The sequence below is a fragment of the Trichosurus vulpecula genome, chromosome 4 (genome assembly GCF_011100635.1).
Source record: "Trichosurus vulpecula isolate mTriVul1 chromosome 4, mTriVul1.pri, whole genome shotgun sequence".
In the NCBI taxonomy this organism is placed as follows: Eukaryota; Metazoa; Chordata; class Mammalia; order Diprotodontia; family Phalangeridae; genus Trichosurus; species Trichosurus vulpecula.
In genome coordinates, this window is record NC_050576.1 from 169,310,077 (window position 1) to 169,442,618 (window position 132,542).

The 132,542-nt window shown below is 43.0% G+C and overlaps 1 protein-coding gene across 2 annotated transcripts; it reads right to left on the reverse strand.

The window, feature by feature from the left end:
• Positions 1-49,873: 49,873 nt before the first annotated feature.
• YPEL2 (yippee like 2) lies at positions 49,874-117,931 on the reverse strand. 2 transcript variants are annotated; one of them, XM_036754992.1, is made up of 5 exons: positions 117,755-117,931; positions 99,264-99,585; positions 61,270-61,313; positions 59,275-59,383; positions 49,874-54,138 (listed from the first exon to the last, which is right to left on the reverse strand). In XM_036754992.1, the coding sequence occupies exons 2-5, from the start codon at positions 99,378-99,380 to the stop codon at positions 54,049-54,051; spliced, it is 360 nt and encodes a 119-aa protein (XP_036610887.1). In that variant the 5' UTR covers positions 99,381-99,585; positions 117,755-117,931; the 3' UTR covers positions 49,874-54,048. The 2 variants fall into 2 exon arrangements, with proteins under 2 accessions (XP_036610887.1, XP_036610888.1); XM_036754993.1 differs by lacking the exon at positions 117,755-117,931 and adding an exon at positions 117,082-117,117.
• Between the last annotated feature and the right edge of the window lie 14,611 nt (positions 117,932-132,542).

Consider the following 132,542-nt stretch of genomic DNA (forward strand, 5'->3'; position numbering starts at 1 on the left):
GTTTCTCCATATGCAAAAATGAGCTGGAGAAGGAAATAGCAAACCACTCCAGTGTCTTTACCAAGAAAACCCCAAATGGGGTCACGAAGAGTCAGACAAGACTGAAAAAATGACTGAACAACAAATCAATATGACTCCAGGGAACCTTTTCCTCTGAGTTTGGTATCTCTGACCTAGAGAACAAAACTCTTTCTAAAGTTACATGAAGATCAACTTTCTGAGTTCCAAGAACATTATGCAGAAAAGGCATAGAGATCACAGGATTATGGCTCTATTGAGCTGGAAGGGACTCCAGAAGCCATCTGGTCCAACCCCTTCATTTTACAGATGAGCAAACAGAATCCCAGATCACTGTGTACTCAGGTGACCAGTTCCAAACCCAGCACTCTTTCCCCTGCACTCTGAGTATTGCAGAGATGTTCTTGACCTTTGGGTTTTTTGTTTTTGTTTTTGCCTCTGAACTGAGTTTACAGTGGAGGGCAGATACATGAACACAAAACAAGAACACATGAACACAAAAGATGACAAGTTGCTTACTAAGTACTCAGATGGTGTAACAACAATGTTGCTAGCAGCTGCTGTGGGGAGTTTAAGACCCAACAAGACCAGCAACAAGAGCACACAGAAGGGCTGCTAGCACAAGTTCTTTTATCTGCTTTTTTAAGGAAAGCAACTTTAAGGGGTTTACAATTTCACTTTAATCAAACGTACATATATCATTCACTTAGTTCAGGAGGAAAAGCCAGCACCCTGAACTTCAGAGCAAATACGAACAGAAATTACAAACAGAGAAAATATAAACAGAACAAATAACACAATTCAACAGACAGGCTTTGTCTGATCAAGACATCACATACACAGTTACCAAAAAGAGAAGCACCAACATCTGGGTTTTTTCAAAGCCAGGGGCACTCTTAAAAATGGCTGCCCAGAGTCTCATCTAATCAAATCATACAACACTCTTTCAGTGAGTGAGAGCCCCAAACAAAATGCTAACCTCTGAGTTTATATACCCTTCTTAGGGCCTGAAGGCTTCATACCTAATCAGCAAAAGGGTGTGGGCCTGGAGTTTTGCACCTAGTAAGACTTAATGAAAGGTACTTGATTACCTTAGCATTCTAAAAGAGAAAACAGTAAAAAAAAAAAAAAGGTCCCACCTTAATTACCAATACAGATGGGGAACCAAAAAGCTAAGGGAATGGGATGGTTTAGTAATGTAGATTACATGAGTCTGAAATTGCAGCCCAGAGAGGTCACTCCTTGGGGAGCTGCCCAAGGTCACACAGGTGGCCAGCTTGTGTCAGAGGAAATACTTGAACCTTCATCTTTATCAACAAAAGCAATGTTCTTTCTATTGTGCTAGGAGAATGTAAACTCCTCCAGAGGATGGAATGTTTTGGTTTTGGGATAGACAATGCAGATGGACAACTGAGGTGGGCCAAGAAAGGAAAAAGATGTCTCAGTGGAAGAATTGTACAGTGTTTTCAGAATTCCTAAGCTGCAGCCTGGGGCAAAGACCCATGTTTTCAGCACAAAAGTCCCATTAGTGATATCAGTCAGTCAGTCAGTCAGTCAGTCAATAAGTATTTGTTAGGGACCTACTATGTGTCAGGCACTGTAATAAGTGTTAGGAATACAAAAAGAGGCAAAAGATAATCCCTGCCCTCAGATAGCCTTACCAGTATAATAGCAGGGACCACATGTAACCAAATATATACAAAACAAGCTATGTATGGGATAAATAGGAAATAATTAACAGAGGGAAAGCTCTAGAATTAAGAGGGATTGGGAAAGGCTCCCTGTAAAAGATAGGATTTTAGTTTACTTAAAGGAAGCCAGGGAAGTCAGTAGTCTGCTATCCAGGCCTTCCTGAACTGTGGGTCGAGACCCCATATAGGGTAGTTTCACATGCATTTATATATATGTACACACATATATACATACAGACTTTTATATATATATATATATATTATATATATATATGTGTGTGTGTGTCTGTGTGTGTGTGTGTCTGTGTGTATATACAGATGTATACATATATGTGTATGTACACATACATATATATCTTAATAAATGTGCCAATATTATTAATCCATTAAACATTAATAAATGTGTGCCAATATTATTAATCCAAAGAGTTTGGTATTCACCAGTCAGAGCTAAGACTGGCACATGACTCCCGAAGCAGACACCAGACAGCTCTTTAAGCCCACTAACTGACATTTTTAAAGGTCAAACACATCCCTGGTCTCATTTAAGTGATCTAAGGACTACACCTGAACTCATATTTGACCTCTTCTGGGCATTGCATTTCCTCCGCTTTCTCATTTTTCAAAGTTAACAATCCAATGCGTCTCTTCCAAAGGGCCACAATGTAAGTAAGTATAAGATGGGTTAGAATAACTCCAAATCTGAATCTTCTTCGGCCTTGCTCCTATAGAGCACACAGCTCAGCAGAGGAAGTGCATCTGACCTGAAGGAAGGATTTAAACCCACTCGCAGCCAGATGTTTCCTATCTGTCTGTTTATTGGTTCCATAATGACTTCAGGATGTGACTGATTTTTGACCACATTCGGATCCTAGGTTGGGAGATGGAAAGAGGCCTCAAAGGTCATCTAGTCCAACCTTCTCATTGTACAAATAAGTAAACCTAGTCCCAAAGCAGTGAAATAGCTTAAGGTGGTAAATGATAAAACTAGGTTTTGAAGCCAGGCCCTCTGACTCACACTCCTAAAAGGTAGCCCGACACACCAAATCTTGATCTGTGTCTCTGTCAGCTAAGTGGCACAGTGGATGGAGTGTCTGGCCTGGAAGACTCATCTTTCTGAATTTAAATCTGGCCTCAGACACTTATGAATTGTGTGACCCTGAGCAGATTGCTTAATTGCTTTCTGCCTCAATTTCCTCATTAGACAGCTCAGTGGATAGAATGCCCGGCCTGGAGTCAGAAAGACCTCAGTTTAAATCTGATCTCAGACACTTACTGGCTGTGTGACCCTGGGCAAGTCACTTAACCCTGTTGGCCTCAGTTTCCTTACCTGTAAAATGAGCTGGAAAAAGAAATGGCAAACCACTCCAGCATCTATGCCAAGAAAACTCCAAATGGGGTCATGAAGAATCAGACATAACTGAAAATGACTGAACAACAACTTCCATATTGAAGAAAGACAGCCCACATACCTCAAATGTTTTTCCAACATAAATATCTTTATGATTGTATCAAATCAAGTCTACGGTGCATGACCCCACTAACTATAGAGGTCATGCTTCCAAAGGGTCTTATGTGAGGGTGCTTAATGATATACTTCCAGGATATTTCCACCCTTATCCTCAATGTTATGAGACCCTTCATTGGAGTCTGACCTTTCATTTGGAAAAAGCTAGAATAATTACCATAAGGTCATGAGGTTAGAGGCTTAGAGCTAGAAGGGAACTTAGAGGTAAACAAATCTAATCTCCTCATCTTACAGATGAAGAAACTGAGGCTCAGAGAAGTTAAATGACTTGCCCAAAATCATGTAGGTAGTAAGTGGCACCTATTTTATGAGTTTTTTTGGTGATGGTCAAATGAGATAATGGTTATCAAAAGCTCTGCAAACTCTATAGAGCTATGTAAATGTGAGCTATCATTATATCACCTGTTCCTTAATCAGTCAATAAGCATTTATTAAGTGCTCACTATGTACCAGGCACTGTGCCAAGTGTTGGGCACACAAAGAAAGGCAAAAGATAGTCCCTGCTCTGGCAGATGTCACTGAAATCCAGATTTCCCAGCCTATGGTTCCATACCTAACAGAGAGAGATCAAACAAGCAACCCTGGTTAAATTCCCACAACTCTTCCAGAAGAACCAGATTATAATACAACTTGGAAATATTTAATAAAATAAATAAAATACAATAGAACATAGGTAATGTTAATATGTGGTTTTCTAAGTCAATATGCATCTCACAGGGATCCTGTGGTATAGTTTAGTGGCCCCATTTCAGTTTGAGTATTACATCACTGACCTGATAGATACTCAGCAAAAACTTCCTTTGCTTTAGGGAGATGAGAAACCACCAGGCCTTTCCATCTGCCTTACCTCCAAGCCCTGAAGACCCCCAGAACTATCATCTTACCTACCCACTTAAGCTAAGGATCCCTGAGCCTTGCCATCCTCGCCTCCAAACAATCTTTAACACATCTGGATCTTTCTTTCTGACCTGCATCTGAATTTTCTGTTGTGTGTTGTCTTCCTTAATTAGAAAAAGAGCTCCTAAAGACCAGGGATTGTCTAATTTTTTTCCTATTTATATCCCTGGTGTTTAGCATAGTATTCAGCACATAGTAAGTGCTTACTAAATGCTTTTTCATTCATTCCTTCACAAATCCTACATGATAATTGTCACCTAAGCACAATGGCCAACCCTCCCTGTACTTAGTCAGTTTTACTTTCTATATGATAGGAAAACAATTCAATTTAGCTTTTTCATATAAACTATTAAAATAAACCCTCCATGGTAGAGTGAATAGGGATCTGGACTTGGAGTTAAGAAGATAGGTTCAAATTCAGCATCTGTCACTTATCAGATGTGTGACCCCAGAGCAAGTCACTTAATTTCTCAGAGCCTCAGACAACTCCCTAGGACTTAGGTCTACACAAGTGGCAACTTATGATGGCAGAGGGAATTCCCATACTGGTGAAATCTTTCCCCATATTGGAGACAGATTAGATTCTTCTTAAAAGATTTTATGTTTGTTGTGTTCAGGTTTCACTCATATTCTTGAGCTATTTCAGTTAAATTCAATGTGTCTATTAAGCACCTTTTGTTCACTTGTTTTTAATTGTGTCTGACTCTTCATGACCCCATTTGGGATTTTCTTGGCAAAGATATCGGTGGTTTGCCATTTCCTTCTCCAGCTCATTTTACAGATGAGGAAACTGAGGCAAACAGGGTTAAGTGACTTGACTAGGGTCATGCAGCTAGTAAGCGTTTGAGGCCAGATTTGAACTCAGATCTTACTATCTCCAGGCCTAACATTGTATCCCCCATTTGCCCTATTAAGCACCTACTATGTGCTATTACATTGTGCTAGGCCTTGAACACATACAAAGATGAAAATTAAATAGTCTTTGCCCCCAAGGAATTTATAGTCTCCCTGGGTCAGGATTGAGAAACAATATGCGCACAAATATGTAAATGATGAATATATACAAAGGAACTTCAAGGAAGTGAGGAAAGCATTAATATTTGACAGGAATGGGAAGTCGGAGGTGTCATTTGAGCTAAGCTTTGAAGGGAGTTTGGAATTCTAAAAGGCAGGGGAGGTAAGGGTGAGGAGAGGGAGTATTCGGGAGGCATGGGGCACAGCATATGCAAGGACAGGGAGAAGATTGAATGTTATGTACAGGGGATAGCAAGTACATCAGTTTGGCTGCAACAAAGACTAATGTGTTGTTGTTGAGTTATTTTAGTTGTGTCTGACTCTCTGTGACCCTATTTGGGGTTTTCTTGGCAGAGATACTGGAGTGGTTTGCCATTTCCTTCTCCAGCTCATATTACAGATGAAGAGACTGAGGCAAATAGGGTTAAGTGATTTGCCCAGGGTTACAGAGCTAGCAAGTATCTAAGGCTGGATTTGAACTCATGAAGAGGAGTCTTCCTGATTCCAAGCCCATTGCTCTATCTACTGTGACACCTAGCTGTCTCTAGTAATGGGATATCAGATTAGATTAGAACAGTTAGGTGGTTCAGTGGATAGAGTGCTTGATCTGGACTCAGGGAGTTCAATTCTAACTTTAGATACTTATGACATGTATGATCTTGGGAAAGTCACTCCACCTCTGTTTGTCACGGTTTCTTCATCTGTAAAATGGGTTAATAATAGTACCTACCTCCTAGGGTTGTTGTGAGGATCAATTGTGATAATCTTTGTAAAGTGCCTGGCATAATGTAGATGCTATAAAAATGTTAGCTATTGGGGCAGCTAGGTGGCACAGTGAGTAGAGCGTGGGCCCTGGAGTCAGGAGGACCTGAGTTCAAATGTGGCCTTAGACACGTGACACTTACTAGCTGTGTGACCTTGGGCAAGTCACTTAACCCCAATTGCCTTGCCTCACCCTCAAAAAAAATGTTGGCTATTATAATTACCATCAGAGCCAGATTATGAAAGGCTTGAACTGGCAAACAGAGGAATTCCTATTTTATCCCAAGGGCTGTGGGGAACTCCTGAAGCTTCTTGAGCATAAGACTTGTGCTGCAGACATATACATTTGGCTGCTGTGAAGAGGAGGGTGTGTAGAGAGGAGAGAGACTGGAGGTGAGAGGCCAAATAGGATGCTTTTGTAAGAGTCCAGGTGATGAGGATCTGAACTAGGGAGCTGGCTGTGCTAGTGTAAAGAAGGGAATAGTTGTGAGATATTTTAGAAATAGAATGAAGAACATTTGGCAACTGATTGGACTTGGGGAAGGGAGTAAGGGAGAACAAGAAGTTACAGAAGAGTCAAAGTTTGTAAACTTGGGTACCTGGAAAGATGGCAGTACCCATGAAAGAAATAGGGTGGTACAGAAGCCAGATGAACTGGGGAGGTGGGAGGAAATAATCAATCCTATTCTGTATAAGTTGTTGGTGAGGCCTTTATTTATCTGACAAACACATGTGGCCTTCAAGTAGAGCCATGTTGATGGCCTGAAGTGGTCTCTCTACCTTCATATTTGAGTATGTGCCCTCAGATCCCAATTTCTTCCATCTTTCCTCTACCTCCATCTCTGAGTATTTGCCCCCAGATCCCCAAACCCCACAGCCAGCTCCCTTTTCTTCTCACTCAAGGTATGGCTTGCAGCACCCAGATCTCTGAAACTAACAAAGTCCTATCCCTTCATGGCTCACAGCACTTATGGTACTGCCCCACTCCATTGTGGTTAATAAACCACTGGGCTCAGTGTCCTTAAATCTGAGAGAATAATGACGACAGTTAAATAGATAGCATGTGTTTATTTAGGAACAATGGTATGTGGAACGTTTTGCAACCATCACCTCAGTAATCCTTTCTGTATCCCTCTGAGGCAGATATTACTTTCCTCATTTTTCATGAAGAGGAACTGAAGCATTTCACAGGAAAGGGGAAGAAAAAGGCTTGCCTAAGGTCACCCAGCGAGGAAGCAGACAGACCTAAGAAGAGAATCCATCATCATTATTGTCATGAAAAACTACAATCATGGATACAGTGTCTGCCTGTGTGACTTGGGGTGGCTCACCTCACCTTTTAGGGCTCTAGCCCTTTCATCTGTAAAATGAAGAGATTGGACTAGAGGGTATTGTAGTAGAAAGAACACTGGATTGAGAGCTGGAGGACCTGGGGTCAAACACTGCCTCTGACAATATTACTTTGCCACTGAGTTTCTCTGGAGTGCAATATCTTTATCCGTAAACTGAAGGAATTGAATCAGATGGCCGCTGAGGTATCTTCTGGTTTTAATTCTGTGCGCAGTGGATAGAGCACTGGGCTTGGAATCAGGAAGACTCCTCTTTGTGAGTTCAAATACAGCCTCAGACACGTACTAGCGAATCACTTAACCCTGTTTGCCTCAGTTTCCTCACCTGTAAAATGAGCTAGAGAAGAAAATGGAAAACCACTCCAGTACCTTTGCTAAAAAAAAAACAAAACCCAGAGAGAGTCAGACATGACTATAATGACTATAATGACTCAACAACAACGACAACAAAACAATATGACCCTGAACAAATCGACTAACTTCTTTGGAGCTCAATTTCTTCTTCTGCACAATGAAAGGGTTGGACTAGATTAGTGGTGTCAAACTCAAATAGAAATGGGGGCCACTGATCCTCATTCAATACTAACAATCCCTGTGGGCTGAACATCAATCTGGTTTTAAAATGTAATGTTATCTATGTTGTATTTTTTTTAAAAAAAATTCCCAATTACATTTTAACCTGGGTGCAGAGTGTTGCCTAGCCCACTGTATTTGATACCTCTGGAATGGATGACCTCTGAGGGCCGGTCAAGCTCAAAGTCTATGACCATTTGACTCATAGAATCCCTTCTAAATCCAAGTTTGGGAGCCTATCAATCAATCAACCATAAAGCATTTATTAAGTATCTCTGTGGCAGTTGTCAAAACATTGTGCAAAGTTTAGAAGTCAGATCTCCCCATTCTTATGCCAAAATTGGGTCTCCTAGGCCACAATGACTCCATGATGAGCAGGGATGAGCTGTCTAGGAGGCCTCGCATATTTTCGGGAGGCCCTTGAAACAAAGAAAAATGTACAGAGAATACATGTGATTTGGTGAGGTCATCGTCAGATGCAGTTCCAGCAAAACAGGTCATTTTTCAAAGTGATGGGATGTGCTCAAGAGCCGAAGTACCCGTTGAAAGGGGCTATTTATAAACCATTTTATCCTGATCCCAAACAAGCTAGAAAGGGAGATCCATTTTAAGTCATGTGATATGCAAGCCACAGAGCAAAGAAAGGAAGAAGCAGGCATTCAAGACAAAATTATGCAACCCAGGCCACCATAGAGGCATCAACAATCCCTTTCCTTACTCATTGTACCCATCAAAGGCATTACAAGGAGAGCTGAAATCTCATCCACTTCCCACATTGACTGTCAGTCTCTTTCCTCACTGATCTCTGAGACACACAATGCATTAGTCACCAGGAAAGCAGGGCAAAAAAATGTTAACTCCTTGGTGGTATGGGGAAGAGCCATGCTGTCAGCCGAATTCAACACAATCCAGGTGAATGCTCAACATGAGGGACCCGCTACCTTAGATGTTGTCCATTTGTTTTGGCAGAAAGCCAGGGGATGGCAGCTATGCTAGCTCAGGAAACAAACACCGGTAAGGGGCAGCAAGCAGCATGGCTGCCTGCAAAAGGTCTTTCCTTTACCTAACTAGAAAGAGGCTTGCTGATATTTAGGTAAGCATTTATTATGTGGGTTTCCAAGAACACAAAAGGCAGTATGGTATAGTGGGTAGTGCACTGGACTTGGAGTCAGGAAAACTTAGGTTCTACGGTTAAATCAGTCACTTATAAGCTGTGTGACCCTAGACATGTTATTTAAACTCTCTGGGTCTCAGTTTCTTCGTTTGTAAAATAAAGTCGTGGACTACATGATCCCAGGGTAGCTTCCAGCTCTAAATCTAGGACTCCTTGGATAATTCATTTAACCTCTCTTGGCCTCAGTTTCTGCCTCTGTGAAATGAGAGCGTTGGGCTAGATAGCCTCCAAATCTAAGTCAATGAATTTATGAGATTTTGTTTGTATTTTACTCGGACGTTTAGTAGGCAAAGTTATCTGCCCATTGGGCCAATAATGGCACCAGGATGCATGATTTCATGTCAATGGATGCTCACTCCATGGATATAGGCTACACCCTTTGCTGGACCTTAAAAGCCAGCTAAACAAATCAATCTCCGTGTATCCCCCCACTATGAACCCCTTTGTACTTTACCAGCTTGTCTCTTGGATGATAGATACATAGAGTCTACCAGCGAGTCCATACTTGACAGAGCTGTCATTATCCTGGCCTAGCTCCCAAAAACCATGGTCACTTCGATGCCCCAGTGACTTGTCAGAGGAGGGCTCTAGAAGTATCCAATAATCAATTCCCTGTTTGACTTAGCTGATGGTGGATTTCAAATTCAGACTTAAAGCTGAGAGGAATAACCTCATTTTACAAGTGAGGAAACTGAGGTCTTGAGCTGTAAAGTGACTTGCCCATGGTGACGCAGCGAGTTAAAGGCAGAGATGGGATCTGAGCCCAGTCCTTCTGTCTCCTCGTCCAGTCATTCCACTACATTATGCCCCTTAAGTGATTCTATTGGAAAATTCGGTGCTAAATTTGCGTGCATAGGGAGAGCCAAGTTGTCCCACACATATCAGTGGTTCCTGCTATCTGGCGAGGCTGTTAATAGAAAGCTTTTATCAAACTCCCCTTATCTCATGAGTGGGACCTGTTTTTGCTAGAGGTCACTGAATAGAGCTTGTTGGCCATGGGGGAAGGGAACAGAAGCTAATAATGGAAACTCTCGACCTAGCCGATTAATACAATTTGTGTCCGTCTCCTCATCTCAAACGCAAAACCATTTTCCCTTCTATTACTTGGGCCTATTTTTACCATTATAATCTCTCCTACACTACTTTATCCATCAATAGCTGATGGTGAGTTTTGCTAGTAACAGCTGCCAGGGGTCAATCCCCAAAATGATGCTCATGACCCATTTCCTCTAAAAGGCAGAAGAGGTAGGAGATTTTCTCAACCACTTGTTTCTCCACTCACGCTGCCTCTTCTCCAGCCTGGCAATCAATTCTATATAATTTCATTTTTTTTTTAGGCAATCAGGATTAAGTGACTTGCCCAGGGTCACACAGCTAGTAAGTGTCTGAGGCCATGTTTGAATTCAGGTCCTTCTGACTTCAGGGCTGGTGCTCTATCCACTGCACCACCTAGCTGCCCCCTATTAATTTTGTTTCAATTCAACTGAACAAACATCAGTTGAACAAAAGATGATACAAAGTGCTAGGAATACAAGGACAAAACCAGTTCAATTACTACCCTTCAGGAACTTATATTCTATTTGGAACAAATGATATATACACAATCAAGTAAATATAAAGTATTCACAAAGCAATACAAAATATTTTCAAGAGAGAGAATAGTAACAATTGAGGGAGAGGGAGGTCAGGAAAGGTCTTGTGTGGGAGGGTGGACTTGAACTGTGCTTCAAAGGCAGCTAGGGATTCGAGCTCAAATCTGACCTTGGAAACTTACTATGTGACCCTGGGCAAGTCATTTAACCTCTGTTTACTTAGTTTCCTTATCTGTAAAATGGGGATAATAAATAGCACCTACCTTCCAAGGTTGTTGTGAGGATCCAATGAGATTAGAAAAGCACTGAGCACAGTGCCTGGTACATAGTAAGCTTGATATAAATGTTAGCTATTACTAACATGTAGAAGTGAGGAAAGAAGGTGCTCCAGGTTGGGGGTGGGTAACCAGCTGTGCAAAGATACAAAGGCAGAAGATGAATTAGCACATATGGGGAAGAAGCAGGTCAGTTTTATAAGGGTGGAAAGTGTATGAGGGGGAATAACAGGAAAAAAAGACTGGAAAAGCACCAGGTCTAGATGTGAGGGGGGTTGGGCATAGTGCGGCAGGTTAGCAAACACCCACTGATTGATGGATGAGGCCTTGTAGAGTGACTCCAGCATCATTTCCACTAGGGGTTGCTAGGCAGTTCATAAAGAAGGGCTATTTTCTGGCTGACACCTTGCTTATTTCATGCCGGAGACACAAGGGACAGATTAGGTAAGCAACCTGGTTGGAAAGATAGGCTGCCGAAGTCCGTTCGTTCCCTTGAAGATAAGTAGTGAGAAATTGCCAACTAAGATGAACACAGCTCTGTCTTCACTAGATTACACTGCCTCTCTCCTCTTGATTGACAGTAAACAGCAAGGGACCCAACGTGGGAATGGACTTGAGCTTAAAGCTGGAAACGGTCAAGGTCTGGGACCACGATAGATGTTTCACAATTTTTTAACATGTCAAATAGGAATAAGGCTCCATGTAGGTCTCCTCTTAAGATAACAAATAAAACACAACAGACCTTTGTTTTTTCCTTTGTGATTTCAAAGATGTAGGGAACTCCCACTTTGAAAAAAACCCTTCACCAATGCAGCTCAGTAGCCGATCCATTACTTAAAGTCAGACAGTTGCTTGGGGGCCATGGGGAATTAAGGGATTTACTCATGATCACATAGCTGGGATGTGATAGAAGACTAGAATTGAACCTTAGTCTTCCAGACTCCAAGGCCATGCTTTAAAGATTGCAAAGGTACACACACACATACACACATGCACACACGCACACACATGTATGTATGTAAATATATGTATATACATACTTACATATACACACTCTCATTTGAACCTCAGAAAAACCCAACAGATATTATTTATTCCTATTTTACAGGTGAGAAAACTGAGACTCCTAAAGGTTGTGATTTGCCCACGGTTCCTCAGCTAGGAAGTTAGAACTCAGGTCTTCAACACTCTATTTACTTTAGCCCCTGACTGACTATAGCAGGTGTAGAAACGCAACAGGGGCCTGTAGTCCCACCAATAGCAAGCTCCCCCCATCTCACATATTTTGAGATGCCTCTTCATCTAGGCTTCCTTTAATGGAAGTTTGTCAAAGTCTCTCCTCTGTTAAGTGCCAGGATAGAAGGCTAGAGTGAAAGAGGCAGGTCAGAGCACGAGCACATGGAGGAATGCCGCTGGTACTTCAGAAGACTGGAGGGTGAGGAGAAGAAGGAAAGGAGAGACAGAATGAGGGAGGTGAAGATCCGAGAGTTGCACATGTATGAAAGACCCTGGCACTTGAACTCCATAGACTGGGATTCTTAACCTGGGGTCTATGAAGTTGTTTTTAAAATGTTTTGAATAATTGTTTGGTAATTTGATATTTTGATTATTGTACAAGGTGTCCCAACAATCTTAGTGGTTTTAAGCTTTGAAAGCTTTCATAGCTTAAAACCACACTAAGACTTTTGGGACACCCTATATTTCAATATAGTTAGTTTTCTTTCTAATCCTATGTATTTTACTTTATGCATTTAAAAACCTTATTCTGACAAAGGGTTCATAGGTGCTATGAGAGTGCCAAAGAGGTCCATGATACACACAAAAATTCAAGGTGACTTGGTTTGAATTCCTACTCTGCTGCTAACAATCTGGGTGACCTTGAGAAAATCATTTCCCCTCTGGGCATCAGCTTTCTCCTTTGTTGGTTTACACATCTGATGTCCTACATAGTTACAGTTCCTGTGATCTTAAAAAATATTTCTGCTTTACCCCCAAAATAGCTCAGTGTATATGTACATGGTCCATCCTGTTTTTTTCTTTGTTGTTCTCCTTTAAAAGAGCTGTCTTTGTATTTACAGAGGGTCCTAGAAACAACCTGCCCACGAAGATACAATCCAGACCTGAACATTGACTAAGGGACTGAGCCCTTATCTCATGAGCTCCCGGGCAAGCTTTCCTGAGTGGCACTTCACTTTTCCTAATGTCACAGGGCCCCATCTACATAGGAAGCCCAGCCCTGTTGTCAGTCCCAGGGAAAACAGCCTGAGCTTCTATTTACACCCTGAAATGCCAGTTTGGTTAAAAAAAAAATTGTTGGAGCAAATCAGTCCAGTTTCAAACCCTGCTTGCTGCAGAAAGGGCTTATTTTTGGCCTAGATGATTTTTCTTCCCCACTCACTGGTCTAAAAATGGCCCTCCCCGAGGAGTGAAGGAGACACACGACATCTCCCCCCATCACACACACACACACACACACACACACACACACACACACACACACACCCTCCCCCTCCAAAGGTGAAATAGAATCCCTTTCCCAAGACAAGCATATCAAGAGATAGACATGGAAAGCTTGCCCCTGCCAGACTGGGAGTTAAGGCCCTGCTACAGTGACCTAGTTCAAGGTACAGTGAAAATTACTGAACTTTGACTAAGAGGAGAAGAGACAGCTGTCTGCAGCCTGGCAGCTTCCCACAAGCCCTTTAGAAACTAATGCTATTATGTTATTTGTTTCTAGAGCAGGACAAAGAAAAAAAAAAAGGTGATTGATCAAAGGACCCAATCACAGGGACCAGCCTGGATTCCTCTCTGATCAAGAGTTTTCTAATGAGTATTTGAAGAGGCCCAGCACATTCAGAGTAGCACATGGTGATATCAGAAAGTAGCAACATTTATTTTTAAAGGCCACACATACACACAAGCAATGGGTCTCATTACTTTATCATCACACCTCTATTTCAGCCTCACAGTGAGATGATGGCAGGTGACTACCTTATAATAATATGGAGCTCTGGGAATAGCATTAAGACTTGGGTGGAGAGGGGTCCTACATCTACACTCCCATTAGTGCAAATAATGAGTCCTATGAAATGGTTTCATGTATTTGCATTCATACAATTTGAAGTTATAATTATGTCAAATACAGTAATTGGTTCCAGCCCAATGGAATTATACAGTAAAAAGACAAATAATTAAACCACCTTGTTGGATTCATTATTCATACTAATTGGGACCTGGGTATATTCTGGCATTGACACCCCCCACACACACACCCACCCCCACCAGGAGAAAGACTAATGGATTTGTAGTCAAAGGAAGAGAGTTCAAATCCCACTCTGCCACTTACTACCTGTGTGACCTTGGGTAAATCTCTTAGACTCTCTGGGTCTTGGTTTCTCCATCTGTAAAAGGAGGGGGTTAGAGTTGATGACATCTAAGGTCCCTTCCAGCTACGATCTTGTGTAACCACTGTAGTGAAAAGTCAGTTGCCCCTTAGTCTTTCACTCAGGGCTGCTGAAGAAGTAGTGAGTCGCCTGTTTCCAGAGGTCTTCAGGGCTGGGTGCTGGATGAACCCTTGTCAAGGACGGGGAAGAACAGATTCCTATGCAGGTATGGATAGGCTGGGTTAGGTGTCTTCTGAGGTCTCTTCCAAATCTAGGTTTATTAGTTGATGAATGGTAGAAAATGACTTAGATGTATGCATATACAAGTGTGTGTAATGCCAATCTCAAGGCAGGCAAAATAGCATGAGATAGCAGATAAAAGATTGATGTCTGGGTTTAAATGGCCTCATGACCACTTGTCAAATACATTACCAAGGGAAGTTTTTTTTGGTCAAGTATGCATTGGACTAGAGAGTTATTCAGTTTTCTTCCAACTCTGAAATTCTTTGTGATCCTCTGAATGCAGGAGGTGAATCCCTTTAAGAACCTCAGTTTCCTCAATGACAGGTGGGGATTATATTATTTTCCTTACTTACCTAATAGTGCTGTTAGGAATTATTGTGGGAATATAGGTTGGGGATTTCATTGGTTTGGGAAACTGTCTTTATTAATGTAGGTCGACAGCTTCTCTGCTGTCAGAGAGTTACCTGGGAGTCCTGAGAGGTGAAGGGACTTGCCCCCTGCCCAGGGTCACAGAGTCAGTACATATGTGTCAAAAGAAAGACTTGAACCTAGGTCTTCTTGACTTAGAGGTCAGTTTTTCATCTACAAAGAGGTGCTGCCTCTGTTGTTGAAAAATATTGAGGATAAATGAAAAACAGTTGGGAAAAGCCTCAGGGTTCCTTGTGGAGAGCTGTTAGGGAAACATATTTTGATGTTTCCATGGCTCTGTGGTCTTGCCTTTTCTACTTTTTGGTGCAGTGTGATTCTTGGCTACATTCTTACACATAATCCTATCTGAAGAAACCACCGAATGTGCTGCAGGCCTTTCTCCATCAGTTGGGGTGTAGATAGGTCACACATTTATTGTTTACTAAATGCTGGGAACTGTGCTAAACGTTAAGGATAGAACTACAGGCAAATAACATGGTCCTTACCCTCATGGGGCTTACATTCCAATAGGGGAAGACAATACATAAGGGGTAGCCAGAAATGTGGCAGGGGAAGGGTATCCATGTTAGGGCAAGTCAGCTAGTGAGAAGTCCAGAGAGTGAGTTGAAGGGTGAGTGATAGATGAGTTCCCCTGAAATAGTGGTCTAGGCAAGGGAGTCACCAATCAACCAATAAAACCATAAACATTTATCAAGTGCCTACTATGTGCCAAATACTGTCCTAAGGGCTGGGGATACAAAAAGAGGCAAAGACAGTCTTTGCCCTCGAGGACCTTACAATCTAATTGGGGAGATAACACGCAATCAAATACATACAAAGCAAGTTATATGCAGGCTCAAGAGTACCTAATTAATAGAGGGAAGGCACTAGAATTAAGAGCAAGGCTTTCTTCAGGAGGCCTTTCCTGTACCCTCCCTCCTGTCCCAGCAGGCTACTTTCCATCTGCTCTCCATTTATCTTGCATGTATCTATTTATTTACATATTGTCTCTCCAATCAAAATGTAATCTCTTGAACCACAGGCGCCTAGCGCTATGTAAATGCTTGTTGATTGATTAGTTCCCTAGGCCTCCTAATATTTCACAGTATCATAGATTTAGAGCTGGAAGCAGCCTCGCGGGCCACCTTGTCCATCCTCATCATTCTTCAAAAGAAGAAACTGAGAGGCCCAGAGAGACGTAGTGACTTGCCCATGGTCATACGGAAAGCAAGTGGCCAGGATTTGACCCTATACTGACAGTAAGAGCAGAGCTCTTTCCTACCTCTTCCAGATACTGCAGGGTGGCAAATCTAAAAGAAGAAACAGATGTGTTCCCAAAAAATCCTATTACCTAATGTTTATATAGCACATGCTGTATATGCCAGGCACTGTGTTAAGTGCTTTACAATTATTGTCTCATTCGATTGGTGCTGTTATTAGCTATTATTATCCTTATTTTACAGGTGAGGAAGTTGAGGCAAATAGGTGAAGTGACTTGGCCAAGGTCACACAACTAGTAAGTGTCTGAGGCAGGATCAGAACTCGGGTAGAACTCGGGTCTTCTTGACCTCAAGCCTGGCATTTTATCCACTGTACCACCTAACTGTTTCAAGATGCACTGGACATTAGAGAAATGAAAAGCCCTTTGTCTCAGGTCGCTAGCTCCTCCAGCTTGACCCATCCTCTCAGAGGCTCACCTCTCACCTCTGGCTATCATACTTTTCTTTATACCACCCACTCTCATCCCTGACAATCACCATCAGAACATCGGTGTCTGACCCAAATGTCACCGTATCCAAAAGTTAGAAAGTCATCCCACTAGCTACCTAGTTTATTTTATACCTGAAGAATTATTATTTTTTACAATACATCCAACAAGGGGTTATCGACCCTGTGCATCAAGACCTCCATTGAGGGGGAATGCATCACTTCCTACGGCTACCCATTCCACTTTTGAAGAACTCTCATGGTTGTCAGGGGCAGCTAGGTGGCGCCATAGCGGATAGAGTGCTGGGCCTGGAGTCAGGAAGACTCATCTTCCTGTGTTCAAATCCAGCCTCAGACACTTCCTAGCTGAGTGACCCTGGGCAAGCCATTTAACACTGTCTCAGTTTCCTCGTCTGTCCAATAGGCTGGAGAAGGAAATGGCAAACTACTGTAGTATCTTTGCCAAGAAAACCTCAAATAGGGTCATGAAGGGTCAGACACAACCGAAATGACTCAACGACAACAATGGTTATGAAATTTCTCTTACTGTTAAGCCTAGATTTGACCCTCTGCAACTTCCACCTGTTATTTCTAGCTCTGACTTCTGGGACGAGACAGAACAGTCTGATTATACTTCCATATGCCAGCCCTCCCAATACTTGAAGATGGCAGTCGTGTCCTAGGGGCCTACTAGCTGTCACGGTAGATGGAGTGCCCAGCTTAGAGTCAGGAAGACCTGAATTCAAATGTGGTCTCTGACACTTAACTAGCTGTGTGACCCTGGGCAAGTCACTTCAACCTCTGCCTCCGTTTCCTCATCTGTAAAATGGGGATGATAAGAATAACACCTACCTCTCAGAGTTATTGTGAGGCTCAAATGAGAAAATTTGGAAAGCGCTTAGCACAGTGCCTGGCATGTAGTTAGGTGCTGTATAAATGGTTGCTCTTATCACTATTATTAATGTCTTCCCTGAGTCTTCTCTTCTCTAAATATAGCTTCAATTGATTCTCACATGTTAAGGACTCAAGGCCTTTTACCATACTGATTACCCCCCTCTGAATGCTACCTAGCTTATCAATGTCCTTCCTACAATGTAATGCCCAGAACTGGACACAATACTCTAGATATTCTCCAACCAGGACAGAGGATGGACCAAAGGACATTGGTTGTAGAGGCAAAGGACCCAAAGTTCAAAACCACCTCTGATTTTTTACTGCCTGTTTGTCAGTCACTTGAGTCAGTCACTTAACTGCTCTGTGCCTTGGTTTACCCATCTGTAAAATAAGAGAGTTGGGCTAGCTGACCTCTGAGGTCTTTTCCAGTTCTAGGCTGGATTTACAGTGCTGCGCTAATAAGGGAAGCACCTTCCTGCTAAGGACTTCCAAAAGCCACTGCTTAGAAGCAAGGGGAGGCCACAGCTGGCGTGTCTCTCCAGCCCTGGGCATGGTCTTTCCAAACCTTTTCAGCGTGAAACCTGCTTATCTACAGTCGAGCAGTTTGGTCCTCAGGGCTCTGAGCCTCTCCAGGGACCAGGGTAAGATGGCTAAATGTTGCTTTAATCCAAACTGTTTCAGGTTTCAGCTTCCAATGTTGTGAAATAGAATTTGATGCTGACTCTTACCCCAGGAGAGGAAAGAACAAAGAAAACAGGCTTGTTCTCATTCTCGTTTTCTCTCTCTCTCTCTCTCTCTCTCTCTCTCTCTCTCTCTCTCTCTCTCTCTCTCTCTCTGTCTCTCTCTCTCTCTGTCTCTATCTGTCTGTCCCTCTCTCTCTGTCTCTGTCTCCTCTCTCTCTGTGTCTCTCTGTCTCTGTCTCTATCTGTCCCTCTCTGTCCCTCTCTCTCTCTCTCTGTCTCTCTCTTTCACCTCTAGCCTTGTGGGACAGCAGGCCAGGGTGGCAGCCAGGAAGCCAAGCTCCCTCTCTAAACCCCAAGTCAGCTCCTGTCTGAGTCAGCTTTCTTCACCTCCCTATAAATAGCCACTGCTTTGGCTGGCTCTGTGCAGAGTATGATTACAGTTTAATAATACACTTAAAACAAGCACACAGCAAACTTCCTGGAGCTGGACTGGGAAGGGCACATACATTCTCGGCCTTGGAGACTGGTGACCCTGGATCAGTTTCCTCACAAGGTGCAGCCCTAGAGAGGTTAGGGAAACTAAGCTTAGTCTGTTGCACAGGGACAGGTGCTTCGGGTTCCCTTCTTGCTGAGCCCCCTCAGGGTTCCATCCTGGCAGCACCACAAAGGCTCTCTTTCATTTTCCTCCTTCAGAGTGGGACCCGAATTCTCACATACGCTCCTCTGAAGCACTAGGGGGAACACCCTGGAAAAGCATGGTTTCCCCTGATCTGTTAATGAGGATTCCCCCAGTCACCCTGGGCAGCTAGTCTGGATTACTGGTGGATTAGACAGCGCTGAGGTAGGGAGCTAAAGTCACCTTGTTTCAGGCTAGGCCAAAACAAGGTGACTATCTTTCCTAACTGGGAAAGAAAGCAGGGAAAGTATTTGGGAGATGGAATCTAAGAGTATTAAATGTGAGACCAGAAGATATCGGTTCAATGTCTTTCCTTACCTGCTCCTTCAATGTTGCCCCCACCCAAGTAATTAGCGCTCCCTTGAAATTGCTTTGTTTTGCTTTAATATACTTTATATGTACTTGTCTGTGTCTATATTGGGTCCTCCCAGTACAATCAATGCAAGCTTCTTGAAGGAAGGGATAGTTTGAGAATTTTGTCTTTATATCTCCAGCACTTAGCACAGTGCCTGACCTGTAACAAATGTCCAATGAATGTTTGTTTAATTAAATCGGCTCTCTGGGCCTCTGTTTCCTTATCTGTTTTTTTTTAAATGTGTGTCCAGAGAAATAGACCTGATGATCCGTACTGGCTCTTGAGTCAGAGGGCCTGGGTTCATAACCCTCCTCTGATGCTTAATATCTGTATGGCTCAGGTCTCTTTAGGCCTCAGTTTCCACAACTATAAAGTAAGGGCATTGATTAGATGGCCCCTGAGGTCCAGTCTATCTGTAGATCTCTAATCCTGGAGCTTCCAGAATACAGTGAAAACCTCAGGAGGATAAGGTAAGAAAGGAAGGAAATAAACCTTTATTTGTTTTTGGTTTTTTTGGAGGGGGGGAAGGCAGGGCAATTGGGGTTAAGTGACTTGCCCAAGGTCACACAGCTAGTGTGTCAAGTGTCTGAGGTCAAGATTTGAACTCAGGTCCTCCTGACTCCAGGGCTGGTGCTCCACTCACTGCACCACCTAGCTGCCCCTGGAAATAAACATTTATTAAGAGCCTATTTTAGGGTAAGTACAATATTAAGCACTTTATAAATACTATCTCATATGATCCTTACAACAACCCTCGGAAGTAGGTGCTATTACCATTCCCATTTTACAGTTAAGGAAACTGAGGTAGACAGAGGTAAAATGACTTGCCCAGAGTCACACAACTAGTAAGTATATGAGGATGGATTTGAACTAGGGTTTTTCTGACTCTAGGCTCAGTGCTCTATGTACTGTGCCACCTAGTTGTCCCTGTGAATTACATCTCTATATAATAATACAGAGGTTCCCAAACTTATTTGGCCTCCCACTCCCTTAAAAAAATTACTCAGTGTCCCCCTGGAAATCTTTAACCTGTTTTTTTTTTTTTGAAATTTGCATCATTTCAAAAAATATAAAATATATTTTTAAATGATGCATCTTAAATTTAATAATTTATTGTAAATTTGTGGGTTTTTTCCTTGCATTGAAATTTAGATGACACAATATTGCATCATGTAACCCTACAGCATCGTATTATAAGCAAGTCATTACACGCACATATTCCTGCCAATGCATGCTGGACTTCCGGACAATGCGCAACACGCTTGCCTGCCAACACTTGCTTGTTAAGACCTCTCAGCAGACTTGACCACTGATCAGTTATAACATGCATTTTGTGTGTTTATTTGGAAAATAATGTAATCACTATGACTTTAACTCTGTTGCACAACAGATAAAACATGTATGAACAGTTTTTCAAAATTTTCTTCTCCTTTTTCTTGGTGCTTCCACCACCCCCTTATTTTTATTCAATGCCCCCCAATTATACCCAAGGCTACTACCACCCCCTGGATTGTTCCAGCACCCCCCAGGAGGTGGCATTACCCACTCTATGAACCTCTGTTCCCTAATTTATATTGTTATTTATTATAAAATTATTTTTAGAATTATACATATAAAATTATATCTAAATTTATATATTATATGCATTAAAATTATTTTAAAATTTGTTTTATTATATAATATAAATATATTATAACTCCATTTCAAATCTAAGGAATGCTTCCTGAGGCTGCCATGCTTAGAAATTCAGAAGAGGAAGGAATCATCCAAAACATAGGCAGCTTGGTCCCTAGTAGAGACATCTTTGTCAAATTCTTTGTGTCTACCTCCCACTGCTCTTTTGCCAAAGGAGGGGTCCATGGATGTGGAAAATTGCATATGACATCAGATTTTTTGATGTGTTGATTGGTTTTGCTGAATGTTTTTCTTTTCTTCATCTTTAAAAAAAATTCTTTGATAACTCTCTAGGAGGGGAGGAATAAAGCGGGAAACTGAGGTAATTTTTTTAAGGAAAAAAAAGGTATCAGTACAACTCTTTTAAAAAATAAACAACAAATTGTCTAAGAAATAATCCACATTATTAACAAGGCTGTCCATCAGTGGAGAAGGGGAACTGGTGATTTCAAATGAACCACATTGACATATCCATTTTAAGCTTTCTCCTAAAAACAACTAGGCTGAGCAGATCTCTCATAGGCAACCATGTCATCAATTGGGCCTAGAGAAAAATGGAAAATCTTACTCATTCTAACTGTGGTTCCCAAGACTGTTGGGAAAGAATCTTTCCCAAACGGCAAAATGGTTATTGGACTACAAACATCATTCATGTGACAGGGAGTCTGGCTGGCTTCTCTCAGTGTATGTGTTTATTTGTATGTGTGTATACATATATGTATACATACATACATACATATTTATACAGGTATGGCGATAAGTATGTGTGTCTATATCTATATATCTATCCGTATCTCTCTGTCTACATCTTCCAGTCTGGGAAGGGGGCTTGTGTTCTTGCCTACAATTTGTTTTGGCATCTCACTAATGGCCAGAGCTACAGCTCAGGTAGTCCACAAAAAAGGGCACTGTTTTCTGCCCCATTCTGCCCACCCCAGCCCCCGCCCCACTGGCCTAGACAGTGATGGGAGAAGGAAGTGGGAGGGAGGAATGGCTGCAACAGCTGGTGTTAAAAATAGCCTGTGGCACACACCCAGACCCACACAGTCACCTTTTAAACTCCCATACGGTCATCAAGGCCAAGTCTGGGAATGACCCTTCTCATTTCCCCAACCCTGCTCAGGCTTCCCCTTTGTAACTTGGTATCACCAGTATCTACTATGGGCACCTAGCACCTAGTAGCCACTTGACCCACTTCCCAATTGAATTGAAGTCTTATTCCCTTTTGAGGTTGCGCTGATGTTCATTTTAACGTGATTTCACCTGGATTAACATATGTCTATTAGAAGATGGGGAGGGAGGGACACTGAGTCCATAGTGGTATTTCCCACCTGCTATTAAACCTTGCTAGGGGTAACCCAGGGCCCCTCCTATCTTCACGGATAATTCAGGTTCTTAGAATGAGTGCCTTCCCTGAACTGCACTTCAAAATGTGCAGGTATCGTACCCTCGGTGAACTCACCATCTTCAGGCATAGTTGCCTACCATGGCTCCTCCTCTCTCAGTCAAAAAGCCTCCTTCCCTAATCAAAAGCATAACAGGGACCCTGAGCTGAAGGAGATGGCATCATAAACGGCATTATGGAAAAAGGTAGCGGGGACAGCACGGAGAAGTGAATGTGGAGGTAGGAAGGCCTGTGTTTGAAATCCATCTCAGACACAGACCAGCTGAGCACCCAAAGGGGCAAGTCACTGAGCCTCACTGGGTCTCAGTTTCCTCATCTGCAAAATAAGGTTAGCTCAACGACCTCCCAACTCAAAATCTCTGATACTAAGAGTCTAGTATTGCTCCCTTCCAAACATTTCCTTTCTCTCCCCCCATGGACTCTTCTTACTTTTCTTCTCTTCCCTTCCTCCCCCTCACTCCCTCCCCACCGCATCCAGCATATTCTCTGTCAGAGTGCTATTCTTGGCTCAATTTTCTCACAAGGTGCACCTGTTTTCTCACACGCATTTGCCAATTCCTGACAACAGTTTTGCTATATACACCATGAGGAGATTACCCTCCCTGGCACAGGACAGAGAAATCCTTCATGGACATCACTCTTTGTGAATGCAGTTTTCTCCCAGGATTCCCTGAATTCCTCTTGAGCCTCTGAGCGCAGGGCCCAGCTCACATCACCCACAGACTATTTACCACCGGCTACTAGGACTCTTTGTCTCTTTCTATTACTTCCTTCTCCACCTCCACCTCTTAGGATTCCTAGCTTTCTTCCAAAAGCTCAGCTCAAACCATCTCCTCCTACGTGAAACCTTGCCTGACCACCCCCACCAGCTGCTAGTGTCTTTTCTCTGAAATTTCCTCATATTTATTTTGCATGTACTTGTTGTCCCGCTTGATAGAAGCATCAGTAAGTTTTTATTAAGTGCTTACTATGTGCTAGGCACTGTGATAATTTTCATAGTGGAAAATTTTTTCCTGAGGGAAATTTTTTTAAGGCCACAATTGTCCCTGTCCTCAGGGAGTTTACATTCTAATGGGGAAACAACACATACCTATGGAATAGATGGAAGGTAGTCCTACAGGGAAAGACCCTAGGACCTGGTGAGAGGGAGGTGAAAATTCTTGAGGACAGGGACTATTTCATTTCTCTTTTTGTATTCTCAAGGCCTAACATATTGTTGTTGTTATTCAGTCGGGTCCGACACTTTGTGGTACCCTTTGGGGTTTTCTTGGCAAAGATACTGGAGTGGTTTGCCATTTCCTTCTCCAGCTCTTTTTACAGATGAGGAAACTGAGACAAACAGGGTTGAGTGACTTGCCCAGGATCACACAGCTAATAAGTTTCTGAGGTCAGATTTGAACTCAGGTCTTCCTAACTCCAGACCTGGAACTATAGCCATTATGCCCTATACTTAACATATAGTATTGTTTGTCCTTCATTTTCGAAGAGAACCGATGACGTCACAATGGATGTCTTGACTCATGGGTGAATTGGATTTAAGTGAGGCAGAGTTGCACAAAGTCATCAGCATCACTCTCTCTTTCAGAGTCATTCAAGTGCAGTGGCAGGACAAAAGTCAAGAAGACTGGTGATGGTCCAGGATGCGGTGGACAACCTCATCCTCTTCAATGTCTGACCAAGCTTTAAGTGCTCCATAGCTCCACTGGACCAAATTGTTCTCATCTGCCCATTCTGCCCAGGGAAGTCTTCACATGCTTGGGGTAGTCATCCCCCTAATTCACTGATGGGTTTGACATCTGTTGGGTTATCATAGCCCCAGTTTACCAGGGTATGGCCACTGGGGAGAAGCTACAGCTTCTTGGAGCAACAGGTGAGAGTTAGGCGAAAGGTGGACACCAAAGATAGATGAGCAGCCCTCATACCAGAGGTGCTAGTCCTCCTGGACACAAATGTGCCCCACCTAAAATGTCGTAGGCTCCAAATAAATGCTTGTTGCTTGAATAATTTATTACTTCCCCAAATGAAGTTCAATTTACTGCTATTGCCTTGTTCTTCCCACCCCTTATACCTACTGCTTCGTAATCTAAGCAAAATCTTGATTATGTAATCATAAATTTATAGCTAAAAGGGACCTTGAAGATCATCCAATCCAACTTCCCCTTCCTCATTGTACAGATGAAGAAACTGAGTCCTAAAGAGGTGCCCAGGGTCACATATATGTCTAAGGGAGGAATTGAAGTTAGATCTGGCACAGTGGATAGAGCACTGGACCTGAAGTCAGAAAGACTGATCTCCCTGAGTTCAGATCTGGCCATGTGACCCTGGGAAAGTCACTCAACCCTGTTTGCCTCAGTTTCTTCATCTGTCAAATAAGCTGGAGAAGGAAATAGTAAACCACTCCAGTATCTCTGCCAAGAAAACCCCAGATGGACTCATGAAGAGTCAGACATGAAATGACTGAAGAAGACAAAAACCCAGCACTCTACTCACTGAACCACGCAGCTATAAGGAAGTCAGGTGGGGCCTTGTGGAAGGTAATTGGCTCCTCTGTTGCGAATTGTTTCCAAGCCTCTGGACAATCAGCAGTGAACATGAACTTGCCAGGGAACATTAGCTGGCCACTGTATTTTTGAGGTCCTAGAATTGGGTACCTAGCTCACCCATGAGGACTTACAGGAATTAAGACATGCAAATTTCCACATTTTTGGACAGATGGGAAGCTTCTTTTTTTCCAGTATTCATTGAAATGAACATTCATTTGATAAATGCATTTAAGGAGATATGAGTAACTCATTTCTTCTTTTGACAGCCATGATCTGCTTTCACCTCTGAGAGCTCCTCCTGCCTTCCTCCTCTTCCTCTCCCTTTTCACCTTTTATCCCTTCCCCAAAATATCAGATATGTCAGGTTTAAGGGAAGCATCTACTATTTTTCAAGATTTTATAAGTCCCTCTATGGCAGTTCAGCAGCCTTCCACATCCATATCCTCCAGGAAGAAGTCCCCACAGCTACTAGGATTTTGTTGTTTGATGATTTCAGTCATATCCAACTCTCCGTGACCCTTTTTGGGGTTTTCTTGGCAAAGATACTTAAATGGTTTGCCATTTCCTTCTCCAGCTCATTTTGCAGATAAGGAAACTGAGGCAAACAGGGTTAAGTGACTTGCCCAAGGTCACACGGGTAGGAAGTGTCTGAGTCCAGATTTGAATTCAGGAAGCTGAGTCTTCCTGACTCCAGTCCTGATGCTCTATCCATTGCGTACCTAAAATACTGCCCCTTTAGAACTCTAGAAGGGTGAAGGAGCTAGGGAGAAGAAGTGAAGGAAAAAGTCCTCCAGATTTCAGGACCTGCATTTCGCCATGAAGGGAAGCTCAATTATTCTTCCCACAAAACTGGGCTTTAAGATTGAAGGGACTCAAGTACCCATGAGAGACCCTTGTTCATCATTAGGGGTTCTAGGCTCCTTGTGTATTTACACCAATACTCTGATGGAGGAAAATTGAAGGCAGAGAAAAAATTAAGGGACTGGGGACACTAGACAGAAATTCTCATCTTTGAGCACGTCTAGGCAGCCTTGGCAATTAGAAGTATTTATGAGCTAACTCATAACACAAAAGTTTGGTGGGGGCAAGGAAAGGGGGAGCAAGCAGAGAGAGTGGGGCTTAGAATCAAGAAGATGTGGGTGGTGAGGTGGTGCAGTGGATAGAGCACCAGCCCTGGAGTGAGGAGGACCTGAGTTCAAATCTGGCCTCAAGACACTTACTAGCTGTGTGACCCTGGGCAAGTCACTTAACCCTAATTTTCTCCCCCACCAAAAAAACAGAGTCAGGAAGATTTGTGTTCAGGTCTGCCTCTGGCTGGATGGCCCTGGGAGACTCATTTAATCTCTCAATGCCCTAAGACCTTCGGTTTTGTAGAAGGTTAAAACCTACGTTGGTAGAGGGAGTTTCCTCAACTGGGAGTTCCCTACACCAGTGAAATCATAGGTATATGTGTATGTGTGTGTGTGTGATGAATTTGGAGTGTTTAGTTCATCTGTTCAGGGGCGGCTGAGTAGTGCAGAAGGTGGAGTGCTGGGCCTTGTGTCAGGAAGACTCATCTCTCTGAGTTCAAATGTGGCCTCAGACACTTTCCTAGTTGTGTGACTCTGGGCAAGTAACTTAACCCTGTTTGCCTCCGTTTCCTCATCTGTAAAATGAGCTGGAGAAGGAAATGGTAAACCACTTCAGTATCTTTCCCAAGAAAACCCCAGATGGGGTCACAGAAAGTCAGACACAACTGAAACAACTGAACAATAACAAAAGTTCATCTGTGCAAAGAAGCACAGCCTCGTTCAACTAACTTATCTTAGGTTAGGTTACTTTAAGAGCATTAGTGTCACGTGAAATATCTGTGATCTTTGAAAATTATCTCCTGGGAACTTTCACCAAGCCAGGAGGAAGCATTGGTTTGAGGCAACAAGGAACCTAGAACCCTGAGCAATTAGCAAGCATCGTTGGTCCCCTTTATTCCATAGCTAAATGAGCCCTTTAAATCCTAGGCCTGACATTGTGGAGTGAATTACTCAACTGCATTAGGAGGTCATAATAGACTCTGGGATCTGGGGGACTTACTCCCTCAACGATGTTCTATTTATCCCAAATCATCCTAGTCCCACCCCTAGGGGAGGGAATGTTAAGGGGTAAAATCTTCTATTCTAGCCTAACTCTAGCTTGATTGAGAACTCCATCCCAAAAAAGTTGTTATGGAAGGATGGGGGCTTAAGAGTCAGGAGGTCTGAGTTCAAGACACGGCTCTGACATTTACTAGCTGTCCTGAGAAAGTCCCACATGTCTCTAAGCTTCGGTTTCTTCACCTGTAAAATGAGAATAAAAATACATTCCTATTCCAACATCTAACGCTGTCTCTTTAAGTCTCAGTTTCCTCATCTGTAATCAGCATAAAAATATGTGAGTTCCTATTCCAATATCTAACTTTATCAATTTAAGTCTCAGTTTCCTCTTCTGTAAAATAAGAATAAAAATACTCTCATGGAATACCAACATCTAACCTTGTCTCTTTAAGTCTCGGTTTCCTCTTCTGTACACAACAAGTTGGTAAAATGCTGGGCCTGGAGTCAAGAAGATCTGAGTTCATGTCCAAAGGGCTATAAAACTGTGCATACCCTTTGACCCAGCTCTATCACTACTAGAGAACATAACAAAGGGGAAAGGACCCACCTGTACAAAAATATTTAAAGCAGCTCTTTCTGTGGCGGCAAAGAATTGGAAATTGAGGGGATGCCGTCAACTGCGGAATGGCAGAACGAGTTGTGGTATATGAATGTAATGGAATATTATTGTTTATAAGAAATGATGAGCAGGCAGACTTCAGAAAAGCCTGGAAAGACTTGCATGAACTGATGCTGAGTGAAGTGAGCAGAACCAAGAGAACGTTGTACACAGTAATAGCCACATTGTGCAACGACTGACCTTGATAGATTTAGCTCTTCTCAGCAATGCAAGGATCTAAGACAATTCCAAAAGACTCATGATGGTAAATGCTATCCACATCCAGAGAAAGAACTATGGAGTCTGAATGCAAATCTAAGCATACTATTTTCTTTTTATTTTTCTTTCTTGTGGTTTTTCCCTTTTGTTCTTATTCTTCTTTCAACATGACTAAAGTGGAAACATGTTTAATATGAATGTATATGTATAGCCTATATCACATTGCATGCTGTCTTGGGAAGGGGGAAGGGGAGGAAGGGGGAAAATTTTGGAACTCAAAATCTTACAAAAGTGAATGCTGAAAACTACAACTAAATAAATAAATGAGATTGGGCAGGGTGAGGTGGGGGGCGGGGAAGAAGACCTGAGTTCAAATCTGGTCTCAGAAACTTACTAGCTGTGTGACCCTGTTAAGTCACTTAACCCTACTTGCCTCAGTTTCCTCATCTGTAAAATGAGCTGGAAAAAGACGTGGCAAACCACTCCAGGATCTTTGCCAAGAAAGCCCCAAATAGGCTCATGATGTGTTGCACATGACTGAAACGACCAAACGACTTCAAAGTTCAACTTAAACCACCTACTCTTACATGAGGCACCTGAACCATCTCCCTCTTCCAACTGTTGGTGATTCCCTCCTGAAATCACCTTGTATTTGTTATCTATATATTTTGTATGTACTTATGTGGTTAAATGTTGTCTTTCCTGATAGAACTGACCATCGAGCATTTATTAAGCACCTGTTATTATCCTCCCAGCAGCATGCTAAGCTCGGAGAATATCAAGAAAAAGACAAACAGTTCCTACCGTCCAGAAGCTTATGTTGTAATGGAGGAGACAACATGTTAATAACTAGGTCTACACAAGACACATGCTTTTTGCTTAATTAATTGGTTATTTCTCTAGATGAAGCATAAGTAACTAACTGGCTATCCCTTGGTCCTATCTACTCCTTATTACACCTACCTTTTTAAAATCTAAGCAGAATCTTGGTCAAAGGGTCCTAGATTTAGAACTAAAGGGTACCTTGGAAGCCATCAAGTTTGATCCCCAGCCCCTAGCCCATTTTGTATTCAGTATCCGAGGCAAGATTTGAGTTCAGATCTTCTTGACTCTAAATCCAGCATTCTGTGGACCGAGCCACCCAACCGCCTAGGTAGGGATGGGGACATAGGAGCCCAAGGAAGGTATTCAGGATAGTTTAGGTACTACAGATATCATTGTGCCCATAGTTGAGGAAACTAAGTTTCAGAGAGGTAACATGACTTGCCCACTATCAGACAAGAGGTTAGCGCCAGGATTTGAACCCAAGTCTTCCTCATTCCAAGTCCAGCATTTTACCAACTGCACCTTGTTGTGTATAGCTAAGCACAATCTGGAAAGGTTCAAAGGTTCAGAGGACCATAGATTTAGAGTTAGAAGGGACCTTAGAAGCCATCTATTGAAATTCTCTTATTTTACAAATGAGGAAGCTGAGGCCCGAGATAGTCAAGTGACTTGTCCAAGGTCACACATAGGATCGTGGACATACAGGAGCATAGATTTAGAGGTGGAAAGGACATGAGAGGCCATGTAATCCAACCCCTTTGTTTTATAGATGAGTAAACTGATGCCCAAGGAGGCTAAGTGACTTACTGAAGCCTTTGAATACATGCTAGGTTACAGCCTGAGTGTGTCTGAGGATCAGGCTGACTAAATAGGAAGAGATTCATCACCAGTAGGCTGGCCACTAAGTAGAGTGGTCTCTGTCTATAGCAACCCATGCAACGCCCTACCTCCCAGGGTCATGGTGGGGAAAATATGATGTCAAACTCACTAAGTGAATGGGAGTTGTTGTTAGAAGGAGCTATTCTGTCATCATCACCTCCTGAATAAAATATCTCCATTCGAACTCTGAGCCAAACAGAAATGTGGACCCTTGATTTCTGTGGGCTTTGTATCTGCCATCTTTCTGGGTAACCCTGGATACAGAGCCCTAGGGAATATGGAACCAGATGGTGTCTGAAACCAGCAGTGGCCTTTCACTCGTAAGCCATGATTTATTGCCTGGTAACCTAAACCAAATATTACCAACCAGCCAGCCAGCCAGCAGAAACACAACTTCTTCTCTTCTCCCCCACTATTCCCTCTCCCGTCCTCACTCCCCCAATACCCCCTGTCGTCATTTCTACCCAGGGAAAGAGAGATGATGTGGTTTGGCAGTTTGGGACACATGCAAACATTTCTTCTTCTGAGAAATGAAAATTGAACATGAAGAAAGCTGGGAGGGCAGGAGGATGGTCAGCTTTCAGCTGCTCCTGTTGGTCAGCCACCACAGTGGCCTCATATTAGTTAGCTAGGTCAGGGTCAGTGGACAAAGTTCTCAGAATGGGTTACCACAGACCTACATACACACACAAACACACATAGAGCTGGGTGAAATCTTGCTTTCTTTTATGTCTCTAGGATTGTTTCCCTGAAAATTTTAAAGAAAAGAGACAGATGGAGGGGACAAGGGAGGGATGGGGGATGGGGAGGAAGGGAGGGAGGGAGAGAGAGAGAGAGAGAGAGGAAGGAGAAGGAGAAGGAGAAGAAGAAGCAGGAGAAGGAGGAGGAGACAAATGGGCAGAGAGATATAAAAAAGAAAAAGAGAGAAAAGAAAGGGAAAACAGGGAAGGAAGGAAGGAAGGAAGGAAGGAAGGAAGGAAGGAAGGAAGGAAGGAAGGAAGGAAGGAAGGAAGAAGAGAGAGAGGAAAGAAGACAGGCAGAGAGAAACAGAGAGGTAGAGAAAAAGAAAAGAAAGAGAGAAAAAGAGGGAAGGAAGAAAGGAAGGAAAGGAAGAGAGAGGAGGGAGAGGAAAGAAGACAGATGGGCAGAGAGAAGCAGAGAGAGATAGAGAAAAAGAAAAAGAGAGAAAAGAAAAGGAGAAAAAGGGGTGAGAAAGCAAGGAAGAAAGAGAGGGGGGAGGAAAAGAGGGAGGAAGAAGAGGAGAGAGGGAGGGAGAGAGAGAGAGACAGAGAGAGAGAGACAGAGAGAGAGAGACAGAGAGACAGAGACACTCAGGCCAGGTTCCTGTAGGCCTTGAATCTGTGTCATGGCCATATGGCTTCTGCCAGAGGTCATCCTAAGTGTCATCAGAGCCCTGGATTAGTCTGCCCAGGCCACTGCTGCCAGAAATTCTGTTACAAGCCTATGGGCCAAGAAGAGTGAAAAAGGGAGGGCATTCAAAGGTCACAGGAGAAGATAATTCTTCAAATGATGAGGGAGAACCTTCATGTCCCAAGAAGTTCTATAACAAGGAAGGCACAACATTGAAAATCTGACCAAGGATAAGGCCTTTCAGGAATGTACTTTTTTTTTTCTATGAATATGCCAGTAATGCCAGTTCCCCTGCTGCCCTTCCTTGATAACTGGCATCACTCTAGGAGTGTTCTGAGTTTAATCAGGATTGTTCTGGGGTGTGGAAGAAAGGGTTGAATAACTGGTATCTCAAATTTGTGCCCTGAGCAAAGAGAGTTAGACAGAAGAAGCAGCAAATGAGCTAGCCAGTAATACTTGGTAGGAGGGAGCATTCTCTGGCACAATGGGAGGCAGGGGACAGCAAAGCATCCTGCAGTGGTAGAAAGACCATTGGACTGGTGTCAGGAGCCCAGAATTACCTTACTAGTTTGCTGTGTGACTTCAGACACACAGTTAACCTCTCTGAGTTTCAGCTTCCTCATATGTAAAATGAAGGAGTTGAACTGGATGGTCGGGGGCTAAAAGCATCATTGGATTTCTTACTTTTCCTCTTCTTGCATGTTCATGATTTCTACTGAGGATAGCACTGTCTTTTCAGGCACCTGGGCTCGCAGCCTTAGAGGTAGGTAGAATGGTGTAAGGGTTAAGGTACTGGACTTGGAGTCAGGAAAACTGGGCTCAAGTCCTACCTCAGACTGAACAAGTCACTTAAGCTCCTCGTTCCTCAGTTCCTTCATCTGTAAAATGAGGAGGTTGGACTTGGGAGTCTCTAAGCTCAGATCAGCTCTAAATCTAGGATCCTATCTTTCACTCATCCTTCACATCCAATCAGTCAGCAGAACTTCTCTCTGCTACCTCTTCAATATCTCCCAGATCCATCTGCTTCTCTCTATTTGCATACCCACCAGCCTTTCCCCCATATGTTACAATGGCCTCTTAATTGCTCTCCTTGCCTCCAGTCTCCCCCCTCTCTAACCCAGTCTCCAAAAGCTGCTAAATGAATATTCCTAAAGCACAGGATGGACCATGTCATGTTCCTGTTCAAGAAGCCTCTCTATCTCCCTATTGCCTCTAGGATCCAATACACACTCCTTTACTTGGCATCAAAAGCCCATTACAATCTGGCTCTATCCTTTCAAGCTTCTCCCCACCCCTTCTTCATGAATTCTACCCTCCAACTAGATCTGTCTACTTGCTATTCCCCACACATGACACATTCCATTTTCCTAATTTCTGTCTTTCCATAGGCTATTTCCCATGCCTGGAATGTTTTCCTTCCTTATCGCTGCCTTTTGGAATCTCTAGTTAATAATAACAACGATGATGATGATGAAAATTGCTGGCATTTCTATAGTGCTTCAAGGTTGGCAAAGCACTTTGCAAATATTATCTCAATTGATCTCAGCAGTGTTGGGAAATAGGTGCTATTATCCCCCATTTACAGTTGAGGAAACTGAGGAAGAGAAGTTAAGTGATTTTCTCAGGGTCATACAGCTAGTGAGCGTCTGAGGCTGGATTCAAACTCAGACTTTTCTGACTCCAAGTCCAGCATTTTATCTACTGAGCCACCTGTATGCCTCAGGACTTAGCTCAAATGTCATTCTCTTCAAGGGGACTCTCTGGATGCCCCCAGTTGGTTTGTAAACTGTCCCTCCCCCCCCCCCATTATTTTGTATTTATTCTGAATTGATCCTGTTTTTCCTTTTCAGTTTACTGGCCATATTCCCCTTAACAGAAAGTAAGTTCTTTGAGGGCAGTCTCTCTTTTGTAATTATATCCCTGGTTCCTAGCAAAATGTCTGGCGTATTTTGTTGTTCAATCTTTTCAGTAGTGTCCAGCTCTTTATGACCCCATTTGTGGTTTTCTTGGCAAAGATACTGGAGTAGTTTGTCATTTCTTTCTCCAGCCCATTTTACAGATAAGGAAACTGAGGCAAATAAGATTAAGTGACTTGCCCAGGGTCACACAGCTAGTAAATGTCTGAGGCCAGATTTGAACTCACAAAGATGAGCCCCACTGCCTTCAGGTCCGGCACTCTATCCACTGCACCATCTAGCTGCCCCTATTTGGCATATAGTAGGTAGTTAATAAATGCTGTTTATTGACTGACCTCATGTTATTCAATGAGCATTTATTAAGCACCTACTACTTATAAGGAACTAGGGATACAAATGTTAACAAAAGCAGTCCCTACCCTCAATGAATTTACACTTTACTAGGGAGCTTAACTCTACTGTGCTTACATCTTATTATCTCCTACCATCCTGGTCCCCTCAGTTCTCCTATTCCTCCTTTTGCTTCTCTTCCTTTTTATGTCTCTTGTCTTTGGATTGTATAGTTTAGGGCTGGAAGAGATTATTTAATCCAACCCCTCCACTTTACAGAAGAGAAAACTAAGGTCTGGGGGGAGGAGGGGAAGACTTGTTCATGATCCCTCAACAGTAAGGAACAGAGCTGGGATTTGAACCCAGGTCCACTGGCCTCAAATCTAGCGATTTTCCATCTCCTTTCCCCAAATCCTTCCACTACCCCCATTCAGAATGCCTGATACAACGGGTAAAACACTAACTCGTCTGAGCTACCTTCAACCCCACCCCACCCCTTTCCTCGTATCCAACCAACTGGTTTACTGCATTTCCTTTCTGCGGAGGGGTTGAAGTGGGGTAGAGGTTAATAACCTCTCTGATCCACAGCTTTCCTTGCCTCTCCCCGACCAGGTGACTGGGTGAATGATTGCTTTTGGGCTCGTTGCATGTTTGCCAGCTTCTCTGGAAGCAAGTGTTCACTGAGAAGAGATTGAATGAAAAAGAATAACCAATGTATTAAGAATCAATACTAACCAAGTAAAATGTGTGTCTGGAAGGGGCCTTCCTCAGTATCTCCTATGAAATTCTATTATAAATTATTTAAATTGTGCATTTAAGGCTGGGATTTCAGAGGTCATAGGCTTATAGGTTTAGAGCTAAAAAGGACCCCAGGAGTCACTTAGTCCAATCTACCCCATTCGTTTTAGAAATGAAGAAACTGAGACCCAGAAAGATTAAATAATTTGCCCAAGGTTACACAGGGAGCAGACGGCAGAAGCTATTCAGTCGTTTTTCAATCATGCGCAATTCTTTCTGACCCCAGCAGGGGTTTTCTTGGCAAAGATACTGGGGTGGTTTGCCATTTCCTTCTCTAGCTTATTTTACAGATGAGGAAACTGAGGCAAACAGGGTTAAGTGACTTGCCCAAGGTCACACAACTACTTAGTATCTGAGACCAGATTTGAACTCATAAACATGAGTCTTCCTGATTCCAGGCCTGGAGCTCTATCTGCTGGGCCACCTAGCTGCCCAAGAACAGCAACAACCACAGTCATATCTGGGATGAAACCCAGGTACTCTGACTTTGTACTCAGCTCTTCTTTCATTATTTTACTTGGCTATCATAGACAGAAAACACATTTGTTGAAGGAGTTTTCTGCACTGAGTTCAATTCAGCCAACATTTCTGTGGCTTTTCTGATATTTCAGGCAGTTGTTCTTCAGGCTGACCCCATGACTATCCCAGACAAGACAAAACACACAACAGGTTTGAGCTAGCTGACATGGTGTGATAACCTCTATGGGAATGAGTTACCTGTCCCCTTACTAGAAAAGATCTTGTTGACCCAACAGTGGAACAGAAATGTGTGGTGGGAACCCAGTAGTTTACACCCCGGAAGGCGGCCAGTCACCCCATCATCCAGGCTTTACCTCTCAGCTACCCATCATTCTTCCTGATGAATGGATTCTCTTGTCATTCAACTCCCAACAAAAATCAGTTGGAACTTGAACCCTGGGTATCTCTCTTCACCATGGTAACTGTTATGAGTCAGAGTCCCAGCAGGAGACTTGAGGACTTTTTATTGGATTCTAATGGAAATAGGGCCTTGAGACTGGACCAAGTTAAAAAATACAAAGATTCCCTGGGGATTAAAGATTCCAGGCTAGAAGGAGGAACTATGTGTCAGGTTATCAACAGCTTGTAGGTAATAATTATTGGAAACTCACCATGGAAAGTAAATAATGGTTGTCGTCATCAGTTGACCTCTTCATTTTGCAACAAGGTGGAATGGGAAGAGTGACAGAACTGACCTCCAGAAGACCTGGATTCCAGGCCTGGCTCCAATACTTAGCAGTTGCATGACCATGACCAAGTCACTTCATGCCTCTGTGCCTTAGTTTCCTCATCTGTCAAATGGGGATAATAATGATTGTATTCCCTACCTCACAGGGATTTTGTGGAGAAATCACTTTATATTCTTAGAAGCATACTAGGAATATAAATTATTGTTGCTTCCAATTCTGAAGAAAGGAAAAAAATTAGAGGGGAGAAGGGGATTTTCCCCTGAACTCAGATCTGAAAGAACCATTGTAGATCTCTCTGGTGTAGCTGTTCAAGTGCTATACTTGGAATGGGAAAGGAAGGGAACAAGCATTTATTAAGTGCCTACTGTGTACCTGGGCAATGTGCTAAGCACTTTACAAATATTATCTCATTTTACCTTGAGATAAAAGAAGAGCAAGATTCAAGTCCTCTACTGTTTGGTAGCTCTACACCAATAGGCAAAGTAATCACTTAATTTCTTTGAGTCTCAGTTTCCCCATCTGTAAAGTAAGGGGACTGGGTTACATAGCATCTAAGGTATTTGTTAACTCTGACTGAAATCAGAGGTGATTGAAAACCATGATCCTAGAAACCAGAACTTGGAATCACACACTCAACGGTAATTTCGAGAAATCTATATTATCATATAAATAGTACAATGGATAGAGCACCTGCCCTGGAGTCAGGAGGACTTGTGTTCAAATCTGCTCTCAGCCACTTACTAGCTGTATGACCCTGGGCAAGTCACTTAACCCTGTTTGCCTCGGTTTCCTCATTTGTAAAATGAGCTGGAGAAGGAAATGGCAAACCACTTTAGTATCTTTGCTAAGAAAACCAGAAATGGGGTCACAAAAAGTCAAACATGACTAATCAACTAAACAAAAAATATTATCATAGGGTATGGGAAATAAAAAAAAAGTGGTGCCTATTGGGTGTGAGTTCTTGGCTTGAGGCTCAGTTAGGAAGCTCTCTGAGGTAAGGGCAGTTTTTCCCAGGTGGCACTGAGAACTCATGCTTTTTTCCCATCTCCATCCTTTTAGCCTCATTTAGAATCGGACTTTGGGGCATGTAAGCTAAGTCTGATCTCATGTTAAATTAGAAGGAACGGACACAGAAGAGATGAAATTATTTTCCCAATGTCAAAAATTGAGTTAGGGGGGCAGCTAGATGGAGCAGCAAGCAGAGCACTGGCCCAGGAGTCAGGAGTTCAAATCCGGCCTCAGACACTTGACACACTCACTAGTTGTGTGCCCTTGGGCAAGACACTTAACTCCAATTGCCTTGCCTTCCCCTTTCCAAAAAGAAAAAGAGTTAGGGACAGAACCAGGACCACAATCCAATGCTCTACCACTTCAAAATGTCTCTCCATCATCCTCTTTTCCTGGGGAACACTCTCTGGGGCCAAATGTTTCTGGTTGATCTGTTTGGCAAAATTGCTGTTTTTCCTGTCTATTTCTCAGTAAAACAAGTTCCCCAATTTTCCACCTTTGGCTCCCAAAGTCATTTGCAATTTGTGTTCCTGGAGAAATGGCTGCTCCCCACAAAACCATGGGCTGCAAGGAATGTGTCTTTTCCAATGGACTTTTCCAGTCTATGTCAGTAGTTGAGGCACTAATAGATTTCTTGCAGAAGCACATAGCAGAATCTAACATATTAGCACACTTGGCCCAAGAAGGGGGGTCATGGATGATACTCCCGAACTTATTCTCCTGTTGAGGAGGTGGTATTTTGAATTTCTGAGCAGCATGTTCTTGAAATCTAGTTTTCTAGTGAGAGAAGGGAAATTTCCTGGATACTTCAGTCTTGCAGGTAGCTTTGTGAATAGCTAAGTGCGAGAGCTCCCCAGTTTTAGAGATACATCATGACAGGATGAGAAATCTGGACCTTGTCACCCTCCCGACCCACCAATTATTTACCTATTTTATTTATTTTTATTATGAATCTGACAAACATCAACAAACATGAACATTTCTATATACAAAGAAAAACAAAGAATTATATATGAAATTAGGAATTTTATTAAGTACAGTTTTGATTTCTTATAATATATGTGAGATTTAGCATGGTAGGTAATACCAACACTGTCTGTGTGCCCTTCTGAACTTTCTTCCACTATCTGTGTGTTTCAATGTGTCATTAGTGCTTTCATTTCTTTTGCATCACTATCACCACTCCCTGCGCTTCTCCAAATCTCCACCTTCTCCTCCCCTAAATAAGTCACTCCCCTGTAACAAATAAGTTTAGGTATAGTCAGGCAAAACAAATTCAAACATTGTTCATATCTGAAAAAGTATGTCATCCTGCACACTGTGACTTTCCCCATCATGGTTTTGACATAGCACCGTTTCAATGTTTCACAGATCAGCCTAAGAAATTACTACAAATGGGAATTTGGGAGAGTTTTGTGGAAGCCATAGTATTTTTACTTAACATTGACTTACAGGTAGCCTCTGACCAAATACTTAACCCAAATTTTACGATTACAGAGTACTGTAAACACCCCATAAAAGAAAAAAAAAATTCAGACTTCTCTGGTATAAATGGAGGGTCAAAAAATTTTACGCAGATTTTCCAGATCACAGGGGTGCCTCACTCCTAACTCCTGCAATATGGAAGGGACAACTGTATAGTGTCTCTGCCAACAGGGAGGAAGTATGCTTTCTGATCAGTCCTCAAGGTATGGTTGACCAAGGCATTGATCAGAGTTCTAAAGTCCATCAAACTTGCTCTCCTTTACAAATTATAGTCATCGTATAAATTGTCCTCTTGGCTCTGCTCACTCCAGTCTGCATCAGTCCATAAAAGTCTAACCCATGTCTGAATGCATCCCTTTCAACATTTCTTATGGAGCAGTGATATTTTATTACATTGACATACCATAGTTTATCAGACATTCTCCAATCAATGGGTTGTTACTTTGTTTTCAGCTCTTTTCAACAATAAAACATGCTGCTGTTAACATTTTTGCACCTGACTCCTAGGGTTGTTGCAAGGATCAAATGAGGTAACATTTGGAAAGTGCTTTGCAAATCTTAAAGTGCTATAAAAATGCTAGCAAATATTATACATCTGGGTCTTTTCCCTCTGTGTTTCTTTTGGGGAAATATGAGTAGCAGTGATATCACTGGGTCAAATTTGTTTGTCTTTGGGGGAATATTTCCAAACCACTTCCTAAATAGGTTTCACTTATTCATGGTATGCTAATGTGCCTCTCTTTCTATAGCCCCTCCAATGATTATAATTGGGGGGGGGGTCTAATTTACCAATTTTAGTTATTTTAGTTTGCATTTTTCTTATTATTAGTGATTTGCATTTTTTTTCATATGGTTGTTGATAATTCACCTTTCTTTTGAGAGCTTGCTCATTCATGTGCCTTGACCATTTATCTGTTGGGGAATGGCTCTTGTTCTTATATATTTTTGTCAATTCCCAGTATATCTTAGACAGCAGACATTTATTAGAGAAATTTGTTTCATTTATTTTTTTTCTATTTAACTGTTTCCTTTCTGATTCAAAGTACATTGATTTGGTTTGTGCAAAACCTTTTCAATTTTGTATAATCAACATTGTCCATTTTATTTTTTATAATCATCCCCATCCCTTATTTGGTCAAGAACCTTGTCCCTGTTCATAGTTGTGAAAGGTATATCCTTTTGCTCTCCTCTAACATGTTTATAAGACCTTTTATATCTGGGTCACATGTCTGTTTAGAGTTTTTTTTTGTGATATAATGGTGTGAGATGTTGGTGTAAGCCTAATTTCTCCCAGACTACTTTCCAGTTTTCACATAAATTTTTGTCAAATGATGAGCCCTTACCCCAGAAGCTTATTGAATAATACCATGCTACTATGTTCAGCTGCTCCTGGGTCTTGTATATGTAATCTGTTCCATAGAACAACTTTTCTGTTTTTCAACTTTTGGCCTCAGAAACTTACTAGCTGCATGATTCTGGGAAAGTCACTTAACTGGTGTCTGACTCAGTTTCCTCAACTGTAAAATAGGGATGATAATAATAGCACTCACTTTCTAGGGCTGTTGTAAGTATAAAATGAGATATTTGCAAAGTGTTTACTACAGTGCCTGGTGCATTAGCAGATGCTTATTCCCTTTTCTTCCTCTCCTTCCCCGCCCCACCCCCCAAAAAAACCTTCTTCCAAACTTTACTATTTTTTATTAAGGTCACCATCATCTCTCTGGTTACCCAGGTTCAGTCATTCTTAGCTCTTCCCTCTCCCTCACCCCACATATCCATCCAGCTGCCAAATCTTGTCATTTTCACCTCCACATATCTTACATACATCTTCTTCTCTCCGCTTACACAGCTACCACCTTAGTTTAGGCCCTCCTTACTTCTTCCTGGACTATTACAACAGCTTCCTAAATGTCTTCCCCAAGTCAAGTATCTCTCCGCTCCAATTCATCCTCTACTCAGCTGCCCAAGTGACTTTCCTAAAGCACATCTAACCATGTCCCCACCTTGCTGCACTCAACAAACTCTAGAGGTTCCCTATTATCTTTAGAATCCATTTTGCATTTACAGCTCTTCACAAGCTAACTTCATCTTACCCTTCTTGTGTCATCATATATTACTTATCTCCACACATACTGTAAACCGGGTGAACCCACCTTCTTGCTATTTCTCACACACTGTGCTCCATCTCCCGTCTCAATGCCTGCTTTTATACTGGCCATCTGCTGTGCCTGGAATGGTCTCCAGCTTCACCTCTGCCTCTGAAAACCCTGACTTTCCTTTGAGACTCAGCTCAGGTGGCATCTTCTGTAGGAGGCCTTTCCTGGTTTCCCCAGATGCTACTGCCTTCCTACACAAGGTTACTTGAATATGCTTTGTATGTGTTTTGTATATGGAGATATAGATAGCTAGATAGGTGCACATATATTTATTGATGGTTTTAATAATGGATTCTTGGGGGTATGAAGTGGGAGAAGAGGGAGGGAAGGAAATACACAAACACACATACTACCTCACCCCTTAGAACATAAGTTTCTTTAGATTAAGAACTGATTCACTTTTATCTTTGAATCCCTAGAATTTAGACATACAGTAGGTATTTAATAAGTGCTTGTTGATTGATTGATGGACCTTTAAACTCACTTCTCTTCCTAACTTCCCCATTTCTGCCAAGGGAACCATCATCCTTCTAGTCATCCAGGTTCATGGCATCTGAGTAACCCTCAAACTGTGCCCCACCCCCACCCCAATCCAATTAGTTGCCAGGTCAAAGCTTTCATCTCCACAACATTTTTCACACATATCCCCTTCTTTTTACTCATATAGCCATCACCCTGGTTCAGGTCCCTATCATCTCTCACCTGTGCTATTACAATAGGCTCTTAATTGGTCTCCTTGCATCCAGTCTCTTCCTTCTCCAATTCTTCCTTCACACAACTGCCAAAATGTTATTTGTAAGCACAGGTCTGACCATGTCATTCCCCTGCTCAATAAACTTATTGGATCCCTATTGCTTCTAGGATCAAATATAACCTTCTCTGTTTGCCATTTTGTCACCCCTCACAATCTGGTCTCAGTCTGTCCTTCAGACTGATTTCATACTCCCATCATATACTCTGTCTTCCAACCAAACTACCTGACTTGCCTTCCCCTATAACATGACATTCCATTTTCTGCCTCTTTAGCTGCACAGTAGGTCTTCTGATGCCTAGAATGCCTCCTTCCTCAACTTTGCCTCTTGGGATTCCTAGTTTCCTTCAGGGCTCAGCTCAAATATTACCTCCTAAAAAAAAAATAAATAAAGATTTTCCTGAGGCCTCCAGTTAGGGCTTCTCCAATTGCTTTATGTTTCTTTTTGTATATATTCTATATTTCCCTATTTATGCTCCCTCCTTCCCCAGTAGAACGTAAACTCCTCGGGGACAGGGACTTACTCTTTGTCTTCATATATCCAGTACCCAGCAGAGTGCCTAACACGTAACAGGCACTTTAAAAACGTCCGTTGAATTGAATTTTCAGTAATGTGCAGTTGCGTTTGGTATGAGTACTCCTCGTAGTGAGTTCATTTTTTATTCCACCAAATGCTAATGGCAACTCTTTGCACACCTTAGGAGAAAGTCTTCATGAGTTGTTATGCTTGGAAAAAAAATCCGCCATATTACAAGGCATCTAGTGAAGAGCCTCTTTGCAGCTGGCTAGGCTGGTCTGTGAATGACAAATAGACACACAGAAGCCATCATCAGAGCCTGAATTTGAACTTTTCCTGAGCTTGGCAGAACTTTCCAAGGCATGTGCCAAACCTCCAAGAACCCAAGGTCTGTGAGCTTTGATGAAGCAGAGTAGAGCTTTAGTAGAGGAGTTATTGTTACTATTATTATTATTGCAAAGGAGGAAACTCAAGCCCTTCCCCCTTTCACCCTCCTCTATCATCACCCTAACTTTTGGGACCCCAACTTAGAGGCTTCCCCCCTGCCTAGCCCCAAACTCCCACAATGTGCTGGGCTTGACTATGGAACATACGAAACAGAGCCTCCGAACAATAATTCAGATTATTCTGCCTCCTTTGTGAAGGGGCATTTAAGCTATATTTATTAAGGTAGTTCAAAGAATAAGTTTAGGACAAACCATAAACAGTTGTAAATTTAATAAACATTCTGAAGCTACATTTTGGCTTCTGGGAATATGTAATGAAATTCCTTCCCTCCCTTCCTCTCCTCCCCATCCTTACCCCCCAAGACTCCATTATTAAAACCATAAATAAAACAACCCGGAGCCTGGCTGAGCTGCTCTTGCCGTATCTGCATGACCCACACTGTAAAAAACAGTTTAGAAATACAGGCACACACCCCAGGGGAATCTTGCCAGTGAATGCACCTGAAAGAATTTCACCTAGTCAATCAACCCTATTCAGGCTGTATACAAGACTGAGGCTTGTGGGGCACACATTTTCCTGGGTACAGACTTAAGAGAGGAAGCATGATTTAGCGGAAAAAGCATTGAATTTGGAGTTAAAAGACCTACATTGGGATCTTGCCTTTGTTACTAATCTTATGACCTTGAGCAAGAAGATTCACCCATCTGGGCTACAGTTTCCTCTTCTGTTAAATGAATTCGACTAGATTACCTCAAGATGCCTTCTTAGCTGTAAATCCTATGAATGAAAGGTAGTTAACACATAGATCTCAAATAAATCCTTGGAATTCAGGGCCCTCTTGGCAACTGCTCACCTTACCACTTCTCTCATGATAAAGGTTCTTCTCTTCTCTCCTTGGCTAGAAAAGCCACCACAGTGGCTCTTCTTTTCCATGGTGGAAAACAAACCAGCCCGAGAGATTAAACAACCTGGATTCTGGTCCTACCTGTCATTAGCTAGCTGTCTCACCTTGGATTTCCTCTCTCTGGGTTTCAATTTCCTCATACATGAAATGAAAGGGTTGGATTAGATGACCTTTGAGAATGTATTCAACCATGAGGAGGTTGGCAATCTTTTAACAAAGCTGAAGAGTTAACAAAGAGTTAAAAGGCAATTTAAATGCCTTAGCATTTAATTTCTTGGTTCACCAATTTAGGTTAAATCATTAACATTATTTTCATAGTGAGTACATTATATCTTAAACTAGATAAGACTCAAATTAATGATCAGTGGTGGATTTTAATTTCTAAAACCTTGCTAGTTTTAGGCTCCCACAATCTTTAACACAGTCACAATTGAGAAAATAGAGTACAAAGTATGGTGAACAGCATCACTCTTGTTGACCTCGTAACTTGGCTATTATTGCCCAGATCCTTCAATGTTTTCTGTGCCTAAGACCTCAAGTTTACAGCGCAGCCTAGTGCACATCACTTCCCCTGATCCAAACAATACCACAGGGTACAAATACAAGTAGTAAGCGTCTCAGTACGAACTTGAACTGAGATCTTTCTGACTCCAGGCCCAGGGCTCCCACCACTGTACCAATGAGCCTAGGAGACTGATATCCTTGTTAGAGTTATTGGCAAGTAGCTTTGGCTTTTCAGCTCTCTAATTTGACTAGAATGTTGACTTCATTAAAGTCAGTAGTGAGAAATAAGGTTGGAAAGAGGGGTGAGAACCAGATTTGTGGAGAGCCTCAAATGTGGGCTGAGGAGTTTGCCTTTCATTCTGTAGGTTATAGAGAGGTCACCTTAATGTATGCATGGGTTTTGTTTTTTAACGGCACCAGGGAGGGCACAGTACCCTCTTTACTCCTTGCCAGAAAACAAACAACAAAATAACCCATGACTATCAGAATATTCTAAAAAAAAAAAAAATTCACCTTCAAATTTCAAAGGAAATTTTTTTAAAAACAGAACTTTTAGGCCCAGCCTTGCATTTTAACCAAATAGACACCAAACCCAAAGGCCCTTCTTTGTGGGCAATTGTATGAGGGCAAGTGCTTCCCTGGAGGAGGAGAAAAGGCATTTTTCTCTGATGATCCAGAGCTATGCCTGGATAGATGCTTTTAGGCCCGTAGTTTTTTAATAGAACAGAAAGTCTATCCAATATTTGAAAGTTCAAGATATCTATTTCACTCAGCAGAATTAAATGTGAGAGACCAAAATAGTCATGAGTTGTTTCTGATGTGCATTTATAAAAGTGAGAAAGAGGATGAGCACTCCTTCTCCTTCCCACCTCAAAAAAAAAAAAAACTCTCAGATTTAAGAGGTAGTAGGGTTTGGTGGATAGAGTTAGGGAGACCCAGGTTTGAATCCCACCTCAGACCTTTATTTTCTGTGTAACCCTGGGCAAGTCACTTCAAATTTCTCTGCCTTGGTTTCCTCATCTGCAAAATGAAGAGATTGATCTTTGATGGCCTCTGAGGTCCCTTCTAAATCTAGATCCATGAGTCTAAAGAAGAGTGGAAGGTGTGATACTTTTAGAATCAGAAGATATGGGTTTGAAGCTAGCTCAGATGCTGACTGGCTGGGTAACCCTAAGTCAGTACCTTAACTTCTCTGAGGTCTTGCTTTTTCATCTGTAAAATGGGGTTAATAATATTTTTACTTCCTGCCTGACAATGCAGTTGTAAGGGAAATGCTTTGTCATAAAGCACTCTAAAAATCTGAGCTGCTCCAGTTATTCATTAAATATCTCCTTCCCTGACTCAAAAAAAATAAACTCTATTGAACTGGATGAGCTGTCTGTGGGACACCAGCCATTTGAGACCTTGGCTTCCCAATCCAGGCATGGTGACTGATTGCTCCTGGGAGAAGGTAGCTGCCCCGTGTCGAAAGGGTTTGCTCTTGGGAATTCACCCACCATTTCTCAGCTGCTTGCTGGGGCCACCCCCCGGGATGAACTTAGGAGATGTGTCAAGTGAGCTGAAGGTCAGGGAGAATAATTTACAAGAGAGCATAGTTCAAGCTACCCAGCGTCCTAAGTTCTACTGACTTTTTGTTCCCTGGGATTCATTCCCCTAGGAAATTGACTAGATAGTAATAATTCTAGCCAACATTGCTAGTATTTTTAAGATTTTCACTGTGTTTTATATCCATAATCTCATCAGAAACCCACTGCAACCATATAAGGCAAGTTAACACCTCTATTTTCTCATCTGCAAAAGGGTAGGGGAAGGGCAAGAAGAAAACAAGAATTTTTTAAGCACCTACAATGAACCGGGTAACATGTTAAGTGCTTTGTAAATATTATCTCATTTGATCTTCGTAGGAAGGAGGAAGGTGCTATTATTATCTCCCCTTTATAGTTGGAAAAAACGAGACAGGCAGAAGTTACGTGACTTGGCCAAGGTCACACAGCTAGTATGTGTCAGAGGCTGGATTTGAACTCAGGTTTTCCTGACCTGAGAACCAGTATTCTATCCATTTTGCCATCTTTCACCAGGATTGTCATGAGGAAACCTTAAAATGTGAGCTATTAGTAACAAGTCCCCAGTCACGTAGCTAGTACGTGTTGGAAGTACGACTCAAATTCGGGTCTTTCCTGGATTTAGATCCATCCATCCTCCCACTAAAATAAAACAAAACAAAAACCATGTCTCAGTAAGCTCAAAAATGTTCAATGACTGAATCTTTAAAAAAAAAAAAAGTAATTGGTTATTGGTGTTGTAACCAGTTGCTTATGAGGAATGTAGGTCCATTGATTTAGCTGGAAGTGACCGTTGGGGCTATCTAGTCTGAACTGCTCATTGGACAAATAAGTAAACTGAGGCCAGGATAGGTTTAAGTGACTTAGGATCAAGGCTATCTAATCCGATGTCCCCATTTGATGAATTAGGAAAGTGAGGCCCAGACAATTTCAAGTGACTTGCCCTAGGTCACACAGGTAAGTGGTAGAGTCATGGCATATAGCCTATATCATATCCATCCCTTCCTCACTCAAACTATTAAACCAGACAAAGACAAGTAGTTGTTTCTCAGCTGAGCCACTTTTTCAACAATTCTCCATACATTTAATGCTCACATTGGTGGAAGAGAATGAACATAGATAATCCAAAATATCAGATTACCCCCCAAGCTCAGTATTTTTGCCTCCAGGGTACAATCTATGATTTTTAAGTGGTAGTTTCTTTTCCTAATCGATTAATTAAGGCTAGTAGGTTAATTAGCATTCTTTGGCCACACTAAGCAGTTAAGGGGAACAACCTGGGAAAGAGTTGAGTGAAGCTAGCCCAGGATTAACAAGGTCAGCGAAAGGGCTGGTGGGGGTTGGGCATGGGGTGGTTACAATCAGTCTTGGCAAAGATGGCTTATCTTCCTAAAGCTCACTATAGACTGCAAGTGTACTCTGGAGGAGAGGTGGAAGGGAGAAGTGCTTATTTGAGATTGGTCGGTATTGCCCAAGCACACATCTGTCATCATGGTTTTTGTCTGAAACAGGCAAGCCAGACTGGACTAATAACAGGCATGGCTTCAAGGGACAGATGTCAGAACACTGACAAGAAATAATTTACAAGACGCATAATCCCTGAAGCAGATGACCAACTTACAACAGGAAGAGTTGACTGAAGCTTGGTCCACAATAGGAGAATAGGGCAGGGAGGACAGAAACAGCTCATTTCATGCCCAAAATGAGGGTAAGGCTTAGCAGACACTATTAGGAATTTTCTAAACAAAGACCAGTTCCCTAAATTAACATTGGTTTTTATAGAATCTCAGAGCTGGAAGGGGTCATCCAATTCAACCCTTTCAACCTGACCCTGAAGACTTCCATTGATGGCCTTCTCACCAGCTCCTGAGGAAGTCCCCTTGGAACACTAATTGTTAGGAAGTTGTTTTTTTTTTTCCTACCATCAGGCCTGCATCTCCTTTTCCAACTTTCACTCAGTGCTCCCAGTTTTATGTTCTAGAACCAAGTAGAACTAATCTAATCCCACTCTCACCTGATGGCCCTCCAAATACTTTAAAGATAGCTCTCGGATTTCCCCTGATATTTATCCAAATAAATCTCAATTTCCTTGGGCACTCCTCATAGGGTATGACCTTGAGGCTCTTCAGTCTCCTGGTAGCCTTCCTTTGGATGATTTTTAGCTTGTCAATGTCCTTTCTAAAATATAGTGCCAGGAACTAAGCACAAAATGAACCAGATGTGGCCTGACATGGACAGACTACAATGAGATCGTCAACATTCTTGCCATTCTTCACCCTAAAATCATTTTTTTTCAGGGGTGGGGTGGGTTGGGTTTACCATATTTCTATTTCCCACACCACACAATGTACCATAGCAAGATATTAGCATGAGCCTTTTCATGCTATTTAGACTCTAATGTATCATTTCCAGAGATGTGCTTAAGAACCAGAAACAGAAAACTTAAATGACCAGATTGGGTCCAAGAGGAGGTTATTTAAGACAAAACAGAGAAAGTTGACTAAGAAGAATCTTTCCCTAATCTTATTCTGAACTGACATTGGGCTAGTTACATATAGGGACCTTTTCACAACATCAGGTTTTTTCTATAGGCAGTGCCTTATTCCTGAAATTCAGCTTTCCACATGGACCAGTGTGACCTGGTCCAAATTAGCTGGGCATAGGCACTGGCTCTAAAATCAGAGAACCTGGATTTAAAGCCTGCCTCTGCCAATTAAAAACCAGTGTGACCTTGGGCAAGCCACCTTAAACCTCTAGGCTTCAGTTTCCTCATCAGTTGGGGAAGGGGGATTGGATTAGATGACCTGAGATCCCATCCAGCTAAAAATCTACAATCTTGAAGTCTCTTAAAAATCATTACACTGTGGACTAGTAAATTATTCAACATCTTTACCTTGGACAGCGCCCTCTGCAGCCTCAGAGAAGTTTGTTGTTCAATCTTGTCCACCTCTTCCAGTGGTTTGCCATTTCCTTCACCAGTTCATATTACAGATGAGGAAACTGAGGCAAACGGTGACTTGTCCAGGGTCACACAGCTAGTAAGTGTCTGAGGTCACATTTGAATTCAGGTCTTCCTGACTCCAGGCTCAGAGCTCTATCTACTGCACCACCTAGCTGCTCTCAGAAAGGTGGGTGTGGGAAAACAGTCCAAGGGGAGCTGGGTCAGTGTCCTTAAAAATTCATAGGTTTTAAGAAGTAAGGCCCTTTGGGGCTAAAGATTTTATGTATCAACAAAAATTTGCCACAGCCCAGTGCCAGCCTATGGGCCATTGGTCAGAAAATACTCCTTTAGACCTAGTCACCTGCTTTAGTTCAACAAAAAGCCTTGGTTTAATGCTTTACAGAGTGAGAGACAGTTTCTTCTCAAAGCTTAAATACATTAGACACTGCAGCTGGTAGGGCCTGGTGTCTTCAGTGAGGCATCCAGGTGATGCTGACACATCAGACAGAAATAAGGATGTAAATGCTTACAGCTGACTTTTTTTCTTTTTAATGCCATGGATCCTTCTAGCAGTCTGGTAAAAACTGTGGGCTTCTCTGAATTTTTTTATTTATAATTAAATTAAATGCTAAGTTTCAGTTAAAGATTTAATTTCCCAAGTTCATGGACTCCCTAAAGTCAACATGCAAAAGGGTCTGTTACCCCATCATCCCCCCATTAAGAACCTCTGCTCTAAAGCAATCCCTGGCTTACTCCTCTCCTAAACCCTAAATAATGGATCTTACTAAAACCAAGACACTGAAAGAAACCCAGTGCATAGAGAATGCACTGAGCACCAGTGCATTCACCTCTAGGGGTTGTTATTTCTCGTCCCCATATACACACTGCAGGCCTGTCAGTCTGTGTTTCACCAAGATTTGGCCTTGATTTGAACTGCTGGTTCTAGAGATAACATCAATCAGAAGGCACTGGCCAGCAGGACCAGCAGGAGAGAGCCTGTGGGGCTGCTGATGGCTTCAGGCACTGAGGGAAGCAGCCAGCTAATCAAGGTTCCATCCCTCCTGAGCACATTCATTGGTTCTAGGCCCTTCCCTTCCTGGGCACAACATACGAATGTCACGTTCTCCCTGGAACAATTCTTTCCATCTTGTTAACTTGGTCCTCAAAGAGATAGAACACAAAGGGGAAGAGGACGATTTAGGGGCTGGAGTCAGCCAAAAAATAAAATTCCATTTCGCATTTCTGGTGCGTTCTCTATGCTCAATGCTCTGGGTTTCCTCCAGCGTCTTGGTTTTGGTAAGATCCACTATTTAGGGTTTGAGAGAAGGGGAAGTCAAGAATTGTTTTAGGGCAATTCTTAATCTGGGGGGGTGGCAAGGCACCACAGACCCCTTTGTATAGAGTCCATCAACTTGGAAAATGGCCAGCCATCAGGAGACAGCATCCGATAGGCATACATAGTAACATTTATACCCTATAAACCAGTTGCCCAGGCAGTGTCTAGAAGCCCTTGTTAATAGCATTAGGCTTACCTGGTTCTGCTCCCCTGTCCTACCACACCCTATGCATAGGCAGCAGATCCAGCTTCAATCCTCTGAGCACTGTTCCCATGGAATTAACTGCCTCCTTTAATATTGCTACACCTAAAGATATATTTTCAGGAAACCCATTGGTAATGTTGGACAGGGGGCCTGTATGACTATATAGAGGAGATTGTAGGAGATCTGAGCTCTATCTTGCCACTTCAATCCCTCCATGCCAATTATTTACTAGAACCATGACTTTGGGTAAGTCAATCCTATGGTCCTCAGTTCCATCTAAAATTATACCAAGGGTGATCTCTCCCTGCCCCCACCACCCCTCATCCCTGTAAGGCAGGAAACTTGATCCCTTGAGAGTTGCCTTCTAAATCTAGATTGATTTGCCTCACATGTCAAGATGAATTAAGCCGGGCCTTTTATTAAAGGGATGGGGGGATTAAAGTCGGAATAGACAAGGCCAACACTCTCAGAATATTTGAAAACTTTATTTTCTCAAATGAGCACCAACACAGATCGGAAATAAGAGAAAACAATGCACTTTCTTCTAATACTGAGTCACTATATACAAATACAGGAAAAAAAGGCTAAAGACAAATTATTGAAAAACAATTGCCTTGGTTGTTGAAGCAAAGTGACCTGAAAAAATATGCCCCAAAAAACCACCCCCAAAAACCCAACAAATACGGTTTGTAAACACAAGCATCAATAGACAGACTGGTATTGAAAAGATAGTCTCCGCAAAATGGAAAAAAAGGGAATTTGCTCCCACTTTCTTACCAGAATTTTATACAAAAACATAAGGGGTATTAAGAATTTGGTAATGTCGAGAATAGCTTACATCTTATCTTTGTATCTTTATCTTGCCACAGATTATTTTATACATTTTAATTTGAAAATTAAATGTCTCTTCTTCCCTCCCCACCCAACCCCACCCCACAGTGGTTTCTTTTTTGGACTGACTTTAAAAAAAAACAAAAACATGTAAGTTGATTGTTTTCCAGAATTTGATTTCCCAGGCCTCTTCCTGACCCCTGGGGGATTCTGATCTTACAAATCTGTTTGCCTACAGGCATGTGTACATTTCATGTCTGTTCAACCAATACTAGTTCCTGTTTATGATGAGGCTTCTTTTAAAACACTTGGGAGCCACAGAATATGCGATTAATACACTCACATTAGCAAAGAGAAAACATACGAGAGGTTTGACTCTTGGATCTCCATAAGGACAATAGAATTCATTTGGAGTTCATCCAAGTTGTGCCACAGAGGAGAAGGGGAGGGTGCACCAGAGACCCGGCACTGCAAACAGCCCTGCCTGTACACGGCATGGTAAGATGCATTCTCTATGGCTTGTGCTGTTGGTCCATTTAGAGACAGAGTGCAAACAAAACTAAAAAAAAACCCACAACAACACAAAGGTGGGGGAGAGAGAAAAGAAAAGCCTTGCTGCAGGAGGTGTGTAAACTTTTACATAATGTCCCCAGTAAAAAGAAAAGCAGGAGCCATTGGAAAATGTTCTTTAAAAAAATGCACAATTAAAAACAATAGACCTAAAGGCCTGCCGATGAGAGGAAGTCTTTGAAGCCACAACTAACATCACTTCACCTCAATTTTTTTTTTCTAGCCAATACTGGTGCAAGAAAAACATTTCAGTTCAACCTAATGATTCACTACATGTCACTTCTACCAGGAAAAAGCAAAAAAGCAAAGCTTTCTTGCCTTCCCCAGACTAAATGACAGACTTAAAAAAAAGCATATGTTTCCCTTAAAACATACTTCAAAAAATGCAGAGGAAACAGTAAAATTTTAAAACAAAAATAAAAAGTGCTCTCAGGGGCTCTGAGAAAACAGCACCAAATATATTATTTAAAAAAATTAAATATTATTTACAAAAGTATATTTCACAAGAGAATGTTTTGTTTTCTTCTATATATATATATATATATATATATTACCCTTTGAAAATTTGTTGAAAGGGGGATACTTCCTTTGTGCACGCTGATCCTACCAGCACAGACTGACCTTGCCATGTCTAAGTATGGATGTAGTACCCTATTGGACACCTGTGTTCATCAAGCTGGGTTGCAGCTGCTTTGCTCCAACCAACTCAAGCCAATGGCATCCAATCCAGCTTCCAGGCTGGTGCCAGGGGCAGCCCACAGAGCCTACAGGCCCCAGTACACAGGGTTTCAGCTCAATCCAAAGGTGGAGCATAGAGAGCTGAAATTGGAGATTCTGCTAATGGTTTTTCAGTCCCAAATGAAGGCAGCTGCTGGCTGAGGTAAAGAACTCCCCCCCTTCCCTTCCTTCCTCTCCTCCCACCCACCAAGCCATGCCCACACCAGCTCCCAAGTTGGCTGAACCTACAGTGGCCTAGGGGTGAGGTCTTTGGTTATGCTCTGAATAGATAATTTTAAGAGGAAAAAAAAAATCAAACACAGAAAGAACTAATTGAGTCCACAAGTTTGACAAGGTTTGAACTCTCGTTTGTGGTCTCCAATACTGCTAGACGTGAAACAAGCCATGGATGGAGCTGGAGCTAAGTTGTAAGAAGCACTTATGGTTTAGTCAACATGTATGAAAACCTAATGAGGGGGTTTGGTCATTCTGCCGCTGAGCCTGTTCAGATTGCTGGTGCCGGGCACCTTTGGGATACTGCAGTAGGGTTACTCATGGCACCAGAGTAGGAGTCTGAGTAGTGTCTACACCACCCACATAGTAAGCAGTGGAAGCTTTCCCAGGGCAAGAAGCGGCGACGGGGCCAGGGTTTGATCTTCTCTGCAAGTTCATCATGTATCCTGCCCTGTCAAATCTGCCAAATTTCATTTTTAGTTCTAAAAACCAGGTGAAATTTTCCTTAAGGAGAAGGCCAAATCTATAAAGGAAAGGGCCCAGGGCCCATACTTCAGTAGGGAGGGAGGGAGTGGGAATCTGGCTACTTCAGGGCTGGGAAGCTAGCCTGGGAATGTGAAAACTGAAGCTATTTTCTGATGCAATCTAAAGGATTAGAGGAAGTGGAAAGAATATTCCTCTAGGAGGCTGCAACAAAGTAATCTAACTATGCCTCAGTTTCCCTTCTTACTCATCTTCTGGAGTGTTTTGAAAACTGACTGGCCAAATGGTTTTGTGGTGTTTTTCCCCCCTTCTAATTGTGGTTGATTTTTTTTAAACAGAACCAAAAACTAGGTTTTGTAAGAAAACAGTCCTTTTTTGTCTTGTACCAACTAGTCAAAAGGAAGACAAGTCCTGTTTTGTGGGAGCTTCCAGGCCTAGGTCAGCCTTGAGCCAGAACCACCTGGACTCAGGATTTATCTTGCTACCTGACAGCGACCCAGAGATTCCATTCCCTTCATAGCTCCCCCTCCCCCGCCCCAGCCACCTTCTCTTTCCATCACAGACTCCATGCCAGAGGGCTCCCTGGGTCTGCTGCCTTCAGAGCCCACTTCATTGCACAGGTTCCCCTAGGCTTCTGAATTAACCACTTGTGACAACTGACACGAGTTTTCAGGTTCAATGTCCTTGGAAAATGAAATGCTGAGAATGATACACAAGATCAGAAGAAAAATAAAGAGTATTTTAGGCCTGAGAAATGAAATGAACTCAGTTTGAGTGGGACTCACATCATGCACCACGTACTGGCTGGATTGCTGTAGAATAGACATCACAGTGTGGATGATTAAATGCGAGACAAAGCTTTTCACTCCTAAGCCTGGCTGGCTTGGGTTTCCCCCTTCAATTCCCCCTAATACCATGAAGTATGTCCCCTCTTCATTCCTACCCTCCCAAAAAGAAAAGGTAAGATTAGAATTTGTTACTCCTAGTTTGACATCAAATTGAATCAGTCCCTACTGCTGGGCCACTTTGGTTAATTACTCCACTTCTTCCCCATTCAAATTCAGGAAAATAACACTGGGGCTTGAAATATCGGCCTGCAGAATGCATTAACCATCATCTCCACAGCTTTTATCTTCCATAGCTTAAGAGAGCCAATCAAACTCTGGATGTGAATCATCCCTGCTCTCGGGAAGCAGGCTCCCCACCCACCTTCCCCTGGGGAAGTGGGGAGGAGGCTCAATACTAAGAGATGTCTTTCCCCCCATCCTCCCAAATCCCCCCTTTCCAACTCCCATCCATTGCGCTCAGTTAAGGGTCATGAGTCAGGTAATGGGTCAGGCAGTGGGAGTTGTTTTAACTATGCTGGCTTTCCTATGGTATCCTTGCTGATACTGGAGGTGTCAATTTTGTGTCCCTGTAACTACACGACTTAGTAGGTCGCAGGTCAAGGCCACTGGGGGCACAGGATCTTGAATACTTGGTGAAGGGCAGACCTCTATTTGCCATGATGGGGGAGCGTGAGAACTGGGAGTAGGGGTGGGTATAGGAAGATACAGTTAGGGAACAAATCATTGAGACCCTATCACAAGCTCCCCACAGTCACCGACTGTTGCTAACACAGGGTGCCCCCAAACCAGCCCAGGGCAATCAGACTCCTACCCCTGCAACTGCATGAACCACAGGAGTTAGGCCCTCCTCTCATGCTGACCTGGCACACTGTTGGGTGTCAGGAACAAAAGCTTCAAAGAGAATTCAGTCATGAGGTATTTTTTTTTAAATCTTCTTTTTGTCCTTTTGGACAAGTTGATAGTTTCAAGGTTCCTAGGTTCCCAGGATTTTTAAGGAGCAGCAGTTCCTACCTCCACCCTCCCATGCCCACCCCTGCCCCGGGACACTCAGGGCTCCCTTCCCTTCTCATGCCCCCATGCCATTGCTATCCTGACACAAGGCAGCTAAGGTTGCCTGCTCTGGGGGGGTCCCTGGGACTCTCCTTAAAGTAGAATGCTGCCAAGCTCTTGGTGCATCCGTTGTTTTTAGCCAACACTAGAACAGAGAGAGAAGCCAGGGTCAACTCACGAACAGATACAAAGCAAAGAAACAGAGAGACAGCAATTTAGAGGCCAGTCACCAATAAAGATGGAGATAGGGTGGGAGGATGCTCCTGATGCCAAAGCCTCTAAAGGGATGGAACCAAGTGTTCAGTCACTCTCTCCCCTCTTGGATATAATGTTCAGTTGGATGGCATTCATTCAGATACTGGGTAGGGGGTACTCCCTCCATTCAATCCCAGCCATTGTCCTTGATCATGTGTGCCAGTTCAATGATGTATTTGCCTTCTTTATACTTCTGGCTGCTCTCAAAGGCATGTTCCTGGTCAACAGAAAAAGAGAAATGGGATGAGTGGCCATGTCCATGGAAGTAGCTTATTGGTTTTGGAGCATATGAAGCAGGAGGAAGAGAAACGGCATAGTGTTGTGGCAGAGTGCTCAACCTAGTGCCAGAGGACCTCAGTTCAAATCCATTCTCTTCCACTTACTACAAATCAACTTTGGGCAAGTCACTTTGAACCCCTGTGGACTTTAGCTTCTTCATCTATAAAAAGCAAGAGCATTACCAAGTAGGTACCCATTCATTGGGGAATGGAAATTGTGCTTCATGAATGTAATGGAATGTTACTGTCCCCTAAGAAACAATGAATATAGAGGCTACATGGAAGCATGGGAAGATTTGTATGAACTGATACAACACCAGGAAAATACATACAATGGTAAGGATCTGAGGCTAGATTTGAACTCAAGTCATCCTGACCCCACTGTACCACCACAAGGGCTTCAATACATCAAGGACCGGAGCAGCTAGGTGGTACAGTGAGTAGAGCCCCAGCCCCGGAGAAAGGAGGACCTGAGTCCAAATCTGGCCTCAGACGCTTGACACACTTACTAGTGTGTGACCTTGGGCAAGTCACTTAACCCCAATTGCCCTGCCTTCCCCCCTTCCAAACATATATAGATATAGATGTACATACAGATATCAACAGTTACTATCAAAAGAATGTCTTTATCTTAGGAGAACAGCTAGCTTGTTAAACTACACAGGATTCTTCCCTACCAAGGCTGTCCACATCATCCTCACCATCTTCCAAGCATACTAAGGTTGGAATCTTTCTGAAATGTGCTGTGACATTCTGAGCAGAGAAGCAAAGTATTGTGGGGCCAGAAAGTCTTCCTTTTAACTTCACATATATACTTACATCCTGTTACTCTGCTTCTCCTCCACAGGAATCATGGGCTACAGCAAACTATGCAGTGGCAGAAAACTTTTGCCAAGCAACATCAGTTATCAGGTCTCCTAGAGGAAAGCTCCATACTTCTAATGGGTTACCCTCTGAAATTAAAGCATTCCAGCTAATAAGTCTCATTTAAAAAGCCCTACAGTGGGGTAGGGGGCAGAGAGAGGAGAGAAGTGAGGACAATTTTACTATCATGAACACAAGAACAACTGGAGAGGCAGCCTGACATAATGGATAGGAAACTGTCCTTAGATTCCAGAAGACCTGGGTTCAAGACTTCTCTCTGACATACACTGGCTAAGCAAATCAGGACCAAGTCACTTAACTAACTTAGTGCCCCTAAGTGCCTGTCTAGGACTATAAGAGCAGGTACCAATCTAGCAGTTGCCTCTGCCCATGAAATGACAAGTTTCTTCCTTTCTTTCTCTTTCTCTGTCTTTCTGTATTAGCAAGGAAACAATCATAATATAGATAATTGTCAATAGGCCTATGTGGTTCCACATTGCAAAATATAAGAGACTCTCCCTATAGAAGGTAGAAGAAGTAAACCATTTATTCAGACACCCAAGAACTAGATCCCAAAACCAATAAGCCCAATCCATCACAGCAGCAAAGAATTCAACACACAATATCACAACAGAGAACCACTCCGTCCCATCACCTTCCCTCCCCCCCACTGGGGCCTTGCCGCTGCCAATCACTCACAGCACAGATAGCACGTCTGCTCTCTCCCTCAGTTCACCTTCCGAGCATTTCCTGCAACACACTTTCCTTTTCCTCTCAGCAAGCTCCTCCTACCACATGTGACCTAGGCTTCCTGGGATGTAAACAAGTCACATGGTCCATTAATGGGTAGGAAAGATCTTCAAATCTAAATTGTTATTACATGTTCTTTCTTTCCTTTCTTTCTCTCTTTCCTTCTTTCTCTTGGCTAGTTGAATGAAGAAAAAACCAGTCCCAACAGTCACTAAGTATTGCTAAAAACCTGTGCTCAAGGTGGATTTCAGAGAAACCCGGAAAGACTTACATGAACTGATGCCGAGTGAAGTGAGCAGAACCATGAGTACACAGTAACAACCACGTTGCTCGATGACTGACTTTGATTGACTTAGCTCTTCTCAGCAATGCAAGGATCTAAGACAACTCCAAAAGACTCATGATGGAAAATGCTAACCACATCCCAAGAAAGAAGTATAAAGTCTGAATGCAGAGTGAAGCATATTATTTTCACTTTTTTTGTTGTTTTTTCTTTCTTGTGGTTTTTCCCTTTTGCTCTTCTTTCGCAACATGACTGATGTGGGAATATTTTTAATGTGATTGTACATGTATAGCCTATATCGGATTGCTTGCTGTCTTGGTGAGTGGAGAGGAAAGAGAGAGAGGGAGATAAATTTGGAATTCAAAATCTTACAAAAATTAATGTTGAAAACTATCTTTACATGTAATTAGGAAAAAATACTAAAATTAAAAAGAATAGGAGAAGATGGACAAGATGAGTTACCACTGCAAGTATTTGACAGCAGGGTGGTGGGTAAAAAAAACAAATGAAGGTTTATCACCTGCTCCTTCTGAAACTGACACTACAAAGCCAAAGAGAAAAGAACCAACACCACACAGCTGCCTGGACACCTCTAGGAAGTCTCAAAACTGAGCCATCATGGTGAGAAAATGAGAATCAATTCAGAAAGTCAGAGAAATGGGAGGGATGGAGAAATTGTGGACAAAAGAAATCGATAAATAACCCCCAAAAAGCTCAGTCTTGTTTTTAATGTCAAACTCCTCTCCCACAGAACCCTTTCTGAGAACCACAGGCCACCACGGACTGACTTTGAAGCCTATCTCTTCTCACACTGCTGAGTAGCCAGCTGACTGACAGAAAGGGGGTAGAGGCAAGAAGCAGTAGAAAAATCTACAAGGATTAGGTTAGACCAGGTGACTTCTGAGTTCCCCCTTCTGGGTCTTGAAGGATGTGGCTCTGTAAAATGGACCTGAATGTAGACATTCGGTCCTTGAGGAGGTTTGACCGGAATACTAGGGAAGAAGATCTGCCCAGGGTAATGCCTGCTCTCAGACTAAGCTCAAAATATAGGGGCCCAAGTAAATGGAAACAAAATTCTGATACTCCAAATATTTTTAAGGTTAATGTGTGGGGGGAGCGGATGAAATCTGGTTTCCTGGCCCCACCTTTCCTCCTGCAGAGTTTCTTGTTCTAGGCCCTCCCATAGAAGAATACTACTCCTTTTCTTCTCCTATGTCTTACAATGGAAAACGCATTGGCTCAGGATTCATTCAGAGAAGCTGGGTTCCAATCTCAGTTCTGGCTCTCACTATCTGTATGAATTTAGGAAAATACTTAGGGCCTGCCCCACCTTCCTGGGGCAGCCAGGTGGCACAGCGGATAGAGTGCTGGGCCTGGAGTCAGGAAGACCTGAGTTCAAATTTGGTCTCAGACACTTACTAGCTGTGTGACCTTGGACAAGTCACATAACCCTGTTGGCCTCAGTTTCCCCATCTGTAAAATGAGGTGGAGAAGGAAATGGCAAACCGCTCCAGTATCTTTGCCAAGAAAACCCCTAATGGGGTCACCAAGAGTTAGAGACAGAACAATAATACTGAACGATGAACAACAATAACAAAAACCCTTTTCTGGGCCTCAGTTTCTTCATCTGCATAATTGGGGTGGGGGAGGGGTTGGCCTAGTTAGCCTCTAAGATACCTTCCAGAGTCAAAAGCAGATATGTGGGCTGGCAGGGACAGAAGAAGAGTGTGACTGATACGCCAGCTGTCCTTTAGGAGCAGCCCGAGGCATTTCCTAAAAGATAAACATTCAAATACTCCGGGGTTTCAGAGGGCTGATGGAGATGATGTATGTTATGTGCAGGTATAGAGAGTATGTGCGTACATGTGCGCGAGCACACGAAACACAGCATGAAAAGGAAAAAATTCAACCAATGGATAGTGTTACCATGGCAACTGTATCTGGGGTTGGATTACCACCACAAAGCAAGCCAGAAAAATCTTCATGATACCAGGCGACCAGAGTTCCAGGGATAAATAGTAGGTCACTTTTGCTCATTCATCCTACCCCAGGAAAATAACAATTTGCCCCATGGGGCATCCAAACTTGGCTCCATATGAAGGTGAGGAGAAGTCAGGATCTGATCTCAAGACTCAGTCTTCTGATCCCAATGTTGGCTGAGACGACCACAAAGGGCAAATAGGGAAGAGGGGCTACTGGCCCTACTATCTCTTATTTGACAAAGAACAAGGTGGAGAAGTATAGAGACAAGGGGAATAAGGATGGGGAAGAAGGACCTCGAGTCCGTATCCTGCGAGGGTCTATTAAGGGAAGTGAGCACATTTAGCCTAGAAGACTTTGGGGGGAGGGGGGAGAAAACATGGAACATGAGAGCTACCTTCAAGTATGTAAAGGACCATCATATGGAAGAGAGATTGGACTTGGTCTGTTTGACTCTAGAGGGTATAAATGGGAGCGATGGTTGGACGTTACAAAAAGCCCAGTTTAGACTTGCTGTCAGGAAAAACCTCCTAACAATTAGGGTGACCTCAAAGTGCAATGGGATACCTTAAGACCAGCTCTTCCTCCTTGGAGGTTTGATGGGCTAGGTGGTTTTTTAGTGGCACACTAGTGGGGATCCCACTTGCTGACATGAATCAGACTAGATAACCACAAAGATCCCTCCTTGCAGCCCTCAAATGCTGTGATTCTGCTGCCCCTTCAGGGAAGCCAAAGAGTATAGCAGAAAAACACTGGCCTTGTAATTCAAAGACCCAGATTTTTGAGTGCTGAGTCTTCTATTTACTCTATGACCTTGGGCAAGTCACTTCTCTCTCATCCTGTGTGACACTTGCACCACTTACCTGTTGGGCTCAAGAGTCAGGAGAGAATTGGATTTAAATGTTGCTTCTGACTGACATTAACAAGCCATATGACCATGGGAAGTCTTATGACCTCACTGAATTTCAGTTACCCTGTCTGTAAAATAGTGACAGCACCTAGCCCACAGAACTCTTTGTCAGAAGAAAATGGGGTTCAAGTGCATGGTTTGAAAACCTTAAAAGCACCATATAATTATCAGTCCTTGTTCTAAAGCACTCTGTAGTCCTAATATGCAGTGTCTGAACATGGTTATCATTTATGTTTATTTCAGAAGCCATGCCCACACCCCCCACTGGGCAAACACCATCATACTTACATATTTCCAGCCCAGAGTGGTTTTGCAGTTTTCACAGTAGATATCTGCAACTGCATGTAGCCCCGTTAGCAACACTCGCTCTTCTGCAGGTCCACAGCCCACATTAACTCTGTGCCAAAGAGGTGGGGGTGGGGGAGAGAGAGAAAAGAGGGAGATGAGTGCCAGGGACATCTGCATCCTTAGTCCCTTGAGTTGAGCTACCTGCAAAAACGAATAGGGCAAGAACTCCCTAAAAGCAGCTGCTCCTGGGGAAGTGGTGGCGGGTGGGGGGAGGGAAGAGTGACTCAGCATCAAGAGCAAAGCCCCAAAGACAGGCAAAGGGAAAGTCCTGGGCCAGAGTGATTTCAGATTGTTTCATTCTGCTCCAGTGTGCCTGCTGGAGAGAACGGTCTTTCTGGCTAAAGCCTGCCTGGCTGTTCATGTCCTTTTTCTTTTACAGAGAAAAGCTTTCCTCTGCTAGTTGCCCAGATTCAAACCTAACTCAATTCATGAATGTAATGGGTATCAAGAAAGGACATTTTGTAGACCAGAGAGTCTTAGTATCATGGAAACAGAGATTTAGAGCTGGAAGGGCCCTTAGAGGTCTGTCTAGTCTAGACCCCACATTTTCAAGATGAAGAAATTGAGCCCCAAAGGAATAAGGTGGCTGACTCAAGATCACACTGGCAACAGGTGACAGGTAGGATTTGAACCCAGGTCTTATGACACCACACCCAGCACTCTTTCCACTGTAAGTCCCATAATTAATTTTAAGATCTTTGAAAACCATTCTTAAGCATTAAATCCACTTTTTTTTACAAACTATAAAAAAATTTACTATGAAATTAAGTATTACTTTAAGTAATGATAAAACCATTCAATTTATAGTTATTATTTAATTCATTTTTTTAATGACCCGCTCCAGGAAGAGGATCCTTTCAGTAGGACTGAACCAAGTTTATATCCAATGGAAGGTGATCATAAATATATGCAGGGTCAGTGAACACCTCCCATATGGGTCCAGATGTACTAGGTCTTATCCCAAGACTTCTCAGTTACTCAGGACTTTCTTCTCCAGGGAAATTGTGGCACATGCCCCTGCCCTTGGGGTGGGGTAAGAGCTGCTCCATTAACCTGGCCTACTCTGAGTCTAATTGTCCTGCTGAGTGGGTTGGACTTGGCTCAGCCCCATTGGGCTCCTTCTTTTCTGCCTGTTCCAATGGGCCTCAGCTTCCTTCCTTTAAAATGAGTGGGTTGGAATAGGTTTCTTAACCTAGGATCCACTGGGAGTCTGTGGATAAAATTTAAAGGGTCCACAAACTTGGAAAAGGGGGGGGCTACTTTTTTCAATATAATTGGTTTCCTTATAATATAAAACAAAGGAAACTACAGATATAATTTATTTAGAAACATTATTTTGAGAAGGGGGTCCATAGGCTCCACTCCTGGAGAGAAGGCCCTTCCCACCTTGCCATTCTAGATTTCTATAAATCCTGAGATCTGTTGAGTTTGGTTACAAAACTTCCAGCATGAGGAGGTTGGGGAAACACCCCTGGGGGAGACAGATGTGTGGGTAGGGGAGAGGCAAGGGTCTCAGAAAATATTTCACCAGCCTGCAGCTCTAAGAGGGGTGTGTGTGTGTGTGTGTGTGTGTGTGTGTGTGTGTGTGTGTGTGAGAGAGAGAGAGAGAGAGAGAGAGAGAGAGAGAGAGAGAGAGAGAGAAAGAGAGAAAACAAATGGAGAGATGACATTTTAATTTGGAAGCTATTTCTCTAGTCTCTAGTCCCTCCCACCACCCTCTCCAAAAATAGAAAAACAAATATCCCTGAGGTGACCATCAGAAGCAAACCAGGGAACATAATCCTCCACGGACTGTATTTTTTAATTTATGTCCTAGGCAGTGTCTCATCAGAACAGGAGGCAGCTCCTACTGTTTAATTATCCTCCAGGGTTGCTTTTTCCATCTTCCAAAGATGCAAAGAACAATTTAATACCACTTCCAAAAGAGACACTCACACTGAATTAAAGAGGTAAGCTCGTCCTTGACTTCCTTGGAATGACTGAAATGCAAGAAAACAAATCAAAAGTTAGATACAAATGGCACGTGTCCACCTGTTTGGGAAGCCTGGGCCTAGCTAGGTAACAACCACCCAAATGACCCCAGTGGGCTGAGGTTCTGTCTGCAGGATAATGCAAAGCACAGAGCCAGAGGCAGTCTGGAGAGAGGAGCTGGGCCAGCCAGCATGGTAGGCTGCTTCCAAGTTCCTGTTTGATAGGTTGGTAGGTAAAAGAAAGACAGTCCATTACTAGAGAGTCTTTGCCCGTGTGTATGTGGCTAAGGCTACCTGGGACAGTCTATACCAGCTCTTCTCTAAGCCTTGGGGTTTTTTTTTTGTTTGTTTATTTTTTGGGGGGTTGGACAGTCAGTGCTGACGGATCCACCACTTCCTATAGCCACAGAGGGCGTGACAACCAGCTAGGGCAGTTTCACTTCCTGGTTTGAAAACATCACCAGAAGGGAACCTGCTTGAGGCCTAGGGCTGCAGAAGAAGGGTCAAGGTTTCAGAACTGAGAACAAACCACCCAAACTACCTTGTAGTACTTGCTTCCCACCCCTCCCCCCAGTCCACACTGTATGTGGACACATGTGGGGCCACAAGCCCTTTCCTGACCTCTCCATCCCCGGAACAACTCATTAAACAGTGGTCCTATTTCCAACCTTACACAGGAGTGCCTTTCTTTGAGCCTGAGGCCGAAGGGAATGGGAGAAGCAGGAACTAGAGTCTACGGGGTGATCTGGTATCTCCCTCTGTGAACACAGGCCCCATTCGTGTGTCCCTGGCTCCGGTTACACTGGGATGTCTTGCTGACATGAGACTGCTGATGTTCTGCATTGCTGCCTGCATCTTTAATGGTTTCTGACAACCATCCCCTGAATTAAACATCCTGTGCTGCTGGGAGGTGTTGGTGGGGTGAGGCTAGCGAGAGGAGAAAGAGAATGCCCCTGGGCTTCAAGTCCTAGCTACCAAAGCAGCATTTGTTTAATTGCCTTCCAGGTGCCAGGCCTGGTGAAAGGTGCTGGGGTTACAAAAGACAAAAAGAAATAGTCCTGGCCTCAAAGAGCTTATAATCAGTCAGAGAATTTACAGAATGTATATAGGTATATGTAATGACAAAACGCACAACAAAATAAAATCATAAAGCCTTAGGGAAGAAAGCAGTAGGAGCTGGGGAAAGAATCAGGAAAGATCTTGTATAAGAGGGGAAGCTTGAACTGAGCTCTGAAGGAAACCAGGTGAAGGAATTAGTGAGGCGTTAAGCAAGAGACCAATAGGGACACTCACTGGCCATAAGTGATCCCCACCCTCAAATGCCAAGCCTAGAAGATCCAGAACCTGCCAACATCCCTTTGGAAGGCAGCATTAAAATCTTGACTAGAGAGGAAAGGGGCAGCGCTAGGTGGCAAGTGGTGGGGTTGGAGTCAGGAAGATCTCTTCCTGAGTTCAAATCTGGCCTCAGATACTTATTAGCTGTGTGGCCCTGGGCAAGTCACTTAACCCTGTTAGCCTCAGTTTCCTCATCTGTAAAACGAGCTAGAGAAGGAAATGGCAAACCACTGCAGTATCTTTGCCAAGAAAACCCCAAACAGGGTCATGAGGAGTTGGGCACGACAACTGATCAACAACAGAGAAGAAGGAAATAAGTCCTTAAGCTCTGCCACTTATTATTGGCCATTTAGCCTTGGGCAAGAATCATACCTGAGCTTGTTGCTTCAACTGTCCCAAGGGGGTTATTTACAAAAACAAAACCAAACTAGCATGGCCTACATTACCAGGGCTGTTGGAAGGGCCTTTGTAAGCTGTTACTTTGTAAGTTAAGTTCCTCTTGGATATAGGATACTGTTATTATGAATCTTCAGCAGCCCAAATCACAGAGCTTGTGCAAGGAATCATCCCAGTGCTTCTAAGGTAGGGGACCCATGATAGTATTCAACAGAATGCTCCTTGAAGGCAGGAACAAACATTGTTATCTTTGCACCACCTCTCCCCACAACCCGCGCGCCTCCCCCCGCCCGAACCTGCGTGCCCCCCCACCCCCCCCACCCCCCGCCACACGCACACACAGTGCCAGACACATAGTAGATCTGTAATATTTCTTTTTGAATTGAATGCTATATAAATGTGAAACTGTAACTCATCTGTGTGTGTGCGTGAGGGTGTATGTACATGCATGCGCAAAGGCAAGCACCTGCATGTGCTCCTTAAAATAGAGAAAACTTCCTCTTAGTGTTATCTTGCCCTTTCACTTAACTTGGTCACTGTGTGAGAGCCTCTTTAATCCAGCCAAACTGGCCTTCTCTCTGCTCCTTACACACAACCCTCCATATGTCCATCTCCCATCTCTCTGCCTCTGCAATGGTCATTTCCCATGCCTGGAATGTATTCTTCTTACCTCCATGTGATGCCCCTCTTCAACCTCACCTTCTGCCTTTCCTGATCCCCTTTCCTGATCTAGCGTCCTCCCCCCAGACTACCTTGCATTTAACTACTTTGAAATATCTGCATTTATTCACTATCTATTTATACTAAATATATTTATACATCCTTATTGTCTGTAAGCTTATTGAGTAGGGGTTTATTCATTCTTTGTGTCCCCAGTGGCTAGCAAGAGTGCTTGGGATATAGTGAAAGTTTAATAAATACTTTTAGAATGCTCATACTGGGAGGTGGGACCATAATGAAGTGGGGCTTCCAAGGGAGGATAACAAAGGATTTGTAGACTAGGAACCTAAACAGCTATGTGACCTTAAGTTAAGGTTTTGAGCTCATCCTCTTTAAAATAGAGGAGTTAGTCTATAAGGTCTCTTCCAACACTTAGTTCCATGGTCCCAGAGTCCTCTTGTCCTACTATTAGACTTTTAGATCCATGGCTCACAATATGTGAAAATTGATCCTAGAGGGCAGAGAGGAAAAGGCAGCCAAAAAGCAATTGGGGAGCCTAATATAGCTTTGACCAACCCTCATGCGGTAGGAAGACATTGAGGGAGGGGAGTGTATGGAAAATGCTGCAAGGCTGAGAAGTAGAAAGCTTTTAAAAAAAAAAAAGACTATTGGGGCTGGTAGAGACCAGGAAATGAAGCCAAGATGACAAACTCCTTGTTTTACACCACTTTGTGCCATTTCTGAGCTCCATTTTGTAACATGAGATACATATAATATGAACTGCCACTGTTCCTGCCTAGAAGGGGACATACATTCATTCTAATCTTGATCATCTTTGTATCTACCAGTGTGTATACACCACTAGGGACCCATTACCACCCAATGTTTGGCACACTGTAGGCACTCAATACATATCTGTTGAAATTAACTGAATCAGAACATGGACAGAGTAAGTGGTGGCAGAATAAAGAAGGAAAATCCAAAGTGGCCAGGGTACAGGTCAGGTTGCAAAAGTTACATTTGAACACCTGGTGTCTCATTCTCTCAAGTCTGGCTGGTAGGGCCAGATGTCAAGCACAGGTTGGCTCAGAGCCTGACAGTCTTAGCCAGCATCCAGGCCAAACTCCTTAGGTAGCTTTGAGGTCCCAAGGACCAGGGATGTGAGTCAGAACAGGGTTGACTCTGGGGAAGAAAAGAAACATTCTAGAGACTTTCTGGGTATTCTGATTTGCTCCAGGGTATGCTGAGGGCCTCTGGATATAGAGGTGATTAGGAGCCAGCTGGGGCCTAGACTGAATCAGCTCAGGTATATTATGAAATAAAACTCCCAAGTCTTTTCCGATTCTTAGAAGGCTTCTGAGCCACCCCAGGTTAGGAAGAAGAGGGAAGGGTATAGAGAATCCCAAGAAAGGCCCCTTATATTCTGCAAGTCTAAGCTAAACCATTCTGTGCTGATATAGTATGGAAGTACTCTCTCAGACACAGGAGATGAATTAGGGAGACCACGGCAGTGCTTGTATGAATATCTAATTCCTCTACCTGACTTAAGAAGACAGATCACATTTTTGCAAGGCAAGGCCTCTCTCACCCTTTGGCTTTCACCCTGGGGGTCTAGCACTAAGTCGACATTTTTGAAGGAAAAAGCAGCCCCAGAGAAGAATGGGGACCCTGCAAACAAGGAAGAACCCAGGCTGGGCTCCGTTTCAGACAGGTCACTATGAGGGCTCCCCACAAAGCCTTCTATTTGGGCCAGCCTCAAGCTGACAGTTAGGAGCCAGCGGAGGAAGTTAAGGAAGCAATTAGAGAGTTAAGCAAACAGAATTCCAGACCAGGAGAGAGCTCCAACAGACTGGACTGTAGGCCTATTTGTTTGCTGTCAATACTGCCAGGCCCCAGGGTGGCTCTTTTCCAGGTCCTGAAACGCCAACTGAGGCTGGCTTTCAGGCCTTCAGGAAAAGGGATTTTTATAACTCAAAATGTTATGCCCTTGAAAATAATAGCTCCTGGGCCGGCCCTCCCAGCCCTCTAAAAAGAATGGAAAGGAGAAATGGCTTTCCTATTTGGTAGCCAAGCCACTTATTACTTATTTTTGGCCACTTGGAAAGCCTGGATTGGTAAGTACCTCTCATTACCAATGGCAGAGCCATTTTTAAAAAGAGGCCATGCTCAGGTTGGGAAGGGGCCTTGGAGCAAGCACATGCATGTTCCCTCCCATATCTTGGCTGCTCTTCCCAAGTTCCCACTCTTTACCTCAGTTCTGTTCTTAGCAGGCCTGCTTATTCCAAAGGTGTCTTCATTTTCCACTCCCCATGCCAGAGAATTCTGGATAGGTTTTTATTCTAGTTGTGGAGACCATATTTCCTAAACCCCAAATTAGGGCACCTGGCCTACTGTGTGCCTGGGACTGTGCTAAGGACAGTCCCTGCCTTCAAGGAGCTTCAGTCTCTCAGGGGAGACATGTACATATACATATACAGCTACATATAAAATAAATACACAGTAATTTTAATTTTAGGGCAGGCTAAGTGGCACAGTGGATAGAGCACTGTGCCCGGAGTCAAGAAGACCTGAGTTCAAATTTGGCCTCAGCCTCAGACACTTACTAGCTGTGCGACCCTGTTTACCTCAGTTTCCTCATCTGTAAAATGAGCTGGAGAAGGAAATGGCAAACCCCTCTAGTATCTTTGTCAAGAAAACCCCAAATGGGGCCCATAAAGAGTCAGAAATAGGGAGCCAAGATGGCGGCTTGAAGAGTCAGAAATGACTGAGACAACTGAACAACAATTTTAATGACTTCTGACAATTACTCCCAATATTAAATATTCTATACTTTTGAGAGGTACACAGTGGGGTTATGGGATGTGTGTGAGATTGAGGGGGGAAGCCAGGGTAGGGTAACAAACCCAAAAGCAAATTCAGAGAGAGCTAACCCAACCCCTTCATTTTACACAGAAACGAGGCCCAGAGAAGCTAAGGAGAGTTGTCCAAGGTCATATACCTCATTAAGAGAAGGAACCCAGGTCAGATTCCAAATGCAAGAAAGGATATCTCTACCCATAAAAAACAACCACCACAAGTCTTTTCTTAAAATTGGGGCTATCTTGGAAAATCTGAGACATCAAATAATCAAATATCTGTCAAGCATCTACTTTGTGCCGGCAACCTTGGTAGGTACTGTGGATGCAAAGACAAAAAATGGAATGTGGTCACGGCATCCTGGGGCAAGTCCAAATAGGCCCCAGGGCTCCTGGTCCACACCCAAAATTGCTCTTCCCTAGACTTCCAAACTCAAAAAAGTTGCCCTGAGTGTCCTTGCTATCCCTGAAACTAAGAATAGTAATACTGGAAAGCAGGCATGGTTTGTTCTCCTTAAATAAATTTCACTCTACAGACCTTTTTCTTTGCTCTCCTCCATTCTCACTTTTTCCCTTTTGATGGCCTCCTCTCTTAGGTAGTTTCCCCTTTGATCAATCAATCAACAAGCATATTATTGGGCAGATCTTATGCTAAGTTCAAGGGATACAAGTACAAAAAAATGAAACAACTACTTTCAAAAGAGGAGTTTTTATTCTAATAAAGCAATAATAATCTTTCTTTACACTCTAGGCAGCCAGGCCTATATGCTCTCTCCAACTTAAAAGTTCTTTTATATTTTGTGGAAGTGAATGTTGAAAGCTAAAAAATAAATTAATTTTTTAAAAAAGTGCTTTTAGGAAAAACTTGGTCTAATGGGGATTTGGAGATAGAAGATGTGAGTTTGAATCCCAGCTCTTTGTTACTTATCACCTGTATGGTCTTGGGGCAAGTCACTTGACCCTCTCCTGGCTTCAATTCTATCACCTATAAAATGGGGGCCTTCCAGTTTAGCAGTGGAAGGAACACAGATTTGAAATTGAGTTCCTGAGTTCAAATCCTGCCTCTTCGGGTACCTGGTTCTTTGACCTTGGACAAGTCACAATTCTGTGAGCCTGTTCATTCACCTGTAAAAAGAATGATGATCTTGAAGATACTTTCCAACTCTGAATTCTATAATCTTATGAAAAAATCTAAGGTAGGTTACATATACCCTAATGTGAAGTCAGTATATTCTTTTTTTCTAGGGATTATCTACATTTTTGACAAAGAGGTCTAATTCATAGCACTCATCAAGACTCTTCCAGAGACCATAGGAGAGGTCTGACAGGAAGAAAATCCAAAGCTATCCTAAGAGCCACAGCAGAGATGGAAAATACGCTTTGTAATGGCAAAAAGAAGCAAACCCATTATTGAAAATGGGTGTGACCATCACCAAGATTTGGGGCATGGAGATTTAAGAAAAAAGGGTTTATAGAAATCTAAAGAGGGGAGGAGCTTGGGTTTGGTTTTGTTTTTGAAAGGCAATTGCTTTAGTCCAATAGAGGTAGAGGAAAACATAACAGAACCCATAGGATGGGAAACTAAAGGTACAGTACTTGGCTTTCTTGGGGTTTGCTTCAGGCTTGTTCTAGGCCCAGAGGCAAAATAATGTGGTGGAAAGAACTGTGAAATTGGAGCTGGAGAACATAACATTCAGATCCAGGCTCCCCAGATTCTTAGCTGTGTGACTTTGGGTGTCACTTTCCTCACCTATTAAGTGACTAAGGTCTCTTCCAGCTCTATCCCTAGGACTCATTTGGAGAAGACATTCTGTCTTAATAAATTACCTACCTGCCTACCTGGGGGTCAAGTGAATCTAAACATCCTGCACCAGGGATAGGCCAGAACCCAACAAATGTCAAACATGGTAACAAAGGCAAAAGTGGACCCTGGTGCACTGGTTGACTTCATATTCTACAAGCATTCATCCTTTCCTAATTAATCCCTTTGGGGGGGGGGGGGTGGCAGAGATCTCCTATTTGGGGTCAAAATAAGCTACATTCCTGGCCAAAGGAGTCTAAACCAATGCTTCTGCCTGGCAAAGTCAATTGAGCTGGATCCAGCTTGGAAATCGCCTTTAAGGAAGCACATGGAGAAAAATTAGGGAGGGTGACTGGAGGAGAACAATGAAAATGATGAAAAATTCCACAATTAGAATCTGAATTCTGTTTAAAGAAACTGGAATTACTTAGCAAGAGGAAAGAAGGCTGGGGGGAGGGGGAAGGGCTAAAAAGAGTTTTCTTTCTTCTTTACATAAATAGGATCAAGAGGAAATTAACACATTAAAGTAAGAGAAATAATGGGCTAGCCATGAGCACATTTCCTAACTGTGGGAGTACTGGTACATAGTAGACAACACAAGCCTTCTGGGAAAGCTGGGAATTCCCCCAAGCCCAGTTTGAGAAATAGACAAAAATCCATGAGGCAGAGGGGTAGACAAGGTGATCTTGGTGGTGGTGGTAGTAATAAAAGTAGTAGCTAGTAGCAGTAATATTTAAAAACACTTACTATGTCACTTCTAGATATACAAAGCAGTTATATAAATATTTCATCCGGACAACCCCAAGAGGTAGCTGCTCTTATCACTGGTCTTTGCATCCGCAATACCTACCATGCATGGTTCATGGCACAAAGTAGACACACGACAAATATTTGATTGTTTGATATCTCAGATTTTCTAAAGAAAGACTGTGGTGGTGGTTGTTTTTTAAGGGTAGAGATATCCTTTCTTGCATTTGGAATCTGACTTGGGTTCTTTCACTTAATGAGGTCTGAATCCTTGGGCAACTTCTCTTGGTTTCTCTGGGCCTCATTTCTATGAAAAGATTGGATTAGATGAGTCTTCCTGAGTCCAGACCCAACACCATCCACTGAACATGCTCCCACATTTTTGTGACTTATAGGTCTCTATACATTCACTGAGCAGACAAGACAAATGGAGAAGGAACTGACTGAAGGGGAGGAAATGTTCAAGTGAAGCACTTGAGTGTCATGAAATTCTAAGAACCCAAAAAGACAAAAATTGAGGAAGGAGCTGCCATAGTTTATTTCTTTAAAAAAAAAGGCTTCTGGGAATTCAGTTACTTATGCTCAGATCAGAAATCTTATCCTTCCTTGGGGCTGGAGTGGCAAAGGCCAGGTTTGGGGAATTCAGGAATGACCCAAAAAAAAAGTACTGAGCAAATACTAAGCAATTATATATAGAAGGTATGCCTAACTAAGCCTGGGCAAACAAATAAGAAGAAAAGACTCTTTAGTCTTTTCCTCAAATGGATGCTTATGTACTTTGATTGTCTTAGAGCATCTGTAATGGAAATGTAATCAAAGTCCCCAAAAGAGGACATCCTTTTAACACTTTAGATTGCCTGGGTCCAGGCCTCTCTACATAAGAGTTCTTTAAGGCACTTTCCTTTAAGCAGCCTGTATAAAATGGGTATTACTATCCCTTTTTACAGAGGCAGAAACTAAGTTTCTTAGAGGTTGGGTGACACCCAGTTAATATCTAAGGTAGGATTTAGATTTAGTCCCAGATCTGACACTCTACTATGCCAAGAAAAAAGGTGAAAACTTTTCCCTCCAAGCCACAGTCTTGTCCTTCTACATTCCCCCTCTATCACCAGATAGAACTTTAAGAGGTGGGAAAGGGGGAGAAATGCATTATGGGTTCTGGAAGAACTGTCAAGGCCAAGGGTAGGGAACCTGCAAGGCTATAGGTTTCCCACCCTTGGTCTGGGCAGTCTCCCCAGAGAGCTAAACCGATGAACACATTCAAAAGGCTGCTCCTCTATCTCTCCAGCTACGTGACATAGTAGATAGAGCACAGGACCTGGAGTGAGGAAGACCTAAGTTCAAATCTGGCCTCGGACACTTACTAGCTGTGTGATCCTGGGCAAGTCACTTCACCCTGCTTGCATCAGTGTCTTCATCTGGAAAATGAGCTGGAGAAGGAAATGGCAAACCATTCCAATATCTTTGCCAAGAAAACTCCAAATGGGGTCACAAGGAGTTGGACACAAATGAAATGACTGACCAAAAAATAAAAACAAAAAAACTACCTCTCCAGAGAGTTCTAGGAACCTCACTCAGCTGAGGTCCAGGCAATGCTGCTGTCACCGACTGAACCAAGAGCAAAGAGAACCTCTCCAAATCTGTGGCAAAGGGTTAGGAGCAGAGAAAGCCAATGTAAACAGTCAACCAGTGGGAAAACTCAGGTTGCCAACTTTCAACATCCTTCCCAGGCTCTCTAATCACCCAGGGAAAAAGACACTAAAAGCTGACATCTCCCTAAACGATAAAAAGGGACAAAACCAAAAACCATATATAACTGTCGATCCTGCTTGAGAAAGGCTAAACCTCTTTGGTTAAACTCCTATCTGGCTATGGTTGACAATACCTAGTCTGGTATTGCAGTGAAAAAGAGAGCCAATGCTTTGGAGAATGGAATTACTAGATCCAAAAGGTAATCCCATATAGCTGCTAAAGGTAACTGTTGTCACATCATGGCATATAAATTGAAACCTAAGAGAATGGCCTGTAAATTCCCCCAAATCTATATTAACTTTTAAAATGAAACTGTAATTATAAAGACCAATCTTAGCTGAGAAAACACGAGAAATTTCATCACTCTCATTGCATTGGGGAAGTGGAACGCTAATTGTATTGTTAGAAGCCAGCTGGTTTTGCTTAACATTTTTTTCCTCTTTATTATAAGAGAAGGCTCCCTGAGTATGGACATATTTATAAATGGCTGACATAAAAACAAGAAGTGTCAATAAAACTTAAACAATTCATTGAAGCAACCTCATAATGGACTTGGGGGAAGAAAGGAGAAATGATCATCTAAGACCAGCTGATTCAACTAGGAAGAATGCTTATCAAATTTTAATGAATTATACTTCAGTTGACACTGAAGGTCCCCAAGCTAATCAGTTCTTATGTAAAAGCTAGTGTCTGGAAAGCTATCATCTAAAAGTAATTGATTACGGGGTATCATGTACCGCAAACAAATGGTTCCTGCCTTTCCCAGGTGGTTAGTGGTCTCAAAAAGGTGAGATAAACTCCAAATCTAGAGAAAAGGTCAGGAACTAGACATCAGCCTGAACTTGGACAAGCCACTTTTCCCCTTCAAACCCCAGGTTCCCCACCTATGAAATGAAGGGGTCAGATCAATAATCTCTAGGGTCCTTTTTCAACTCCAAGAATCTCTGAATCTAAGATCAAGGTGCTACCCAAGGTCTCTTCCAGGTTTGCTTTCTATGATTCTAAATGACATGCTCTAAGGCTCTAAGAGTAATTACCCCTTAAAGGATAGGGCAGACTAATGGAGCTAACTTTTAAACAAGAAACCTCCCCAGAAGAAAGCCATCCTTGTTTACTGATCAGATTAAGAACCTGAAAGAGTCAAATTTTGCAAAAAATAACCACCCCTGAAACAGCTAGGTAGAGCAGTGGATAGAGCACTGGCCCTGGAGTCAGGAGGACCTGAGTTCAAATCCAGCCTCAGACACTTGCCACTTACTAGCTGTGTGACCCTGGGCAAGTCACTTAACCCCAACTGCCTCACCACTAATAATTCCTCTGGACCAAATAATTCACTACTGGGAATGTACTTTTGAAAGTTCATAGGTTAAGTAAAGTGTGGCCCATTCATGTAATGGAATGCTATAAGGCAATTAAAAACAAGTATGAAGTATACAAAGAAATCCTGTGCTGGATTTGGTGCCAGAGGCTCTGTGTTCAAATATTCCTTCTATACCCATTCACTAGCTGTGCAATATTGGGCAAATCACTTACCCTGTCTGGTCCTCAATTTTCTAATCTGTAAAATGAGTGAGTTGGACTAGGTCTGTATCCCAAAGAGATTAAAAAAAAAGGAAAAGAACCTATATGCACAAAAATATTTATAGCAGCTCTTTTAGTAGTGGCAAAGAATTGGAAATTGAAGGGCTATCCATCAAGTGGGGAATGGCTGAAGAAGCTGTTGCATATGATGGTGATGGAATATTATTGTGCTATAAGAAATGACAAGTGCATTTTAGGGTTAGAATGCTCTCTGAAAAACCTAGAAAGACTTACATAAATGGATGCAAAGTGAAATGAGCAGAAGCAGGAGACCAGAGTATACAGTAAAAATAATATTGTATGATGATCAGTTGTGAACGACTTAGCTATTCTCAGCAATACAATGATCCAGGACAATTCTGAAGGATTTATGATGAAAAATGTTATCCATCTCCAGAGAAAGAACTGATAAGAGTTTGAAAGCAGATCGAAGTATACTTTTTCTTTACATTCTTTACTTTTCTTGGGGCTCTTTTTTATGTGTTTTCTTTCACAACATGGCAAACATGGAAATGTTTTGCATGACTGTACACGTATAACCAATATCAGGTTACTTGCCTTCTCAATGGGGCGGGGGGGGGGGGGGGGGGAGGGAGGGAAGGAGAGAATTTAAAACTCAAAGATTTAAAAAAAAAAACCAAATGCTGGGATAGCTAGGTGGTACAGTGGACAAAACACTAGCCCTGGAATCAGGAAGACCTGAGTTCAAATCCAGCCTCAGACACTTGATATTTATTAGCTGTGTGACCCTGGGCAAGTCACTTAATCCTGATTGCCTCACAAAAAAACAAACATTAAAAACTGGTTTCACACATAATTGGTGAAAAGAAAAACATTAATTTTTTTCAAAAATGAGTGAGTTGGGTTTTTTATTTTGTTCTCTCAGTAAGGGAAGGGGTGAAGAGTAAGGGGTGGGAGAAAAGGTGGATCTTCATTTGAAAAAAAAAATTTTAACAAGAAGATTTTTTTTTAAGACAAGTTGGTTTCTAAGGTCTCTTTCAGTTCTAAATATCTGAAATCATAACAAATGAATTGAGTAGAATTCATACTATGACCACAGGCATGGCCTGGACACTTGTGATTTCATTGGTATAGGAAACTCCTAGGTAAGGAAACTCCCTCTACAAGTGCAAGTTAGTGCCTTTTCTGCAACTTAGATGTGATAAAATTGCTTAGACTTCCCTAGGAGTCACATAGCCACAAATATCAGAAGGAAGACTTGAATCCAGTCTTTCTGGCTTAAAGATTAGCTCTCTCTTCTCTATCAGTGCCTCCTGTACAAGGGAAGGTGGTAGGCTCCAGTGAAAGGGAGAAAGAATTCTTAGCTTTTTATGTGTCAGTCTGGTGACTATGGATCCTTCCTCAATGTTTTCTAAATCCAGAAAACAATTATATTGAAATGTAGTTAAGAAAAATACAAGATGTATCCCTCCCCCAATGCTTTCGATTATGAATAACTGCTATGTTTATTTTCTAAAAAACAAAACAAAAACCAAAAACCCCAGCATTATGGGATGATAAAAGTGTTTCAGACCTTAGGTTAAGAACCCTGGCTCACAGTGACTAAAAATTGTTGTTTCTGCTATCTGAGTAAATTCAGTTGGTTATACTGATTTTTCTTTTAATAAGATTATCTACTGAAGAATCTTATGGAAACATGGGAATTGTAAAGTCAATTTAAATGAAGACTGCAGAACAGGACAGGAAAAGACCCCTAAAGAGAGTTGAGAAAAAGGAGACCTTAGGAGTTAAGATGTGGATCTTTTATAGGACCCTTAGGTAGGCTTCCAAAAATGCATCTTAAGATCTTAAAGATTCCAGGTTTACCAAGCAACCTTCTGATCTTAATTCAGTTTGTCAAATCTGTTTCCCTGTAGGGAAGAGAAAGAACCGATTGGCTGACATAAATATCCATTCTGCTTGGCCTAGATACTGCATGCTATAATGGAGCAACAACAACAACCACCCTTATTCACAATCTTTGTGGGCTTTGTCAGTGTGAGTCAACTTCCCTGGGGGCCACCAGTTTAATCCAACCATTGACCTTGAGCTCCTCCTCCCTTACCACGTGGAAGAAATTATAACTGGAGGCAATGTGGCACAGGGGTTAGGTTGCTGGATATGGTGTCACTCAGTCCTGGGTTCAAATCTCACCTCTGGCATGGACTATCTATGTGCCTCTGGGCTTATCTGTAATAAAAAGGGGATAACTATACTTGTATTACATCCTACTTTCCCAAGGTTGTGGTAAGGCTCAAGGAAGAAGAAGAAAGTCAGGGTGAGACTTGAAGATAATGTAAAAACGAACAAATACCAAGCTGGAAAATTGGTGAGAGAATAAAATACAAACATTAAGCAAACATTTCAAATACTGAACACTATCTAAAGCAGAGAAAGTCAGGGACTAGAGATCTTCAGCTTTGAGAACAGAAATGCAGTACAACCAATCAGCTCCAGATCCAAGCCCTTGAGCAGACCGCACCATTGATCTCTTCTAGCAAGGAGATGCCCCAACTCCTTAAATGGAGCCTTTAGACACTTCTGAGATCTCTTCCTTTATGTTTTAAAATGTCCTCTTTATCTGCATAAATATCTGCATGGAAAGTCTTTTCTTATCAATATGAGTCTGCTTCATCAGCTTGTTCCCAACTTAAGACTGTTATCTCTCAAGAGATGCAAACTAAATTACTTCAATGCATTCTAATGCTCCCCTCTTTCCCCAGGAAAGGTGAAAACCTCTGGGTTCCCAAGAAGGAAGGAAACAAGCATTTATTAAGTACCTATAATGTGCCAGGGTCTTCACAAATGTTTTCTCATTTCTGCACGTACTATTGATATCCCCATTTTACAGCTGAGCAAATTGGGCAGACAGATCTCACAGCCCTGGATCTCATGGCTTCTGACTGAGTCTGGATTTGAACTCCAGTTCTAGCACCACTTAGCTGCCCCCAGGAGCACGGGAGCATGGGAGACCCAGTTACCATTCAAAGATCCTAGTTTTCAATCAACCCAAAAAGCATTTCTTAAATGTTATCATGTGCCACAAAGCAAGGCACTGGAGATACAAAAGACGAAAGGAAACCGAAAGGAAACCAAAACGAAAAACCACACAACAGTCACTGCCCTCAAGGAGCTTGTGTTCTTACGAAGGGAACAACGTGTGCACATAAATATACAAAGTAGATCAGGTAATGTCAAGGAGGAAAGAACTAGCAGTTGGGGGATCAGAAAAGGTCACATATACAAAGTGTCAATTTGACCTGAACTTTGAAAGAAAATAAGAGAGTGGGCTGATAAAGAGGGTCATATGTGTAGAATAGCAAGACACGTATGGTTGAACCATAAGAGCACATGAAGAGGGTTAATGTTTAAAAAAGCCTGGAAAGTGGGTTGGAGCCTGAGTGTTGAAGGACTTTAAATAAGGAAGAGGAGAGGAGAGCAGGGAAGTTAATTGAATCAGATCTGTGCTTTGGGAGTAACGTTTTAGCAGGTGAGTGGAGATGGGAGAAACGTGAGGTAAAGAAACCAATCAGGAAGTTATTGTCCAGACAACAGAACTAGAGGAGAGAAAGGGACAGACAGCAGAAGAAAAATTAGTAAGACTTGGTAATTGACTGGTTAAGTGCTGTGAGAAGTTGGATGACTCTAAGGTTGTAAACTTTAATAACTGTGGCGTACATGACCCTGGTACATGTGCATGCCTTGCATATGCATGAATCCCAAGCCAATAAGGCTCCAGCTTAGCAAATATTTATCAGGTGATGTTATGTACCCAGGATGATATGATGCCAGGTGCTGCTGTGAGGCATAAAATAAAGTCTAAAACATGATTACTACCCCAAGGGAGCTTATAATCTAGTTGGGAAAGAAATACAAATGAAACAAAAGATAAGACAAGGCAGCCTATTATTACATCCTAAACTGGGCATCAGAAGTATTAGATGGCTTTGGAGAAGAGGGCCTTTTCTGGAATTGTCAGAAGATTTATTAATGGTGGAGATGAGAGTGGGGCTAGGCTTTGAAGGACAGTTTATGGCCAGAAAAGAGAGAAATAACTCCTTTCACTAAAGCAGATCACAACCCTCAGATGATTCAGCAGATAAACCTCAGCAATTGCCTGAAGCTAAGCAAGAGAAATTGAGTAATTTATTAAGGTCCATAGCAAGTATCAAAGGTGAGATTTGAACCTCTGTCTCCTTGGTCAAAGTCCAGCACTCTCTTGACTATGTCAGATAAATAGTGAGCCACAGCTTATAGGACAAGTTTGGGTATTAAGAGCATAACGACTTCTCATGGCTTCTCACCTCCTACCTTCCTTCCTGAAGAATGAGAACACCACAATGGGAAGTGAGCAATGGCTCCTGAAACTCCCTGACAACACATGATTAATCACAGTAACATATTATTCTATACATTGCTTTGTGCTGTTTTCAAAGATTTTTTCCACATCAGGCCATTGGACTCAAAATTCTATCTCATTTAATCCTCACATATCAATGTGCTTGGGTGCCAGAGCCAGAGACAAAAGATGAAATGGTCCCTACCGTTGAGGAGCTTACACTCTTATCAGGGAAGATACCATGTATGTATGTGTGTACACACACACACACACACACACACACGTACACAGACACACAGAAACACAAACGAAGATACCAGCAGCTGGCTGGAGAGGAAAAAGAGAAAAGAGGGGAGAGGCACAGGTCACTAAAGTTAGCACTTAAGCTGAGCTTTGAAGCCTAAGGATGATTCCAAGGGGCAGAGGGGAGGAGGGAGAATCCATTCCAGGCATGGAGGACAAGCTGTGCAAAGGCCTGGAGATGGGAGATGAGAGATGGCAGGTAAGACATATAAGAACTCTACTTTAGCTGACCCAGTACGTGGAAAGGGGTGGCAAGTAGGGTAATGTTTAATAAGGCTGGAAATAATGGAGGATTTTAAATGTCAACCAGGAACCTTGTGTATTGGATCCCAGAAGTAATAGGGACCCACCGGTGTTTGTAAAGCAGGGGAATAACATGGTCAGATGCATAATTTAGGAAAATCATTTTGGTAGCTGTGTGCAGAATGTAAGATAGTAATGCTACCTGGTAGGCAGGTACCTAATTTTTCAGGAGGAACTGGAAGTGAAAAGGTAAAGTGACTTGCCCAAAGTTATAGAGGAGGTATTCTATACCTTCTGATCTGGAGCCCAGAGCTTTTCTTCACTAGAATCTCCTGTCTCTGTGTATGGTGAGGCTGTGCCTCCCGTGCAGTGATAAGTATCTGTCCTACTCACACCTGATAATACGCAATATCATCTCTCCTGTCTCCCTGCCCACTACTTTTCTTCCCCTTTCATTGATGGTTTATGGAGGCAAAGCCTCCTTGCAGCAATGGGGGTGGAGGGTGTTAGAAAGCCGAGCTCCTTGCTAGAGTTCTGACATGACAGGGCCTAGCCAGCTGGCCTCCTCCGGAGGACTTTCCACACAAATCCTGGCACTTTCCGGCCTGCTCCATGAAGGGTGAAGGTGGCCAGCAGCAGGGATTGTCTGCAGCCGGCAGAAAGATTCTTTGATTAGGCCTTGAGAAGAACTCAATTAGCATTATGGAAACATGGAGCAGATTTCAGTGAGGAGAGGTCAGAGCCAAGGCAGAGCATTTGCTATCAGTCGAGCAGGAAGTGCTACTCAGATCTATTTTTAATCAGAATCTTCAGCTGGGGCTCCTGAGAGGAGGACATTCCAAGACAAACACTTAATAGCTACATTTCTTTACACTTTTGTGCTTTGTTTTTAATAAAGTCAGCTCTTTGGACTCTTGACAAATAACTTTTGATCATTCTGCCTAGCCACACTCTGTGTGAGTGAGTGAGTGAGTGAGTGTGTGTGTGTGTGTGTGTGTTGGGGGGCGGAGTTGGAGAGGGATGGGAATGCTAGGGGACCACCTTGTAGGTGAAAACTGTCAGAAATCGAGGTCCTTAGGGAACATCAATAATAAAGCACCCCAAGTGGGGTCCAAACTGTACTTGCCTTATGCCCAAAGCTGCTCTGGAGCAGACAGTGTTATGGTATGTCCTCTGAGAGGAATTCAGGCCTAGGAATAAGTGGGCCACACAGAAAAATACAACAGGGCCTATCGGTCTCACACTGTATATTGCCCACTCTTACTTCCTGGTTACAGCCATGTTGCTGGTTTATGTGTATATACACACATTTCAGACAGGTAAATAAAAACCAGTTCACCCAGTCAGTTACCTAATTACCTAAGGGCCAGGTCTGGTAACTGGGGGGATTTTCATGGTGGGGTGTGTGATGTGTGTGATGTGTATGTGAGAGAAACTGCCACTCTTAGTTTGTAGGTCCAGATTTGGGAACATTTTGTTTCTTCTACTTACTCCAAAGCACAGCTAATGTCCTAGCTGGGTCCAGCCCAGGGAATGAACATCACTAAAAAACATTCCTAGAGCTGGAGCCTGATTCGGGCAGATCCCACAGAGACAGGGCCTGGCTCCGGAGGCCACCCCACATTCCCCCAGCCCACACACTGAACACAGCCCTTCCTTGTATCTCCTGACACTTACGAACCTCCAGCCTCCAGTTTCCACCCGAAATGTAAAGCCTGAGCATATGCACCATTGTTTCCTAGCCAAGTCAAATTCCAACCTTGGATAAAGGGCCAGAGTCAGCCAGCCTTTCCCCTCAGCCACAACCCAGGGACCTGGCATGCCATACCTAGAGCAGAAGTGAGCCATAGGGTCCCCCTACCATTGAACAGGATTTGGTCGATGCCTCCAGCATCCTTCCCTCTTTCCCCTTCTCTTCTCTAATCTCCCAGGGAAAGCTAAGCCCAAAGGGCACCTTGGTTGAGGGATGATTGCCTAAAGGAATGAAATAGGAGACAAAGCATTTGGGACAACTTAACACCAGCATGAAACTGGCTGGAGATCTAGTGAGAAAGCAATGGTTGGTAGCATTCCTTGCAGTGCTGGGTTCTTAGGGCTGGCTATGGATCTAAATTCTTTTCTTCCTAGGGTAAAAAAAAACCCCCGAGTAAAGTAGGTATTATTGTCATCACCTCCATTTAACAATTGAGAAAACCAAGGCAGACAGAGGTTATGTGACTTGTCCAGGATCACACAGCTAGCGTCTGAGGCTAGAACTGAATTCCGGTCTATTTGATTCTCCCAACACCTCTGTGAATATTTATATTATTGATGAAAAAACTGAGGCTCTGAAGGTAAGTGACTTTCCCAGGGTCATACATCTAAGGAAATGTCTGAGGTGGATCTTGAACACAGATGTTATAGATATACCAGCAGTTTTTAACCTACATCCCCCTATGGCAGTCTGGAAGTAAGGTCTATGAGCCCCTTCTCAGAATGTTTTTAAATGCACAAAAGAAAATACATAAGATTACACAGAAGTCAATTTTATATTGAAATATAAATAAAATTTGATTTGGGGGTGGCTCTTTTTTTTTTTAAAACAAGTTTACAGATGCCAGGTCAAGAACTCCTGGCACACCGCCATGGCTGCCTCTCAAGTTAAAGTTTGGAATAGGACTGCAATCACTCTCTCTCTTCCTCTGAGGAACATGTATGTTCAACCTCAAAAACCAAAAGGCCCTTTCCCCACCCCACCTCACCCCATCCCCCAAGAGGGTCCTGGTCTGGCAAGAGATACTAGAAATAGACAATTGCCTGGCCTCAGCTATCTCCAAGTTCTGCTTCTCTAGGTTTTAGGGCAGAAGGGAGTTAATAAGTAAACACCCAGATGAAGAATAAACTCTTCCCCCACAACATCCCTAGGCTCAAGACAATTTGAATTGGAAATCTGAATTGAAAATAAAAGGAGTCTGGACAACCAAGGTCTTCATTATCCAACACAGTTCAGATGAAGTTCACTGGAAGAAGACAGGGAGGTTAAGTGAGGGGTTTACCTGTTGATTTCAATAGCAGGTCAGACAGGCCGGCCCTGTCACCTGAGTCCATTCTCAAAGATAAGCCTGGGCTTGGCTCCACAGCAGGCCAATAATAGTGCATGCAATAAAGTCAAGGCCTTCAAACTGCCTTCCTCATTACCAAATCCGGGTTATGTCAACATGAATCCTTGAGAGTTATGGACACAGTTATCAGCACACAGTTGACCAGCTTACGCAGAAGTCAGCTGACGAATTACAGATTAGCTTCCAAGGGAAGAAGGTTCATCCAGTATGGGAAGAGCATGTCTGCAGAGATATTCCCCCAGTAACTTACATACAATTCCTCCGCAGCAGAGATTCTTAACATGCGGATGATGGACGCCTAAGGGGCGTCCTTGGATAAATTTCAAACAGTCTAGAGAAAAAAGTTTTCACTAACCTCTAAATGAAATTTAGCATTTCCTCCTATTATAAATAAAGACAACCAACCACAGTTGAAGTTTCACCAGACTGCCAAAGGAGTCCATGACACAAAAAAGGTGAAAAGCTCACACTCTAGAGTGCCTTTTTAAGACCTAATACCCTGTGTCTTGCACTGCCTAATGACCCTACACAAAACATAAGATGCAGAAGTCACTCACGTCCCTGCTAAGTCTGCCCTCTTGGCATCTTACCAGGTATAGTAAAGTAAAGTAGGACTTGCTTGGAATTAGGGTACCAAAAGTAAAGGAAATCCAAAGGAGTTGCATCATATAGACATTAACTTACATGGATCCAACTATACTTGTTCAGCAAAAAGAGAGAACCAACAATTTCAATAATGCTGTGATTCTACCCACCATTGCCTTCGATGAGCGTGGGTCCATTGGGAGAATATATACCACCCCACCCCCATCTCGGGCACAGAACAGAGAGTGAAGGGCCCCATACCCAGCAAAGCCCCAGAACTAAGGCACTAGGTTTTTTTGCATTTTCTTTTCACCGTGGACCCTACCAGAAAACTTGTTTAGGTGAAGATATTACTTCTGATTCTGCACACCCCTAAACTCATTCCCTGTGCTATTAAACTGTTTTACATAACGACAAACCAGTCTGGCACTTCTCTCCTATACAGGCAGAGCTTGTATGCACACATGTATATCCAAGCAGGTTTGAGATCACCATCCATAATCTTGGTTCGGACATGTATTGACTGTGTGGCCGTGGGCAAGTCATTTTTCTCTGAGTCTCGGCTCATTCCTAAGTGTAGCAAGTGTTCCTATCCATCAAATGAAATACAGTATTGTATAAAAGGCTTTGTAAATCTTAAAACTTTATATAAAGGTCAGATTTGATCTCAGGGGGTGTTATAAGAAAAACACTACAAAAATGGGAGTATTTGGTGTGTGTGGCAGGAGGTGGGGATGGGGTGGGGAGGGTGTGTTCGTGAGCCTGTGATTTCATTGGTCTAGGTAACCCTGTGAGGAAACTCCCCCTCCCAATGCTGACTGGCAATGGCTCTGTATACCTCTTGCTGCAGAGTTGCCTGGGATGCTTAGATTTGGAAACCGATGGTTCCATCAGCTTCAGCCACTAAGCTAACCAGCCCCTCAAACATCATGCACCCTCCACAGTTCCTTCTGCAATCACATAGAATGATCTCACCACCTTCTATTTCACAAGAATCAGCACCATCATCTGCTTCTAGAGATATAACGAGGGGGTGGGGGTGGAGAAGAAACAGAGCTAACCATTCACCGCACAAGGAGACGAAGGAGAAAGGAAAAATTCCATATAACCCCTCTGCCAGCTGTGAAAGGGGCTGTCTGTCTCCAATGCCAACACCTTCTAAAGTCCTTTGTAACCAGGCCCCTTCCTACCTACCTTTCCATTCTTCTTCTCCCCCTCCCCCCTCCCCTTCAGGTACTCTATAATCCAATGACTGACACTGGGCTCCTAGTGGTTCCTCAAGACACTCCATTTTTCTGACTCATCAGTGCATATTCACTGGTTGTCCCCCATAGCAGTCCCTTCTTACCTCTGTCTCCTAGCTTCCTTCAAATCTCAGCTGAACTCCCACCTTCTACAAGAAGCATTTCCCTGCACCCCTTATTGCTAGGCTAGTGCCTTTCCTGAGATTACTTCCAGTTTATTGTGTATTCATCTCTGTGCTTAGTGATTTACCTGTATCACCAAACATCCTCACGTAGCCCAGTTAGACTGTGAGCTCCCTGAAGGCCTAGACTATTCTTACCTTTCTTTTTATCCCAAGCACTAAACACAGTGCCTGGCACAGGAGGCGTTTTGATAAATGCTTGCCATTGACTTGACTTTGGCAGGAGCTCTGGAGTCCCCAAGTGAGTCATGGGTGTGCTGGTCACAGAACAGAAGGTTAGGAGGTATGAAGAGACGGGTTTAGGGCAGGGGTGAGGAACCTGGGCCCTCCAGGCCAAGTTTTACAGAAGAAATCCTTTTATTAAAGGCATTTGTTCTGTGAAGTTTGGATTCAAAGGGCTGCACTTGAGGACCTAGAAGGCCACAGGTTCCCCACCCTAGGTTTAGGGTCTTGTAGTTGTTTTGGTCTTCAAGAGGCTGATCCTGCAAGATATACACAGCCAGTACACAGAATCACTTGTTTAGGTGTCTAGGAAAGAGTTACTACTTCTGCCTCATGACCCTGTTGAGCAAAGGGCTGTGAGTCCATTTCAAGGTGACCACAGTTACTCTGGGGCTTGGCTCCACTCCAGTGACCTAGATTTCTCAGACCTTATCTTATCTCTCTTTCCACAAGCATTTACTCAGCACCTACTGCCCCAGGACCCAGCTCTGACTAGTCGGTTGTTTATTTTACAGGACAACAAAACTCCTCCCCGCCAGTTATACCTTGCCTTAGTCTCTCTGAGGAAGGAAGGGCCGAGGGATGTGGTTATTTAGAGATTTAACACCAAGAAGTCAGACTGATCTTGCCTCCACCATCGTCTAGTTTATGCAGCGTGGGAAAGGACACTTACAGAAGTATCTTGACTTTTATATCCAAGCTGGAAAGAATTCCTCTAGGCCTCTCTCTCAATCCTTCCAGGAACAAAAGTTACCAATGGGCTTTGCCAGGTCATACAGAGAAGCCAAGCCAAATTTGTCCAAAAAAAAAAAAGTAACCTCAAATCCCTATAAGCCTTGTCCCTGGGGGAGGCAGCTTTCTGGTCCTATCTCTACAAACTTTTCTTCTGAGCCACACCAAAGGAAAAGACTGTGAGCAACCACAGGAAGCAGCAATTAAAGCCTAGCTCAGAAGAAACCCAAGAGTCATTTTTCTAGGCTAGGTTAGCCTATGCTGACACAGCATGGGGAAGGGGAGAAGGTAAGGGAGACTTAGTTGAGAAAAACAAGGGCTGGAAGGATTTGTATCCCTTTGGTTTTTAATGATTTACGTAAATCATTTTAATGATTAACATAAAAATTAAATGTAAATGACACAGGAAAGAGAGCCAAGGAAAGAGCCCCTTAGATTTAGAGTCAGTGGACCTGAGTTCGAATCCCTGTCGATTATTATTTGTGTGATATGTAACCATTTCTGGGGTTCAGTTCCTTCATCTATAAAATGAAGGGGTTGGACTAGTTCATCTTCCAGCTCAAACTCTTATGATCCTTTTGAGTGTGTATTGTTATAAAGTCAATATTATGGCAAAGCAGCCCTCTTCATCCCCTTAACTCTCCCACCACAACTCCTAACATTCTAACCTTGATCAAGTCAGGGGTAGGAATTTCTGCTGCACTGATATTGGAGAAGTGAAGATGGCTTAACCCTGCTAAGTAAGCTGGTGGCCCTTGGCATGCCATAGGTATGGATGCTGTTGTTGTGGTTCAGTCGTTTCAGTCACGCCCAACTACTTATGACCCCATTTGGGATTTTCTTAGCAAAGGTACTGGAGTGGTTTCCTTCTCCAGTTCATTTTAGAGATGAGGAAACTTGCACAGGGTTGCACAGCTAGTAAGTATCTGAGGGCAGATTTGAACTCAAGAACATGTCTTCCTGACTCTAGAGCCAGTGCTCTATCTAGTGTACCACCTAGCTGCCCAAATATGGGTGACCCTTCCTCTGAGAGGTACTGGCCCAGTATGTTTAGCTCTGGGTACTGGAATGCCCCTTCCTAAATATATAGAGCACAACTCTCCCACAACTAATGAATTTTGGTGTTACAATGAATGGTTTAATAGGACCCTCCCTGAGGCGTTTGAGCAAATCACACTGTCCCTACTCGTATATGTAAAAAAAAAAAAAAAAAAAAAAAGTTTTAGTGAACATCAAGGACAGATCACAAGAGGGAAACTTGAAAGTCAGTAGGTGACTGGGAAGGGTGTTGGAAGCATGAAGGGTAGTCCTGGCTACTAGAACCAGGAGTTGGCAGTTTATGGGAGGAAGGCTAATGACCACATATATGGCTGAATGGGAACTTGCAGATATGTGAATTGAGGCAATGTGGTATAGTGCATAGTGTGCTAGTTTTGGATTCAGACAGATTTAGGTGTGATCCCCAGTTTGGTACTATCTGTGTAGCCACTGGCAAATCAATTCATCTCTCTTGAGCCTCGGTTTCCTTCAGTCAAGTGAAGACACTCAAGGTGGCTGGAAGGCTCAAATAAGACAACGTACATTTAAAAAAGGGTAAAAGTACCTTTAAGAACTACATAAATGACAGCAGGAATGATGAAAATGAAGACGATTGGGCTGCCTTACCCTTCTCAATGTCCCCAGGTAAGTGTCTAAGATTATAGATCAATAATATAGAGCATGGATAGATTTTAGGGGCTACATGAATTTTTTTCAATATTTTGATAACAATATCAATATAAGTGGTTTTCTTTGTAATCCTATGCATTTAAAAAATTATTGAGACTTTCTTGGGCCTATAAGCTTCATAGAATTGTGCTCTACATATTTAGGAAAGGGTATCCCAGTACCTAGAGGCTTCATATATATGCAGGCTGCCAAAGGGATTCATGATAGATACAAAAATTAAGGACCCCTGTAGTAGACAGAGTTTCTCTCTACATCAGAGGTCTCCATACCAGTAAAATCACAGGTGTGGTGAAAAATAAAATACGGTTACAGATTTGTTGAAAGCACCAGATGATCAGGCCACTTCCTTGTCTTTCCCTACTGGTTACTGCCCAGTCCAGCCTCCCTAGCTGCCATCAGAATCAATAAGTTGGGGAGTAGAGTAGGAATAGTGACTAGAAAGAGAAGTACAAAGTTCAGGACTGGAGCAATGAAAAGAAAGATTCTAACCCCTAGAAAGAAGTGGCTTATAGTTCCTCTCCCTAGACCTGTCACTGCTCCTCAGTGGCTGAAGGAATCAGGATGGGGGAAAGATCTTGGGTATAGAAAGCAGAGAGAATGAAGTCTTTTGGATTACCAAAATGACGCCTTTCCAAGAAAGAGAAACTTCCTCATCCCAGAGATGGAGAGTGAGACTCTCCCTATTGATACTACAATTTACATAGAGGGCTCAGGGACTCACTTTGGCCTGCCTAGACCACCTTTATTAGCCTAGTTCCACATTTTTGCAGCTTGCCGTTAAGGAGACCAAAACCACAGTGACCAAAATTACTGGGAGGGAAGCCGCCAAGGTGGGGCAAGGATGGGACAGCTGTGGCAGATTTTTTTCATTTTGATGTCAGTATTCCTTTAGACCTAGTAAAACCCCAGAGGAGAGATGGCTGAATGAAGAGGTTCCCACAGCTATTATTTAATTACTTCCAGAACACAGAGGATCCCCTAGGCATTGAAGGGCTTCATGAAGAGGACAGGAGATTCAGGCATTACCAAAAATGGCAGCCCTGGTCTTAGCCCTGGATTAGAATACCACACTTCATGCTCTTACTAGCCATGTGATGAGAGGCAAGTTATATGACCCTTTGGATCCTCAGTAATCTCCTCTATGAAACGGGAATGTTAACCCAGAGCATCTCCTTCATCAGGTTGTTGTGAAGAAAGGGCATTGCAAACCTTAAACGTGTTATAGAAATACATGGATTTTTATTAAAATTATCGCAGGAAATTCCATAACAAAAGGGTAACCAGTGAAGAAACTTAAGAGGGAAAGCAGGGAAATGTCCCCATAAAAATCATTCTGTTACTGTTGCCCACGCACAGAATGTATACCTGTTGTCAAAGTTTGGTTTTATTTAGCCAATCCTCAAATTAAATCCTTCCTTTCTCATGGGCAGCAAGCAGGCTTTCTGGCGGAGGCTTAATCCTACTAAATCTCCTCATCCCCCTGAAGCAACACAGGCCAGGATGCAAGCCAGAATCTCACAGCACAGAATCGCAGAATTTCAGAGTACAAAGGTCTGAAGAGATCAATGGTCATCAAGTCAAATCAAAAAACATTTATTTATTAAGTGCCTAGTATATACTAGGCACTTGCGCTGGGTTTGCCAAGTCAGAAATGGAACAGTCCCAGCCCTCAGGAAGCTTACATTCCGCCATTCTTTAAACCAATCCATGCCTACATAGGAATTCCCTCTACAACTGCCAAAAAAGTAATCATCCAGCCTTTGCTTTAAGACCTACCACCTCTTGAGGCAACCAATCTTGCTTCTGAATACCTTGGAAGCATCAAACCAAAACATGCCTAACTACAGGGTCTATCCTCTGAGGACAGGTGGAACAAATCTAATCTCTATCCTACATTGCTGTGTTACCATGACCACCATCACACACACACACACACACACACACACACACCCCATTGAGCATACTCACATGTTTTCTTGTCTCCAGACTAAACATTCCTGGTTTTTTCAACTGGTCCTGATAATGACAGGATCTACAGTAGTAGTCCCGGAAGAGGAGGCTGAAGCCTGACCCTAAGCATGTGAGTGACCAACCAATCACAGGGGAGGAAAACAGTTTGCATCCTACTCTCCCTACCATAGCTATGGTTGGGGCTCACCTCCAAGACAATCACACTCTTTCCCACCCCCATCCCCACTCTGACTCCTCTCTCCTCTGTATTAAGTTCCCAAACTTCCCTTCTTCCACATCTAATATGCACCACTTCAGAGAAGTTATGACATTGCCACTGGCTCCCTGGCACCCATAGCAGCAAGTGCTCAGGTGCCACTGGGAAAATTCCTACTTTTCTTGACCTTCCCCCAAACCCCCACCCCCCCAAGATCACCTGGACTCCCCCTCCCTTCCCTTTGCTTCCCAAGCAAAACAACCTTTGGGGGAAGGAAGGGTGGGACAGAGCAAGTCTCATGGGATAACCAAGAGCTGTGATTGTCATTGCTGATTTCTCTGCCTTTGCCCCCAAAACCCATCTCTCTTCTCAATTTCCCTATTACTGTGTAGGGTACCACTGCCCCAATCTCCCAGGTTCAAGTTGCCAAATCTTGTCAGTTCTTTAGCTGGGCTGTCCCTTCCTCTCCACTCACACAGCCACCACCCTAATCCTCTTACCTGGACTAATGCAACAGTTTCCTAAGTTTCCCTACCTCAGGTCTTTCCCCTTCTCCAAACCATCCTCCACACAGCTGCCCAAGTGCCCATCTGATCACGTTAACTCCCCTACTCAATAAACTCCAGTGGCTCCCTATTAAATCTAGTATCAATTACCTTATCTTTCTTAAATTCCTATTTTGGTAAATTTCATAATGTAATTATATAGTATCAATAGATACATATCAGGGGTACAAGCTCAAAACTTTCTGTTAATGGAGTATGTGTAATAAAAAAAATGTAGAGGACCCCCATAATTCTGCTCTCAGGCTTGTCAATATCCCTCCTAAAAATGCAGTGCCCAGAAGTAAATATGATATACCAGGTGTCTGTCCAGGGCAGAGCAAAATGGTGCAGTCCAAGATCCAAGCAACTTTTTTGGCTGCTCTGGCACTCTATAGTCTCATACTGAAAGCCCTTAAATATTTTTTACTCCTGAAAACAGAACCTGAATCAGGCTAGCATTTATGAGTGAAAGGGCACTATGCTGATTACTGTAGGGGTTTAAAACATCAGATGAGACAGAAGATGCACAGTGTCCTGCAAACCTTAAAAGTGCTATATAAATACTATTTACTTTTGTTATTATATATAAGGACAAGGTCCTTGACCTTCAAGAGTTTACAATCTAATTGGAGGGGGGGAAAGGCATAAACGCAGGAAAAATTAAGCAAAATGAGACATGAATAGTACAAAAGGCATCATAAAGTAGCATATGATTCAGTGCCAAATGAACAATATAGACAAATGCTGTAGGATTTCAGATGAGAAAGGTCACAGACTTAGTGCTAGAAGGGACCTTAGAAGCCATCCTGTACCCTTCATTTCACATCTGAAAAAACTAAAGCATAGACAGATTAAGGGACTTGTTCTGGGCCACACAGATAGCAAATGTCTGAGGTGTGATTAAAAGCACATCTTCCTGGTTTAAAGCCCAGTGCTCTACCCACCATACTAGGCTGCCTCTACAGGGTGTCCCTGAAGTCTGGACACATAGGCAATGTGGAGTTATTATATCAAGTTCATGTGAATCTTGCAGAGTGCATCAACCTTTACATCACAAATGATGGAAATCATATTGAAGATGTTATTTGTTAATATTCCAATTAAATGTTGTTGAAAATTTCATTCATTTCATTTCTCGAAAACATGCATTTTAGCCTATGTGTCCAGACTTTAGGAACACCCTGTAGAAAGGAGGGATGATGCAGTGGATAGAGTGATATGCCTGGAGTTAGGAAAACTCATCTTCCTGAGTTCAAATCTGTCCTCAGACACTTCCTAGCTGTGTGACCCTGGGCAAGTCACTTAACCCTGTTTGCCTGTTTCCTCATCTACAAAATGAGCTGGAGAAGGAAATGGCAAACCACTCCAGCATCGTTGCCAAGAAAACCCCAAATGGGGTCACAGAGAGTCATACACTACTGAAAAAACGATCGAATGAGGGAAGGCTGGAGGAAGGATTTGAGCTGAGTCTTTAAGGAGTTCCCATCCAATGTTAGATCTGTGAGCAGGATTTTGAAACGCAGAAAAGGAGGGGAAGGGAGGATATTTCAATTACAGGAGCACCATGAGCAAAATCAAATGAAGGAAAAGATGTGACCCCATTTGCCTATAGGGAGACACTTAGCTAAAGGCTATCCCTATTGGTGGAAGGGCTCTGTAATACCAACTATATAAGCAGAGACCTCAAATTCCTTTTCCTCCTGGCTCAGCCCTGTAGCTCAATATGGATTATTCTTATTCTAGAGATGCTCCCTTCCTGACAAGTTTAGCCATTTCAAAACCAGAGTGAGTTTAGCTCCTCTGAGCAGATGTCCTTTCTGGAACTTCTTCCTGTTCTTGTTCAGGGAGAATCCTCTGGGCTAGCCATGATGGAAAATATCTCATGGGGTATTTATTTTTGCCATGGCTGCAAACATATGTGATACCAATTAATGGCACCAGGAAGGTCCACTTTCTCAATTCTCATAATCATCATTGCAGGCAATGGGCAACTACGTGAGAGACAAATGTACGTCTCAAAACCTGCTCTCATCCTGAGACCCTAATGCCCTCCCCAACCCCGTGAAGAAGTCTCCTGACTACAGGCATTTGCAAACCCTAGAGTTCATTTTTAGGGCACATCTCAGAGACCAAGTCAACATTTCTTTTTAGTATTCAAAGCAACTAGAGAGAGGATCACATTTGAGCAGCCTCATGCTCTAGTGGTCTGCAGTCTGTAGAAAAACACCAAGATGATTCACCAGGCTTCGTCCCTGGCAGCTCCCTAGATAATAAATAGGGGAGTGATTTTCCTTCTGCCTAGATCATTAATTTCCACATGAAGCGAGAGCCACCATGGGACAGATCTTGCCTCCCATCCAAAAGGAAAAAAGAGAGAAAGTGACTTTCAAACCCCCTTTGAATAATGATTTGCCTTGAATTCATGTCAATCAAATCATTTCTTAGGTGCCACATAAGCCAAGCACTGGGGAGACAAAGACAAACGAAACAGTTCCTGCCCTCAAGGAACAGGGGAAACTAGATAGGGAGAAATTACTTCAGACTAAGTAGTGCCTAGTACTGTTTCCACAATTAGATGACAACTAATATTTACTGAGGGGCTATGTGTCCAAAAGATGAGACCAGAAACAGATGAGATTAAATGGTAGCCAGTACCACCCTCCCCCGCCATCATTCACATCCACTCAGGAGCCTTGGAATCCATGGGCTGTCAGAGCCATATTCCTGGGAGGCTTCCTTTATGGCCCTTCTCACCACGGACTGGCTAAATTTCTGACCTGTAGGGAAACACAAGGAGAGAAAGGAAGTCTAGGGCACATACATAGTGTTGTACATAATCCACGTGGTTCCTCTTCCACCCAAAGGAAGAAACAACCGTCTGGAGAATGCCAGCTAAGTGGCAGTGGAGAGGCTACAGGTTCGAAGCCAGGGAAGACCTATGTTCAAACCAGGCTACATACTATTTACCAGCTGAGTGACCTTGGACAAGTCACTTAACATTTCTCAGCCTCAGTTACCTCAACTACCAAATGGATATCACAATACCAGCTCCTTCTTGGGTTGCTGTGAGGAGCAAATGCAGATAACACATAAGAGTGCTTTGAAGAAAGCAGCGCTAACAACTTGAGAGGAGGCTCGGGGAAGTAGAAGGGGAATTGTACTTGAAGTTAGAGAACCTAAGTTTGAAGCGTGATTCTGTTGCTTAGCACCTGTATGACTCTGAACAAGTCACTTCACCTCCTGAGCTTCAGCTTCCTCTGTAAAATCAGGTGGTTGGCCTAGATCGGCTCTGAGGTCCCAGTGCAGCTGACCTTCTCTGTGGTTCTATGGTCCTTGGCTTCCTAACCTTTCTTTTCTGCCCAGTTAAGTTCCCCTTCAGGGCAATTCTAGAAGACAAAGAATATGGAGCTTTGGAAGGTCTGCTACAGAAGATGAGAGGATCAAAGATTTCAAGCTGGAAGGGAAGCTTCTCGTCCCATCAGGCCATCTAACATCCAAACGAAATCCAAATGAAGAGCTTGAGAAGTCCCAGGAAGTTCAATGACCTGCCCAAGGTCACACAAGTCTAAGCAACAAAACTAAATGAAGTATAGACCAGCACTTCTTAAACTGTGGGTCGCGACCCTACAGAAGTGCTGAAGGGGTGGCAAGTGGAGAAAGTTTAAGAAGCCCCAGTCTAGACCGAGAATATGGTTGTTATCTCCTTTTAGGAACAAGGACAGGTGTGATTTAGGTATGCAGAACATAAGTATACTATTCAGGTAGTGACTCGACCCTTCCCCCAGTTCCATGATGAAACATTCTCCGCTGTCGAGAAACCCCGTTTTCATCTACACGTTAATGGATGGTCAATCCACTAGAAGAAAAAAACTCAATCTCCAAATCCAACTAGAAAGCAGGTTTAGCCCTTCCTCAAAGCACGAATGGTCCTTTATTAAGATGACGCCCACATTTTATGTCACCAACCCTGGCCTTTCTTCAGTATTCCAGATTTCCAAATTCAGCTGCTGGTTGGACAGTTCTATCTGGATGACCCATCAGCACCTCATTCTAATTTGTCCTGAATACAGAGGATCATCTTTTTTCACCTGATCTGTTCTTCCTTACTCACTACTTGTCTAATACCCTACCATTCACCTTTTCTATTGTTCATAATAATCCCAGGGTCAACTTTGTCTCTTCTCTATCCCTCACCTCCCTCTGAGGTCCTAACTCTTTATAACCTCCCCCTCCCCTCTTCTCAATAATTCCCTCTGACACACCACTGTAATATAGACCCCTCATTGCTATTTGCCTAGACTGTTGCAATAGCCTTCTAATAGTCTTACTCTTCCTCCCCAACTCCCCACCCCCATGCCCCCGGCTGCAGCCTTTCATATTACTCCCAGAACAATCTTGCTTGATCTAGTCATGTCACTCCTCTGTTCAATGATCTTCTGTGGCTCCCTATTGCCTATCCAGCAAAGTGCAAATTCTTTTGCCCTAAATTCAAGGTCCTTCATAAGCTAGTACCAACCTATACTTTCCAACCTTATCTTATATCACTCCTCCCTCCCCCTTTTATTTTCTAGGTGGATTGGACTGCTCTCATTCTTCCATATGCCCTTTGCTCTCCTGCCTCAGCACTACTTCTTATCACTGCTGGCTGATGGTTTTTCTTCTCCTTGTACCTAGAATACTCTTCACCATTCAAATGCCTAGGCTTCTTTAATGCCAACAGGTCATCCACAGAGCTTATCCCTAAAATGGGTGCTTAGCTATAATGTCAGACCTCAAATAACACGATCTTATATTTCTCCAATGCTTTCTCATAATTCTGAGCATTATGGTCACCTGTGTTTGTAGTTTACCTCCTTGACTCCATGAAGGCAAAGCCTATGTCTTTATATCAGCTTTCTGTCTCTCCCAGTGTCTTCAGCGACCTGCACACTGTATTTGTTGAATGAATGAATAAATTTATGAACACTGAATTTTTAAATGGGTCACTCTAACACATCCCTGAGCGGCCAGCAATACCTTTCAGGTGCTACACAATGTTTTTCATGGAAAGCAGTGTGGATGGTAGAAGGGAAATATAATCCCCTTGGTTGAAAGCCCTTCAAAAACCTCAAGTCTTCCAAACTGAATATTCCAGGTCTGCTGAGCAATGAGCCTGTGGAGGCTTTATGGCAGCTTTTTTGTTGTTCAGTCATTTTATCCCTGTCCAACTCTTAATGACCCCATTTGGGGATTTCTTAATAAAGACACTGGAGTGGTTTGCCATTTCCTTCTCCAGCTCATTTTACAGATAAGGAAACTGAGACAAATAGGGTTAAGTGACTTGCCCAGGGTCACACAGCCAGTAAGTATGGCTGGATTTGAACTCAGATCTTCCTGACTCCAGGCCTGGCAATCTATCCACTGGACCACCTAGCTGCCCAAAAGAGCTTTTACTGTTCTATAACTCTAAAAGCACATTTTTACAGTAGCACTCTCCACTAAAGAAATATAACAATGTGAGCCATTCCTTGTGCCAACTCAAAATGCCACCTCCCTATGCACAGGGCAACATCTGGGCCATGACACCCCCTGGATAAGAGGCTGGAGGATGACTCAGCACATTCCTTCAATATTTCAGTCATCAATTCAGTGGGCTTCCTTCCCTGTCCTCCAGGACGAAAGCAGGCTTACAGTCCTGGAGCCATACCAGGCTTTCCCAGCTCTCCCTCTCTCTTATCCCCTTCCCTTCCAGGCTCATCTTCTCTTCTGGAGCTCTGGTTCTAGGGGGAAATTATACAGCTAATATAAGATCTAGCTATGCTTAGCTTGTGGGGAAAAGAGAACCACCTGACTTGGATGGCAAGAAATTCAACTGAAGGAGAGGTAGAGGAACACTATTGCAAGTGCACTGAAGTCTAGGATCAAAGTTACAATGCAATAAAAAGAGCCAGAAATCTTACTTTCTCTCTCCTGGGAATCTAATTCTCTGGAGGACCTTGAACTCAACATTTTAGTTCTCCTCATCTCCATAATGGAGATTGGCCAAAATAATAATAAAAAGTTAGTGTAACAATTTCCAATCTGCAGATAAAGGCTCTATTAAGAGTACAAAGTATCACTTAACTACCCCAGCTTCAATCTATCAGCTTCAGCTCCCATGTCCCCCAGGACATACTTCAAAACCAAGGAGATGAAGTCAAGAGTGGGAAAGTAGAGGCATATTCTCCAGTGGGGCCTTCTTAAATGGAAGAGAGGAAAAGGGGAAAAAACAATGAAAATAAAGACCATCTGTTTCCCAAGAAGGCGGCTGGGAAGAAACCATTCTTTCCATTAAGTAAACCTCCAAAAGAACCTATGGATTATTTTTTGCTGGGGCTGCTCAAGGAACAAAATAAAGGAATCTTTGTACAATGCCAGCCAGTTTCCTCACTCTTTTAACAACAGCCAGTTCTACTCATTTTTCTAAAATGCCCCCCCCCATCTGTCCACCCATCCATCCTAGCACTGGAAGAGCAAGGAAACTGAAGCTTGTGCTAAATTTGGCCTGTCTTGTGAATAGACCTCTCTCTGCAGGGAAAAGGGAGAGGAAGGAGGACCTGAAGCCAGCAGTCTTGATTCCAAGAGTACAAGGGGCTGGAACAGCATTAGGGTAAGGTGATCCACATACTCCACCCAGGCTCATTCATTCAGCATTCAGGTTTCTCATCCCCAAGTCTCAAGGTCACTGCCAGATACTATATCCAAGATTTTTTTTTAAATTAAGATTTAGTTTTCTCATAAGCCTAAAATAACTTCCTTTAGCAGCCTTCTCCACCTAAGGAAGGGGAAAAGACTGGAAAGAAGATAGAAATACTTCTGGACCCACCTGGAAAGGTCATTTGAAGGTTTCTCTCTCCCTAAATGTCCTCCTCCATGATGGTGGGGGTGGGATAGAAGGTGGAGGAGGGGAAGCAATACATAATCTTTCCCAGTTCATGTCATCCCAACACATAACCCCCAAAATTTGGGGACTCTGGCAGAAATTCTTACAACCAATGGGTGGAAGGGGAATGGGTAATGGATTAAAAGCCTTACATATTCCCACCCACCCACCCCTCCAAGGCTTCTGGCCTGTCCTAGAGCTAAAGACTAGGTGCCTGGCCTAGTGCTGTGCTTTCTTGTTCATCTAGGAAAAGCAGATTCCCATTCAGTGTTAAAGAGCTTATGGTACTGGACCTACATTCAAATCCTGGTTCTGATACTCATTATATGACCCACAGACAAGCCCAGGATCCTGAACCTCAATTTTCCCATCTGTACTTCAGAACAATAGACTTTAGATCAAGAATACCTGAATTCAAACCCTGTCTTAAAAGCTTATTAGCTATGGAAATAACATTTTACATGATTTCACATGTATAATTGGAATCATATTGCTTGCCTTCTCAGTGGGTACAGGAAGGAGAGATTTTAGAACTCAGTTTAAAAAGAATGTTAAAAAAAATAATGTTTTTTAAAAAACTTGTTACCTAGGTGACTGACCAAATCGCTTAACCTTTCTGAGCCTCAGATTTTTCTTGTTTGCAAAATGGGAGTTAGGTATGATAACACCTACCTCAGAAGGATGGATTTTGTAAACCTTTAGGTTTACAAAGGTTTAAGGTTTGGTTTACAGTTATTACTAAATCAAAGATTTATAATTTTGTTGGGCGGATACTCCTTCCACCAACACAGATTGCAACCTTTCTTGGTCTTTAAAAGTTACTGTGGTTAAAAGAAACTTCAGCCTATAACCAACCTGAGCTTCCCTTCAAGAGTGGTCCTTGCACAAATGCCATAGTCTCCCACTAGGCCTATACCCAAAGGCTTTCCAACTCAATGGGACCTGGTAAGTGAGTTTGTATTCCGTTGACTCAGCTTTGGAAAACTCATGTTCACTTACATGTTATGTGGAGTAGGCACTGGAGTAGGACTTTAGGAAGAGGCATGGGAGGACTTTACTGGAGGCCCCATCTATAGCACATGACCTAGGGTACATTTCAAGGGTATTCAAGGAAAGTGTCTTATACCACACGTTGGAGAGGCACTACAATATAACGGAAAAAGAAATGGGCCCATCCTCAGGAGACCTACCTTTGAATATCCCCCACCCCCTACACACACACACACACACACACAGCTTACTATAGGCAAGTTATTCTTCCTATCTCAGCCTTATCTCTTTATCTATAAAATGGGGATAACAATGCCTACCCTCAGAGTGATTATGAACATCAAATGAAATGATTTATATAAAATACATTATGTTATTGTTATTGTAAGCCCAAAAAACTGGGAACTGGGGGAAAAACATGGAGACACTTTGCCCCTTTGTTATGGTTCATTTAACACGAAATGCTCTTTCAACCCAAGCTTGACCAGAACTACAGTGCAAGCTCCCCACTGCTTCCTGCTCAGACTGACATGAGTGAGATAACAGAGCAACACCGCCCCCCCCCCCCACACACACCCCTTTCACTTTGTCTAGGGCATGAATAGACTACTCTGAGGGGGGGAGGTATCTTCAAAAAAGTCAACTTTGACCAACCAGATCTTATGTGGCTGATAATCACATGACCAGTAACATGACTGATAGCCCCCTTCTCTATAGTACTGGGATTCCTAGGGGGAAGGAGTCATTCCCACAACCATCCCCCATTCTAATGCATTATCAGAAAAACGAAATGTTTTTCTTTTCCACCACCACCACCCTGACTTATCCTAAGGTATAGGGGAAAATGAAAAAAAGCAAGATCCTGAGAAACTTGAATAGTGTGGGCTAAAATTAAGAGATTGGAATTGAGACAACTAAAGGACAAGGGCATCTGTGAAAAAATAGAAATCTTGCAACCTAAAGGTTTTACTCCAAAGTCATAGTCACTGTGACCTTCTCAGTTTTAAGGTTTTAAGGGCCAAGGGATTGCAAGAAAATCCAAAGAGGAGTCAAGACAAGTCAAGCTGTCAGAGGAGGAGGCTCCAACAAACTAGTCATCCTAAGGGAAGGGACTCTACAGCTGTCCACTGATGTACTTCCCACACAGCAGGCCCTTAATAAATGCAGGTTGAAATGACCTGGGACTAAAGGTCATCTAAACAAATGAAGGGGCATTAGGGAGAACAAGTAGAAGAAATGGAAAGGAAGCAGACTAAAGAAACCAGACCAAAAGAACACAAGAGTTACCAGCAAACTCTTGCCTCCCGCCTATTTAGATGAAAATCCTATTTAGGTGCTACAAGAGGCCCCAGATACTCTTTGTCACTGAAATCTGAGGTGAACCGGGCTGGCTAAGGGCTACAGAAATCCATCAGGGTCAGCTTTTACTTCCATGGCAGTACCAAAAGCTAAACCTCCAGGGCTAGATGGGAGCCTCTCCAGGCAGAGGAGCTAGCTACTGCCTTGAAGCTTAGATCTCAAGCTCACTGGTAACTCGAAACCCTTGGCTCAGGCCCAGAAGGTAGAGGAGGCTCCGTCTACTTCGTCTGGTTCTGCTCTTCTGAGATTCCACTTTCCCAGGCGTCCTTGACCTTTTGGGGATCACAGACCCCACCTCCTTTGGCAGTCATTCTCAGAAGAATGTTTCTTTAAAAATCCACAATTGAGGGAAATGCTAAATTTCAGTTAGAGGTCAGTTAAAATAAAGATGTCATTTTTTCCCACCCAAGTTCACAAACTTGCTGAATTCTATCTATAGTTTAACAGCCCCTATTCGATATCCCATCATTTCCCCTGCTCCAGTAGCCTTTTTCACTGACTGTACTCTAGCAGTCTAGCTTAGTCAGTTGAGAAGCTCTGCCCTGCTCTCCCAGAATTAACCGGCTCCCCCAGCCCAGCTCAGCTTAGTAAGCTGATAATTGTGTCTTTATCCTGCAGTGTTCTGCAATGGGTCAAGTGCAGACTTCGGGCCGCACTTGAAACTCAAGGTCCCCTTGCCCCAGCAGCTTAGCCCAGATGGCTCCTGGTCAAGGCAAACTGTAACTCCATCTGTGCTATGACTCCTCAGGCCTGTGGCTCAAGACTGAGCACACATAGTTCCTCCACAGTTCCCTTCCCCATCCTCTGCCTCATGGTGGTTCCAGATGAATCCAGGGGATTCCCCATTGACACACCAGGAAAACCATGTGATTGGGTAGATTTTCACAGCAATACTATCTGCCAATGTAACAGGGGCTAAGATGAGGTTTTTCTCCTCGACTAGCATGAGATACTTTTAGAAGGAAACTATTCTGCTTTCCATGATGACCCTTGTAATTCTTATTCCAAATCCAGGAAACTATCTTCTAGCCTGGCTAGCCCCTAATGGGCAGAGGTCTGCCTAAAGCAGTGCCTCTGGCACCACCTTCATCATCAGGTCTAAGCAAGGAAAGGTAGGAGTTGAGGAGTGGGGAGGCAAAGGAGAGGGTGGTTCTCTGCCCTGGGGGGGGGGGGGCGGGCAGCATTGCTGGCTGGGAAGGAAAGCGGGATGCTATGCTTTTGTATATGACCAAAATCAGCAACATTTTTGTCCTGGATGGACAGATGCAAGTGGCCTGGATACTTAGGCCAAATGCCCCAGTCCAGAGTCAGAGGATCTGAGCTCAGATCCTGCCTCAGACTCTTAACATCTGTGGGACATCTTGGGGTGAGTCATTTATTCCCCTGAGACCTAGGTTCTTCATCTATAAAATGAGGAGTTTGGACTAAAGTGAATCTCTTCTGGCTCCGGATCCATGTTCCTATGATCTTAAGGTCCCATGTGCCCTCACTTCAGCTCTTCAACTAATTTCCTTTTGGCTCTCCCTACAGAATGGCCACAAAGATCATCTGACTTAGGGAAGGTGCTTAACTTGGGGGAAGGGCCCTATGAATCTGTTACATACAACACACAACACACACACACACATTCATGCTTCAATAGAATTGGTTTCCTTTGTAATCCTGAGCATTTTTGCATATTTTAATTCACTGAAGGGGTCCAAGGCTTTACCACACTGCCGAAGAAGTGTGTGACACAAAATAGGTTAAAGACAGCTAGGCTAACCTTAAAGGTAAATGATTATCCTTGACCTTATCTGCCATTCCAAACCAGCCCTAGAAAGACTGCAATAATATGTCCAGGCCTGTGGGCACAGGACAACCCCATCACATTACCCCCAGTAACCCTCCCCCCCCTTTTTTTTTACTGGAATATAACCCCAGTTAATATGTAGGCTGGTTGATGTCCAATTTCCTCAGACTTAACTAAATTACACCAAGTCCCCTCCATCCCCCAAGCATCTTCTTGGCTGACTATAAGCATCAAAATGGGGGTGACTGGGGTGAGAAGGGAAGTCGGCCTCACCAGTGAGAGATTGGTCCCCTCATGAAACAGTGCATCAGCCATCCTGGAAGAGCTTACGAATGAGGCAAGATGCTCCCACTAAGGGGTACATACAAAGTAGGGGGCAGCCCAAGGCAGGACACCTACCTTGGAAATGAGTTCATCGTGGTTGGCCAGGTGAGCCCTGCAGTGGATACAGCTATAGGTCCGGTGGCAAGAAGGCAGATATGCCTGAAAAGTCTTGGACCTCGTCATCTTCACCATTGGAGCTGCCGCTGAATGCTGCCCAAACTCAGGGGTGGCCCAGGAGGTGCTCCCGCAGGATGGGTCGCAGGGGAAACACCGAAAGACGCAGGTAAATGCCGTGGTTTTGGCAGGTGGCAGGTGTGGGGCAGGCTCCACACACTGGCAATGGCTTGGGAGGAAGGACTCACTTTCACACAGGGGTCTGTGGCACGTTGTCAGCAGCCTGCAGTGCCAAGAGAAGGAAAAATAATTAGCCATGGGACCAAAGCTTCTGACTCATAGCCCCAAAACTGTCAGAGATGCTGCCTATAAAATAAGCTAGGAGAACCCGAAGTCCCCCTCTAGGACCAAAAGGTCTTGTCTCTTGAATGTTCTTTATCATATCCCCAAAAGAAAATTCAATAGAAGAGTGAAACATTGTAGGATTCAATACCACCACTTTTTTTGGTGACAGACACTCCTCCTATATACATCCCCCAAGTTGCAAGTGTATTTGACAGCTACCCAGTGTCCGTTAAAATCCAGCAAGCTGGATGCTATCTACAACCTGACAGAGAGGTGATGGATAGGTTCAGGGTACAGAACGAGACATTTTTGGACCTGGCCAGTGCAGGACTTTGTTCTTCTTTACTATGCATGTTTATTATGAAAGAGAGGTGGAAAGGGGAAGAACAGATTTTTCTTAACTGAAAAAAAATTTTTTTAATCCAGCAAGCTGGATCCCAGTCAAATTTGCACCCTTTGGGCTGAGAAAGGTCAGACTCCAAAATGTGCTGGGCCAGAGCCCATGGGAGAAAAGTCTTCAAGGGAATCCCCTCCCTTGCCGTTGCCCTAGCCCAAGGCTTAGAACCACTGATTCCCAACACTTGCCAGAAGAATCTCATCCCAAGTGACACCTCCAGAATCCTCTAAAAGCCCCAAAGTGACTATCAGAGGTAGTGAACCCCAAATCAGCCTTTGCTCCTAAAATTGGGCCTGGGAATTGCTGAACTATGCATGTTTCTTGAGGACAAGGACCATATCATTTTTTTATTTTCATATCGGCCCAGCTCACAGTACAATACACACTGACCACGGCAAGTTTTGATTAGACTTTATTATTTTAATAGATCTTTATTAAATTGAATTGGGCAGAGTAGATGGCCTTAAACATGAGCAGGAGACTGGCTGGCCAACTTCTTTCAAGGAAGTCAGTCAGGCAACAAGCATGTATTAAGCATCTATTTATTTAGCATGTCAGGTACTATGCTAAGCCCTAGAGATACAAAGAAGGGCAAAAACATAGTCCCTGCCCTGAAGGCATTCTCATTCTACATTCTCACATTCTACAACATTTGACTATGTACCTAAAAGATTTATACAATATTATTGTTCAGTCTTTGGGTTTTGTTTTCTTTTAAGAAAAGATACTGGGATAGTTTGCCATTTCCTTCTCCAGCTCATTTTACAGATAAAGAAACTGAGACAACTGGGGTCACACAGCTAGTCAGTGTCTGGGGCCAGATTTGAACTCAGAAGGATTAGTCTTCCTGACTCCTGTAAGTGGAAGTTAATTCAGAAGGAAAGCATTTCCCATGAGGCAGCGCCAGGCCCTACACAGAGAAAAAGCTTAATAAACATTTCTACCATACTCAGACCCCTCCTGTTTGGGGCAGTTTCTGAAGCAGAATTTCTCCTCTGCCCTCCCTGGTCACTGTGGACATAATAGAGAGGTCAAACCTTCCAATGGAAGCTGACTACACCAAGACAATGTGATGCTCTTCACAGGGTAGCTTATGACACTGGGTGGTGATGACTGGCGGCTAAGTGGAGGCCTCAAAGAGGGGGAGAGGGAGATCCACTGGTTCTAAACCCACCCTCAGGCCCACTCAGATATTCTGGAGCCTGTTTATTTCCTGGGCTTATTTCACTGGGGGTGCTCCCACTCGCCTACCTCCCAGGAGAGCTGTGAGTGTTAATTAACACTTGCATCATGCTTTGAAGATAAAATTATTTAGAGAGATGGGGGAGGAAGACAAACAAAATCAAGTCTTCTCTTACTGGATTATATCTGGGATCCATCTGGCTTTTCAGAGAGCATACAAAACACTGTCCCCTTTTTACCAGGCCCACCACTTTTGTGGTGAATCTTCTAAAAGAGTCCTTCCAATTCTGCCCACTTTTCCTACCCCAGAGCCCTAGAGGTAAACAGTCACCAATAGTCCCCACATATACCCAGATTATAATAATAATAGCACACATAAAGACTTTCATAGTATTTTACACACATTATCTCAGCTGTACCTTCAAACAACTCCGTAATGTAAATATTTTAAACTCCACTTTACATAAGGAAACTGAGGATCAGAGATGTAAAATGACTTTCCCAGGGTCACACAGCTAGTTGGTGTAGGGGTGGGATTCAAACACAAGTCTCATCTTCTTTTAACATTTAACTAGACGGATGTTAGTTGAATTAACACTCAGGCTTGAGGTACCAATAGTCTGAGCTCAAGAGTGTAAGTATTTCTCTTCCATGGGCACTGAGCCAGGAAAACCTTTGGTCTGACTAGGTTAAAGCTGAGACATCCAGCTTTTGCCAAATGGACCTAGAGTAGGCATGGCTACATGACAGGGCCCAGAGCACAAGATGTGCTCTTCTCCCCCACTCCATATTTTTAATCAAGGGTGAAATCAAGTTGAAATGAAGATGGAAGAGGAAGAGTTGTCAGAAATGGACAGGGTGCAGCTTGAGGGAGCATGGGGGGGAGGGGGAGGGAAAAGGGGCAATCCTATGGGCCTTGCTGTGGTGACAGGAACATTTGAGGATGCCTGGGAAGAAGGCAGCAGGGGCTGGGGGCAACCAGAGGACTCAGTAGTATCCAGTCTCCAGGACTGCTACAACATTTCCTCTCCTCAGGAGGTTGCCTCAGAACCACTTTCTGGCAGGACTTCATGTGAGAGAAGAAGGTCCTCCAAGCATTCCCAATCTCCCCATTACTGTATGACTGAGCCGTCAATCAGCACCAAGGCAAATCAGCATGGTACTGTCTTAAAATTACGGTTGGATTAATGCCAACTCAGCCAGTCAATGACAATGGTAGAAACAGTGGTGGAAACTTCTTACCCTGTGTTTTTATGTGTCCTCATCATAATGAGGCCTCATTTAGTATAGAATCATTGGATTTTTGAGATTTTAGTGATCTACGTAGTCTGACCCTCTCATTTTATAGAAGGTGACTTGTCTACTATAGTCACACAGGCCAAGATTCTCAAACTCATACCACATGGGAACAAAATTCCTGCCTAAAGTTACATTTGCTGATGGTAATGTCCCACATACGCAACAGTCACCACCCAGCCATTGGCTGGCACAAAACCTTCCCTTCCCTTTCTTTGTGATGCCCCCCCCTCCAAAGCAGAGCCCAGGAGAGTCACCCCAGTGAGTCATACCCTAACAGCTGTAAGTTTACCTTTGATAAAAGGGACATTTGGGGGGGCTAAAATTGAACCACTGTGGGTCAGTTACTATGAAAATATGAAATGTCCCTGGTAGGAAGAACCTGATAACCCACTTGAGGTTTGCTGAGCTCCTCCCTCGTTCCCTGGCCATGAAATCCTGAAAATGCAGCAGCTCAGAAGGATGGAGCTCCCAGAAGTCTGTAGAAGACTAGAAAGATCAGGAGGAGGGAGAACAAACAGCTTCTCCTTGGACCAAATGCTTCTGAAGTCCAGTCGGCTGGATGGGGGAAGGCAGGGCGGAAGGGAGGACAAGCTCTGACCCCATCCACCCCCCATCCTGTGCAAACACTGCGGGAGGAAAAGAAAACAAGCCCCTGGCTGCCAGTCTGGGTTTATACAGCAGCTGCGGAGTCTGTTTTCTTATCCATACAGGGCAGATTCTAAATTATGCATTTACCGGGAGCAGGATTATTTCTTCTTTCACTTCTGTTCTTCAGAAGGAGGAGGAAAATCAAATAGGAAGAGAGGTTCTGGTTTTGCTCAACCCTGGGTCCTAAGACTTATTAATATCTTCTGTCTCAGAGACAGGCACGTACATATGCCAGCAGATATGCGCGCGCGCGCACACACACACACACACACACAACTATACAATCTCCTCACTGCAGTATTGAACAAAAAACAACCAAGGGCCAAAGGCACTAATTCATCAGCACCCAGGGAGCCCTCCTCAGGCACAGAAGCTGGAGAATCTCCTTTAAGAGGCTGAGGAAGAATCTCAACTTGGCCTGCTGCCATCTTGTTCAACTCCTCTTTGGTGGGGAGTTGGGGGGGAAAGTAGCTTGTTGAAAGGGAAGAAAGCCACTGTCTCAGGTGTGTGAGAAAGAAGAGAGGAAGGGGAAAGGAGAGACTAGCACAAGAGGATTCAGGGAAGGCCTGCAAGGCTAAGATGAAAGGAGGGATTAGATGAAAAAGACAAGCTTTAAGTAGGAAACTACTACCTACCAGATGCACTGAGGGGGAGGGGGGAACCAGACTACTTTCCATGTCTTTGTCCTGGATTCTCAGGTGAAAAACATGAGTAAATATAATGTTTGATGGACAGAAGGGGGGCGGGGAGGAAGAATGAGGTCCAGGGCTCCGAATGATCCTTGGGCAGAGTCTGCTTCTAACTCACTATAAGCTTTAAACCATCTGGGCCTTTTGTTTTGTCCTCTGTAAACGACAGGCATGGGCTTTGGTGAAGCCCACATTGATTTCCAACTAATCAAATAAGCTCAATATTTAAAAGCCTCAGGGCACATGTACAAATTAAACACCATTTTAAATGAAGTAATAATCTATCACTGTGAAAATTAAAGAAAGATTTCCTACCACCAGCAGCTGGCTCCCTCCTATCAGCAAAGGAAAGAGAAGTAAAGATGTGAAATATTATGAAAAACAAGGAACTTGGCAACACCCTATCAAGGGTAAAGTCCACCAGCAGCACATTCTAGACCTTGCCAGCATGTGTGATCAAAACTCTTCACCCAGACGGATGCCTTTTCCTGAATGAGCCACAACCAAAACAGGAAAATCCCAATAATCTCAACCCAGAAGCACCATTTTACCTTGGCAGGCCCGGGGGCTTTATGGGCTAGTGCAAAGCCTTCCCCACCTCATACTACCAGGCCCCAAACCAAGCTCATTATTCTTCACATGAGCCACTAGGTTGGAATTGTGTGAGTGTTCCCCAGCAAACCTTCATCATGATAGAAGTGACAGGATTGGGAGGATTTGGTCTGGTGGTGAAAAATCTAATTAGACAACCAGACTCAGTCAGTACTCCCCAGGTACAATGTTGACCTTTGTGACAATTCTCTTTTGAGACTTCCTTAAATGCTTCATTGGTAAGGAAGGGGTTGGGGTTAGGGGAAGAAGTTCAGGAGTATAAGTCATACACTGAGCTTTGCTGTACATAAACCCTCCCCCAACCTTAGAGATGTCTCTAAAACATGAGTTCCAACCTTCCTCTTTAAGGAGTTCTGCCAGCAAGTTAGACAATTGTGATGATCTCTTCTTTCCTAGCTTTGAAACAAAATTTAGCATCATTCCTAGCACCTACTTTTTTGCTGTGATCAAATAAAAAGATAATTTCTGCAAAGCACTTTGCAAACCTGAAAGTGGTATGAAGGCAAGTTACTGTTATTTCTCCAGACAAGAAACAGCAAAGTAAGTGGCTTTCTTCCAAAGAAAGCAGCCAAAGGGGGTTTGGATTAAATGGTCTCTAAGGTTCTTTCCATCTCTAACTCTATGGTCCCATGATTCTAATAATCTCATCCAAAAGAAATTATGACTTCAAACCACACAAATCATAGTCACCCTAAAAAAACAAACCCCCAAGTCTCCTTTAATTATGTACAAGGGAAACAATCATTTTCAAAAGCTATTTTTAGAGTTATATTCAAGATAGACTGACCCAAACTTAAAGATCTGAAATAAGGCTGCTTTTCCCCAGTAGTCACCTAGCAAGGCTAAATACTTATTCCATCAGTGCCAAGATTGCTCGAACATGCTTGGGATGCCTTTAGGGGAACTACCAGATCCCAGACTACACAAGAAACTCAGCCTCCTGGCATTGTAGGTATATACAAAATGGTATTATTGCAAGCTTGATCGCCCACATGATGTGCCAAGCTTGGCTCTGACTGAACACAAAGCCTTCCAAAAACCAAATATACCCTTAAAGAGCAAAGATATGCCACCACTGAGGACTGTCCAAAGAATATGTTGCAGGCCCCAAAGATGATTTTGGAAGTTCAAGAGAACCAGACAGGTCCTTGGTAATACTAGCTCTAGTCTAAGGTTTACAAAATTCAAAATGTTCTTTGAAACTGAATGCTTTGTTCCAACTGAATGCTTTGAAGAGGACAATACTTATTAGGAAGTGTTGTATAAGTTCTCATCTTTTGATTTAAAAAAAATATACATCATTTAGTATCAGGCCCAGATGAGGCTGAAAACTAATCTGAACACCCAAGAAATCACAATCAAAGAAACATTCTTCATAAATCAAATGGACCTCTCTTCCACCTCTGATAAAAAGGACTACATTGATTTCACAAATATGTTGAGAAGCAGATGAAGACTCTAAGAACTGTGAAGTTCAACTCCTCACCTAAAGCAGGCACTCCAGAACAGGTTCCAGGTTGAGAGACCTTGAATTCAGAGGTCATGAAATCTATCAGCCTGGTATGTGGCATGGGCCAGGGGCAGGATCTAGGACTAGCCCTCCAGCAAAGGGAGTTTTGCTTGGGGATGCTGGTTTAGGCCTTTGAAACATCTGTTAGCAAAGTAAATGTATTCACCACATGGCTATTCATTCATTCACGGCTTTGCTGGGGGCGTAGGGGGGGTGGCTGCACGTGGGCCTTGCAGCTGTCACAACATCTGCATGGAGAAGAGGCAATTCTCCTGGAGCATCCTGACTGTTTGCATCTAATTAAGTGGAAGCTGGAGTTTTGTGGTGGTTAGGTCACTGGTTGGTTGTCTTATCATCAGGTGAAAAGACTACCTTAGATTTTTCAATTGACAGTTTTAACCCCTACACTAAAACAGGTACAAAGAGAAAACTGGTTTTCTAAAGATGGGTTGTTAAGACCCTAAAATTGAATAGCACTCCTGGGCCAGTCTTTTTCATCTCTTTACGTACATAAATAGGTTCTACCCAGCCATTTCATTCTTTGGATTTTTATCCCCATTGCCTGGTAGTAGTAAGTGCTTAATAAATCCTTAATTAATTGGTCAATATTTTACAATAGACCATTTTTGGCTTGGTTTTAGCATTTAGGTTAAATGGCAAACTATCTCCTGCCAGCAGACTCTACCTCATAGGGGCAACTGAGCCTGAATCCCCTGTATTGATAGATTTAATATTAAGACTTGGAGCTATAGGGGGACAATTATGTCTCTGATCTGCCATTACTTATGGAAATTTCTCATTACAGCCATATTGCTCATCAAGCAATGTGGTCACATCTTGTCTTCTGGACCACACACATTCTATCACTTCATAAGATGCGCAGGGCATCTTCCTGAACTTCCTATAAGATTTGATCCTCTGGTAAGCTGGGTGGGAACTGGTTGGGCCACTGAAGAAAACTTCAGGTCCCTCAGATATTCTCTTGTATATGTGAACTCAATCGACAAGCATTTATTAAATACCTACTTTGTGCTAGGCACTGGAAATATAGCGAAACAGGCTCTAATCTCAAGGAATTTACCTTCAGGGGGGGACTAGGGAAAGAGAAGATAACATTTACACAGTATATAAAATAAAGATAAGGTAAAAGACACTAGTAGCTGGGGAAATCACATGAAGCCTCATATGAGAATTTAATAGGATTTAGAGGTAGAAGGAACCCTAGAGACCACTTTGGCTAAACCTCCCATCATAGAGATGAAGGGTTAACCACTCACACAAGCTCCTACGTCGGAGGTCCCAAGTCTTCCTGTCTCTAAGTCCCATGGTTTATCCATTATACCCACACACTGCCTCTACCTCTCAGGTGGCATTTGAGCTAAGCTTTGAAGAAAGCTAAACTGAAAGAGAAAAAAAGACTGAAGTGAGGAGAGAGGGCATTTTAGGCATGAGGGACAGCTTGTGCAGAGACATAGAGATGGAGATATAAAGTGTTTAACACCAAGTAAGCTAGTTTGGTTGAGCCTAGGGACTCATCTATCTCAATTTGCTGCTGCAAGAGATGTCCAGCATACAGTAGTATAAGCTGCTGCTTATAGTTTAGATAATAATTATACCTAATAATTAGGTATTAGTTCCAATAATTAGATTGTAAGTTCCTTGAGGGCAGGGACTTTCTTTTGTCTTTCTGTATCCCCAACACTGACATACTGATTGATAAGGGATGCCTCATTCCTCACTCAACCTTGTTTGAGGAGCCCCAGTATCAGAAGGTAAATTATTGTGCTTAATGCTCCCAGTTCCCTGTGTTTCTTTTTCAACCCCAGCCCTTTTTCAACCTGGTCATGCTAGGTACTACCTACCTCAAAGCACTTCGAAAACTTTTAGAAGACAATGGGAACACAAGATTTTATGGCAGTTAGCTCTACCACCAACTTGCTATGTCACCCCAAACACTTCTCTGGGTCTCATCTGTAAAATATAGAGAGCTTCTAGCCAATTCTGAAATGCTTTCTAATAACTTTCTCCCCATCCTCCATCCCCCAAAGGATGTCCATGATTTGGGATAAGTGACAACAAATTTCTGAGGTTGCCTGCTTGAGACTATCCAATCCATCCCACTGTAATCAGGCCCACCCTTGACCTAAAATGAAAAACAGGCCCTCCTGAAGAGACGACAAGAGTAGAATAAGAAATATAGCCCTTTTTCCTGGCTGTTTCTTTGGGCTCTAGGGTTCATGAGCTTCATTTCTTTTTGGTCCTTAAACACAGGTGGAACACCAATTAAGATACATGGTCTGGCAGACACCTGCTAGGTCAGACTTAGAAATAGCTTCTCACCTGAAAACCTAGAACAGAATAGCAGCTGATTTCAGAGAAAGTGCAAGAAAACACAGCCTTCATTCACTTTATCCCCCACATTACCCCTGTGGAGAACAGGATGTTAAATTCATTGTGCAGATTAGTCCTCTTTTGCTGTTTATTGACAAAGCAGGTACTATTACCAGTCCCAAGAAGCTCCAATTGAGACTCCCATAAGCCCAGAAAAGAAGAAAGATCTTGAGACCAAAGACAGCCATATCACCAATCTCATAACCTGCCAATACAATTCAGTCCTCAACTGCCTCATTCTGTCCCACTTTAACCTTCCAATTTCAAATTAAGTTTTCAAAACTCCAGACTCTTCCATCTGTTGCTGGGATCCCTGCGTTTTCATACACAGAATCTGGAGATTAAGTTTAATGTGTAAATGTAAGAACTAGACAAAGAGACACAAAATTCTTTTTAAAAAGGATGCCTTTGTAGCCAATCTGATATAAAGGAGAAAGAGCATGGGATCTGGGAGGAAAAGAACCTGGGTTCTAATCGCAGATCTGCCACTTCTTATCTGTGTGACTCTGGCTCTCAGTTTCCTCATACGTAAAATGAAGGAACTGCCTTATACGATATTTAAGATCCCTTTCAGCCCAAAATTCCCCTGATGCTATGATTTTCCAGCTGTCCCTAATTCCAGAGATGGAATTATTAACTATTAAGAAACTGTTTACAGAAGGGGAAAAAAGCCCAAGTATGCAGCAAATTTCTAGCTTTCTCTTCTGCATGTGAACAATGAACAGGTAATTTTCAAACTAAAAACCTCTTCTCTTCCAGAGCTAGTTCACTGTAGACAAGAATGGGTTGGAGGGTACGATGAAAGGGTGAATCATGTGTTATGTGTTATTTATTATCTTTATTATTTATTATTATTATCATTATACAGTATTATCTCATTGGAGCCTTATATCAACCTTGTGAGGAAGGTACTACAGGTATTATTATAACCATTTTATGAGGAAACTGAGGCTCAGAGGTAAACTAACTTGTCCACAGTCACACAGCCAGTAAGTGTCAGGATTGGAATGTAGCTCTTCCCAGCCTTTTGTGTGCCAGCTTTTCATACAAGTTGGGCATTTAATATAAGGAATTCTGAGAAACACAGTAAGACATACATGAATTGAGAGTGAAATAAGCAAAAATATATACAATGACTATAATAATACAAATAAGAAGGACATTTTAAACTGAATGCTATGTAATTATGACTAAGTTTGGCTCCAGAAATGAGATGAGAAAATACACCTTTCTCCATTTGTTAAGGGGTGGGGGACTACAGGTCAGGACAGTCCCATATGCGGTCAAGTTCAGTGGGTGGTTTAGATGCACTGTTTTCTTTTCGTGTCTTTCTTCCAAGGAATGGTTTGGTGTAGGGGCAGAGGAAGGAAGGTGCAGTATATTCGAGAATGAGATGCAAAAACAAAAGGAATCCATAAAACCTAAATGAAAGCAAATGGGCAGGGTTTTCTTGCTGTGGCTCTGAGGATCATAAGGGCCCTGATTAACACATTTGCATGAAGTCACTGCAGCTTTGGGGTCACATCTTGGCTTAAAATTTACCAACCAGACCAGTGGTGGGATTCAAAGAAACTAACAACCGATTCTCCCCACTACCCACCGGTTCGCCAAACTCAACCTAAAATTAGGTACTGGTTCTGCTGAACCGGTGTGAGCCAGCCGAATCCCACCTCTGAACCAGACCCAAAGATCCCAGACCACACCATCAGTAGGAGCTTGGGTTTTGGTAAAGCATGTATTAACATCTATCCTTGCTCACAGGGCTCTCTCCTCCCCAACTTCAAGCACTATGAATAGTAGTAAACTATGTGCTAACTGCAAACAAAAAGTATATTTTCTCTTAAAGCACCATCACAGCAAGAGAGGGGAAAGTTTTCATTTTAAATTGGGAAACAGGAAGGCCATTCAGAGTTTGGATGCAATGAAATGGCATTTTCCCTCACAACACCTTCCTGTTTCTAGAAAACCTCACTGAAGTTTCTATTTAGGAGGAGGGATCTTTTTTTTTCCACTAATGCACACCGTGGGGGTCAGAGGGGAGGGAAGGGAAATTAATCAAGAACCATATAATAAAAAAATATGCTTAGTTTTTTTAAACTTTGCAAAAAGTATGATTCACCAACTTTTGTACTGACACAAAATAAACTGAATTAGTACAACAAATTACTAATAGAGAGGGCTTTAGTTTTAGATTATGGATAGTTTGTGTGGGAGGAGAAGATGAAACAGGGAAAAGGGAAAAGACAGAATGACAAAGGCAAAGGGAGGGGTGAGGAGGAGACACAATTATATTCATGGAGAGACATAGGCAGAGGGAAATCAAGGCCCCTGCCAACCCTGAAATTCTATGAACACATTCACACACGTGCTCACAACACCCAAGCTCACAATACACACACACACACATACACACATACACATGCACACACACACATTCACATATGTACGTACCCACACACATACACGAAGAAAGAGACATAAGTAAAGAAAGGAAAAAAGGGGAAGAGAGCTTAGGAAGTTCTGGGATAAGCATTAATAAGGTAAACAATTAGCTTCCCTTGCCAGTGGGCATTAGTAAGTTATCAATGCTAATTAACTATTCTTTACCACTCTTCACTGGCTCTGAAGAAGCAGCAGCAGTGGCCAGAATACCTAGAGTTATGCAAAAGCCATTAATTAATACATGCATATCATTAGCCCAAGATTCCAGAAGAATCATCCTCACCCCTATTCATACATCTAATAAAGAACTCTTATCTTGACCCTCCTACCTGGAAGTTTTGAATATTAATCAAGTCAAGACATAACAAACACATTCTATCAGGACATACAATGTGACTCAGTCAATGATGACATTCATTTCAGAACTCCAATCTATTCAGCCTCAGTGCCATACACCTAACTTCTAACCTCCCTTTACCACCCAAAAAGAAGAGAGACTTAAGGAAGTATTAGGGGAACTTTAGCATCTAGGAAGGAATTATGTCCTAGCCCTCTAGCCATATAGTCATCCCAGATCAAGGTCTGGGAAACCACAGGAGACCCAAATGCCTCTGGTATCTTTCCCAATCTCCCCAATGCTTAGGACACACAGGGTGGACCCCAAGGTGTTCCTGACCCAACTGGATGATCTGGCTGCAGAATTTGGGTGGTGCCCCTTTATGGAACTCTCCTCTCTCTGCCACATCACAGAAGAGTGAGACCCATCCCTCTGCTTTGGCTTTTCATTGGTTGCAGGAAATTGTATTGGATGACCAAGACTTAATTAGGTCAGGAGTTGGCATCTTTTCAGGCTGTGATGTAGTTAAGAGCCCTGGGCTGGAAAACCAGATGACCTGAGTTTTAGTCCCAGATTGCCACTAACAAGCTGTGTTGACCTTGGGCAAATCACTAAATTAAAGAGTCAGAAAATACTAGAACTGGAAGTGAGTCTAAAAATGAAGGGGTCAAAAAAACAAACAAAAAAAATAAATAAAAAATAAAAATGAAGGGGTTGAAAATTGGCCTCCAAGGTCCTTCCAACTCTAAGTGGCATGATTGAGTCTTCATTTATCTCCTCTAATTTAAGGGGGGTATTTTTCTACTGATAAGGTGACCTCCTCACCCTAAAATTAGGAACCTCTCTGTACCTCAGCCTCTACCCCTGAAGTGTAATTACTTGTGGTTACCCTAATTTTTGTCAGAAGAAGACCTAGAAAATACAGCCTCTGTTTAGAGAGGGCACAGTAGTGTGTTGGAGCGAATCCTACCTCAAAAATTAGGAGGGTGTGTGAGGCTAGGCCAGGTTCCTTAACCTCTCAGACTCAGTTTCCTCCATTTATAAATGGGAGAGTGCTTATAACAAGACTCCATCTCCCAGGATTGTTTCGAGGCTCAAATGAGATAATATATGTAAAATATATGTATTTGCAAACCTTTTTTAAGCTTAGAAGGTTTCAGAGGGAAAAAAAAGCTTTAAGTTCAGAAATAGAAAGGAAGAAAAGCAGGAAAAGCTTAAGGGACTTCTGCTTCTTGATCAGCTACCATCCCACCCCAATGCCATGGTGGGACTATGGTAAACACTGGGGCTACAAGGAAAAGCAAAAGACAATCCTCATCCTTAAGCAGTTCAGAAGCTAATGATGATTCCTAATAATAATTCCTGCCCTTAGAAAAAGAGGTGAGGGGAAATCTCTTCCACCCCAGAATCCAGAATCCAGGTTTTTGATATCTTCTGGCTTTTGATCAGCTACTCCCACTGAGAATAACTGACTACAGCAGGTCCTGCCTGACCCAAGTCCCCATCATTGACTTTTCTTAGGTAGCACAGTGGATAGGGCACTGGGGCTTGGAACCAGGAATACTTATCTTCCTGAACTCAAATCAGGCTTTAGACACTTAAGTAAGCTGTGTGACCCTGGGCAAGTCAATTAACTTGCTTGTTTGCCTCAGTTTCCTTATCTGTAAAATGAAGTGGAGAAGGAAATGGCAAACCATTCTAGTATCTTTGCTAAGAAAACCACACATAGGGTCATGAAGAATTGGACACAACTGGAAAATGACTGACTTGACCCTGGGCAAGTCACTTAACCCTGTTTGCCTCAGTTTCTTTTATCTATAAAATGAGCTGGAAAAGGACATGGCAAACCACTCCAGTATCTTTGCCAAGAAAGCCCTAAATAGGGTTGGCAAAGAGTCAAATGTGACCAAAAATGACAGAACAACAAAAACTACTCACTGGACTAGGAGTCAGTAGCACATCTTGGAGGACCATCGCCATAAGCACATGGATCATCCACTATCAACTGTTAGTCTAAATGCAAGGGACTTGAAGTCTAAGAAGAAACATCTTTGATTTCATCTTAAAAGAAACAGATCTCTGCCACAGCACCTAGTAACTTTGGTGAGAGGCCTTATAAAGACATGGTCAGGCTGAGTCTGACACCATCAGACTAACAAATCCCATCTTGGAAGGGGTTGGAATGATGAAGAAGGATGTGGAAGGCACTGACAACATGAGGCTCACACACTAGGAGCTCTACTGTTAGCTGGCTACCCAACCAGATGTTATACTAAGCTAGGCCACTTGAACATCGTCATTCTTGGATTTATCCTTAAGTCTTTTCTCCAAGATACAAACAAGAACAAAAAACTCAACCCTAAGCACATGACATCCTTGGCCAAATAGGTGAAGGACATTTCTACACTGGTAGCTTCCAAACCTAATTTCTCAGAAAGAGAAAAAGAAGGGGAGGTGGGGAGGGAAGCTACTGTACTTAATGTTCCCATATAAAGCACATTTCACTTGAATTCTAGTTTTGTCACTTAGTCCTTTCTAAAAGGGAATTGAAGCTTTGATTAATTTAAGTAAAATTAAGGCTCTGTGGTAAGCACCAAGTGATATAAAGAAAAAACAAAAGACAATCCTTGCCTTCAAAGCACTCACAATCTAATGATGATTCAGAGACTGCTCCACACACAAGTGTCTAGACCACAGTTAAAATCAGGGAAAATCAGATATATGGATAAATCAACTGGGTAGGGTTTACATTGAGTCCCAGGGGTTAGAGAGCTTCAGAGACAAGAGGTTAAGCAGGGTAAGAACTCTAACGCACTCAGGTACACCAAGCTGTCCAAGAACTGAGGCTGGGGCACAGAGAGAAAAAAAAACAAACAAGAACCTCTGTTCTGCTTTTTAATATAAGCTTGTAGATAAACAAAGGTCACCCTCCCTACACCCCAGTGCAACCCTCCCTCCAACAAAAGTTATTATGAGTCTGCCCTTCCCCCAGGCTATACAGCCTAGGCTAGGGGAGATTTTGAAATAAGCATAATCAACATTTTCTACTTCTGGCTGCCAGGAATTGTTAATGGCCCCAAGCACACGCCTGTACAACCCCCTAAAAGCCACTAGGACACATGAAACATAACAATAGCCTCATACAACAATAACCACAGCCAGCAGGACTCCATTCTCTCTCTACTCCTCACTCCCATCCCAGCCCTGGCCAATGCTATTATAATCCAGGATTCACTTGCAGCTCAGAAGCAGGGGGATTATACATCCTTCACAACCACCTGAGCCCAGGAGGCAAAAGGAAAAGTAAAGGCTTTCCACCTAGACTGACCATGACCTAGGCCACCACCAGTCTGATGTTTGGCTAGGTAGCCAAGCTGACAGTGGAGTTCTCTCCTCCCTCTGTGAACCTCACATTTCTAAGACCCTTCACTTTTTTCATCATCTCAACACTCTAGCAGAGGGTTTTCAGCCTTTTTTGTGTGTAAAGGACCCCTTTTATAATGGTTACATGGATCCCTTCTCAAGGTTTTGTTGCTTACATTCATGACTGAAAAAATACTAAATTTTAATTAGAGGTTAGTAAAAATAAAGATGGAAAGATTTTTCCCATCCAAGTTCTTGAAATCTGCTCATGCACCCCAGGTTAAGAACCCCTGTCCTAGTATAAGAGCACATTAAGCTAATCTGTCTTATATGACAGTCTGTCTTTCAAGAAGAAAGCTCCCCACAGGTTGCTTCTCCCTGATGAGGGATATTTGTACCCAGCCTACAAGTTCTAGGTCTAGTCCTTCATTCAAGTCAGGCCTTCTGGAGTCTGGCTTCTAAATAAAAGCGTAGTATAGTGGACAGCACTGGACAAAGATCAGAAGAATAGAGTTCAAATCCTGTCTCAGATACTGTTGAACAGACATATTCATCTCAGGGATACTTCCACAGAACTTACCTATTAGCTCTGAGACCCTGGGCAAGTCACTTGATCTGTCAGAAGCTAAGTTTCCCCATTTATAAAATAGGGATCATAACTGCACCTGTCTTTCAGGGTAGTGAAGATTAAATGAAATAATATCTGTAAAATGCTTTGTGAACCTCAAAGCACATCTCCCATACCCTAAAACAAGGGTTCTTAACTTTTGTGTCATTGACCCCTTTTAGCAATCTGGTGAAGCCTACTTAGCTCTTCTCAAAATAAATGCTTTTAAATGCATAAAATAAATACATAGGATTACCTAAGGATCCAATGATACTGAAATACACTTATCAAAATACTAAAAAACAAGAACTCAGACTTTCAGGTAAGAATTCTGACAAGCAAAAGCCAACGCAAAAGGGGGAATGAGCTGCCTTAAACTCTTATACCTTAAACTCTTGCTTTTTCTAACCAAGAGACACTCAGTCCCTTTGGGTCAGAGGATAATACCCGGGTTTAAACAATTGCTCCTTAGGCAGGACTTGTTCTTCAGGGATGGAAATTCAGCCTCCAGGGCTGTCAGGTTCTAAGGCTGCCCACCCACATCATAGTCACAAAGAGAAGAAAATGGAAAGAAAAACTTCAGAAGCAAGATTCAGCCAAAGTGTAGGGAGATAGAGAAGGGAGGGGAAAGCAGTAGAGACAAAGTCTTTAGGAGGGTCTCCAAAGGTGTATCAATGAAAGATAAGATAAATACCAAGAGTCCCCACTCCCATAAACACAAAACACTAAGAACTTGGCCTAAGGGGTTCTTTCTGCCTAGATATCTTATCTTAGGCAATTCATTGCCCTTTTGGAGGCTCAGTTTTCTCCACAATCAACATGAAGAGATGGAATTGGATGAATTTCAAGGTCCTACCCAGCTCTAATGTATTTATGAGATGAAGGGAAGCAAATAGCTTATTTTTCACCAGACCTTCTCTGGGCCAGATACCCAGTCAGCCCTCACCCTCACCCTCACCCTCGGGTTCAGCCTCAGCCTCAGCCTCAGCCTCAGCCTGACTGTGGTCCAATTTAGTTGAAAAGACAGCTGTTCCCCTACTTGCTAACTTTTCACAAAGTAACTCAGAGAAGACCCTATGGGGAACCAAGGTAGATAGATCTTCTAGACAGGTAAAGAAACAAGTAAGATATAAAATCTAAAAGAAATTGATGCACAATCTTTCATCTGCGAATCAAAAGATCCTGGCAGTCATGCTCTTTTCTGAGAGTGTAAAGCCGACTGTGGAATACAGTTTAAATAACCAAGAGAGAAACACCTTGATTTTAAAGTCATAGGCCTCTTTATCATCCGCAAAAAGAGGCATTAGTCTCTCAAATACCAGAACGCAGACATAGTGATCAGGAAGTAAACAGTGTTAACTGCCTAGCTGGGAGAAAAACAAACAGAAAGGGAAATGGAATAAACAAGGTGTTAAAGTCCAAAGAAGGGGAGGTCTGGGATCCAAAGAAAGTCAAGGACCTGCCCCCCCTCACTTTGCCTTTGCCTGGGTAGCTTGGGGTGCTATCTTTGCCGGGAGGGGAGATGGGGGTGATTGCCCAGTGGTGAGGAGCAGGGGGTCTCCAGGTGTACTAGGGCAGGGTGAGGAAAGGGGACAAGGCATCCCTCTTCTCTTCCTCATCCACCTTTGAGGCTGGGAGATAAACAGGGGCTCAGTGGTAGTTACCTTTCACACTAGTAGCCTGGAAAGGGGGAGGCTGGTGAGCCCCGTCCCAAGAGATGTGGACAAGGTCCCCGCATCCTGGGAGCTCTTCTAGACCACGGGAAAAGGCAGCACCACATGCCAGCGCCCCCTAGGAGCTTGCGGCCACTATGATGACCCAGAAGCTGCCCAGGGCAAGAGTCACCCGAAGTAGGGAGAGGGCTCAGTAGGGGACCCAGACCTTCCACCTTCCCCCCCAACTACTCCCAAGCCTAGTCACTGGGGCCAGAGGATGATCTCAGCTCAGCAAATCAGACCTGGGACGGGGCTCCGAAGAGAAGTGAAGCTGGGGTCTAACGCTCTTTCAAGAAAGCCTTGCCAAGGCAGTCGGGTCTCCGGCAAGTCCGAGGGCTCGCTCTTTTGGTCCCCAACCTCCCTGGGCCACTTCTGGGCTACTGGTCCTAGAGCCGCACTTTGGGGTCCTTGCCCAGCTTCTAGGCACCGGAGGAAGCCGGCCAAGAGACGCAAAAGATTGGCCGAGTCCGGAGCCGCCGGCGAGGACACTCCCGGACCTCAGACCCCGCAACCCGGACCCCAGTGCCCCCAGAGCCGGCGCCCGCAGCAGCAGCTCTCGGGGCCCGCCGGCTGTGTTTGTAAACAAACCGGTCACGTGGCGCTCTGGGCTACCGGTTCCCCCCAAGCCCGGGAGCTCAGCGCCCCGCGCCCAGCTCCGGAACCCGGAGGCACGGGAGCCAGTAAGGCAAGCTGAGGCATGGATGGCCTCGACCCCGGTGCCTGGCGCCCCAAGCCGGGCAGCAGGTCCGGAGATGGGGAGCACCGGAGGTGGCGGCTGCTAGAGAGCTCCCCACGCCCACACCCACGCCCGGGTCCGAAGCTATGCCCACCCCAGCTACCCCCGCCTGGCTCCAGCTCCCGCCGCCGCCCCCGACACCCGGGCCTCCCTCCGGGAGCCCCAGTCCCAGCACTCACCCCGCTTTGACCAGGCGATCCGGCTCCGGCCAGAGCTCGGCTTAGCTCAGCTCTGCTCTGCTCGACTCTACTCTGCTCGGCTCCGCTGCGCGGTTGGAGGAGGCGGCCCGGCTCGGATCCCGGGCTCCGCTCGCGCTCCCCTCTTAAAGCCACAGTCGCCTCCACTGCCGCCGCGGCGCCGCATCCCTCCCGGACCGGGCCGGGGGCTGCCAGGTGACGGACGCGCCCCCGCGCCTATCCCCACTGCTCGGCACATAGCAACACGCAGCCGGTTGGCTGAGGGTGGCCGCAGCCCTTCCGCGCGGAGCCAATCAGCTGTAGATGGAGCTCCGCCCCCCCTTCTTCCCTGCCCCCACAGCTCGTGCCAGTTGGGTTGCGGGGAGTGGACTGAGGTAGGGACCACACAGCCTGGGCCCTGGGTCCTGGCCGAGTCCTGCGTGGCCCGGGAGGCTCAGCCTTTTTGAATCGAGACCGGGGGAAGGGTGGTGGTAGGTGTCAGAGGAAAGGGGTGATCAGGGTGGGGTGTGCCTTCAGCGTCAGGAGATTGTTTATTTAGATTTGGGGTATATACCCTGGCCTTCTTGGCCCACGTATGAGTTTTGCTAAGCGAGACAAGACTTTAAAGAAGAGGAGAAATAGATATCCACAGTCCCTACACCCCCAGTCTGTGCTACTTCATTCAACCACTGCAGAGCTGCACTTTCGGGGGCATGGGGTGGGCAGTGGGGGAAGGAAAGGGTATGTGATATGTATCTATTAGGAAACGCTGGACTTTTTAATATAGTATGGGTTAAGCCTTGTGTACCCATGCAACACTGGGCTGGGAGGCCAAGCTAGAATGGCCTTCACCCTGGAGTTTAATTCCTACCCAGTCCCTCCTATACCCCTAAAATAACCTAGTTGGTGCCCAGGTCCCAAGTAAAAATTTTCTCAGGACCATGATCCGAAGGAAGACACTATGAAAAAATATCTCCCAGACCTAGGGCTCAGAATGCCGTTCTTCGGAAGCAATAGATGTAGCCATAATCTCCCAGCTTTGCTGAGAGGTATCCCTACTGCCTCTTCTAGAATTTATGGGTGGGAAGAGTGAGGAGAGGGAGAGATCTTAGGGAGTGGAGGCTGTGAGAAGGTGCAACACGTGTCGGGGACTCCAAACACTCTCCTTGCAAGACACTCAGGGCATTAGATTGGCTGTCCTTGCTGAAGTCCTAATTCCTCCTCCCTGGGTCCATAGCTCTTTGACCTCTAAGTTTAGTTTTTCTGGGAAGATGCTTTCCCCAATTCCACAGTCCACCTTCTCCACACTGATTGGATGGTTGAAGAGAAGACTGAGGGTCATGAAGCAGATGGGAGAAGGATAACAGAGAAGTCTTAAATGCCTGAGCATCTCATGATACAAAAACAGTCCTGCTAATAAAGTAGGTGCTCTGGATGGTGGATGTGTTGTGTTCATTGTCTCTCATCTACTAGGAATTAAAGAAATAATTAAAGAAACAATTAATTAAAATTAAAGAAATAAATAAAATAAAATTAAGGAAATAATTAGCCTGTTTAAACTCCCCTGTAGCCAAGAAATGTCACAAGACTTGTGACTTGGGCTATATGGGAGGGGGGGAGGGCAATCCATGGATCCCATGGAATAAGTAAGCTAGAGGAGGGCTGAGTAAGAAAGAGAACTTTGGAATTTGTTTCAGATTCCACAAATTCACAGAGGATCTGGGAGCTTTGGATAGCAAACCCTATTGGCAAAGCCCTTGCAATTTTTGTTTTTAAAAAAGCACAGAGATTAAGTGGTTAAAAAAAAAAAACATGGGATTGAGATTCAGAGTCAAATCTGCTTGTACAACTAATTTGCTGTGTGATCTCATACACATCAATTCATTTCTTTAGGCCTCAATTTTCTCATCTTTAAAATGGCAGAGTTGAACTAAATGATTACTAAAGTCCTATCCCATTCAAACAGTCTAGGAATCTAACACTATATTAGGTACTTTAGGGCACAGCTGAATTCAGCTGCAGCACCAGATACACTTATGAGTTGTATATGCGGTTGCTTAGCTCTGTTGTCTATGATATCCTTTGGGGTTAGATCCCTATATGGCTTATTTTGTGAACTGTACCGCCTAACTCAGAATATCATAGGATTTAGAGCTGGCAGAGACCACCTAGTCCAACTCCCTCATTTTATGGAAGGGAAAACTGGGCCCAGAGAGAGGCAAGATAAAATTACTTAAAGTCACAGAAGTAGCAAAGCCAGGATTTGAACTTGGGTACTTCGAGCTCACCATCTTCACTGACTGATGTGCTTACTCTTTCCACTACACTACAAACTTCTTTCTTCCTTAGTCCCAATGTGCACAAATGATGTCATAAAAACTCAGTTCTACTTTCTCGCAAATGTGTAGTTGGTAAGGAATCCAGGGAAGAGTGCAGATGGATCCATACAGAATCCAGCCCTAGTACTGGAAAAAATTAAAAAGGCATATTCTCTTACTAACAATAAAATAGGTAGCACCATTTTTGTTAGAGGAAAATGTATCAGCATATATAGGAGGTTCAATCATTCTAACATATAACACAGTCCTTCCTTCTTTCCCCTTCTAGGAGATGATAAATTCTTTGAGGAAAGGAACTGATTTTTTTTTTAATCTTTGTACCCCCAGCACCTAACCCAGTGTCTTGCACATAGGAGGTGTTTAATAAGTGTGTTGAATTAAATGTTTGCCATTCATCAATCCGCACCTTCAACTTGCATCTTACGAGTAGAAATCACCTAATTTGTAACATTTTTCAGATGGAGAAAGTCTAAAAAGGAACAAAATTCCCAGATGCATCCTAAGAGCCAAATAGCCAAATCTAATGGCTTCAGGCAAGAAAGAATCCTAAACCAGAAAAGGATGATAATGAGTACTGGTCCAAGCAGATGTAACTGGCCATCATCCCCACTTGTTACAAGGTTTCAGGAATACTTTTAAAATGAAGTGGCATGTAGCCAATTAGCATCTGACACATATTAGTTTAACACTTCATGATACCAACTGGTTATGTAACAACATTGGTTACTACTGTTTCTGTTTAAGTAAAAGGTTAAAAGCCAAGAGAATGAGCCCCAGCACTCAAAGTGAAATCTGAGGGCCCCTGCTGGTCTGTCCTGGTGTATCCTTGGAAGGTAGCCCTAAGAGGCCAGGAGAAAATAGCAGCAGAAAAAGATCAGAGGATTTAGAGCTAGAAGCACCTTAGAGACCATCTAATTCAAATCTGTTTTACAAAGGATGAAACTAGAGTCCAGGAAAAGGGGAGTGACTTGCCCAAGGTCACATAGGTAGTAAGCAATACAGTTAAAATAGTTCATAGGCTTTTTACAAACAATGATGCATTACAAATTTATACAGAGGCAGCATGGCATTATGGATAGAGTACTGCACTTGGAACCCGGGTTTTGAAGAGAGCATTAAAAAAGGGAAAAGGACACAAATGTGCAAAAATATTTTTAGCGGCATTTTTTTGTGGTGGACAAGAATTGGAAATTGAAGAGGTGCTCATCAATTGGGGAATGGCTGAACAAGTTGTGGTATATAAATGTAAGGAATACTATTGTTCCATAAGAAACAGTGAGCAGATGGATTTCAGAAAAACCTGGAAAGACTTATATGAACTGACACTGAGCGAAGTAAGCAGAACCAAGAGGACATTGTACACGGTAGCAGCAACATTGTACAATGACCAATTTTGATAGACTTAGCTCTTCCCAGCAATGCAATGATCTATGACAACTCCAAAAGACTCATAATGGAAAATGCTGTCCACATCCAGAGAAAGAACTTGGGAGTCTGAATGCAAATCGAAGCAGACTATTTTCTCTTTTTTGTTGTTTTTTCTTTCTCATGTTTTTTTCCCCTTTTTTGTGATTCTTCTTTCACATCATGACAAATGTGGAAATATGTTTAACATGATTGTACATGTATAATCTATATCAGATTGCTTGCCATCTTGGGGAGGGGAGAGGGAAGGGAGGGAGGGAGAAAAATTAGGAACTCAAAATCTTATAAAAGTGAATGTTGAAAACTATCTTTAAATGTAATTGGAAAAAATAAAATGCTATTAAGTGTGGGGGGGGGGAGGACACCTGGGTTCAAATCCCAACTTGGACTGTTCCTAGCTATATTGTTCCAGGTTTGTTTCCACTGTAAAATGAGAGTAACCCTCAGAGCTATTATGAGAGAGAGTCAACTGAGCTAATTTAAGTAAAGCTCTTTATAAACCTTCATCTTGTCTACTCCAGTTAGAAGAAGACCTTTTTCCCAACTTAGTCCATGGCCTAAGAATGAACTGATTTACTGGGCATATTATCACTTACTTGGGACCCACCTTGACAGGCTTCAGCTATTAAGGTACCTACTGGGTACCAAGCACAATGGAGGTTGCAATAAGGAAGAAGCAAAGACTATATTAAAAGGAGAAAAGCCTACTGTGTTGAGTTAGAGAAGTTTCTAAAATAATGGAACAAGTTGTAAAGCAAGGAAATTTAGGATTAGACATAAAACACTTACTATAACCAAATGTCAAAACTTCATTTAAGTTGAAAACTCAGCTCAGAACATCTCATTTCTCACTTGGATGGGCTGCCTCTGACTTCCCCAAACACCTTAGTCAGTTTCTACACCCCTACCCCCACCCCCACCCCCACCTTTTCAGCTTTTTTTGGTGTGCTATCTTCCCTCATTAGAATGTAAGCCCACTAAGGGAAGGGACCATCTTGCTTTTTTCATATTTATATCTCTGAAGGAGTTTAGATTGTGGGAACCCCCTTGAACTCCCCTTGAATCTTCCCACCAGATGAGGCATTTGCCTGAGGCCATAAGCCTTTCATTATTGCTAGGCCCAAATCTCTAGATTAGGTTAGCTCTACATTGACTGGCTAGTTTCTACCCTTGATCCTATGTGTCTATGCCTAAATCTGTTACCCTTAAACTAGCCTAGCCCTACATTGTCTGTTATCTCCAGGTAGCCTTCAGCTACTTTCTGCCCTTAATCCCTGTTGTCGGTTCCTGGAGTCTGACCTCACCCCAGGCTCATCAAGATCCATCTTAGACCCTCAAGACCCTACCTAAACCCCTCCTCCCATCACCCCAGGACTGCCCTAGAACCCTCCCACAATCTTTGTGTATATAACTTTCATCTTGCCTCCATGGAGGTGCTCAGAAAATGAGCCTCACAAAGGGTGAGATTTATTAAGACAAGCCAATATGGTGAATCTGTAATAAACTTTATCTTTCTTTGGCTGTGAGAAGGCTCTCTGGGCCTATGTTTCCTCACTCATATATATAGTCTCTAAGCTCCAAATTCTACCTCCTTCCTCATCTCTTCCTCTTGGAAATAAATCCCTCACTTCCTTCAAAACTCAGCTCAAGTCCCGCCTTCTAGATTCTAAATCTGGGGCCCATGAACTTGTTTTGAAAAATATTTTGATAACCATATTTCAATATAATTGATTTTCCTTATAATCCCTATATATTCTGTATGCATTAAAAAAAAATTCTGAGAACGTATCCTTAGGTTTCATTAGACAATTGCCCAAGGGATTCATGGCCCACAAAAAAAAGTTCGAAACCCCAATACTATCAGAAGACTATCCAGCTCTCTCCAGTTGCTAGTGCCCTCCCTTGCCCAAAATATTATATATTTTAAAAAACATTTATTCTGTATATGGGATGTGTGGGGTATTGAGAAAGGACTAACACCTCTGGTGCGAGTGCTTGCTGAGCACTTTTCAGGGCTGCTCATCCACTTTTGGTGTCCACCTGGCACCCAACTCTCACCTGTGGCACCAGGAAGCTGTAGCTTGTGCCGTGGGCCACATCCCTGTAATATTGTCTTGGCAGATGAACTAAACCAGGTGGAGGGTAAGCAACAGGCCTCAAATCTATTGGTGAGTTAGGGAAATATCTACCCCAAACATGTGAAGACTTCCCCCACATGTATATAGAATAGGACGATGAAAACAATTTGTTTGAATAGCCAATGGTTAGAACTTGGTCAGACATCAAGAGACCATGGTCATCCATCGCATCCTAAGCATTGGTCAGTCATCCTGACTTTTGTCTAGCCACTGAACTTTGACAACTCTGGAAGAGAGAGTAAGGCTGAAGACCTAGTGCAACTCTGCCTCACTTAAACCCAATTTAGGTGCAAGTCAAGGCATCACCCATAATGTCATCAGTCCTCTTCAAAAACTAGGATGAACCCCATTCTTTACATACTTAACATAAGTGAATTGTTGCCTCCTCCATTAGAATGTAAACTTCACCGGGCAGGTACAGTTTCAGTTTTTTCTTAGTGTCCCTAGGGCATACAGTAGATGCTTAATAAATGCTTGTTGTTTAAAACTCAATCAGTTCTCCCCAATCTGGGGGCTACTCTCAGGGATCTATCCCTTCCCTCCTTGATTGTAATGGAATGAGATTACCACTTTACTGTTTGACCATCAATCAAGTATTTTTGTGTGCTTGGTTAAGTCATTTAACTTCTTGGTCCCTCAGACAACTCCTTAGGGCTTATCTACTAAATCAGAGACCTATTGCTGGGAGGGAATTTCTCTAAGGCCACACTTCTGAATATAAAATCATTACACCTTGATCTTGAAGCTATCTCTTGGCTTCACTCTAGTTCTATCTGCTTGGCAAAGAATTACATTATTTCACACTTATATAGTGCTTTAACAACATTCTTAGGTTGTTGTGAGGATCAACTGAGATAATAACAATAAAGCACTTAGCTCAGTACCAGCCACATAGTAGGTACTATGTAAATGTTAGCTATTATTTTGCAGATAGGGAAACTGAGGTTGGAAGAGGTTATGAAGCTAAAAGCTAATAAATGTCAGAGCCAGAATTCTAATCCACATGTCCTAGCTATAAAACCAAAGTTCTTTCTGCTAAACCTGTAACCACCAAGAACCTCCTAGCCCTTGTGCGCAGCCTAAAGTTCAGAAAGGAAACTTCCCTGTCAGAACTAAAAACTGGAAGGAAACTGGGGGGAGGGAAAATAGAGAGAACAGAAGGCAAATTCCTATTTACATACGATGCTTTTCCTAACTTAAAGAAAGGTCTGTAGGTATAGGATGTGTCCAAGAGGAGCTTTGTAAAAAGGCCTTATTGAATCTATCAAAAGAGGTCTGAGTCCCCTAATAAGAGGAACTTTGAAATAAGTTAACCTTTAGTGGGACCTTTAAAATAACCTAAGATGGCATTGTTACCGAATAAAGGAAGGATTAAGCATTTACAAGTATGTGCAAAACTTCTCTTAGTGGGGCAGCTAGGTGGTGAGGTAGAGTGCTGGGTCTGGAGTCAGGAAAGCTCAGACACTTCCTAGCTGTGTGACCCTGGGCAAGTCACTTAACCCTGTTTGCCCCAGTTTCCTCATCTGTCAAATAAGCTGGAGAAGGAAATGGCAAGCCACTCCAGTATCTTTGCCAAGAAAACCTTAAATGGGGTCATGAAGGGTCTGAAGTGACTGAACAACAAACTCATCTCCCTAAACTGGAGGGTTGGGCTACAAATGCAAGCAAGCCAGATAGTGCCTATCATCAAAGAGCTTACTTTTGAATTGGTGATGACCACACAAAGAGGGGAGTGGTGACCCAGATAGACCACATTCCACATTCACTAGGACTAGTCTAAAATTGACTATTGATTTTATTTTAGACCAGTTCATACACTTGGACTATACCTAGAGAGAATCAGAGGTTAGAGCATGGTGGAAAGAGAGATGCTATTCACAGAAATTTGTATAATTCCCTGGAGGGGCCTACAGGAAATTATATGGCCACAGATATAGCAGAATTTTGAAGTAGAGAAAGAGCAATGAGGAAGTCCCAGCCATGGCTGGAGCTCTAGTTTGACCCTGAGGAAGCAGCAGCAGAATGAGAGAAATTCCTGAATAACCAGAAGAATTCTTGAACCCAGCTTCTTGCACCCACAGACCTGTCCTAGGACAATCAGAAGTTGAAATATGGGAAGCAGCGAGGGCCAAAGCCAGAGGAGAACAATATACTCTATGACTTCAACAATGAAGTTTTTTTTTAAAGTCACCGAAAGGAAGTTGAACTCTGAGCAACAGAAATACCATTGAACTTCCTAGAGAAAAGAATTTGAAAGAAATTGAAAATACCCCCTCCCACAGGTCAGAGAGGTAAGGAACTACTATAGCAGAGCATTGCTATAACACTACCAGAAAAGGTTTCTGTATGTTTCATTTCACTCTCTTTCATTGTCACAAGGTAAGGTTCATTTGTGAGAGGTGGGTAGGAAATGCCTCTAAGGACAAAAGGCATGAATAAAACACAGAAGTATGTCTATACATATAGGGAGCAAATCTCCTTTCCCGGTGCTACAAATTACTTGAATTGTACAGGTGAGAAAGTGGCAGCTAGGTGGCACAGTGGATAGAATGCCAGGCCTGGAGTAATCTTCCTGAGTTCAAATCTGACCTCAGACACTTACTAGCTGTGTAACCCTGGGCAAGTCACTTAACCCAGTGTGTCTCAGTTTCCTCCTCTGTAACATGAGCTGGAGAAGGAAGTAGCAAACCACTCCAGTATCTCTGCCAAGAAAATCCCAAATGGGGTTGTGGCGAGTGGGACAGGACTGAAAAAAAAGACTTAACGACAATGAAGCAGGTGAGAAGAGGAGGAATCATCTCTCTTAACAAGTTGCTAGGGGTAAAATGGATAAAGCATTGGATCTGGAATTAGTAAAATGAGTTCAAATCCAGCCTCAGATACTTACTTAGCTGTGTGAGCCTGTCATTAACTTCTCTCATCCTCAGTTTCCTCATTTGGAAAATGAGGATAATTATCACATATTTCCCACAGTTGTTATGATGATAAAACAAGATAATATGTGTAAAGCACTTTGCAAACCTTAAAATGTAAATGTAAATGCTGAATATTATTATTAATATCTGTGGTGGGGGGCACTCAGGATAATAGTATAAGACTAGAGAGCCATATAGATTCCTGGAGAGGTGAGACAAATAAAGAAATCCAAATCTACACCTAAAATTCCTGGGCCCTGGGGCTTCATTTATCTGGTTACAATGAATCATCCTTTATGACAATACTTTTTCTATTTACTCAAGTAATGAAAAGCACCTGATTCTAGACTTTTTGCACTAGGAGTAATTAGTTAAATTGGACTGTGCCTTGTGCTGCGGCTTAGCACCATTAACATTCTCTCATCAAGCTGTAATTTCCCCCTGAACTTCTTAAACAGCTCCATCACATCCTCCAGAAAAACCTACCTAAATTCCTATACTACCTTGCTAATCAACAGCATATCACAGGAAAGGAGCCAGGAAACAAGGAGGAAAAGGGTGGGAAGGGATGTGGATGACACCTTTTCCCTCTTGTTCCACTGGGTTCAAATCCTTTATTTCACTTCAGAGAGCACATTTGCAATATATTCATTATAACATAATTCCCCCACAACCAAATAGCCTATACATTCTCCTAGGATCTAATGTTCAAAATTGCTGCCTCATACTGTGTTCCATGCTCAGCCAAGAAGCTGAGAAGCAGCTATGTGGTGAAGTGAATAGAGTACTGGACCCGGAGCCCGAAGACTAGAATTCGACCCTGACCTTGGGCACTTACCAGCTAAGTGTCCTTGGGCGAATGACTTAACCTCTGTTTGCCTCAATTTTCTCATCTGTAAAATGGAGACAATAGCACCTACCTCACAGGGTTGTTGTGAGGATAAAATGAGATTTCTAAAAAGCTTACAACTACACTAAGACTTTTGGGACACCTGGTATTTGCAAAGTGCTTTTCACACCCTGATATGCTATATAAATGTCAGTTGCTATCATTAATTCTTCTAATTGTCATCTCAGTGATAGTAACCTCTAGTCTTTTCTGAGATGAAGGGCACTTTCCAGCTATGAAATGTAGTTACTGATGACCAGGAATTGGTAATATGGAATCAGCTGGTGAATTGCCCCTCTTTCTTGACAGCAACATTCTGACATAGGTACTGCAAATATCAGCATCCCCATTTGTCAGCAGCTAAAGCTATCTGTATTCAATAGCCTTTTCTGTGATCTAACCTTTTGCACACTCAAGTTTATCAGTGAATTGTTCATGAGATGGTTATGGAAGGCTGACCAACCAGCCTAGGCAATAAATGGGCCATAAAGTTCCATGAAAAGACCATCAGATAGCAAAAAAAACAAAAAACAAAAAAAAAAACCAGCCCACGGAAAAGTATTTAGCACATAAGACTCAGATTAATCTCTAGGCTGCCCTAGTCTATTCCTGTGACAGTGTTAAATAGCCCACCACTGCCTCCTCTGTGGTATTTTCTGCTTCCCTCCCTCCCTGTGCTGGATTCTTCCCCCTTAAAAAAAACTGAACTGGATTCATCTCCTTTGGTCACAGGACAGCATCATTAACTGTCAGCACAGCTGATCTGACCAGTCCTTTTGCTTTGAGCTCACCAGCTTCACTGACTGATGGGTCAGAGCACAACTGCTCTGGTAATTTCTAGAGCAGGAGTCTCTTGCCTGACAGCAAAGGGACTGTGTATTGTGGGCCCTACAGAGGGCTGGGCTCCTTTCCAGTGCCATGAGAATGCTATTTAAACTAGGCATTTAAAAACTGGCTCCATTCTCTTCAAATTCTTCCTGATCACCAACCCTCTGAACAGTACCCTTTGATCGTCTTGTAGGCTTCCTGCCAGAAGCAGTTGCAAGATGTTAACAAATTCAAAATTCAGGTAGGGGAAAAGAAAGGGGGCAGATATGTTTGCCCAATGTTTTCAAGTACTGGAACTACGGTAATGATGTGCCATTTGGGGAAAATCAATTCAACAACTTTGAAACTCTTAAGAATGCTGATCGATTCCATGATCAGCCACCGTTCCAGAGGAAGGATAATGGTACCTGTAACCTACTTCCCAACAGAAAGGTAGTGGACTCGGGGTACAGATTCAGATATAACTTTTTGGCCTTGGCCAAATTGGAAATTTATTTTGGTTGACTATGCATATTGCTTACAAAGTTCTCTCTTCTCTCTCTCTCTCTCTCTCTCTCTCTCTCACACACACACACACACACACACACACAGAAGGGGAAAGGGAAAAAATAGCTTTTTGTTAATCAAAAAAATGAATTTTTTTAAAAAGAAAATTAATTTATAGCCAAACTTATACCCAAACTACCTGCCTTTTAGCTAGGCCACACTTACCTTGTCTGCTAGGTTAGAAGAAATAGGAGAAATATTGTACCTCCAAGTTTTAAAGCCTTGAATCTCTGTAATCTATATACAACAGTTATCTGAATGAATGATTGATTGATTAACCCAAGATTTTCTCACCTTATAATGGTACATGAAGTGTAGAGCCAGGAATCAGGCTATTCTCTAGGTTTGGAAAGGTGGCATTGTCTCTTGCTACTAATCAGGTGATTCCCCTTGCATAAGAAATCAGCAAATTAGTTAATTCATCCTTTCAAAGTCTCACTCTAATCCTTTTGTTAAAGGGGTTACTTGAGCAAAAGAATCTCCCTAGACTGAAAGTTTGAACAGGCATCTACCATTTCAAATCTTTGCAATGAAGCTTTACCACCATCATCAGCACCTTGGCAAGTGCAAACCAGGGGGTGGGACAAAAAGGGAAAGGTCTATCATCTGAGCTAGACAAAGACCAAAAGAGAGGGTAGGGAGCCCTCTTGTGGCCCTGTAAGGTTGTAAGCAGCCCACTCTGAACTGTTCAGAAATAAGTTTTAGAATGATGGATTTTGAGCTAGAAGATCTCTTAAAGGGTATTCACCCCAACCCCTTCCTTTTACAAGAGGGGAAACTGAGGCCCATGGAGTAAGCAACTTGCCAAAGATCACACAAAGTAATAAGTATTGGGAAGAGAATCTATCTTCAGAATCCATGTACTTTCTAATACACCACAGTTCAGTTCACCTTGCTTAAAATCATTGGGTTCTACTAGCACTGGAAGGAACTTCAGGGACCACCTAGTATAACCCCTTCTTTTACTCATATATCAGTGGTTCCCTCTTGCCATTGGGATAAAATAAATTCTTAGCCTGTTATTTAAAGCTAGTATGACTCTCACATAACTTATAACTTTCCATTCTTATTTGCATTTACCTTGTACACATATAGAATTTATGTATATACACACATGTATATGTATGTACTTATTTATATATTTTTGTGTACCTGTTGTATATACCTATTATTTATATGTTGTAAATATATAATTATTTTGTGTACTTTGTACGTACCTATTGTACCTTTGTACGTACCTATTTATGTAACTATATATATATCAATGTTGTTGTCCTTCAGTCATTTTCAGTCATGTCCAACCCTTCATGACCCCATTTGGAGTTTTATTGACAAAGATACTGGAGTGATTTGCCATTTTCTTCTCCAGCTCATTTTACAGATGAGGAAACTGAGTCAGAGTTAAGACTTGCTCAGGGTCACACACCTAGTGAGTGTCTGAGCTAGATTTGAACTCAGAAGGATGAGTCCCCCTGATTCCAAGCCTCTATACACCGAGTCACCTAGCTGACTCATGCAGCTATTGCATGTAGCTATTTGTTGCATGTTATCTCCCATATTAGAATGTAAGTTCCTTGACAGCAAGGGCGATTTTTGCTTTTCTTTATATTTCCAAGACTTAGGACAGTGCTTGGCATATAATAAGCACTTCAGAAATGATTATTGCTTCATTGATTATTTTATATTCCTCCCCTCTGTGCATTGTCTGCTTAAGCTAAACTGGCCTGCTGGTCATTATCCATAAAGGACGTTCTATCTTGCTCCTCCCTCCTAAGGTTCCTTCATTTCTGCAATGTATCCTTCCTTACCTTCTCACCTTGGCCTCTTAGAATCTCAGGCTTCCCCTAGAATACAGCTCAAATGCTACCTTTTACATGAAACCTTTCCTGATACTTCCCTACCCATTTGTTTGTGATTTTTCCCTCTTGAAATTACTTTGTGTTACCTCTCTCTCTTCTGTCTCTGTCTGTCTCTGTTTCTCTCTCTCTCTCTCTTTCTTTCTCTCTCTCTCTCTCTCTCTCTCTCTCTCTCTCCATATATATATATATATATATATATATATATATATATATATATACATGCATACATATATGGTAGATGTATATATGTGTTGTTCAGTCATTTAAGTTGTGTCTGACTCTTTGTGATCCCATTTGGGGTTTTCTTGGCAAAGATACTAGAGTGGTTTACCATTTCCTTCTCCAGCTCACTTTACAGATGAGGAAACTGAGGCAAACAAGGTTTGTAAGTAACTTGCCTAGGGTCACACAGCTTGTGAGTGTCTTAAGGCTGGATTTTAAGTTAACTCAGGTCTTCCTGACTCCAGGCCTGGCACTCTACTCACTGTGCCACTTAACTGCCCCATGTATATGCGTACACACAAATATATGCATACTTTGCATTTACTTATCTGTGTACATGCCTTATCCACCCAGTAGGATGTACTCTCCTTAAGGTCAGAGACTGTTTCATTTCTCTCTTGATATCCCCAGCATCATAGTAGGTGCCTAGCAAATGTTTACTGAACATGGTATAGAGAAGGTAGCAAGGTAGCATAGTGACCAGAGCTCTGGGCTTGGAATAAGGAAGACCCAAGTTCAGATTTTATCTTAGACACTTACTATCTGTGTGCCCCTAGACAAGTCACTTAACCTATCTTAGTCTCAATTTTCTGTAAAATAAGGGGGTTGGACCTGATGAACTATGTGATGCCTTATTGCTCCAGATCTGTAATCTTAGGACGAAACTGAGGCAAGAAGGATGAAATGCCTTGTAAAGCCATCCTGTGGAACACATGTCTTCAAGCTCCTGGTCCAATATAATCTTGCTTCTAGGGTTACTGAATTTCATAAAGCTATCACCAGGCAACTAGATGGTGCTGGGCCTGAAATTAGGAAGACTCATCTTCCTGAGTTCAAATTTGGCCTCAGACTACTAACTGTGTGACTCTGGGCAAGTCATGTAACCCTGTTTGCCTCAATTTCCTTATTTGTAAAATGAGCTGGAAAAGGAAATGGCAAATCTCTTTAGTACCTTTGCCAAGAATATCACAAATGGACTCATGAAGAATTGGATACAACAGAAACAATTGAACAACAAACATAGTATTGCCAATAACTATAGATGAATTATGAATAAATACAAATTTCGTAATGGTGAAAAAACAGACCCAACTTCTTTACCTTGATGGGGTAGTCTCCAAAGATTTGTAAGGTTACCATGGAGAAGAGCATTCTCTCTTGTCTCTAGAGGGCAGAACTTAAAGCAATGGGGTGGCAGTTGCATAGAGTCATATTTCTAATTATTAGAATTGCCCAAAAGTGGAGTGAACTGACTTGAGATGGATGACTATTTGTCAGTGATGTTGCTGAAAGGAATCTTGTCTGCCCACAGGTTGGACTAGAATGGCCTCTGAGGTTCAGTAATTCTATGAACTCAAAAATTATTGACTTGCTCTGAGTCACACAGGTACAGAGAATGTTCATTTTTTCAATCCTGTCCAACCCTTCATGACCCCATTTGGGGTTTTCTTGGCAAAGATACTGGAGTAGTTTGCCATTTCCTTCTCCAACTCATTTTACAGAGGAGGAAACAGAGGTAAACAGGGTCAAGTGACTTGCCCAGGGCTACATAGCTAGCAAGTGTCTGAGGCTGGATTTGAACTAGGAAAATTAGTCTTCCTCACTCCAGGCTTGGCACTCTAACCACTGT

What these genes read in the sequence shown, in the direction of transcription:
- YPEL2 (XM_036754992.1), bottom strand. Translation starts at nt 99,380, where the DNA reads ATGGTGAAGATGACGAGGTCCAAGACTTTTCAGGCATATCTGCCTTCT. An exon ending in ACGATGAACTCATTTCCAAG is followed by an intron (nt 61,314 to 99,263) that starts GTAGGTGTCCTG and finishes CTTGCATTTCAG; the next exon opens with TCATTCCAAGGAAGTCAAGG. An exon ending in CCACTCTGGGCTGGAAATAT is followed by an intron (nt 54,139 to 59,274) that starts GTAAGTATGATG and finishes TCTGTTGACCAG; the next exon opens with GAACATGCCTTTGAGAGCAG.